The sequence below is a fragment of the Haliotis rubra genome, unplaced genomic scaffold, assembly GCF_003918875.1.
Source record: "Haliotis rubra isolate DU_JTF1 unplaced genomic scaffold, ASM391887v1 Scf1290, whole genome shotgun sequence".
In the NCBI taxonomy this organism is placed as follows: domain Eukaryota; kingdom Metazoa; phylum Mollusca; class Gastropoda; order Lepetellida; family Haliotidae; genus Haliotis; species Haliotis rubra.
In genome coordinates, this window is record NW_025765215.1 from 97,480 (window position 1) to 227,482 (window position 130,003).

At 41.4% G+C, this 130,003-nt stretch overlaps 3 protein-coding genes across 5 annotated transcripts; 2 read left to right on the forward strand and 1 right to left on the reverse strand.

Moving 5' to 3' along the window:
- Nucleotides 1-38,813: 38,813 nt before the first annotated feature.
- LOC124266982 lies at nt 38,814-121,324 on the reverse strand. The gene is made up of 3 exons (XM_046701825.1): nt 121,227-121,324; nt 45,225-46,142; nt 38,814-39,126 (listed from the first exon to the last, which is right to left on the reverse strand). Exons 2-3 carry the CDS (start codon nt 46,125-46,127, stop codon nt 38,977-38,979), a joined length of 1,053 nt encoding a protein of 350 aa, XP_046557781.1. The 5' UTR covers nt 46,128-46,142; nt 121,227-121,324; the 3' UTR covers nt 38,814-38,976.
- Nucleotides 60,988-62,305, forward strand: LOC124266987. The gene is made up of 3 exons (XM_046701829.1): nt 60,988-61,039; nt 61,476-61,811; nt 62,087-62,305. The coding sequence occupies exons 1-3, from the start codon at nt 60,989-60,991 to the stop codon at nt 62,303-62,305; spliced, it is 606 nt and encodes a 201-aa protein (XP_046557785.1). The 5' UTR covers nt 60,988.
- On the forward strand, nt 70,874-108,909 carry LOC124266981 (protein mono-ADP-ribosyltransferase PARP12-like). Of its 3 annotated transcripts, XR_006895918.1 has the most exons (8): nt 97,964-98,267; nt 98,346-98,801; nt 99,103-99,295; nt 102,302-102,510; nt 103,453-103,555; nt 104,448-104,569; nt 105,708-107,487; nt 107,542-108,909. XR_006895918.1 is itself a non-coding variant. In XM_046701823.1 (7 exons), exons 1-7 carry the CDS (start codon nt 98,035-98,037, stop codon nt 106,117-106,119), a joined length of 1,728 nt encoding a protein of 575 aa, XP_046557779.1. In that variant the 5' UTR covers nt 97,964-98,034; the 3' UTR covers nt 106,120-108,909. The 3 variants fall into 3 exon arrangements, 2 of the variants coding, with proteins under 2 accessions (XP_046557780.1, XP_046557779.1); XM_046701823.1 differs by having other exon boundaries at nt 97,964-98,268; nt 98,347-98,801; nt 105,708-108,909; XM_046701824.1 differs by lacking the exons at nt 97,964-98,267; nt 98,346-98,801 and adding an exon at nt 70,874-71,082 and having other exon boundaries at nt 105,708-108,909.
- Nucleotides 121,325-130,003: the final 8,679 nt, after the last annotated feature.

The window sequence follows — 130,003 nt, forward strand, 5'->3', positions numbered from 1 at the left end:
GAAAGTGGTTAAATGTAACATATGTTATATTTGGGATTACACTTTCTTAGTAAAGTATAGATTCTAGTACTTTTGTTAGGTTGAGTCCCACCCGGGATTCGAACCTACACTGTCAGAGTCAGGCACATGGATGGGACACAACCCAACAACAAGTAGTACTAGAATCTGTACTTTACTAAGAAAGAGTAATCCCAAATATATTATATGTTACAGTAGGTGGCCGTAAATGAGTCATCATTAGTGAAATTTCCATAGACTTACATGTTAATTAACTGTTGCAGGAGTAATTTTCATAAATTGAGTAGAAGTCATTTTATTTTGATATTTTGCAAACATCTTGGAAATCATCTTCAGCTACGTGTACATAATTTTCTTTCATCGTTCCGTTGATTAGTTATCGAATGACATCTGATTAAGCACCATGAGTACAACTTAAGTTTAATCTATCCCATAGACAGCCATGTTAAACCTGATTGGTGTGTCTAATATATGTTGTTTAAATGTAGTTTTCTTAATAATCATCGGAAAATTGAATGGTAATTATGTGTATGTAGCTGAGATGAAATCCCAGCTTGGAGATAAGTATTGAAAGCTATTCGATCGAAACTAAATTTATGAAAATTATTCGTGCAAGAGTTAATTAACATGCAAGTCTATGAGAATTTCACTAATGTTGACTCACTTATGGCCAACTACTGTACATGGTCAAGTTGCATTGAACAGCAAATTTAGTAACGGTTTATAAATCCCATAACACATTCGCTAAATTCGCAATGCATTTTGAAAAGTATCCCGGAGCGGACACCAGGAACGGACTTCACGCATAGTGTCCATGTTGGGAACTGACGTGATGAGGGAATGCTTTTACCACCAGGCTACCGTACCCCACCTCCCCAACTCACCTGGAATTCTTTGTGTTTTTTATTACATAGCGTATTTGCTTTAACGTTTTTATTCACAATGTTCAACATGATGCCTCGGGGTTTGATAAATAAACAAAAAAATATATATAAAAACCCATTGTAAACATCCGTTTATTAGTTTTAACGGACGTTATGGTATGATATGTATTAACCTGCATTAGTAAATGTAGTTTGGAAGTATAAAAAGGTTTTCATGTTTGTCACATCGATTAATTTAATCATCATAACCCCTGAGCCTTTCATTAACAAGTAATGGCAATCCACTTGGAGCCACATTACACGCTAACGTGATCCCGATACTACGAACATTCTCCTAAATTCAACTCTCCCTACCGATCGGCCTATAATAGGCCAAACGGGATATTATAGGCCGTTCTGCCTATTTTGCTATAGGCTGATTGGCCTATAATTATGATATTTATCAAATAAATTTGAAGTGGTGCATTTCCGCATGAGGATATTAACATCATTCAAGCTTTGATGTCCTAAGGTTCTCATTCAAACCCTTTTTGCGAATTTTAATCACATAATAAAGGAGTTTGGAAATTGCTAATTAAATATAAGTCTATAACATTTTTGACAATTTTCACTGACAATTAATGACATAGAATATTCAGTTTTAGATTTCAAAAGGAAAATCTATGAAAAATTGTGGTCTTAATGAAACATCTTTTCCTGAACATGATATAAATTTCCATTTTGTCCAAAATCTTATTTTTTTCAAGCTGAGGAGGTCGATTAACTATTCATCTCCAATTTCAAATATAACCATTTCGTGCGGAAATTGATAATTTGTGAAATAATTAGAAAAATGTTCAAATATAGCCCGATCGGCCTATAGCAAAATAGGCAGAACGGCCTATAATATCCCGTTAGGCCTATTATAGGCCGATCGGTAGGTTTCCCCAACCTGTTTGTTTTTGTTACTCAATATTTCATTTAGAAAAAAAAATATTAAATTATATCCGAAACTTTTCGCCCAGTTACTTCCCAATGTTGCCTGCAGCAGGGGAATCCGTTGTCCATCAATTTCGATTCGACGTCCCAAGTTGCAAAATGGCATATGTTTTTTTAGCAATAATGTTTTGGATTTAATTTGTACCAATGTTTTACCGTTTTCACGGTAACTGATATGGTACTGTTCACGCATCGTTATTTTTGCGCTTTGGCGGTTCCAGAATTTTGGTGAAGGGGTGAACATAAATATGTATTGCGAAGGTTATTGGGAAATGATCCAATGCTCGAAGGGGTGTGGCGGGGCGGGGGCGCACTCTCCTCTGGATCCGCCCCAGTTACGCAACTACCCCCCCCCCCCCCCAATGTGTAGAAAACATCGGGCACTTTCAGTAAACTGTAAGGGGTGAAAAGTCTTTTCACTGTTTACTAATGGTGGATGGAACTTAACTGTTCCTTTATTGAGTGACAAAATTAAGAATGTATTGTGGGAAATGCTTTAAGATGCATGTAAAATTGGATGAATCAATTACAGAAATATTTGAATTTTTATGCCCCCCGACATGTAGGGTTACCCTCGGTGTCTGTCTGTCCGTCCGTCCGAAACCGGGATTGTATTCTATCCACTTCTCCACCATACCCGCTCTGTGGAATTCAATGAACTTATACATGGGCTTTCTTCGGACTCTAATGGTGTGCATTTCATATTTTGTTTTTTTTATTTTATTGGGTGTTTTTTGTGAGTTTAGAGACATTTGAACTTAGGTACATTTTGCTGAATTTCTCTATGATAGTGTAATAGGGGATGAAGTCTATCCACTTCTCCTCAAAAACTACTTTATGGAAATCATTTAGATTACACATGTGCTTAATAGGGACTCTAAAGGCGTGCTTCTCATATTTTGATTTTGTATTTTATTTTTTCAATTTTAATGCCTTTTGAACTTAGATAAATTTTGTTGAATTTTTCTCTGAATATAGTGTTGTAGGGGGTGAAGTCTATCCACTTCTCCACAAAAGCTGCTCAACAGAATTGATTGAGCTTCTACAGTCCGTTTGGCTCAAAAGCGGACGATGAATTGCAATCTAACTCGAAAACTAATAAACATAAAATACTCAATGAAACGCTGATCATAATCAAAACATCAGACCAACTGTGATTTGTTTGCAGAATTTATGTTCTGTTTATTAGTTTTCGAGTTAGATTGCAATTTATCGTCCGCTTTTGAGCCAAATGGACTATAGGTGTTTCATTGGAACTCTAAAGGTGTGCATCTCATACCTTGTTTAATTTTGTCACTTCTACAGATGTTTGAACTTAGTTGAATTTGGTTCTATTCATCCTGTTCGTCCCATACAACAGGGGGTGTACTTTATCCACTTCTCAAAACTCATTTAGCTTACATATGTCTTTTATAGAGACTCTAAAGGTGTGAACCCATATTTTGTTTTCGTATTTTATAATTTTTTGTATGTTTAGTACGGAAGCGCTGAAGGGACCTGATGAAATATAATTTATCTTGAGCGCACAAGTTAGTATCTTGAGCGCACAAGTTAGTATCTTGAGCGCACAAGTTAGTATCTTGAGCGCACAAGTTAGTATCTTGAGCGCACAAGTTAGTATCTTGAGCGCACAAGTTAATATATTGAGCGCACAAGTTAGTATGTTGAGCGCTCACGTTAGTATGTTGAGCGCTCAACTTGGTATTTTGAGATACACTGCTCCATAAGCAGTTCATGTGGAAGCAAGGAGGAGCGGGGACGCGAGCTGATTCATGCTTATTTCAGTCTTGGGTTCCAACACAAACACATAACACATCTTCTTGTCAAAAATCATGGTATAGTTTAGTACGCCATTCGAAGCGTATTCTGTGGTGTATGTCCCTCTTTCGCACCAGATACTAGATTTGCTGATGTTACAGTGAGTGAGTGAGTACGGTAACACCGCTTTTAGCATTATTCCAGCAATATCACGGTGGGGAACACGAGAAATGGGCTGCACACATTGTACCCATGTGGGGAATCGAACCCAGGCGTGGCGAGCGGACGCTTTAACCACGAGGCTACCCCACCGCCCCGCTGATGTTACATACTTTATTGCGGACAACTTCGACGATCTGCACAAAGACATGGTTATCGTTGATGCATCAAAAATGTATCCAATGCGGTTTAATCGTGAAACAGGATACTGTACGGTCGTTGTTGGACCCGGATGGTGTTGAATTTCGCTCAGGACACTGTCTTCATCGACGTGTTTATTCTTCAACTTCCTGTGTTGTTAAAACACACATACGTATACATAAGAGATTGACACGGAAGAAGTGAAACGGGGAACACGGTATTATAGTAAGAAATAAAGTCGGTATATATGCTATTGCACATACTAATGGATCAAATAAATCAGGCGGGTTTTATATGATAACACGACATAGGAAAATTACTGATACATGCAAACCAAGTACAGACTATAGTTCCCTGAAAGTGGTCGACTTTACTTCCAATACATCAGACATTAGCTTTAGAATTAAGATAATTAAGTTCAAAATTCAGTACTCTTTGTACACGACATAATACAACTAGTAATGGGACCTGATATTAAAAACAGATATAATGCAACAGATTTAATAACGTTCATATTTGTACTATTTAACAAGTTTATCACACTATGAATAGCAATGACAGAATGGTTTGGCAAAAATCTAGTCCTTAGAGATGACTATTTACTACAAACAAGTAATACATGAAGCTCATCTTCCCTACCACAATAACAATGAGGACAAATTGTATCTAGGTTACTTACACCATTCTCACACCTTTTCCTGCTTTATAGCAAAATCGTGGAGTGATATTCTCATTTTACAGAAAGCTCTTCTCAGGTCTCTATCCCTTAGCGACGATATGTACATTTCCGGTTGTAGAAGGGATAACTTCACTTGTTTATAGTGCTCAAGAAAAGACGAATTATTGATTGAATAATGCCAGTCTTGTAAATACATATCAATTAAGCGCTGCTTGAAAATGTAAAGAAAATGTTTCGGATCACCAACATCTTGAGCCAGCCAAACATAGGAATATCCAGTCATAAATAACAAACTTCGTACAGTAGACGCCCAGGTGTGTCTTCCATCCTCGTCCAATTGTTTCAACATTAAATAACAATTGTGTGGATATCTCCGAGGGTCTTGACTTAGAAGACGAAGCCAATACTTAACTACTTTACACTGGCCACAAACATGCATGGTGTAACGCCCAGTTTCTCCAAGAATTGCTTTATTTGCGGCAAACTTCCTAACTCCTAAAAATCTCTTGAAGTAAGACGCATGAAATTTCTCGATAGTTTCCTGGTAAGCAGAACCCCATATTTCAGATGAGTACAGTAGTATTGGAGATATCTTGGTGTCAAACAATTTGCACGCTGTGGAGAATGGCAAGTCCTTATACTGTCTAAATAGCTGATATACAGGTAAAACAGCTTTTCCTGCCTGCGACACCAGTGTTTGGCAAGCTTTGGACCATTTTAATACGCAGGAGAATAGCTAAATAAGATAATAAGAATAGATAATTAAGTATAACACTCAATGTTTACATTTTTCATGGTCATGTAATACTATATATACATAATAAAGCCGTAGCACAAAACAAGTTATCCAAGCTTTAAGCTAGTGTTCATAATACTATGTACCAATATAAGAAGTAAGTAAAACCACTATTCATCCCTGCAATAAACTCCTACTCATGTTTATGTTTTAATTCTTATTATGACATTACACATACCTAGGCCTGCTTTATGTAATAAAGCAAAAAGTGGTAAAATCAGATACAAAGAATAGTATTGACAAGCATAAAGACGATGAACGTTTACATGATAAACATTATCAATGTTCATGAACATATGCATACTTTTACATAGCCTCATCATAAACACCTATAAACACCTATGTAGTTAACTTTGCATCGTTTTAAATCTTCCTAAAAGGATATAAGTTTGTACATTTTAGCCAGCAGTCAAGCAAATGTGCGTTACATTAATGCCATTAGATGCTAAACACGAAGTTGAGCGTTCATGATATTAACTTGTGCGCTCAAGATATTAACTTGTGCGCTCAAGATGTTAACTTGTGCGCTCAAGATAATTTTTTATTTCATGAGGTCCCTTCAGCGCTTCCGTAGTTTAGAGACATTTGAACTAAGATAAATTTTCCTGAATTTCTCTCTGATAGTGAAATAGGGGATGAAGTCTATCCACTTCTCCACAAAAACTGCTCAACACAATTGATTAAGCTTATACATGTGTTTCACTGGGACTTGAAAGGTGTGTATCTCATAGTTGCATAGATGTTTATTGAACTTGTTCGAGAATTTTGTTCAAAAATTGATCTTTATATGGTAATAGGTTGTGTTATCTAACCCCTCAACACTTTGTTTTTAGTGTGATAATTTATTTATGCCTCCACAGTGATATTGCTATTGCTAGTTTATTTACCCTTGTACCATGAACCTTCATGATAAAGGTTGAATTGTACTGTGGTAAGTTCATTGTGACATACATTTACAAATAAGTATTTACCTTGGACACTTTGGATATATTTATTTTATAATCAACCGTGGTATTTATTTAGTAGAAATTAATCACCAGAGCACACTCAGTGCAGGGAACTCTTCACCATCCCGGCATCTGTGTCCCTGAACACAATTTTTTCTTGTTATTACTGAATCAATTTGAACTATGACCATGTTGGAATCAAATAGAGTAAACCTGTAGAATTGGATTAAATATTACTCATCTGAATAGTTAAATCGAGATTAATAAGATTGATGGGATGAAACTTAAAGGATCAATAGTGCGATTAAGGGTAAAATACCATGACATCAAACTGAAACCCAAATGCAAGACACGTTTTCATATTTTGTAGAAGGAAGACATTTTTGGTTTAATTTTAAATGTCTTTTAAAAATTTGTAATAGGAGTTGTTTAAATCTGTGAAGTTATATTTCTGTCAGGTATGTGTCATATAAATGTTAACTTAATCAGATAAATCTTCAACCTCCCCACCAAAGTTGATGATCCAGTACTGCTTTTCAGAAAATGCTATTTTGATCATTTCTTCAAATATTTGTTTATCGTCTTAAATACTAGGTACAAAAAGAAACTGCGCATTGAATCATTCTACGGTTTTTATCAGTCTTTTTCAAATATTACACGATCAGGCATTTTTATTGATAGACAAGCACATTATGAGTTGGTCAGTAGGTCGTTCTAATGAACGTCAGCGTACCTATAGGCCCAAGAACACTCGAGGGGTCAAAGAGTAATTTCACATCCTTAATATCGGTTATGTCCTCCATTTGCCTGAGTCGATGCATTACAACGTCTCATCGACCCAATCAGGGGGGGAATATAGTCGACTGTCCGTCCCTCCGTAATCATTTGGTTTCCGGAGCATAACTCCAAGACCATTCGATATTTTTCAACAAATGTGTAGATATATCAAACAGAGCCTAAGGTGTTGCCTTTTGCTATTTAATGATTTTTGGCATTTATATTTTTCTAGGTTTCCATGTAAACGTTTTGGACTTAGTCTTAAAGGGAGGGGTGGGCTTAGTTTCCGGAGCACAATTCGAAAACCGTTCAATATCTTTCAACAGTACTTGGGAGATATATGAGACAGATCTTGAAGTGATGCCTTTTGCTATTTACAGATTTTTTGTCATTTATATTTTTCTAGGTTTCCATGGAAACGTTTTGGACTTAGTCTAAAAGGGAGGGGTGGGCTTCGTTTCCGGAGCAAAACTCAGAAACCGTTCAGTATTTTTCTGCAGAACTTGGTAGATATATCAAACAAAACCTAAAGTGGTGCCTTTTGCTATTTACAGATTTGTGATTTATTATTTTCTTGGTTTCCATGGAAACGATTCGGACTTAGTATCAAAAAAGGAGGTTTCATTTCCGGAGCACAACTCGAACACTTCTTAATATCTTTCAGCAAAACTTGGCAGATATCTTAGGCAGATCCCAAAGTGGTGGCTTTTGCTATCTGCAGGTTTTTGTCATTTGTTTTTCATGATTTCCATGGAAACGATTTGAACTTAGTCTAAAATGAAGCTGGACTTCAAGTAACTGTCAGATGATTTGTTCTTTCAAAGATGTTGGGGCCGGGTGGATATGTCATCTTCTGATGACTCTTGTTTAAAGGGAGGCAATACAACGCTTCATATTTTATTGTCAGCATTCACTGATTTCAACTGTTGAAAGTAGTGTATGGTTGCACGTGCAGATCACGTGGTAGTGACGTCCCACGCATGATGTGCATGATGTTATCGGGAAGTGCGTAACAATCAATTCAATGTGGGCATAACACGTTTATCATTATTTCATAACTTTACTTCTATTCCCAATGATCTATACGAGATTTTGAGATGCACAGTTTCTTTTTGGACTGAGTAATATTTAAGACGATAAACAAATATTTGAAATTATCAAAGAGCATTTTCTGAGATGTTATTTGTCATAAGGCTGAAATGACATACGTGATACAAACTTTAAGTCATGTTTATGATTACTTTCTACTTGCCTATTAAAATAGCACATTCTGGCAACTTAGTGTCACATTTACAAGAGTTTGATCTTGTTCCAAATGCAGGATAATTTGCTTTGACACTCCTTGTACTTAACATCAGTTTGGCCATCTAAGTAGTGGAACAGTGAAAGCAATGTTGCAGTTGACACACCCCACACTCAACTTTGGCATCAGATTAAGCACTGATCTTATACATATGGTGCATAGTTTAATATATTTTAGACTTACTTCAATCAAATTGAGATATTAGAAATTGTTCCTGCTTAGCACATCTTCATTCTGGTTGGGTGTTTGAGATCAGTTCACGTAATCTACCAGCAGACATTGTGCTTAGTTGTGTAGCAGGGCAGTGAATGTAATAAACTACAAACACACGCTACGGGTGTGAGCTATTGCCCGAAGGAGCATTTATTAGTCGATAAATCACCCTGAAACATTTATAGAAATAATGATACATTAATACTACACATAATAAAATCATCAATGTTGCAATAGGTCATACTAGTAGTTGTAAACAGACTAGATAACAAACAATACACAGTGAGGTTACAACCCATCTTGCCAAGTATATAGCACGATATATATTTATAAATATTCTAATTGCAATAAGATTATGAACTTTTATACAAATTGTACTCGTATAGTAAATGTCACAAGATAGACATTCAGAGATAATATATTAAGTTTCAATCAGTAATAGTTTATCATTGTTTGCCTATCTGATCCAGTTCATAAAATGTGCTTTGAAAATGTTCCATCAGTTAAAGTCTTTCATACAGATCCTGAAACAAATATGTCCAAGAAAGCCCATGCAAGTCTAGAATATGTGGCAAGTCCAGATTACCAGTGTTTAAGGCTGAAATGAAGAAAGTTTCTGGACTCCATTTCATTATATTTTATGATTGTTTTATGAACAGTACCAATAACCATAGCTTGTTGCTTTTTTCAGGTGCTGTGGTTACTGTTGTCACAGTTGGGCAGATGACACAAGCAAGCCACCCACCGAGGTCATGGAAAGCGTGTCAGTTTCATTGGGAGAGATGCTTTCTTGTGATTTGAAGATAGTGTCTGAACTTTCTCCAGGAACTCAAGATTCATTTGGATTGGACAAATTGTGGACAAATTTTGTGTGACTGTTTCATTGTGGACTGAGAATAGACTGGAAACTAAAGTCGGCAGAAAAGGTAGGCAGTCTTAAGCATTACACATCTACATTACACATCTACATAACAAGCAGCAGGTGGTAGTGTGATCAAACAGCTGCATTTATCGAAAGCTGTAAGTTGGGAATAGTTCATTTGGATCCTCCCAAACCAATGATGCTCTTCATCAAAATATGGTGGGATGGAAGCCAAAGGAATTATTTCAAAAAATTAGAAAACATGAATACTGAACAAAAAAAGAAACTTCACACTTAGAGAAATGAATTAGTTTCTAAGGGGCATACCTGGTACTAAAGAAGCTCCATTATATATGGCTTGTCCCTTGGAAATAAGGTGACCTTATTATGCTACTGTTGATGGGAGTGTGCACGAACCTTAATGCCTAACCCTGTTTCAATAATTCCTCATGGCGTCTATAAACCAGATTTATCCACCAGCAACACTTAGTTGTATATGGAAATGTTTTGGACAAATACATGTGAAGTTTCTTTTTTTGTTTAGTATATGACATAAAACACAGTTGTAATTTCATGGATTTCACAAACGTGTCTAGGATTTTCCTGATCAGCCTACTGGCGGTCATCATTGGACCATCCCATCAGCCCTGCATTGTGCCTGTCACCAACAAGAACATGTACATGAACACATACTTATTGCAAGCACCAAGATTATTCTACAAAATTCCTTAGAGTATAGCAAGCATTTAGGTTATTCAGTAAAACCCCTTAGAATATAGCAAGCACTTAGGTTATTCAGAAAAAGTCCTTAGAATATAGCAAGCACTTAGGTTATTCAGAAAACCCCCTTAGCATATAGCAAGCACTTAGGTTATTCAGAAAAACCCTTAGAATATAGCAAGCACTTAGGTTATTCAGAAAACCCCCTTAGCATATAGCAAGCACTTAGGTTGCAGATTACAGAACTTCAGATATGTCATGTCAACTTCTGTCTGATTAAACTATTCACCAATAATGTAGTAGTCTGTCAACCTGATATATATTCCCAAATGACAGTACAGTACAGTCTGTCAGCCTGATATATATTCCCAAATGACAGTACAGTACAGTCTGTCAACCTGATATATATTCCCCAATGACAGTACAATACAGTCTGTCAACCTGATATATATTCCCCAATGACAGTACAGTACAGTCTGTCAGCCTGATATATATTCCCCAATGACAGTACAGTACAGTCTGTCAACCTGATACATATTCCCCAATGACAGTACAGTACAGTCTGTCAACCTGATATATATTCCCCAATGACAGTACAGTACAGTCTGTCAACCTGATACATATTCCCCAATGACAGTACAGTACAGTCTGTCAGCCTGATATATATTCCCCAATGACAGTACAGTACAGTACAGTCTGTCAACCTGATACATATATTCCCCAATGACAGTACAGTACAGTCTGTCAACCTGATATATATTCCCCAATGACAGTACAGTACAGTCTGTCAACCTGATACATATTCCCCAATGACAGTACAGTACAGTCTGTCAACCTGATACATATTCCCCAATGACAGTACAGTACAGTCTGTCAACCTGATACATATTCCCCATTGACAGTACACTACAGTCTGTCAACCTGATGCACAAGTCCCTAATACTAGTGGCAGTACAGTACGTCAACCTGATACATATTCCCCAATGACAGTACAGTACAGTCTGTCAACCTGATACATATTCCCCATTGACAGTACACTACAGTCTGTCAACCTGATGCACAAGTCCCCAATACTAGTGACAGTACAGTACAGTCTGTCAACCTGATACATATTCCCCATTGACAGTACAGTACAGTCTGTCAGTATAATCATTTGCTACAGTAGAGCATCACCCTACAAATCACCTTAGAATATAGCAAGCACGTAAGCACCTTAGAATATAGCAAGCACTTAGGTTACACCTTAGAATATAGCAAGCACTTAGTACAGTAAATCAAACAGAAGAAGAAAGGTGAAGGTACGTGACCTTTTCACATTTTATAGTGGTCAGTATTGCTAGTCATGTTAGGGTTAGGTTAGGTAGGGTTAGGTTAGGTAGGGTTAGGTTGAGGTTGTTTTTTTTAATTCTCACAAACTAAATTGAACCTGAACAACCGACAACGATGATTCTTCACGCGAGTGTCCACGGGGAAACGTCATCGCGTGCTTATTTAGTCGCGTCTTCAAGTCTTTATTTATACCCGTCAAGTGAGAAGATATTTCATTTGGAGTTGGCCCCTGTCATCCGGGTAAGCCATGTTTGTTTTATCAAATATACTCATGGAACTCATTTAGGTACAAGTGTTCCTTTATTCTTTTCCAGGTTAAATAAATGTCAGGTGATAATTGACATACTACACAAAGTAATATCCATTATGCTTTTAAATTGCATTGAGTAGGTAATGTATATCAAACAAGTGACATGCCCTCTTGAATTTTTTTCAGGCATTACCTGTAAATACTAATAACTCTGTATGGATGCCAAGCAGTTCCTTGAAGCGAGAAAAATCATTGTGAGTTTATAATATATATCTTACATATTTAACTGGCCTTATACTACTTCACATAATTCATCGACTAAAAGTGTAATTTACTTTATATCCTTAACATACAAGGACAATTTTATGTGTGTTTAATTTATTGCAGACCTGTTGGGGTTGGATTGGGAGAAAGGCAGTGCTTTTGGTAAGGACACATCAGTTTTTGCAGTTTTTGCACAGTGGCAACCTTGGTTGTTAAAGCTTGGCTTGTCAGTACCAGGTAACCAAGGCCCGTTTCATGTTCCCCTTTAGCACATGGTTGAAGCTCATTCCAGTTGTGCTCTTCAGGGAAAATAGGTCAGATTGATCAGATAGGCCCAAAACATTGTTGCCTCAGTGCCTCCTGTTGCAATGAAGCTGAGTGCTTCTATTTCAGGCAATAGCACTGCCTTGATTATCGACCTGATTGAAAGGCTGAAAGCAGGTCGTAAATTGTCAGATATTGCATGCATTTCAGCTACTTTGCATGCACCTAGTGTAATCCATGTGAGCCACAGAACAGTAGCAGCAACTGGAAGTTGGTAATGTCAGTTTCTGGTATATCGAAGGTTCCTCGTTTTGGTGGACCGCCTCCGTGGTGTAGTGGTTAGAGCGTCCGCCCGGAGAGCGGAAGGTCGCGGGTTCGATCCCCGACCGCGTCATGCCAAAAGACGTTGAAATATGGTACTTGTTGGTCCCTGCCTGGTGCTCGGCATTAATGGGTACAACAAGGACTGGTCGGCTCGGAGTCAGTATAATGTGTCTGAGTGGGGTATTCATGCTTCACTGCGGCATGGTATCTCAGTGGGCTAGCACTATAAAACCAGCTTCAGTCTGGGCTAGTACAAGCAGCCGCACATACACATACACACGCATGCACGTCGTCATATGAGCGAACTATTCTCAAGCGCGACGTTAAACCCTATTTCACCTCACCTTGTTTTCACCTTGTTTTGGTTACTTACGTCAAGGGCAAATTTGTTGCACTGGCAGTCCATGGTGTCATTTGTTGCACTGGCAGTCCATGGTGTCATTTGTTGCACTGGCAGTCCATGGTGCCATTTGTGGCAGCGGCAGTCCATGGTGTCATTTGTTGCAGCGGCAGTCCATGGTGTCATTTGTTGCAGAAGTGGCAGTCCATGGTGTCATTTGTTGCAGTGGCAGCGGCAGTCCATGGGTGTCATTTGTGCAGCAGTGGCAGTCCATGGTGTCATTTGTTGCAGAAGCAGTCCATGGTGTCATTTGTTGCAGCGGCAGTCCATGGTGTCATTTGTTGCAGCAGTCCATGGTGTCATTTGTCATTTGTTGCATTTGTGGCAGTCCATGGTGTCATTTGTTGCAGCGGCAGTCCATGGTGTCATTTGTTGCAGCGGCAGTCCATGGTGTCATTTGTTGCAGCGGCAGTCCATGGTGTCATTTGTTGCAGCGGCAGTCCATGGTGTCATTTGTTGCAGCGGCAGTCCATGGTGTCATTTGTTGCAGTCCATGGTGTCATTTGTTGCAGGCAGTCCATGGTGTCATTTGTTGCAGCAGCGGCAGTCCATGGTGTCATTTGTTGCAGCGGCAGTCCATGGTGTCATTTGTTGCAGCAGCAGTCCATGGTGTCATTTGTTGCAGCGGCAGTCCATGGTGTCATTTGTTGCAGTGGCAGTCCATGGTGTCATTTGTGGCAGCGGCAGTCCATGGTGTCATTTGTGGCAGCGGCAGTCCATGGTGTCATTTGTTGCAGCGGCACTCCATGGTGTCATTTGTTGCAGCGGCAGTCCATGGTGTCATTTGTTGCAATTCAATATGTTAATATTATCTCTGTAATATCTGACCCGTGAAGATCCGGGGTCTTCAGCAACCCATGCTTGCCACAAAAGGCGACTATGCTGGTCGTAAGAGGCGACTATGCTGGTCGTAAGAGGCGACTAACGGGTGCTCGTCGTAAGAGGCGACTATGCTGGTCGTAACGGGAGAGGCGAGGCGACACTGTTATGCTGGTCGTAAGAGGCGACTATGCTGGTCGTAAGAGGCGACTATGCTGGTCGTAAGAGGCGACTAACGGGATCGGGTGGTCAGGCTCGCAGACTTGGTTGACATGTCATCAGTTCCCAATTGTGCGGATCGATGCTCATGCTGTTGACCACTGGATTGTGTGGTCCAGACTCTATTATTTACAGACCGCCGCCATATAGCTGGAATATTGCTGAGTGCGGCGTAAATCCCTCTCACTCACTCTAATATCTATTTTTAGTATCAAGGGCCTGTGGCTTCCAATGTTGGAATTGTCCCCAGTGCAATCCTTGGTCCCTCATTTTTAAAAGAACCGATCGTGTACTGTACTGTATGGTGGGTTATCTTTGCCAGGTGGCTGAAATATTGCCGATGCAAGTCAATATCAATTTACCTCGCATCCACTTTACTCAGGATTGGGTGGTACGTAGTTACCTTGTATGATTGGGTGGTGGGGTAGCCTAGTGGTTAAAGCATTCGCTCGTAACGCTGAAGGCCCGGGTTCGATTCCCCACTGGGTACTTGTGTGAAGCCCATTCCTGGTGTCCACAACCGTGATATTGCTGAAAGTGGCGTAAAACCATCCTCACTCACCTTGTGTAATTGTCATCTTAGATATTGTTTCTGTCCAGCGTCGTAACGCGGAAGGCCCGGGTTCGATTCCCCTAATGGGTACATATGTGAAGCCCTTTTTTGGTGTCTCCCGCCGTGATATTGATGAAATACTGCAAAACCGCGGCGTTAAACTAAACTCATTCACTCCTGTCCAGTCGTTGCTGAAATATTGTGGACTGTGGTTTTTGTTTGTTTTGAAACGTGTCTCTGAAGATGATTGCTTGCACTGGAGAAGACAGCCATCCAAGTCTTGCCGAGGCCCGCATTTACAGTATGATTCGCTGGATGTTCACAGAAGGGCACAGGTCAAGTCTGCTTTTGACTTGGAGAACTGGACACGATGAACCAAATGTTGCATGCTGATATCAAACCATGGATGTCGTCATGAATTGTGATATTCCACACTCAGGCTGTTTTGAAGAAGTGTGGTATGGAACTTCATCCTCAGAATATAGAGCACAACTGATCGTATGGACTCTTTGGTTTTTTTTGTGAATGTCATTGACTGCTCAGAAAGTCATGCAACATCTGTTTGCAACTTACTTTTTCCGACATCAGTAGTTTTCGGTGAATTGTTACTATACCGTTTCTTGTGAAACTGACCCGTGAAGATACAAGTTAGAATTAACTTTGAGCAACCAATGCTTGTCCGAAGAGGCGACTGGCGGGACTGAGTGGTCAGAAATGTCATCTTGGTTGATGCATGTCACTTGCCTCGATCCTGGCTCAGGTCAATCACTGCATTATCTGGTCCCGGCTCACTTGTAGACTGCTGGCATATTGGTGAAAAAATTGCTGACCTTGTTACTGATCACATAAACTGCTTTCAATCTTTAAAATGGACCAGATGAATTTTATGTACTTTTGGTAAAGAAATCAAAACTGTTGATATTTAATCTTCTTAGTGAATTTTCATTTTCTCCTTCGATGGTGTAATAGCTCGCAAATGTCTATCTAGAATGCCTGTGATTAGGTGAATAACTATTATTCTACCATATCCGCGTTATTAAGGTTTAAAAAAATACATACGGTGTTGGAAAATCAGAGGTAACGTCATTTTATACCTCTGAATGACTTTGATTAACCAATCACAATCCAGTAGTTGCTGAACTCATGCTGATGCGTGTCACATTTGAAGATCTGGGTTAGAATTGGTCTTCAGTAGCCCATGCTTGTAAGAGGCGACTAATGGGATTGGGTGATCAGGTTCGCTGATTTGGTTGACACATGTCGTGGAATCCCAATTCCGTAGATCGATGTTCATGATGTTGATCACTGGATTGTCCGGTTAGCTGGAATATTGCTGAGTGTGGTGTTAAACAAAAATCAACCAAACCATTTCCATGTGCCAAAGTGGGAAGCAGGGATATGTGAGCTTGTTGTTTTTTTCTACTGTATTTAAGTGCCTACATAAGGCTTCAAGGCTTCCAGACTCTGCCCTTAATTCTAAACACCATGTAGCTTTATATCAAATCACATTAATGTAACTTGACTCGCATAAGGGTGAATATATAGGATCCATTTCGGTAATGAATAGGAGCACCCACACTTGCACTTACAAACCCTAACTCAGCTAACACCAACTAACATTAATGCATGACAGCTTGCACTTTCTGAAAATATTCAATACCGAAATGATTTTAAAAATATATTCACCTTCAAAATTGTTCAGTGTAATTGCTTTTCCGTGGTGTTTCAACTTCCATCTGTATTACCAAAATAACAGTTTTCATATGAGCTGGGAGAGTTTGGAAGTATCACCTATCCAGTTAAAAAACAAATCAACAAATTGGGTCGGTGGGGTAGCCTAGTTTTAAAATCGGTCACTCGTCACGCTGAAGACCCGGGTTAGATTCCCCACATGGGTGAAATTTGTGAAGCCCATTTCCGGTGTACCCCGCTGTCATATTGCTAAAAGCGGCATAAAACTAAACTCGTTCACTCTTCATTATCAGGGGACTAAGTTGAAGCAGTAGATATGATCAATGTCATGTATATAAACCTACAAATTGTTATTAAAAATTGGTGTTTTGATTTTTGACAATAATGGAATTTGTAACTGGGTATATTATTTCAGAATTAGATTCGATTCCCCACATAGGTGAAATTTGTGGAGCCAATTTCTGGCGTGCCCCGTTGTCATATTGCTGAAATATTGCTAAAAGCGGCATAAATCTAAACTCGCTCGCTCTTTCACTATCTGGGGACAAGGTTGATCAATGTCATGTATACTGGGGTATATTATTTCAGAATTAGCTATTTTGGATACAGCAAACTTGTAAAATATACATAGGCTTGTATGTTTTGATTGGAATTAAAATTGGTTTGAAAGTGAGTGGCATCCATCGGTACGCAGCATTTCTAAAGGTAACCATACGACATTTTATATTTGGGATTACACTTTCTCAAAGTACAGTCAGCCATGATTACGTGCTTTGTATACCCCCGAGAAGTGTAATGGCCGCGGCTTCCATGGCCAAAACTATGATTACTCTTTGCCTTTAAAATGTAACGTTTACTGAGAAATTTATCCCAAATACAACATGTTACATCGGACCACTTTCTAAAAGCAATGTGACCCCTAATTAATGTTGTGCATATTCAATTGTACATTGTAATAATGAAGTATACCACTTCTTCGATAACATCTTTTTGTTTGTACTATTCCCACTTTGCTAAGGATTAAATATTTGATTCAACAGAAAACTATGATGTGGGGCCAAATTTGGTTTAAATAGCTAAGCCTATTGTAAGCATGGATCCTAGGTTTCAGTATGTCATTTCATCTTGTGGATCCAATACCTGCTATTGAGAAGTTTTGTGTACTTGCCAGTGATTCGTTCCATGATTTGCAAGATGGTTGATTGGTGCCATGAAAACCATGTTTATTGTTAGTCATGAATCAGGTGCATAAGGTTAAAGTGACTGTTTGCCTAAGAGGGATTACCTTATTTACCCAGTTTTAAATGAATATATTTTCAAATTATGAATCTGTTTACTTTTAAGTAAAGTTGTGAAGTTTTGTGGTCCTTAGAAAACTGTGTTTATTGACTTCTAGAATAAAAAACTCAATTGTACATTGTTTAATATTTATGCCACATAAAATTTAATTCAATACAATGTCCATTCAAAATCATATGTGAAAGGCATGTCATTCATTTTATAAGTCAACTTGTAAAAGGTGAAACTAAAATTTCCAAGCACACCTTTTTCAGTCCATTATGGCAATATAAATGTACAGTGAAATAACTGTTAAATTATACACATGTGATCGAAGATCATACTAATTGAAGCCGACTCAACATATCAAAAGGTTTTTCCACATCTTATTGGCAACATAGAATCTACCCCTATATTTACTTTAATATTTTGTACACGAGGATTGAAAGAAGGTTTTTGAATATGAGCCTAGAATTTGCTTGTTCACAAATTTGGTTATTCTCAGCCCACCAACTTAATGTTATTTAGTCGTTGTTGCCCATATCTTGTCAAATATTCTTCAGATAAGTGTTCTTGCTTAGATCTTTTTGGCTATTTATATTTACTATAAATTCATATTTTTCCCTTAAAATAATTCTGTTCTAGATTGAGAAATGTTGGAATAGGATAATAAGCACTACCCAGGGATAAGAACAAACCCAGAATAGTTTCTGTATGCAGTTTCTTTATATGTGAGTCTTATCAACACTGCAGTTCAATATGTTATATTATCTCTGTAATATTTATTGTTTGTTTTTGTATCCAGGGCCTGTGGCTTGCAATACTGGAATTATACCCAGTACATTTTTTGGTCCCTCATTTTTCGAACTGCCGAACCTGTACTTTTTAACTGTTTGCTGTGTTCTATACTATTCACACTTTGCTAAGGGTCAAATCACGGATTCAACAGAAAACCATTGTGGGCTCAAATTTGGTTTAAATATCGAAGCTTATTGTAAGTATGGATCCTTGGTTTCAGTATGTCATTTCATCTTGTGGATCCCATACCTGCTGTTGTCAGTAATTAATTCCGTGATTTGCAAGGTGGTTGGTTGGCGCCATGAAAACCATGTTTATTTTTTCTCATGGATCAGGTGCATAAGATTAGTTTTTATTACCTACGAGGGCGAACATATCGGGGTTCATATTTTTCATACGATGCCCTAGGGCAAAATATCACTTTGTCATGTTGACGTGACGTCATGAAAATGCTATGACGTCACGTTTATTCTGTGACGTTGCGTTTTATATGCGGCGACGGCGGGTAGACAGCATATGTTTGAAGTACATCTGGGTTATTTTCCTCAATTTCACGACTTCGGTAATAAACAGGATATTATATTCGTGCCCACACTCGTGACTAAATATGGGTATATCCCTCGCTCTCGCTCAGGAAATACCAACATTTAGGCACTCGTGTCGTAAACATAGTATGACATGGACACTCATATAATATCCTCTATAAAGTGACTGTTTGCCTAAGAGGGGTACCTTATCATTTACCCTGTTTTAAACGAATACATTTTCAAATTATAAACCCTGGCTCATGTCAATCACTGCATTAACTGTTCCCGACTCGCTTGTAGACTGCTGGCATATAGCTGAAAATTTGCTGACCCTGTTACTGATCACATCAACAGCTTTCAATCTTTAAAATGGACCAGATGATATTTATGTACTCTTTTGGCAAAGAAATCAAAACTGTTGGTATTTAATAGGTCTGGAACGGGTAACCCGCATATTCCGGTATGGGTGGGTAAGGAGTTGGACCCGGGTACCCGTCTCAATACCCGGAACCGTTATGATCACTTTCATGATTAAAACGTTGTAAGGTCTGTGAAGACATAATTTACAGTCATTTCTTTAGAATATAATGCATGGTTAACATGTTGAACTTTTAGCCTCCGAGCTGAAGAATATATTGCTATTTATTTCAAATTTGATGTCAGTAATTAACATAACGGGTATCCGGGTAGGGTAGGGAATAGGGAGCGGTGTACCCGGGTAAAAAATGTGGACCTGCCCGAGCCCTAGTATTTACTCTTTTTATTGAATTTTCACTTTCTCATTCGATGGTATGCTAATGTGTATCGGGCATTCCTGTAATATATGGAGTGAATAAGTATTATTATACCCCCGCTACGAAGTAAAGTTTCAGAATTACCTGTTTCGCCGTTTCCATGGAAACATGACTTGGTGCAAGATGTGTTTTTGATGGTTATCTTATCTGGAGCATATCCCTTAAGCTGTGATGCTGGGTTCAATTATAAATGTAATCAGTAAATGGAAAAACATATCTAAGATCTATATAAAGTTTGATGGAGTCAAGGAGAAAAAATTGTGAGCTGCTGATGCTTGTCACATTTGAAGATCTGGGTTAGAATTTGTCTTCAGTAGCCCATGCTTGTCGTAAGAGGGGACTGATTGGATTGGGTGGTCAGGTTCGCCGACTTGGTTGACACATGTTGTCGAATCCCAATTTCGTAGATCCATGCTCATGATGTTGATCACTGGATGTCTGGTGTAGACCCGATTTACAGCCAGCCGCCATATAGCTGGAATATTGCCGAGTTCGGTGTCAAACGAAAAATCAACCAAACCATTTCCATGTGCCAAAGTGGGAAGCAGGGGTATGTGAGCTTTCATTTTTCTACTGTATTTAAGTGCCTTCATAAGGCTTCAAGGCTTCCAGACTCTGCCCTTTATATTCGAAACTCGTGGAGATTTTTTATCAAATCACATTGAAACTTGACTCGCATCAGGGTGAATATATATATAATCAATATCGGTAGGGAATATGCACTTACAAAACCCTAACTCAGCTAACACCAACTAACATTAATGCATGACAGCTTGCACTTTCTGAAAATATGCAATACCGATATGATTTTAAAAATATATTCACCCTCAGATTTGTTCAGTGTAATTGCTTTTCCGTGGTGTTTCAACTTCCGTCTGCGTTACCAAAATAACAGTTTTCACATGAGCTGGGAGAGTTTGGAAGTACCACCTATCCAGCTAAAACAAATCAGCAAATTGGGTCGGTGGGGTAGCTTAGTTTTATAATCGATCGCTCGTCACGCTGAAGACCCGGGTTCGATTCCCCACATGGGTGAAATTTGTGGAGCCAATTTCTGGCGTGCCCCGTTGTCATATTGCTGAAATATTGCTAAAAGCGGCATAAATCTCAACTCGCTCGCTCTTTGACTATCTGGGGACAAGGTTGATCAATGTCATGTATATAAACCCTACAAAATGTTATCAAAAGTTGGTGCTTTTTTTTACAATAAATAATGGAATTTGTAACTGGGTATATTATTTCAGAATAGTTATGGATAAAGCAAAATTGTACAAATATACATAGGCTTGTATATATGTTTTGATTGAAACTAAAATTGGTTTGAAAGTGAGTGGCATCCATCTGTACACAACATTTCTAAATGTAACCATATGACATTTTATATTTGGGATTACACTTTCTCAAAGTACAGTCAGCCATGATTACGTGCCTTGTATACCCCCGAGAAGTGTAATGGCCGCGGCTTCCATGGCCAAAACTATGATTACTCTTTGCCTTTAAAATGTAACGTTTACTGAGAAATCTATCCCAAATACAACATGTTACATCGGACCACTTTCTAAAAGCAATGTGACCCTAATACATGTTATGCATATTCAATTGTACATTGTAATAATGAAGTATACGACTTCCTCGATAACATCTTTTTGTTTGTACTATTCCCACTTTGCTAAGGATTAAATATTTGATTCAACAGAAAACTATGATGTGGGGCCAAATTTGGTTTAATAGCTAAGCCTATTGTAACCATGGATCCTAGGTTTCAGTATGTCATTTCATCTTGGGGATCCCATACCTGTTGTTGAGAAGTATTGTGTACTTGCCAGTGATTCGTTCCATGATTTGCAAGATGGTTGATTGGTGCCATGAAAACCATGTTTATTGTTACTCATGAATCAGGTGCATAAGGTTAAAGTGACTGTTTGCCTAAGAGGGGTTACCTTATTTACCCAGTTTTAAATGAATATATTTTCAAATTATAAATCTGTTTAAATAAAGTTGTGAAATGTGAGTAGTATATTTCATAGAGGCTTTCAGTGTGGATTCTTACCTTTAGCTTGATAATGGTGTATCTACACCGAAACGTTGCTCTATGCAATAAAACAAGTTGTTATCCAATAAGTTTATTGACTCATCAACTTCTAGAATAGAAACAACAATTGTACATTGTATCGAATTAAATGTTATGTTGCATAAATATTAAACAGTGTCCATTCAAAATCATATGTGAAAGGCATATCATTCATTTTATAAGTCAACTTGTAAAAGGTGAAACTAAAATTTTCACCATTATGTCCATTCAGTCTATTATGGCAATATAAATGTACAGTGAAATAACTGTTAAATTATACACATGTGATCGAAGATCATACTGATTGAAGCTGACTCAACATATTAAAAGGTTTTTCCGCATCTTATTGGCAACATAGAATCTACCCCTATATTTACTTTAATATTTTGTACACGAGGATTGAAAGAAAGCTCTTGCATATCTGGGCCTAGAATTTGCTTGTTCACAAATTTGGTTATTCTCAGCCCACCAACTTAATGTTATTTAGTCGTTGTTGCCCATATCTTGTCAAATATTCTTCAGATAAGTGTTCTTGCTTAGATCTTTTTTGGCTATTTATATTTACTATAAATTCATATTTTTCCCTTAAAATAATTCTGTTCTAGATTGAGAAATGTTGGAATAGGATAATAAGCACTACCCAGAGATAAGAACAAACCCAGAATAGTTTCTGTATGCAGTTTGTTTATGTGAGTCTTATCAACACTGCAATTCAATATGTTATATTATCTCTGTAATATTTATTGTTTGTTTTTGTATCCAGGGCCTGTGGCTTGCAATACTGGAATTGTACCCAGTACATTTTTTGGTCCCTCATTTTTCGAACTGCTGAACCTGTACTTTTTAACTGTTTGCTGTGTTCTATACTATTCACACTTTGCTAAGGATCAAATCACGGATTCAACAGAAAACCATTGTGGGCTCAAATTTGGTTTAAATATCGAAGCTTATTGTAAGTATGGATCCTTGGTTTCAGTATGTCATTTCATCTTGTGGATCCCATACCTGCTGTTGTCAGTGATTAATTCCGTGATTTGCAAGATGATTGGTTGGCGCCATGAAAACCATGTTTATTTTTACTCTTGGATCAGGTGCATAAGATTAGTTTCTATTACCTACGAGGGCGAACATATCGGGGTTCATATTTTTCATACGATGCCCTAGGGCAAAATATCACTTTGTCATGTTGACGTGACGTCATGAAAAATGCTATGACGTCACGTTTATTATGTGACGTTGCGTTTTATATGCGGCGACGGCGGGTAGACAGCCTATGTTTGAAAGTACATCTGGGTTATTTTCCTCAATTTCACGACTTCGGTAATAAACAGAATATTATATTCGTGCCCACACTCGTGACTAAATATGGGTATATCCCTCGCTCTCGCTCAGGAAATACCAACATTTAGGCACTCGTGTCGTAAACATAGTATGACATGGACACTCATATAATATCCTCTATAAAGTGACTGTTTGCCTAAGAGGGGTACCTTATCATTTACCCTGTTTTAAAGGAATACATTTTCAAATTATAAATCCTGGCCCATGTCAATCACTGCATTAACTGTTCCCGACTCGCTTGTAGACTGCTGGCATATAGCTGAAAATTTGCTGACCCTGTTACTGATCACATCAACAGCTTTCAATCTTTAAAATGGACCAGATGATATTTATGTACTCTTTTGGCAAAGAAATCAAAACTGTTGGTATTTAATAGGCCTGGAACGGGTAACCCGCATATCCCGGTATGGGTGGGTAAGGAGTTGGACCCGGGTACCCGTCTCAATACCCGGAACCGTTATGATCACTTTCATGATTAAAACGTTGTATGGTCTGTGAAGACATAATTTACAGTCACTTCTTTTGAATATAATGCATGGTTAAAATGTTGAAATTTTAGCCTCCGAGATGAAGAATATATTGCTATTTATTTCAAATTTGATGTCAGTAATTAACATAACGGGTATCCGGGTAGGGTAGGGAATAGGGAGTGAGGTACCCGGGTAGAAAATTTGGACCTGCCCCAGCCCTAGTATTTACTCTTTTTATTGAATTTTCACTTTCTCATTCGATGGTATGCTAATGTGTATCGGGCATTCCTGTAATGTATGGAGTAAATAAGTATTATTATACCCCCGCTACGAAGTAAAGTTTCAGAATTACTTGTTTCGCCGTTTCCATGGAAACATGACTTGGTGCAAGATGTGTTTTTGATGGTTATCATATCTGGAGCATATCCCTGAAGCTGTGATGCTGGGTTCAATTATAAATGTAATCAGTAAATGGAAAAACTTACCTAAGATCTATATAAAGTTTGATGGAGTCAAGGAGAAAAAATTGTGAGCTGCTGATGCTTGTCACATTTGAAGATCTGGGTTAGAATAGGTCTTCAGTAGCCCATGCTTGTCGTAAGAGGGGACTGATGGGATTGGGTGGTCAGGTTCGCAGACTAGGTTGACACATGTTGTCGAATCCTAACTTCGTAGATCGATGCTCATGATGTTGATCACTGGATGTCTGGTGAAGACCCGATTTACAGCCAGCCGCCATATAGCTGGAACATTGCCGAGTGCGGTGTCAAACGAAAAATCAACCAAACCATTTCAATGTGCCAAAGTGGGAAGCAGGGGTATGTGAGCTTTTATTTTTCTACTGTATTTAAGTGCCTTCATAAGGCTTCAAGGCTTCCAGACTCTGCCCTTACTATTCGAAACTCGTGTAGATTTTTATCAAATCACATTGAAACTTGACTAGCATCAGGGTGAATATATATAATCAATTTCGGTAGGGAATAAGCACTTACAAAACCCTAACTCAGCTAACACCAACTAACATTAATGCATGACAGCTTGCACTTTCTGAAAATATTCAATACCGATATGATTTTAAAAATATATTCACCCTCAGATTTGTTCAGTGTAATTGCTTTTCCGTGGTGTTTCAACTTCCATCTGCGTTACCAAAATAACTTTTCACATGAGCTGGGAGAGTTTGGAAGTATAACCTATCCAGCTAAAACAAATCAGCAGATTGGGTCGGTGGGGTAGCCTAGTTTTATAATCGTTCGCTCGTCACGCTGAAGACCCGGGTTTGATTCCCCACATGGGTGAAATTTGTGGAGCCAATTTCTGGCGTGCCCCGTTGTCATATTGCTGAAATATTGCTAAAAGCGGCATAAATCTAAACACGCTCGCTCATTCACTATCTGGGGACAAGGTTGATCAATGTCATGTATACTGGGGTATATTATTTCAGAATTAGCTATTTTTGGAAACAGCAAAATTGTAAAATATACATAGGCTTGTATGTTTTGATTGGAATTAAAATTGGTTTGAAAGTGAGTGGCATCCATCGGTGAGCAGCATTTCTAAATGTAACCATACGACATTTTATATTTGGGATTACACTTTCTCAAAGTACAGTCAGACATGATTACGTGCCTTGTATACCCCCGAGAAGTGTAATGGCCGCGGCTTCCATGGCCAAAACTATGATTACTCTTTGCCTTTAAAATGTAACGTTTACTGAGAAATTTATCCCAAATACAACATGTTACATCGGACCACTTTCTAAAAGCAATGTGACCCTAATACATGTTATGCATATTCAATTGTACATTGTAATAATGAAGTATACGACTTCCTCGATAACATCTTTTTGTTTGTACTATTCCCACTTTGCTAAGGATTAAATATTTGATTCAACAGAAAACTATGATGTGGGGCCAAATTTGGTTTAAATAGCTAAGCCTATTGTAAGCATGGATCCTAGGTTTCAGTATGTCATTTCATCTTGTGGATCCCATACCTGCTATTGAGAAGTTTTGTGTACTTGCCAGTGATTCGTTCGATGATTTGCAAGATGGTTGATTGGTGCCATGAAAACCATGTTTATTGTTAGTCATGAATCAGGTGCATAAGGCAAGATCACAGTGACTGTTTGCCTAAGAGGGGTTACCTTATCATTTACCCAGTTTTAAATGAATATATTTTCAAATTATGAATCTGTTTACTTTTAAGTAAAGTTGTGAAGTTTTGTGGTCCTTAGCAAACTGTGTTTATTGACTTCTAGAATAAAAAACTCAATTGTACATTGTTTAATATTTATGCCATATAAAATTTAATTCAATACAATGTCCATTCAAAAGCATATGTGAAAGGCATGTCATTCATTTTATCAGTCAACTTGTAAAGGTGAAACTAAAATTGCCAAGCACACCTTTTTCAGTCCATTATGACAATATAAATGTACAGTGAAATAACTGTTAAATTATACACATGTGATCAAAGATCATACTGATTGAAGCCGACTCAACAGATCAAAAGGTTTTTCCGCATCTTATTGGCAACATAGAATCTACCCCTATATTTATTTCAATATTTTGTACACGAGGATTGAAAGAAAGCTCTTGCATATCTGGGCCTAGAATTTGCTTGTTCACAAATTTGGTTATTCTCAGCCCACCAACTTAATGTTATTTTGTCGTTGTTGCCCATATCTTGTCAAATATTCTTCAGATAAGTGTTCTTGCTTAGATCTTTTTGGCTAGTTATATTTACTATAAATTCATATTTTTCCCTTAAAATAATTCTGTGTTCTAAATTGAGAAATGTTGGAATAGGATAATAAGCACTACCGAGAGATAAGAACAAACCCAGAATAGTTTCTGTATGCAGTTTCTTTGTTGTGTGAGTATCAACACTGCAATTCAATATATTATCTCTGTAATGTCTATTGGTTGTTTCTTGTATCAAGGGCCTGTGGCTTGCAATACTGGAATTGTACCCGGTACTATCCTTGATCCCTCATTTTTTAAAATCCCGAACCTGTTGTGTTCTATACTATTTCCACTTTGCTAAGGATCAATTCACGGATTCAACAGAAAACCATTATGTGGGCTCAAATTTGGTTTAAATAAGTAAGTATGGATCCTTGGTTTCAGTATGTCATTTGCATCTTGTGGACCCCATACCTGCTATTGACATGTGTTGTTTATTTGTCAACGACTCGTTCCAAGATTTGCAAAATGGTTGTCTGGTGCCATGAATTTTTATGGTTACTCACGTTTCAAGGGCATTTTAGCTTAAAGTGACTATTTGCATAATGAGGGGTTACCATATTTTCTTTATCCAGAGTTAAATTTATACAATTTCAAATTATAAGTCTACGTTTAAGTAAAGTTATGAATTTTTGTCATCCTTACCAAAGTGTGAATAGTATATTTGGCAGGTGACTGAAATATTGCCGATGCTTTAAATCGGATTGAGTGATATATATTCCTCTTGCGTGATAGGCGGTTGGGTAGCCTCGTGGTTAAAGCGTTAGCTGGTCGTCACGCAGAAGGCCCGTGTTCGATTCCCCACACGAATACAATGTGTGGAGCCCATTTTTGTTCTCGTCGTGATATTGCTGGAATATTGCTAAAAGCGGCGTAATACTCGCTCACTGTGTATGCTTGTCACCATAGATCATTATCCTGTCCAGTTGTCGCTGAAATATTGTGGACTGGCATATTTCAATTTGTGTTGTTTTGAAACGTCTCTGAAGATGATTGCAAGCACAGGAGAAGATAGACCAGCTATCCAAGTCTTTCTGAAGCCCGCTTTTACAGTATAATTCGCTGGATGTTCACAGACAGGCACAGGTGAAAAGTCGGACTGGGTTTTTGACTTGGAGATGTGGATATAATGAACCAAATGTTGTATACTGATGGCCAAAAACATGGACGTCATCCTGAATTGTGATATTCCACATTGAAGCTGTTTTGGAGCAGTGTGGTATGATCTGTCATCTGCATAGACAATGACTACAGCACACCGTATGGACACTCGTTAGTAATGTTTTGAAAGTTGATTGTTCAGAAATGTTGTCGTGGAACATCAGTGTTTGAAACTTACTTTTGCCGACATCTGTTTCCGACTCACTTGTAGACTGCTGGCATATAGCTGAAATATTGCTGACCCTGTTACTAATCTAATCAACAGCTTTCAATCTTTAAAATGGACCAGATGAATTTTGTGTGCACTTTTGGTAAAGAAATCAAAACTGTTGATATTTGATAGGGCTGGAACGGGTAACCCGCATACCCCGGATGGGTGGGTGATGAGTTGGACCCGGTTACCCGCCTCAATACTGGGACCCGTTATGATCACTCTTTCATGATTAAAACGTACATTTAGACATAATTTACAGTCACTTCTTTTGAATATAATACATGGTTAAGATATTGAAAAAAGACGAAATTTTAGCCTCCGAGCTGAAGAATATATTGCTATTTATTTCAAATTCGATGTCGGTAATTAACATAACGGCTATCCGGGTAGGGTAGAGTAAAAGGGGGTGGGGTACCCGGGTAGAAAATCTGGACCCGTCCCAGCCCTAGTATTTACTCTTTTTATTGAATTTTCACTCTCATTCGATGGTATGCAAATGTGTATAAGTATACTAAGCAGCAAAAGAAACGTCAGTTTGGAAGTTTCCTTCGCAGGACGGATAACTGTAAACTCATTTAATGTGTTGATTGTATATATTTGACAACATCTCCAACTTTACCTGAGCAAAAACATTCCTTCCCAAACTCAGAATTGAACCCAGTAAATGGTCTCGAAAACGCAACCTGACCCTGGAGATGGTACGGTGTTCTCCATGTTTTTCATGCAACTCATGCTGCACGTGCTGTTCACAAGGACCAGCCCTATAAAATGCACCCCCAAACCTGGTTGAAACCACATTACAACGTCAGCAGGATGCCCATTCTCACGACAGCTCGTAGGAACCAGGCACAAGGAAGACTTGACGCTGGCCACACTGCAAAAAGCCGTTGCCAATCACTTCCAGGTCAACGTTCGGACCATCTACAGGCTGCAGCAACGTTTCCGGGCCACCAACACCACAAATGATCGCCCCCGTACTGGCAGGCCAAGGGTGACCACAAGACCTTACCGTGGACCTATCCTCACCTCTCGTCATCGGCGTGAACGTTTACAGTTTGCCCTAACCAAAACTGGCGATACAGGCAATGGAGAACTGTCGGTACTGCGTATCAACTGCATATGGCAGAACAAGAATATGGCGACGACGTTGCCAGCGTTACTCGGACCAATGTGTTATGGAAAGAGACTCATTGGGAGGTGCAAGCATCTTGGTATGGGGTGCAATAGGCCTGAACCAGAGAGTGGGTCCTGTGGTGTTCCAGAACCTTGGTCCAGGAAGAGGAGGCGGCATCACAGCGGTGCGCTACATCGACCAAGCTCTCGGACCCCACGTCATACCACATTTCGCACGTCACCGGAACAACAATTTCCAGCATAACGCCCGGGCCCATACTGTCAGAGCTACACGGGACATTTTACAGCAGAACGGTGTCAACATTATGCAGTGGCCAGCCCTTAGTTATGATTTAAACCCAGTTGAACATCTTTGGAATGAAATCCAGAGGAGACTGGTTAAATCAAGGCCGAAGACAGCCGACTTTTTTTGCGCCAGGCCTTTCACAGAGTGTGGTTCCAGGTGCCAATGGCCTTCATCAATCGATTGGTGCACTCCATCCATAGACGCTGTTCTGCAGTTATTGCCGCTCGGGTGTCCTCCCATTTGTGAGAACTCCCAGTTGTGAGACCATTAATTAATGGTTCAGTGCACATGTGGTGTTTCCACATCCCTACAAGTGGGTTCAGCCCAGTTGTTGAAGAGTACCCACAAGAGTCATTGATGAGTAGATTAATGAAATAGATTATCAAAGATTATATTTACACAGAAGAAATAAGTCATTAAATATTTTATTTATTCAGAAGAATATGTAATTATGATAACACATTTTTATTGACTATTATGAAGTTTGAAAGTCATTTTGGTTTAAAGATATTTTATTATTATTTATGAAAATGAATTGGGATTGGTGAGCAAGCATTACTGCTTATGTTAACACCGCTCCCATGCAACATAAAATACAAAATGAAATGGAGGTTGTGACGTCATCGATATTGACTATTGCATAAATATATTTTTAAGTATACATCAAATACAACGTTCGGTTCCAAATGAAATTTAGAGACTATCAATTCTGCCTAACATTCATCTAATTTCCCAACACAGTACGTTTATCTCCTAATTTATCTTATAAAGTTTCATTAAGACTTCCACAAGAAAATCAGTAATTAGCTAGGGTTAATCCATTCTATCAGACAGAGGAGTATGGTGTGTTTTCTTTAATTACCTACTCCGCTGTCTCATAACTGGGAATCTCACAATTGGGAGTAGACCGCCGCTCGTGGTGGTCACACTAGATACTGAAGTCAAAGAGTCTGAATGGACTGCAAACGTTAACGTAATGTCTTGGAATCGTGCCGAGTTATTTATTGATGTGTCAAAATATTGTACACAATGTTTTTGATCCGCTTATTATGCCCATTTCTGTAATGATTTGATAATAGTACCTATCTAATTTTGAATTCGTAGTGACGGGTTTTTTTGCTGCTGAGTATAAGTAAAGAAGTAAAGTTTATCAGAATTACAGGTTTGCTGTTTCCATGGAAACATGACTTGGTGCAAGATGTGTGTTTGATGGTTATCTTGTCTGGAGCATATCCCTGAAGCTGTGATGCTGGGTTCAATTATTAATGTAATCAGTATATAAAGATTGATGGGGTCAACCTATGAGCTGATTCTTGTCACAGCTGAAGATCTGCGTTAGAATTGGTCTTCAACCCATGCTTGTCGTAAGAGGCGACTAATGGGATCGGGTGGTCAGATTTGACACGTCATCGTATCCCAATTCCGTAGATCGATGTTCATGATGTTGATCACTGGATTGCCAGGTCCAGACTAGAATATTTACAGACAGCCGCCATATAGCTGGAATATTGCCGCGTGCGGTGTTAAACAAAAATCAACCAAACCATTTCCATGTGCCAAAGTGGGAAGCAGGGGTATGTGAGCTTGTTGGTTTTTTTCTACTGTATTTAAGTGCCTACATAAGGCTTCAAGGCTTCCAGACTCTGCCCTTAATTCTAAACACCATGTAGCTTTATATCAAATCACATTAATGCAACTTGACTCGCATTAGGGTGAATATATAGGATCCATTTCGGTAATGAATAGGAGCACCCACACTTGCACTAACAAAACCCTAACTCAGCTAACACCAACTAACATTAATGCATGACGGCTTGCACTTTCTGAACATATTCAATACCGAAATGATTTTAAAAATATATTCACCTTCAAAATTGTTCAGTGTAATTGCTTTTCCGTGGTGTTTAAAGGTATATCTGCATTACCAAAATTATTTTGAGACTTTTCACATGAGCAGGGAGAGTTTGGAAGATCACCAAATCTGGTGCGGTGGTAGCCTCGAGGTTATACCGTTCGCACGTCACGTGTTCGATTCCCCACGTGAATGAAATTTGTGAAGTCCATTCCTGGTGTACCCCGCTGTGATTGCTAAACGCGGCACAAAACTAAACTCGCTCACTCCTTCAGTTTCTGCGGACTCAGTGAAGTATATTGTAATTGCATAGAGTATTATCCTACCATTTTGCTGAATGTCACCAGCTTGTAACATGTTATATTTGGCATTATACTTCCTCAGTAAAGTACAGATTCACACAAAATATCGCAAGGCCATCCAATTACGCAGATCGATGCTCATGCTGTTGATCACTGGATTGTCTGGTCCAGACTCGATTATTTACAGACCGCCGCCATATTGGAATGGGATATTGGTAAGTGCGGCGTACCACTGAACTCGCTCACTCCAAGACTTTCGGTTGTCAGACCTCCATTTTTATGGAACCGCTATGGCTAGATGGAATAGGCCACTGATATTATGTGCTGGCTAAGGTTGCCTGACTGAGAGTAAGTTAGAATCCGACTGGGACTCTACCCAAAGGTATTAGATTCTTCTGACAAACTGTAATCCCAAATGTAACATGTTACACTTAGCCACTTTCTAAATGGTGTTGTGTATTCATCCCCATTGTTGGTAAACTTATGTTTGAAAATTCAATCCAATGTTGTGTATATTGAAATTGCCTGTTACAGACGCAGTACGTACAATATATTATGATTTTATGGGATATAATACTGTATACTTATTGACGACCACATTGCTTGCATGAATAAAACATGCATATTTTGTGAAGTGCTAGTGAACAATTATTTAATTTTGCATTACTTCGAATAAACCTTTTTGTTTAAAGAAATGTTGTATATTATCTGAAATGGAATATATTCCTGGGACCTATATTTGCCCCACAACAATACAGGCCAGTCACAGCATTACCACGGCTATGAAGGACTGGCACCGATGCTCGCTTTGATTATCTGGCACCGGCAATATTTCAGCCATATGGAGGGGTAGCCTAGTGGTCAAAGTGTTCACTCGTCACGCCGAAGACCCCGGGTTCGCTTCCCCACATGGGTACTATGTGTGAAGCCCATTTCTGGTGTCCACCCGCCGTAATATTGCTTGAATATTGCTAAAAGCGGCGTAAGACAAACTCGCTCACTTTGCCATATGGATGTTGTCAGTAAATGGTCCAAGAAATCCATGCACATTATCCAGGTCATGTGCAAGTTTTCCAAATAAAGATGCTTGTCAAAAACCGACTAACGGGATGGGCGGTCCAGCTTGCTGACTTGGTTCATGCATCTCATCTGTTCCAAAGACAAAACAGGAAAATGGCTTATTGTTTAGATGGATGCTCATGATGTCAATCACTGGATTGTATGGTCCAGACTCGATTTACAGATCGCTGTCACAAAGCTGAACTATGATGAGTAGGACGCTAAACAAAACCCGGGTTAGAATTGATCTTCAGTAACCCATGCTTGTCGTAAGAGGCGACTAACGGCATCGGGTGGTCAGGCTCGCTGACTTGGTTGACACATGTCATCGGTTCCCAATTGCGTAGATCGATGCTCATGCTGTTGATGACTGGATTGTCTGGTCCAGACTCGATTATTTAGACCGCCGACATGTAGCTGGAATATTGCCGAGTGCGGTGTGAAACAAAAACCAAGGTGAGGTGAAATTGGGTTTAACGCCGTGCTTGAGAATATTTCTCTCATATGACGTTACAAATCAACCAAACCATTCCCATGTGCCAAAGTGGGAAGTGTCTTCAAACTAAAACTCAACTCATTTTGCAGAAGTATCGCGCTGATTCCTCAGTTGTATATTTATGAGCTGCTTCTTTCAATATTTATTCGAGAATCTGAGAAAACCAAGTGGCCTTGAACTTCCACAAGATCAGCTGACGATGGTTGCTTTTATAGAATTATAGAAAACATTCGGTGAAGATGCATAAATTACAAAAAGTACACAATTTATTATCCATAATTTAGTTTGTATCTTCATCAAATGTACATATGGATACATATCTTGCACGAAAACACCGTGCCACCGTGGATATTTAATGTAAGAGATGGGCAGCTCAGTGGTTAAAGCGTTCGCTCGTCACGCCGAAGACCCCGGGTTCGATTCCCCACATGGGTACAAGGTGTGAAGCCCATTTCTGGTGTCCCCCACCATGGTATTGCTAAAAGCGGCGTAAAACCGAGGTCATGGGTCCTTTCCAGTTTTACATACCTGCATTGCGTTACCCTAGAGTCGCTGGAGAGGCAGTGAATGGGAGCTTATCGTATATTTAGGTTGCACTTCTATCACTATCTATATAACAGTGAGTGGTTTTTCCGTCTGTTTCAACAATATTCCAGCAATATCCATGCGGTGGACACCTAAAATGGACTTCACGTGTTGTACCGGTTGGGAATCGAACCCAGGTCTTTCGCTTGACGAGCGGACGCTTTAACCTCGAGGCTACCCCGACGCCCCTAACAGATTCAACATGAACCAAAGGTCGTACGAGCATCGGAGGAAAAAAACGTGGAAATGATATAATATTATTAACTTACATCATAGTAAAACGCAGCACGGTAACACAGGCAACAGCATCTTAACAGATGTCATGGAGCAACTTTAGTATGTTTACGAAAGTCTCTGCACCCGAGGAGGGTCTCATCACAACACATCGGGGTGTCATGTTCAAAGTGTGTAAAGATGAAATAGTCCTACCAGTATGGTAAGATGCGGTTATTCCTCAAAGCAATTTGATACGTTTAGACAATCCCAGAAAGTCGCTGAAGCAGTGCTGAACTCGGTAAACACTGCTGTGAATATTTTCACTTCGTAATTATCAGTTAAATGTCCCAAATTTCCGAAGTTGAAACCTTCCTGAGCCAACAAGAGCGTTCGTTTGCTTAAGGAAATTAACCCGGAAAGCCACGAATGTTTACGAAGACAACATTCATCGCCAATTTCCTAGTTACTTCACGATTAGGCTTACCGAGTGCATGGACAGATATTGGTATTCTAACTTCAACGCAATACATCTATTTACCAGTCAGTACAACGTATCACAAATATAATTGCCAACCGGTTACTCACAACTGAGCCTTTGGTTTCTGGTACTGTTTAAAAAAAGGTAAGCACGCTGAGTTGCTTTAAGGTCTACAGCTTTGCAAATGCAAACAATCAGGCCCAACCCCTTTTTTATACTCTATCGGGATGTCAACTGAAGCTCACTGTAAAATTCATCACGGACAAACGGGATTTATTCCCCGGGAAACCATCAAATTAACGTTTCGCCCTCTGTGTTGGTGGCAAATAATTTTAAAAAGCTGTGGATTTCTTTCGAGAAAGGAATGAACCAGACAACACAATTAAGCTGGAATACTTGAGATCACGGTAAACAAATACGACAGCATTAGCCTACGACATGTCTGTGTTTCAACGTTAAGTCGTTGTTTCTAAGCAAGGTTAAGGTCTTAACATGTTCATAAAGTTGTCAAAACAGACTTCTCAAATGGCAATCAGAAGGTATGATGAAAACAGAAGACAATTGTATGGATTTCCAAGCTTTTGTATATGGGATAAGATACATATGTTTCGATACAGATTCTCGTATGGTTGTCAGGTATACAGACACAGCTGCTTGACAACAGTACAACTGACTGTTTGGTTTTACGCCGCTTTTAGCAATATTCCAGCAACATCACGGCGGGGAACACCAGAAATGGGCTTCACACATTGTAACCATGTGGGGATTCGAACCCGGGTCTTCGGCGTGACGAGCCAACGCTTTAACCACTAGGCTACCCCACCGCCCCGGTCATTCTAATTGGGATTGTGTACTCTGCAGCGTCTTCCCTAGCCTCCGAGAAACATACTGCCTTTCACAAAACACCAGTAACTTACAGACTGCATCTGACAACTCTTGTCAAGCACTTTTATGTCAAATCCGGAAGTTTTTGTAGTTGCCAGTGAGGTGTTGCAGCATTCACGAACAAACATGATTGAAATACAGCTTACCTTCTCTTCTCGCCCTTGTGCAGGCATTAATCCATTTCAAAGGTTCAAGGGGCGTTTTGGGTAGCATAGGTGTTAAAGCGTTCACTCTTCACACTAAAGGCCCTGGTTCGATTCCTCCCCTGGGAACAGTACATGAGGCCCATTTTTTTGGTGTCCGTTATATTGCTGGAATATTGCTAAATCGGCGTAAAACCAAACTTGCTAAGTTTCTTTCCATATACAACCACACGGTTAATTGCTGCATCATCGAATTGTAAATGAGAGTAGCGCCCCTTGGAGCAGGCGAGCAGACGGTAAAAGCGCCCCCTGACGGACTACATCGTTTCATCGAATGGGTTGATGAATCACTAGTGTTATTTCGGCACATATTCCCTTCCACAGACGCGTCTGCATGAGGACTTTGACAACATCAGGATTTTATAATGTTAAGTCAGAGATAGATATGTCGGACGTCAACTGGAATCAAACGGAGAATGAGATACAGCACATTAACTTGCGAGACTTGGATAATCAAACTCTTTAAACGGAGCTACCAGTGAACGCAACCGACATACATAGTAACACAAGATCTAAGTGAATAAACATTGACAGTTGAGAATGATAGGCTGCTTACAATCATTATCATAAACTTGTGTTTGTTATGTAACGCCACACTCAGCCATATTTCAGCTATATGGCGGCGGTCTGTCAATAATCAGTCTGGACCAGACAATCCAGTGATCAACAGCATGAGCATCAATCTGGGATACGATGGCACGTGTCAACCCGATCCTGCTAGCTGCCTCTTACAACAATCACGAGTCGCTGACACTGGGCACAACTGAGGGAAGCGGCCATTATTCCAGCACTGTTGCGCAGTGGAAAATATAACGATTGTGCGGAGCTATGCAAATTAACTGAAAACCTAATCAACTAAAATTTTGAACTTACCTTTTGGCCTAAAACAAGTAACTGAACGTGACAACTACTATAAGTGAGAAAACTATGGATGATTTACAAAGAACAAAACGTAATTCTCTTAAGTGATTCTAAAAGAACTTTGAAATGAAATTACCCGCTAACTACCGCTAATTGCCTAACGTTTAAACATACTAATGCAAGTTCAACAAACTAACGCCACAATAGCCAATTGAACCTACACATCTAACAACAAAGTCATTCGTAGTCTAAATGCCTAAACACAAACTGGAACGAATAGCACCGAATGGCAGAAAGGAGCAAATGCCCGGTGTATCGCTGACCACCGTCTTATATATGCAAAACCTATTCGTTTTTCACGTGCACTCATCTCCAGGTGTGTTCAGGCGATACGTCTCCCACTGAGTGCGTTTGAGCGAGCAGTTTTATTGATAAAACCAAAATGCCTTCAGAACAAGCACTTCACGCTAATTGTGGAAATAATTTTGGATGACATCTTCTCAACATCCTCGAAAAATATTAGCATCAAGACGTAATTCTCTACGAGTGTTGAATCTTCTTTGTTTGGCATTTAGAGGGGCGGTGGGGTAGCCTAGTGGTTAAAGCTTTCGCTCGTCACGCCGAAGACCCGGGTTCGATTCCCCACATGGGCACAATGTATTAAGCCCATTTCTGGTGTCTCCCGCCGTGATATTGCTGGAGTATTGCTAAAAGCGGCGAAAACTAAAACTCAGTCAGTCAGTCAGTTGTTTGGCATTTAGAAGTTGGTGTGATTAATAACTTGGAGAGTTCTATGGATATACAACTTTTTTTTATTATTAACATAAGCATGGCAGGAGGGAATATTTCAGTCGACCATTTATGGTGACATGTTATAGTCTGTTTACAGTGAAGACAAACCCATGAAATTAAGATTGCATATCCTCATAATTTTACTTTGCCAATTGAACATTTAAGTCTCAGAATTTTATTCAACTTAGGATAAATGTTGTTTAACAAACGATCGTTGTTTCAAATCGCTATAATTGTTTCAAATCGCTATTATTGTTTTGCATTACAGGGGTACGCACGTTAAATGAAACACCGACAACAAGTAGGGTTGGTCTAAGTTAACGCTCATCACGTAACGCACGTGCATTTGTTTCACTGTTTCAACTATTGCGCTTACCCCCTTGTAAGGCACACCAATAATGGCAATTTGAATCTATGATCGTTTGTTAAACGACTTTTGTCCTAAGTTGAATAAATTCTGAGATTTAAATGTTCAATTGCGAATACTCATAAACTTAACTTTGCCAATCCTAATTTCACTTTATTTGATTTACTTCTTGGTTTAAAGTGAAATTCATCGGTACGTTTTCACTGCAAGACTATAGCGTAGTTGCTTTGCCTGTCAAGGGCAGATAATTTTACATGTACAGACAATCTGAATCCAGGAAAAGCATTCAGACGAGCAGAGACATTTGTCAAGTCTCGCCCCTTTCCGTAACATCCAAGACGATTTGGCAACGGACAACTAACACGGGCCAGCCAGTCGAGGCGGTATAAGACAATGTAAAAGAGTTATTACGGAATTTATATAATCTATTCGCAAGATCCTTGTTGGTCACAATTCCAGCTACTACAGATTATCGTATAATCTGGCTCAAATAGCTATAAAGTAGATGTGAACTATACTCACACGCAAAAAAACGCAAGTTTTTATCCAAATAGGAAACAAACTCGGAACCCTAAACTGATATGAGTATTTGGCATACAGTGAAGCCTGGTGATGTTATCAATATTTTCTTTGCGTTTTGGAAGGCTCTAGCAGAAACACATCAAAAGAAGGAATCACCAAAACGCTCCATACCAGTGAACATCATACACACACTTCTTGTGAAATCGAACATGCACGAATTGTCACCACCATTAATGTGCAGAAGACTGTAAACAAAGATTGGGCCTATCACTCCTTGTTTAACAACGCCACGCTTAACTCAAATTGAAAAAAACCCAGGGTCACACTAGGTACTGACTGACATTGGCTATTGACCAGAACCTGTGTAATCCCTTTACCTTTAGAAAATTTAATGATGTCATCAGTCTTTGCCGAAATGAATTGTCTCAACTCAATTGTTTGTCTATCTGACCCTGTTGGCATTTCTTGTATTTAATGGAGAAAATTATATACATATATACCTTATACTAGACTTGCGTTTCTTTTGCGTGTGAGTATATATAATGGGGCTATTTCATCAAGGAATTGTGTAGTTTAGTCAGATGTGGGTATTATTGATTGGTATCCCTGCATTCCAGAAATGTTGGATGTGTTGCAGCAAGTTGACTGTGTTTTGTACCAGGCCCCTTTGACACAAAGACAAAACCAAGTTGGGAACATGGCCACGACAGAGACACGAGTCGCCATTCACCTGATCGCGGATTGACGAGTTCTCACGAATGCAATTGCCACTGATGTTGCAAAATGGCAAAGTTCAACAGAAGATTAAAAAATACGCTAAATAAAAACTAAAAAGAACAATCAAAACTTTAGTTTTGTATTCACAATCTTTTCATATTCAAATACAACGAAATTATTCAAGTATCACTTGGTGATTCTTTTAGATACAAAATATTTTGTACAAATGTTTAACAAAAGGATCAAAACGTTTTGCCTGATATATACTAATAACATAGTAATGATAACATGTATTCCACACTTTCTTCAACCGGCTCATTTTCGGAATTCACGTGTATAACGTCCCCTTAGAAAAGGGCTAGCACAATGATCTTCTGCTTTACCATAATCAGCGCATTCTACTTGCGCATGTCAAATTGTCCACATGACCTCAGTTTCCAAAGACAGTACCAAGTTATAAGACGTGTCACCCTTGTTTGAAACATCGAACCCCTCTGCATGGTAAGTTGAACCTGGCACAGACCTGGCAGACGGAGTCGAGAATCCTTCCAAGTATGGAAACTGAAAAAAAACCCAAGTGTATCAGCTGAAAGCATGATTCATGTCTAGTCCAGCCACATGACGTCGGAGGCGACTAACGTCATCGCTGACTTGGCTGATGCATGTTATCATATCACAATTGCCTAGATCGATGCTCATAATGTCACTGTGGGCGGTGGGGTAGCCTACACGTGGTTAAAGCGTTGGCTTGTCACACCGAAGACCCGGCTTCGAATCCCCACATTGGTACAATGTGTGAAGCCCATTTCTGGTGTCCCCCGCCGTGATGTTGCTGGAATATTGCTAAAAGCGGCGTAAAACCAAACTCATTCAGTCAGTCAGTCATAATGTCACTCACTATATTGTCTGGCTCAGACTCGAGTATGTACAGACCGTCGATATATAGCTGGAATATTGCTGAGTGCGGCGTTGACAAAAATTACAGATGCAGATGAGCGAAATGCGTTGTTAGACAATACCAAGTTGTAGATGGTTCTCATGGCGTAAGATTCAAAAGGATGAACGAGTGGTCTAAAGTGCGACGTTAAACGAACAAATCAAAACTGACGTACGAAGGAAAGTCCACACCTGGTACTTTGGGTGTTTTTTTTCTAAATGATAACTCAGATATTTTGGAAGGTGTTACAAGTTATATACGCTGTGTACCTGTGGATAAAACACCACATATATCGCAGCCAATTGCGATGCTGACAGCGCAAGACCAGGTGTGTAGTTTCTTTTGTTCGTCAGTTTATTTAACTTTGAAATATCGAAGTAGTTTCTGATTACCCATTCTGTTGGGAAAAGCATTACCGTGAAGCTATTAAAATCAACATGACGTAAACAATGACACGCAGTGACAATACTACTATCTGGTAAAACAACATTCATTCAATTGCGTACCTCCGTAAAAGTCATGTTTTAAAAGCATACTGTGAAGCGTCTTTGCTGTATTTACAAGTTGCCAACTTCTGGAACTAAATTAACAGTCATCGTAATAATTTGTAATCAAACTCATTGGTGAAATCGAATTAAAAGTGCTGCTTGCTCGAAAGCGGCCTAAACGCAACGACTATGTCAGGTCCGATATATAGTGGTTACTGATAGTCCTAGCGCTAAAGTCGCTTTGAGTAAGTGGACCCTGGGGTAATAGAATGTCTCCAGTGAGCTACTAGACTATATCAAACTCTCGAACATACGGTACCTGTTTTCGAGTATTTATCATATAGAGGAGGCCCTCTCTCTTCTGGAGGGGCTCCATCCACGAGAAGACCACACACCACCAGAATGAGTACACATGTCCGTACGTCCATCTTCTAGTCTCAGTCGAAGCCTAAAGAAGTACCCGGTTGAGAAGACGTCTTTACGTACAGCTTTTTGTAACAGCCAGTCGCCTCTTGGATAAACACAATGTAACTTCTTGGTTCATATCTATTTATAGTGACAACTCATATCCTATGCCACGTGCACCTTCCTGCGAGAGCTTTTGTTTGATCTAGCAAAATAATATTTACCAACGTTTATGACGCATTTTTATATAGACTAATGAATGGGTTTGGGCACCTTTTCACAGTTGTTCATGATGTTAGGTATTAGTTAAACAAAATATTGACATTGAAAAGTTTACCAAGTGAAGTGCCATTCATGTGAGACGTTTCCTACGTCATCGTATTTCGAGGAGCCCATTGTGGTTTTTATTAACATTTTTCCAAGAATCCAGTCAGCCAAGAATTCGTTTTAGCGGGAATGAAAATAACTGGACAATGAAAGGAGAGCGTATCCCACGACTCAAAGTGATTCAATGTATTTACAAAGGACAGGTAAACCTCCTCTGTGCAAACTGAACTCTTGTTTGAAGAACATGACATTTTCCTGCTTGACAACCTTACCATATCCTGTATTGAAAAGTGGCACCCACGAATTAAAAAGTTGCTATCCAAAAGTTTGTTTATATTTTACTTCCCAATTTCTAAAATGCCACACAAAGACGTTGTTTGAAGACATTTATGTTACTTTGTTACTTTGTATCTGAAACGACGCTATGACTGAGAGAAGTTTGAGAAAACAATTCGCCCGTCTTTGTATAGTGGCCGTCATTAATTCGCTTTACTCTACTTCTCATGATCACAAGATCAATAAGCCTGCCACTTCCTGGTCCGTGTTTGATCAGATGGCTTGAAGTAACACCTTCATACACGAGGTAGGTGGTCGAGCTGGCAGATACAGAGCAGAATGCATTGCTCTTGTATATATTTTGTTGAGAGCTGAATCGTGTCATCCCAAAATTGGACCGAATGGGGACTTTTTTCTCACTCCCGAGTTATTTCTTAATATGATTACCAGTTAGATCGTCAAAAGAGTCCTACATAGTTGTCTACAGTTGACAAAGTTGTCTACAGATTTACATAGTCGATTACGAAACTTTCAACGGGTGATACTATTGTGACAAAATGCACCAACATGGCCGCCAACAAAGTTGGGAACAGAACTCTCGGATTCGAACCCACCGTACACCGACAGAAAAGCAACAATATAAAAGCACTAGAACCCATAATAACACAAAAATGACGGAAACTAATGTTAGCAATAGTCCAGCTATATGATGAAGACGGACTGCAAATTGATAAATCTTGACCAGTGATTAATCTAATGAGCGCCGTCATGGCTCATGACATGAAACCAACCAAGTCACCGAGTCTAACCAACCTATCACATTAATAGACATGCAGCGATTTCTAGATACATAAGCATTGTCAAACGGATGGTAGTTAAGATGGTAGACAACAGTGCCCAGCTTTATTTTTGCATGTTAAAAATAGTCAAAATTATTCAATTAAAAAACTAATCACATGACATGGCGGTCACCGTGACCGAGTGACCCTATCTGTCATCCGCAGACAAAGTGGAAGACGGACCGCTATTTTCCATCGTCAGTATAGTCCTTGGTGGTCGGGTGGCCGACGCCTGCCGTCAGATGTGTGCGCCTGTCGGTGAAGTTTTGTACCCACTGGTACTGCACGTGAGGCCAGGTCAGTGACCTACATTGGGAACCGGTGCCGTTGTACAAAACAACTTTAGCGCTAAGTCTACTTTAAGTTACGGTCACCTCAGCGCTAAGATAGCTTTGTACAATGGCACCCCGGAGGCGTGTTCATTGACTGAAGTGAACTTCACTTCATTTCATTCAAGGCTACAAGTATACAGAGGTCCATATTTAAGATGGTCTAAGATGCTTTACTAAAGGATCAAAGTCGCCGACAGTACTTTATCAGGCGATAAAGTACACTTTTGCATTTTAGGTCCCTTATATTAATCGTAATTAACCTTAGACAGTTTTCAATTTGGCATCTCAGAAAAGAAATACAGTTCGCTCTACCACAATGCATATATAGTGTAATCGTCCCCATTGACCTTAGTATGGCGATCTAACATCAGTTGCTGGCGATCCATGGCCCGTTTTAATATTGTACTGTTCTTTTTAATAATATCTGTGATCAATAATACCTTATCTGTGATCAATAATACCTTGTCTGTGATCAATAATACCTTGTCTGTGATCAATAATACCTTATCTGTGATACACTAGTATTGTTATTGTTCATCGTCATCAGCTTTTAATTTCTAAATTTATTGATCTTTAATGTGATACAGGGGCGTAGGAACGGTTTTCAGAGCGGTGTGTGTGTGTGTGTGTGTGTGTGCGCGTGCGCGTGCGTTCGTGTTCGTGCGTTCGTGTTCAACGAAAATGGTGTAAGCTAACAATGGGACCTGTTTAACATCATCAAAGTCATCATCAATAGTATCAGTTTCACGTCAACAAGCGACCGCGGTTAACGTCAACGATGATATATCATCATTTTACGTGTGCTTCGTATGGGCTTGTTTTTTTCCTTATGGATATCACATGTTATTTAGGGTATTTTAATGGAGAGTCTCGCTTTGTATACGGTTTGTTGTCTTAACACCTTACATCTAATGTAAATATAGTATCGCCTTCAGTGAAGAGAATACCCTTCTCGAATATCAGCCGAAAGATCTAGAGATAAAGAAATAAAAGAGGGCACACAAGCAAAATGATGGTGATACTGTATATGAATATATCGAGGATAAAATAGCGGACGGGTGTTCTCAAAAAGGATAAGTTTATTTAGCTTTAACCATGGTGTCTGTTTGGAATAAATAATTCTGTCATTATTCACATGCTTTTTTCTTATTGTCCACATACAAAACATATATATATATATATTTACCTAACGGTATTTTAAGTCCTTTCTGTTAAATTACAAATTAATTTTATCATCTCTTGGCTTACATGGAATAAAAGTTGATTATATGAATAGATCGATGATAATTATCGAAGTCTTGAGGTGTTTGCGAAAAGAGTAGCAATACCAAGACTGGATATAAAAATTTGGTCATCGACTCATTGGGTCATATTCTAACACGCTATTTTTGAGGGCGATAGAGAAATAGATAGCGGTTTGGGGTCTGGAGTGTGGATTGTGGGTTGTGGAGTGTAGTTGTTTTTAACATCGCGACTATTCAGAGAAAGAAATATAGTACACTTGGTTCGAACCCAGGACATTCAGAGCAACTAAGGACGCTAATAGCTAATTACTGAACCCGACCCATCAGCATGACAACGCAAAGTCTATCTGCTCAAACTCAGAGTGTTAGTGAGGGTACCGGTGTCATTAATCATTAAGATCTTAAGTGGGTGAGTTTACTCCAGTGTACTCTTTTTCGTTTGATTACGGTATGGTCTGGCGTCGACATTTAAATACAGCAATGACGCCTCCTAGAATATAACCAATCCGCGAGGACATGTCTAACTAGCCGGACACCTATAACAGTTGACAACCTAGTAAATGGGGAACACTGGTAGTTTGACAGACTATGGAACTGTTACAAAGAGAGTTCTAAAGATGTTTAATCGCCATCAAGAGAAACGATGTTAATTACGAGATGAATTGTCAACATCAAGCTATTTTAGTGAAATATGGAAGGTCTCGTAAGGTAACAGGATAGTCGATCCATTTCCCTCCATTTTGTGTCTGTCCCTTTAGTTCATCGCGCCATCTACCGGCAGGAAGATATATTCTTCTCATTGTCGCCCCTTGTTCCACAACAGGTGCCACCAATACATCATCACCAAGCAGAAACTGATCATCCACGGTCAGGGCTGCTTCATCTGTGGGCGCTATCCACCACAGGGGCCTGTTGATAGGGTAGCCTGTCGTTAAGGAGTCGTTAGCCAGACCTATGATCTTGTCAGCATACTTCGCATGGAGTTGAACCATCTCCTGAGCTACTTCTATGACAGTGATGTTGTTGTATGCCCAAGGTTCCAGTGAGAACTGCATAAGTGGCATGAGAGCGTTGGCTTGTACCCATCTGATAAACAGCTCAGGGTCTGGGTATGCAACATAGCTATTTCCTCCAATATAATCCGGCAGAATGAATGGATATCCCAGTAGTCCGAAAGTCAAAACATTAGTTATTATGGTCCTAAATCCTTCCTGGAAGGTCCAGATTGAATTCTTATCCAACGCCCTGACATATATGGGAAGGTGCTGCGTTCTCAAACCTGTGCGGACTTCTACCCGATTCTGAGTGGTGTCGCTATTATGAGCCGCAGTGGCATACAGTCGTGTGTAGTGATTACGATTGGAAAATGTTTGGTTTGCTTTACATTTTGGTGGCAAGTAGGTTACATCGCCTGCATCAAATTTGAAGGTGTCAATTCCATAGTTGGTCTTCAGGGCGCCGAGTTCGTCCAGATACCACTTCACTGCGACAGGGTTGCTGAAGTCAATATGACCCGCCATCGGCCCGTTCCACCAAGTCGTCAAAGCAGGTCTTGTCCCAGAAACATCTGGAATCAGCCATCCTTGACTCGCCAGGTATGGAAATGCTTTGGTATCGATATTAACGAAAGGATGGACCCAAAGAGCCACGGCAATATTTTGACTGTGTAGTGTATCCACCATGCTTTTGGGATCTGGGAACGTTTCAGGATTGAAGACCAAGTCCCCATATTTTGGGGTCCAATCGTCATCAATTCCTATCTGACTTATTGTAAAGTTGTACTTCTTGATATCATTGACAAAATCTATTACCTTTGCTTGCGTGATGTTGACTTTATATTTTGCCCATGTTGCCCAGATAGGTGTATGGAACAGCAGAGGATTTGGAGTTCCTTCTGGCTTCTGGATGTACCGGTCTGACAAGAGCTGGTGGATACTCCTGGCATCCTGAGCCATGCATACTGTGTAGTTCAGCTCAGGGAGATTGACGCCACCACTGGAATACCAATACTCATCATATTTAGCCTGGAGACACAACTTCTTATCCCCGGTTGCGTTGATGCTTACAAACAGTGGGATGTCTTCTTCAATATAGATCCCTTGTCCTTCGGAACTAAAGAACATTCGCTCCTGGACAGGACCGTAGTTGTCGGAGAAGTCGCTATCCGTCCCGACGAAGGGCATCATGTTCGTGCTCACCTTCTCCAGCGGCCAGAGTTGTTCTCGGAGTTCAGATGCCCCGTACCAGTGGCCCTTTCCAAGGTCCAAGCAATCGGTCAGGACCTCCGTGACACAGGTAGTAGCTTTCCAAGACACGTCGACACAGTCGGAGTCCCGAAACTGGTAGTTTCTGATTCTCAGATCTGCAGCTCTAGTAACCCTGATGCTGAGAGAGATTCCATCGACACGACTTTGTAGGTCTAGGGATTCTGGCAGATCAATTCCAAGTTGGGCTGAAAGGGGATTGCGTCCATGCATATTCTCCACTTTCATTTCCATGGGGCGAGAGGCAACATTTACGGTTACGGGTCCAACTTTATACAGTGAACGGGTTGGAACGCCACCATTTCTGAATTCGCGTGGTAATTTCATTGATGTATCTGTTTGCTGATTTGACTTTCTGCTTTCAACGGCGAGAAAAGGTGACAATGTGACAGCGAGAAGTAATGCACACGTGACACCCGGTGTCCAGTGGGGATGCATTCTTCGATGCATTCACTATGCAATTTCCTGAAATTGAAATTGAAAAATATCAGCGATTCGGACTTTTGACAACGAACATCTCTTAGTCACTAAAATGGTAGGGTGGAGGGGTAGCCTAGTGGTTCAAGCTTTCGCTCGTCACGCCGAAGACCCCGGTTCGCAAAAACCCGGGTTCGATTCCCCACATGGGTACAATGTGTGAAGCCCATTTCTGGTGTCCCCCGCCGTGTTATTGCTAGAATATTGCTTAAAGCGTAAAACTCACTCACTCACTCACTCACGAAATGCCAATCATTATGATTTTCATGATATCAACATGATGATTATCTTCTATTTTGGGGAGGCACAGTGGTTACAGTGCTAACTTGTACTGGCGTAGATCCGAGTTCGATTCCACGTAACTGGGTCCAGTGTATGAATCACCCATTAACACACCACCAATGATTTAACAGTATTTAACAACTATTGTTGTGTCCAAATAATCTAGTTTTCAGAAACATACAGATTTAATGGGAACCGACTCTGTATGTACACTCAAAATAGCTATAACCGTATACTTACATACATACATACATGCATACATACATACATACATACATACATACATACATACATACATACATACATACATACATACATACACTAAACGTATACATACATACATACATACATACAAACATACACACACACACTAAACGTATACATACATACATACATACATACACACACTAAACGTATACATACATACATACAAACATACATACACACACACACATACATACATACACACACTAAACGTATACATACATACACATACACATACATACATACATACATACACACACATACATACATATATACATACATACATATTACACACATACATACACTAAACGTATACATACATACATACATACATACACACACACACACATACATACATACACTAAACGTATACATACATACATACATACACACACATACATACACACCTACATATATGCATACATACATACATTAAACGTATACATACATACTTACACACACACACACACACACACACACACACACACACACACACACACACACACACACATACATACATACATACATACATACGGCTGGGCTCTATCAGGCATTTCGCAGAGTATGGACCCAAGTGCCTATGGCCTTCATCAACTGGCTAATTCATTCCATGTACAGACGATGCAACGCTTTCATCGATGGCCATGGAGGCCACACACAATGCTGACTTTGGGGTATCTGGAATATTGCTAAAAGCGGCGTAAAACTAAAACTTAGTCAGTCAGTTAATGGAACCATTTTTTGGCGATTTTGTTTGTATGAACTCTAAATGTGATCCCCGAAAATGTGTTAATCATAATGTCAGGTTTGAACTCAATCCTCCGTTTTGATTGTTAAACAGAGTGAATTAAAGTATGTGCTTTAAGAAACCGCTATCGATGCGACATTTCTTTTGTGGTTCACACACACACACACACACACACACACACACACACACACACACACACACACACACACACACACACACACACACACACACACACACACACACACACACACACACACACACATATAACCACCGTTTTATCGCAGTTTTTTTTAAAGATCTTTGACGCTCTCACGCACACGTGCACTCCCTTATGCACATGTGACCGTCCCAGATTAAACACACAGTATAGTGAAGGTCAACACTGTTTTCGATACGTCATATAGGACAACATTGATAACCCACTAGTAATACAGGTCATTTCTATCTCCTTCAATGCCGCTACAAACCCATAACCCAAAAGATTACATGGCAGATTAAAACAACTGACATTAAATATTCACGTTCTGAAAGAATGAGGGGCGGTGGGAAGCCTACACGTGGTTAAAGCGTTCGCTCGTCACATCGAAGACCCGGGTTCGATTCCCCACATGGGTACAATGTGTGAAGCCCATTTCTGGTATCCCCCTCCCTGATATTGCTAGAATATTGCTAAAAGCGGCGTCAAACCATACTCACTCACTCTAAAAGAATGATATAAAAAAAATTCTTTGAAAGCCCTTACCATGGGAAAATTTAGAAACACCTATATTGAAGCAAAGCAGTCTTACCGTGTAGGTTGTTGTTAAGTGAAAAGTGCATTTAAAATACTGCTGGAATGTTTCATGCTGCGTTAAACCGTATTTACACCGTGGTGGTTTCAGTACTATTGGTTTGAGTGTTTCTACTGGCCCATGCAATATTCTGACTACAGGGTCCAAAACTATCGTAGAGCAAAGATTATCGTAACTCCTATCTTTAACATAGACTTACGACAGTCGTAGCACTGCGATAGCTTTCTAAAACGGGCCCAGGGTTCCATTTCACAAAGCGATGGTAGCGCTACGGTGACCGTAACTCCCATAATGTAACATAGACTTACGACAGTCGTAGCGCTGCGATAGCTTTCTGAAACGAGGCCCAGGGTTCCATTTCACAAAGCGAGCAAAGCGTACTAAGGTGACCGTAACTCCCATACTTAACATTGTCTTACGGCAGTCGTAGCGCTACGATAACTTTCTGAAACGGGGTCCTGGACCGTCACACGTAAGTTATCGAATCTTAAACATTTTAGTGATTGATATTACGAGCACCAGGATATTCGGCCTGTTGAACGAAGGATTTAACAGTTAGACTGCAACACTGTCCTAACACAACCTGTCCCGTACCATCACATTGTGCCACTAACATACACGAAGATTTTATTGTTATTATAACAATATTGGCTTTCATAGTTAAAACGTTTCTTGATAACATTGTGCACACCGTTTAAAAATCGACGCTTTGAATATACAATGTTGGATACGATTCCTAATTTTGAATGTGTTTTCTCGTATATTTTACCTGGATATTTGGCTTGCATTTGCATGTGTTGCCACCAGCTGAGGTGGAGACACACACCTTCAACCGATCACCATATATCATGGCTTTGTAAAAGGGATTCCTTAACACATGGTCATGATAAAGTCTGAGCTGTCCAACATTTCGTGTTTTAAGACAGGTGTTTAACACAGCAGCGACGTTAAGCTTCCGCTTCTATATTATGAATAGCAATATTCCAGCAACATCACGGCGGGGGGCACCAGAAATGGACTCCACGCATTGTACCCATATGGGGAATCGAACCCGGCGTGACGAGCAAACGCTTTAACCACTCCGCCCCTACAGAAAATGAAGCGTGAAACGATATACCGTGACTATATATTTTCATCGTTTTTGAATTTCACTCATTTAGAATTATAATTTAATGTTTTTATAATATTCATTTGAAACTATAAGGTTAAATTAGTATTAGTAGTTGCAGAAACACTAGTTTTAACAGCATGAAATATCACTTGGTTTCAAATGGATAATATACTTTTAAATGTTTAACTTTTAGAATTGTCAAAGTGAAAATCTCCTAAATAGCAGAGGTATAGAGATAACGACCTTGATTTTGTTCTATTCGTAACACACTTCCGTTTATGTAAATCTGTCAATGTAGACAATGCACAAAACAAGCCTGAAGTCAGCAACAGCTACGGTACCTGATAAGATTGAGAGAGGAATTCTATTGGTTCCGCTGGTGTCAACGAACTGGCACTTTTCTTCCAGTTTCGAGGTGTTTAGGTTAGATGATAACAGAGTCATGTTTCTTATACAATGGCAGCTCGTCTATTTTGCGACATGGCGATAATATTAAGTCGGCTACAATGGTACGTCACTATAGTAGTCATGTTATTCATGGACAATGCACGTGATTTTTGTGTTTTCGTTTAAATAGTAGCGTTTGGAAATAGACGTGACCTCGCACTATGTACAGCGTCTCCACACCTATATCCATATGGCGACGGTAGCTCAGTGGTTAAATTGTTCGCTTCTGTTCGAATCCAAAATTGGGTGTGATTTGTGAGCCCACTTTAGATATCCCTGCCATGGCAGTGCTGGAATATTACTTCCAACAGCGTAAACTAAACTCACTCACTAACTCAATGTAAACAAACACATTTACCCTGGCCCATATATTCGTCCCTTGGATCTGAGAATGAATTCGATCATAATAGGTTGAATTAATGTAGCGTCACTGTGAACACTGCTTAGCGGTGGATACGACGCGAAAAATGTTTTTAGCAATAATAATGGTAGTAGTAGTGGGTGTAGTAATAGTAGTGGTAGTAGTTGTTGCAGTAGTAGTAGTAGTAGTACTTGTAGTAGTAGTACTTGTAGTAGTAGTAGTAGTAGTAGTAGTAGTAATTTGTTGTAGTAGTACTTGTAGTAGTAGTGGTGGTGGTAGTAGTAACGGTGACGTGGCAGTGGTGGTAGTAGTAGTAGTAGTAGTGGTAGTAGTAGTAGTAGCAGCAGCAGTAGTAGTAGTAGTAGTAGTAGTAGCAGTAGTAGTAGCAGTAGCAGTAGCAGTAGTAGTAGGTAATTAATGAAGTAATAGTAATAAAATGTCAATATGCAACCTGAAATTATTCAAAACTCGAAAAATAAAGTCAAATATACTTATCTCATCAAACAGAAATATGGCTGTCGGGTACAAGGTGTCCCGATCATGGCGTTTTCAGCATAAGCAGGGTATTAAGATGGCGACTTTAGTTAATACAACGGAAAGGTGACATTCGATATATCCTTGTAACGTACATGGACGGACATTTATTACAGAGTAAACTAAACTCACCTGTTATTTGTCTCGTGTCAAGCGGTGCATTGATTAACCGTAAAATGAAAATGACATTTCAATGCAGGCAACTCGTAACGCTTCATGTCATCGAGAACTCGCATCACCGTTCAGGTAGGATATTATATTCAGGTATAACAATAACGAAAGTAGGTTGTTGTGACTTGGCTGTTGTGAAGCACTCACTGCACAGAGGTTGTCTACAGCTGTTTTGAGAACTTTAACAATTAGACTAACACTTAGTCTCTGAATGTATATAATTTTGACTGAAACAAACAATTCGTTTTAAATTGAAAAGTCCCAGTGAGAAGGGAGATTCAGAGCCTGAAGAAATCTAGACTTGCTTCATTTAGGGCTTTCGCACTGCAGGAATAGCTGGGCAGGAGGGAAAATATGTGGTTCGGGGACTTGAGACAGACTATTTGGCGTGTGACGTGCACTCTAACATATATACAGCCGGTGAATGTATAATTGTTTAGTTACATAACAGACTGGGGGATGTTACCTCCTTCTCACGATACGTGAACGTGTAGTATAGTCCCAGTGCCGTGTTCTCTTTGATCCAGAGCAGCAGTAATGCTAGAGCGCATCCGTGGTGTAGTAGCGCAGTGTCTGTCTGGAGAGGGGAAGGTCCGTGTGTCGATTCCCGGCCCCGCCGTACCTTAAGGAAAAGACTACTGTGGACATAATTTCGTTGTAAGTCTATCACAGACTTTACTAGCACACCGTTCAGCAAGAGCCTTACTTGGCATTAGGCAAGAGCCTTCTACTTGGCATTAGGCAAGAGCCTTCTACTTGGCACGCGAGCGCTTACACACAACACACGTTGGCACTAGCAGACACAGACACACACGCTTTTTTTTACATTAACACGCCCTCGCGCTTGCACTAACACACCCACACCACGCACGAACGCTTATATCAACACACACACTCTCGCTTTATACACACACAAACACACAGGCACTAGCACAGACATTACATGAACACCACATATACAAACACGGTTGCACTAACACACACAGACTACACCACACACATACACATAAAATACGGTGGCACTAAGACACAGAGCCTACACCACCCACACATTACACTTATATTAACACACACACACTAGCACACACACTTGCATTAACACACACACACACACCACATAAAACACGGTGGCACTAACTCACCCACACTACACCACATGCACACAAACTCGCAGGCACTCGCCCACACACTTACATTTAGACCACACATACAAACACGGTGACACTAACTCACCCACACTACACCACACACACAGACACACACACAATTGCACTAGCACACACATACACACAGGCGATTGCGCGAGCACATACACACACACTTACATTGCATACACAAACACTTACATTACCTGCAATTGTCTTCAGCACGACTGACTGACTGACTGAGTTTAGTTTTACGCCGCTTTTAGCAATATTCCAGCAATATCACGGCGGGGGACACCAGAAATGGGCTTAACACATTGTGCCCATGTGGGGAATCGAACCCGGGTCTTCTGCGTGATGAGCTAACGCTTTAACCACTAGGCTACCCCACCGCCCCCTTCAGCACGACGGTCAACCCTAATGCAGTTATATTACCCCGTCCACTTATCCTGTACACAGTAAACCACGGTTATACCGAACACACTTGTAACGAACCGACTGATATAACGACCTGTCTTTCTGTTCCAGACACTTGCTGTATACTATAGTCGCAATGCGTATAACGAACTACGCTTATACCGAACACACTTGTAACGAACCCACTGATATAACGACCTGTCTTTCTGCTCCAGCCACTTGCTGTATACAATTGTCGCAACGCGTACAATGAACTACGCTTATACCGAACACACTTGTAACGAACCGACTGATATAACGACCTGTCTTTCTGTTCCAGCCACTTGCTGTATACAATTGTCGCAACGCGTATAATGAACTACGCTTATACCGAACATACTTGTAACGAACCGACTGATATAATGACCTGTCTTTCTGTTCCAGCCACTTGCTCTATAAGTAGTAGAGGAATGATTGTACGGGACCAAGTCCAACAAAAGCCTCTGCAAAGCCTTATTCCCCAAATAAGGCTTTGGTCGGAAGGCTTTGGTCGGACCCTTAGCTCTTGCTACCATTACCCCTACTATAAAAAAGTTTGGGACGCTAGCGGGATACGAACGCACCTCTTAGCCGCACCGCTTAACCGACTGAGCCACCGGGGACATTACTGAAAGTATGTTGGTATCCTGGGATTGTATTATCTGGGCTGCGTCTAACGTGCCGCTATGCCATGTTTACCTCGACGAAACAGTTTAATGTGAATCGCCTATGATCTCTTTGGTGTTTGTAATAAAGGCTTGCTGGGCTTTTTTCACCCCTTGTTCTATGTACTTTTTTTTCTCATCCTCGCTTATAGCAGACTTACGAGACTTGGATCGAATCTCTTGTTTCATTCTATGATATTTTGCGAGTTCAGAGAGGACTAAACGAAACTCCTCCTCTGAGATCTTACTGTCAGTGAGTGCGGTGGAAATAAGATCGCTTATGGTGTTAAGCTTTGCTTCAGCTAGAACCCCGATCTCATTATGCTTCAATGCTTTACGATGCAGTCTGCGGGATACAAGCTTAAGCACCACCCCCAACACCCCTGTCACCCCAGCTGTTATTTCGAGCCCCATCACTATAGGTGCGGCCACGATGGTAGCTAACAACCCAACACCTGCCACCCCTAGGCCCATGCTGGCTACCATAAGGGTAGTATCAGTCCCGTCCACGGTATTGAAAGCTCTATGGTACTTCTTATATAGTGCTTTCCGCTTGTCGCGGTCTTGTTCTAGTTGGCGTTTTACATCACATAACTGCCTCAAGCGGAACCCGTCTACGGTTTCCAGGGTCTTTGCTACTTCCTCTACGACTGGGTACAGCCCCATCCTGTATGCCTATAATATATATTACAAAAGATATTTTAATTGGGTTTCAGTTAATAGCCTATCTAGTGTTCTGGTACTAGTTCAGGGATATAGTTCAACCCCATAATATATTTTAATTGGATTTCATTTAACCTTCGATTAATGTACTTAAAGCTGATAATACTTAGATCAGCGTACGTGTAAAAAAGCGGGGTCTTAGCTCTACGCCCATTAAAGAGACGAACCCCCTCAAGACTTGGTACAGGGTCATTTCCTGATACCTTAATAATAAGGCAACGTTGGTTACTAGCCCTGTCTTTCCACCGTATCAACATATCATCTATAATGTTACGATGCCCAGGAAACGAGGTATCTCCGAGATAGACGTCTATGATGAATGTGAAGTTTTCCGCGACATTTCTAAAAACCTCTTGGTGATCGAGTAATTTTATCTCTGTCTTTACCCTCCCACTGGAAGCTAACATGTTGCCCGAGTGGTCTGGTATTGGTACGACTTGGACACTAGATTCCGGAACGAATGATCCTATAATCATGCCGTTGTTCCTAATCTCGGAGATAGTATTATTTTGTTTCAGGGAGATATAAGGTGCGGTGAGAGTTAAGTTTAGTAACCATTCAGGCTCTTTAAAATCTGATAACGACACCCTCCTATACACGTTGTCTTTCAAGTGTAGGATGTATAAGGTGCCTTCCTCACCAGGCTGGTCGAATCCCTCCGTGTCCCCTAGATCGTTAAGTGTAGTGTTGGGACGAAGCCAAGACATTGCTATAATACTATTACGATATAGTTTCCAACTGGTTTTCTGATAATAGTTCAGGGGTGCACTTCACCCCCATGAAGTGTATGTTGTCGGGTAGGAAGATCTTGGTTAGTAATATCGTGTCTTCCACGATCACGGTGACACCCTGCAGACTGGTTTTGGAGTCGATTTATGTGCAGCGTTATGCTAAGGTATCCTATATTCACGGGATTATGATTTATATCTAACACCGATATTATCAGCTCAGGGATGTTGCCCTGGGTTAACCTCTTATACTGCCGAGGTGAAAACGATTCAGTTCTACCGTCGTTGTATTTCTCCGTTTTCACCGGTACGGCTCTCAGTATAGTGGAAGGGTGACCCCCTTGAATGTTGTCAGTTGTGCTAACCTGGCTGAGATGAATGCACAGCTCTCGATACGGTACTAGGTCGGGTAACTTAGTGCCTGTGGTGGTAGTCGTTGGTTTTATCTCATCAGGCTGCATACCGAGTGTCCTCGCCAATGGTCGGCCAAGTCTCAAGGAGTTTCTTCCGTTGTTGATTAACACCACTGTGCCGTTTGAGTCGTTCATCTTGAGTTCGGCTCCTATGGGTTTGAAGACCTCATCGCTTAGAGAACACACGCTGTAGTAGCCGGCACTTATCTGGTTGCGAGCACCACCTACGAACAGTTTATTGTTGCTAGCGTTGATGTTAGTCCATCGCGGTAGGTAGGTTATATCGCACAGTGCTACTTCGAGTTGACCCGACGTATTATCGATCACGTGCGTCAGCTGAACGGCCTCACCGCTCATTATTCCTGGAAGTGTTATGTACATGTTAGAGTATATATGCTCATTATATAATAGTTTTAAAATGTACTCCCCTGGAGTGTTTTACCCTAAACTGGACGTAGATTTCCCCCCACATGAAGATCGTGGTCGCTGCCGGGTTGTATTTCGACGCCCAGTTCATAGATGTGTTTGATAAGTATAAGTTTTCGGTGACTAACTCTAAGGTAGTTCACGCTTGGTTCAACAAACCGATGCAGTTCTGGCAGAATCAACTCAACTTCGCCGTGTGGTGCGCTACAACGGGGTGTGGTGTGACATTGACCGACACTCGGCGTGGATCGCTGAGTCAGTCTGTGTTCACGTTTCACGTGTACTACCAGGTCAGGCGTATCCTCAAAGAGATCAGCGCCCCGCTCCCACAGGAAAAGGCGTGGAATGCAGTAAACAACCAATACGATAGACGGGCCTACGAACGTATTTGCAACGAATTCGAACTAAACACGAAGACGGATTGGCGTTTGCCGGGACCGAACCATGGGTTGGGTATCCCCATCGTTCACAATATGCCCCTCGTGGAAGCCAGCGAGAAGTTGAAAGAATGGGATTACGAGTCGTATCATCACATCACAACCAACGAGTGGGATGACCGTTACATGGCTTTCGACAACAGTAAGGATTACAGAGTCTGGAGGTTTGAGCAGGGGGCAGCGGATGACTGGAAAAAGTTCATGCTGGACACATCGAAAGGGTTTACTCGTGCCGGGGTAATCAGGTTAAACGACTCGATTCGAACGTACGTGTGGGCGCTGTTGGGTGCGCAGACGCAAACGCGTTCCAATATCCTCGACAAAACCACAGCTTGTAGAACTGTTACGGCAGAATAGAGCTATTGACCTACAGTTCATACCCACTGAGCGCGCTGTAGGTAATTATTTAAGAGGCTGGCGCATGCATGTTGATAGGAACATAGACATTACAGATATTAAGCCACTGATAGCTGATAAAATAAATCAGGAACTAACCAGTCTGGGAAGCATCAAGTTTCAGATCACAGTTAAAATGTCACTCGATAAGCAAGTTGGGGGAGGGGTCACTGAGTACGTTCAGCCTTACTTCAGAGGTAGGCAAGAGGTTGTCACGCATACAGAGACCATAGACGCATCGATCGATACCAGTTTTCAGCAGATACGGGAATACCTAGAACGCTACACACACTTGGGGTCCGGGTGGGCTGTAGATAAAATCGATAATGTCTATCTAGACATAGCTAACTACGTGCCGTTCAGAGGCGGGTCATACCTAGACTTGCCCCCCCCTACTATAGGAAAAAACAGGCCATGGTAAACGTCAAGAATAGAGGAGACGATTGCCTGAGGGTAGCTATCAGGTCAGCCTTGTTTCCAGCTGACACTCATTCAGACAGGCTTTCTAGCTATCCCCAAGATGATGGGCTCAACTGGGATGGTATAGATGAACCAACCCCCATATCCCAGATCACTAAAGTAGAAAAACAGAATAATCTAGCTATAAATGTCTTTGGGCACGAAGGTAACACAACAATAGTACACAGGGTCAGCCCATCGTTGGGGGAGAAGGGTCGCCAAGTTATCAATATATTCATGATCCAACGAGGTGAAAAGTATCACTACACGTGGATAAAACATCTCAGCCGGTTGTTGCACGACCAGTCGAAACACGTTGGGAAAAAACACTTTTGTGTGCGATGCCTACACGGTTTCAGCCGAGCTGATTTATTAGAATCCCACCGGGAGGATTGCCAAGGTGTGGGGCAGACGGCCATACGGGTCGACATGCCCAAGGAAGGTGACAATATCCTAAAATTCGACAACCACAAGAACCAAATGTCTGTGCCTTATATCATATACGCCGACTTTGAAGCCTTGGTCAAACCTATTAAGGTTGTTGGGGATACCCCAACCACACTCAAAACACAGGAGCATGAAGCCTGTGGGTTTGGATACGTGGTCGTCCGTTGTGACGGGGAAACGAAAGCTCCGGTAGTGTACAGGGGTCCCGACGCGGCTGAAAGGTTTCTAAAGTGTTTGCAGGAGGAAGAAAAAATTATTAGGAATGCACTGTATAGAGTCGCTCCCATGCGTATGACCCGAGCCGACCGACTAGCTCACGCCTGTAGCACTAATTGTCACGTGTGCGACTCACCACTGAATGGTGATTCCGTGAGAGATCACTGTCACGTAACCGGTAAGTATAGAGGCGCCGCTCACAGCGCGTGTAACCTCAAGCTTAGAATCAACCCTAAGATAATAAACATCCCCGTTGTCTTTCACAACTTGAGAGGGTACGACTCACACTTGATCATGCAGGCCATCGCGAAAATCGATGGTAATATAACGTGCATCCCCAACAACATGGAGAGATACATCTCCTTCAGCTTAAACGGCCTTAGGTTTATAGATTCAGTACAATTTCTATTGTCTTCATTAGACAGTCTGGTCAAGGCCAACGATACCTTCCCTATCACCGACCGATACACAGACGCCGAGACTAGACCCCTGCTTATGAGGAAGGGTGTGTACCCCTATGAGTACATGGATAGTTGGCCCAAGTTCGCCGAGACCAGACTACCTCCCATCAGAGAATTTTACAGCAATCTGACCGACTCGGAAATATCCCAAGACGATTACTCGCACGCGATTAACGTATGGAATAAACTGGGTTGTAAGAACCTGGGGGATTATCACGACCTGTACTTGAGGACAGATGTACTGCTGTTAGCCGACGTGTTTGAGACGTTTAGGCGGACATGTTTCAAGCAGTATAAACTCGACCCCGCATGGTATTACACCAGCCCAGGTCTGTCGTGGGATGCCTTGCTTAAAAAGACCGGAGTTAAGTTGGAATTGCTTACAGATTATGACATGCACCTATTCATTGAGAAAGGCTTGCGAGGCGGGATCTCCATGGCAACCAAACGATACGCGAAAGCAAATAATCAATACGTGAAGGGTTACGACCCTAGCAAGCCAACCAATCACATTCTCTACCTCGACGCCAACAACCTGTACGGCTGGGCTATGAGCCAGTATCTACCCACAGGGGGATTCGAATGGGTGCCACAGGAGGTCGATGTTATGAGCATCGCACCAGATTCAAACAAAGGTTATATCCTCGAGGTTGACTTAGAATACCCCAAGGTATTACACACATCACACAACAGCTACCCCCTGGCCCCCCGAACGTATGAGGGTTAACCCAGACTGGATGTCTGAGTACCAACATAACTTGTTAGGTGGGCGGGTGGCAGACGTTGAAAAACTCGTGCCTAACTTAATGAATAAGACCAAGTACATAGTTCACTATCGCAACCTACAGCTGTACCTGTCGTTGGGTATGAGGCTGACCAAAATACACAGGGTGCTCGTGTTCGACCAGAGCCCATGGATGGAGCCTTACATCAGAATGAACACAGACCTCCGAAAGCTTGCCACCAGTGACTTTGAGAAAAATCTCTACAAGCTCATGAACAACTCGGTGTTCGGTAAGACTATGGAGAACCTGAGGAAACGCGTGACCGTGAAGCTGGTTCGGTCGAATGAGGAAGACAAGCTCAGGAGACTGATAGCCAGTCCGGCATTCAACCGTAGCAAGATATTCACCGATGACCTAGTTGCCCTACACATGAAGAAAAGCCACATAAAATTCAACCGGCCTGTTTACGTGGGGATGAGCATCCTCGATTTATCCAAACACCTGATGTACGACTTTTACTACAACGAGCTTAAGAAACAGTACGACGACAGGTGTGAAGTGCTGTACACTGACACGGATTCCCTGCTGATGGAGATTCAAACCGAGGACGTGTACGAGGACATGAAAAAACACCTCGATTTGTACGACACCAGCGACTACCCCAAGGACCATGCCATACACTGTAAAAAATAGTGTTAGGCATTAACGCGTTAATATGTTAAATATTTAACACCTCCGTTTATACGGAAACCTCAGGTGTTGATTTGCCATCGCCTTGATGTTAATCATATAACACAGGCGTTAATGTGTGGTAGCCTATGTACATCTTCAAACAATGTCAATGCACAGCGATGAGTACGATAGATCTTGTTGTTAATGAAAATGTGTATCATATTAGATATGGTAATGTGTTCGAAATATTTAAAAATAACTAATCTTACCTCAGACATTTTGGTTAAATGTGCTGTACAGCTGGAAAGTTGGTCTAAAGTTATTGCCCCTCTAACTAATCTAATTGAAATAACATTGGGCTAAATGGAATAAGATGTCGTACTCCTTGTTTTACACATACACGTAATATTACTTGCATACAAGTACGACTTACGTAATATTATTAACATCAGTGTTCATTTATTTACACCAGTGTTAATATATCTCTCTTCTTTATTAACATTATAGTGTTAATCTGTCAACGCAAGCGTGCCTCGATACATTTTGGCGCCAATGAATGGTGATCGAGGCAATCGCTGCATCTCTACCGGCCTCATATTACATGATACCTAGACATTCTTTAGATATCTTCAAATGGATGTCAGCATGTTCAAAACGCAGTGATTTCAATGCGAATATCGTCTGTCAACTCGCGCGATCGTAGCCTAAAGACGTAAACGCTTTGATGAGGCAATAAGTTATTTTTAGAATGTGGCGTGCCAGTTCGCTAAAAAGTAGGGAAAAGTGGTAACCCACACACGGGATATATTAGTATCATTTTCATTATTTCCATGAAAAATAGGTATCACTTATTGAGACAGGTCATTATGTATGTAACATGACATTGTGACAAATGAACCAAAGGAGGTAACTCTACGGCAACAGTGCCGTCATCTTCCAAAAGTGCCGTCAAACGTCATCTACGGGGTTTACACATTCCACTGCACGATCCTCGCCATTTTTAGAAGACTGGGCAAGCTGACGTTGTCATTATTCTCCCCAGGTAAAGCGCTATGCGAAAATATAGTACACACATTGATGACATTGCGAAGATAATGTTCACATATTAATGTTTACATGTTGTATTGATGCTGGAAGTCTAAGATCATGTGTAAACAGTGAGTCATAACCTAGACTGGGCAACCACATAGTCAAATGGGTGGTGTACGTTTATCTAAAACATCTGAATCAGTGCAACTCCCAGTCAGGTAAACAAAACAATGTTATGAACTTATCCTACTTGGAACTTCAGGTGAGTATTTCAACTCAAATATTTATTGTATCATTGTAGATTTAAATCGAGTATATTGTTCACTGGGAAAATGTAATTCAATATTCTTGACAGGAACCGAGAAATTGACCTGTCTGACTTTCTGGAATTATGATCTACAAACAATAAGATGAGAGAAATAAATACATTCGAACATCATTACATTTCCATTATGGTTCTGACCTAACCTAAATGTGGTCTTCAGGTTCCCACTTACTTCCACATTAAGTGACATGATACTTTCATTTTGTTTCAGCAGATCTCTCAAGCCGCAGTCTACTGTCTGGGCTGCCAACACCAGACAGGATCCCCTTCCTGATCTTGCACCTACTACGATTGCAGCCCTTCAAGCAGGTGAAAGGAGCAGCCAGATTTTTAACTCTGTATTGAAGCAGTGTGAAACAGTTTACACAACTGTTTATCCATCAATGTCATCTTCACCATACTATCAATCAATCGTCCAGGAGGATGGTGGCAAAATATCCTTCATTGGCCTATGCACATGGCAAGACACTTTGGGTAAGTTTGAGTTGGTTTCAGTTTATATCTCTTATTCAGTGATGTAGTGTCAAAGTGCATACATACTGATAGTTCACATATCCCAAGTACTCGACTTTTACCAATTTCAACATATATGGCTCTTGTATTACAGAACTTGATATTCTGTGATTCTTTTTGTTTTATCACAGAGTAATTATTTTCCGATAATGTTTTTGGTTGAACTGCATATGATTTAGAATTAGGTACTCTTCTGTTAGATTTCAGTAAGAGCTTGTGATTTAAAAGCACTCTTGTCTGAATGTTCTTTTCCTAAATAAATGCATGAGACTCAATACCCCAATTTGTGAATTCGTATAAAGGTAAAGTCAATATTATCTGTTTGCTATAACCAAGAAACACACTCCTTCCTTCTAATCGGAGGTTAAAAACAAACTCTCCTATTGTGTCTTTTCAGAGCTTTTTTGTGTCCAAATTGAGTCAGCGATGCCGCACCAATAGATTTCAAAACAATGCAAAATCAACAAGACCTGCGCCTAAGGATTCTGAAGATGCACAACCTCAGAAGTTGTTCAAGATGGCTAATAAATCATCAGGTGTGACATCAGAGAAAGATTTTGCATCCCATCTTGATGAAATAAAGAAGGAATGGGAAGGAAAGCAATCAATTACTCATCTGCAAACTCTACTAAAACAGACAAGACAATTCCGCAAAGAGTGGCAAACCACCTTGAAGCCTGGGAAGATTGAGCCCATTTTAGAAAAGTTCCCTTGTTTTGAGGAAGGATGCTTTGTAAGTATAAATCATTTGAGCTTATTCAACAGCAAATTTTGTTTCAAATTTAGTTTCCCTAAAGTACTACCATGGACATCTTCATGTGTCCTTAAACCCTATTTATTATATACGGACATTACAGGTGTACAAAAGTACTTGTACAGTGTTAGCACATTAGTTGATTTATGGTCATTGTTGTTCTAGTGTTAATCTTATATTGAACAAGCAGGCAAGCCCTGTTGCATGTCTTTGTGCCTCTTAATCATTAAATACATTCTAACATACTGTTTCAGTTGGTGTATGAATTCTTTTGCCAACGCAGTGATGATCCAGAGGAAGCGAGGGAAGAAATTGCCAGAAATATGAAATGGATAATGCACACTGTCGTATCTAAAAAAACTGCACCTGAGGCATGTATTAATGGCTCCAGAAAACTCAAGATGTATATTTTTTCAATTTCTTGTTACAAGTTGCTTGTCATATGGCTTATATTATTTAATATCATAATTTAATATGTTTCTATTTAGATATGGTGAACTATCAAAATACTTAACTAATTTCACTAACCCTCTGTGATACCTTAATATGTTAATTAATATTGATTTGATATGGTTATTGTTTCAAACTGGGTTAACATGTAATTGGAAATTTTATTTCAATAATTATTGTTTCAAATTTTCAGGGTACTGATGCTGAAAAAGCATCCAACTGTTCGGGATTTGTAGAAGCTTGTTTCCAAGCAAAGGGCAAGGGTTTGAAGTCAAAGACCTGCATTACCATAGTCAATGTAAGATTTTTTGAAAATGATGTTCTACTGTAAGTATTGTTACACTTGAAAACTGGTTTACTTCATTCCTGAAGTAAGTGCTTATGATCAGCTTTATGACAAATGGAAATGCATTAGACTGCAAGGACAGGTGATACCTTTATGATAAAGATATATTTAAGATATTTTTTATTTGCAAATAGCAGTATAGTTAAGAATAGATGTTTCATTTACTTAATGCTGTTGTGAGATCAACTTGTAAACTGACAATATTCAGCCGTAACAAAATGTTATTTTATGTTAACAGGATGTGAAGAGTGTGGAAACAGTTCCTCAAAAACATCTGCACAGCCAAGTGGAAGAGGCTCCTCATCTTGTGGTCTTCCTTGACAGCTCAAAACACATCCTATGCCAGTACATTGTGGAAGAGGCTCCTCATCTTGTGGTCTTCCTTGACAGCTCAAAACACATCCTATGCCAGTACATTGTGGAAGAGGCTCCTCATCTTGTGGTCTTCCTTGACAGCTCAAAACACATCCTATGCCAGTACATTGTGGAAGAGGCTCCTCATCTTGTGGTCTTCCTTGACAGCTCAAAACACATCCTATGCCAGTACATTGTGGAAGAGGCTCCTCATCTTGTGGTCTTCCTTGACAGCTCAAAACACATCCTATGCCAGTACATTGTGGAAGAGGCTCCTCATCTTGTGGTCTTCCTTGACAGCTCAAAACACATCCTATGCCAGTACATTGTGGAAGAGGCTCCTCATCTTGTGGTCTTCCTTGACAGCTCAAAACACATCCTATGCCAGTACATTGTGGAAGAGGCTCCTCATCTTGTGGTCTTCCTTGACAGCTCAAAACACATCCTATGCCAGTACATTGTGGAAGAGGCTCCTCATCTTGTGGTCTTCCTTGACAGCTCAAAACACATCCTATGCCAGTACATTGTGGAAGAGGCTCCTCATCTTGTGGTCTTCCTTGACAGCTCAAAACACATCCTATGCCAATTCATTGTAGGAGACAATGTAAAGATTTTTCTTCAAACACAGTCATTGTTTGATGCAGTGATCAGTCTCCTTGGGAGTTACTATGTTTTTGATTTGGAGTACCCCCCTGCATATTGCCAGGTTCTTGGTCTGCTACAGCACTGGGTTGTATCTGACATATTTACTGGATCAAGGACATCCAATTGGATAAAGTTCAGTGATGAACTGACAAGATCCAAAGATAAACACTGAGATATTAGAATGTTTCCCAATCAAGCTTTGAACTTTCAAAAAATCTTTTGGGTAGTAATGCAGCAATGTATACCATTCTTTTATCCAATGGCATGATATTTCTCTAATAATATGTTAAAACAAAGGTAAAAAAGTCAGTTATACCAGGGAACATCCCAAGGAGACCTTTGTGAAAGGAAACAGACTGATTCTTCCTTTAGTTTTCATTACAATGATGTTGTCTATTTCAAATTTATGCAAACTGCTGATATTCTAAAGAGAAAGATTATTATACAAATTATGAAAGCCAAACTTTTTCAAAGACCATTCATAGTACCTATTGTTCATTCTGTTAAGGCAGACAGAAGTGTTCTTCCTGTTCAAAAGAATTGAATTTCATTTATTGTGCCAAATTGAACTAAACTTCGACCACATCGTCTGTTCTCAATAAACATTATCTTGAACATTAGCCATTGTGACATGATGATCAAATATATAATGATCTTATATATACCCCATAGGGAGTTGTTTTAAGTGTAATCCATTATATTACCCTGCAATCAAAAAGTAAACTTTCGTTCACTCAAGACAAGATTACAATTGTCTGATTTGAACTCTCGCACACTTCAGGAATTTCTGAATTTCGCTCACCTAAGATTAGGAGATGTCCTCCATAATCCCTCATTGTCTAAGGAATAGCACGCTTCATTGCTTTGCCTACCTTAGACAATACCTGATAATTCAGGGAAGTACTTTGCCTATGACAGAGTACAGATTATCCTATTGTTGTGCCAACACATATATTTGGTACTCATTTTTTTTATTTCTTCACCAAGGTGATTTTGATAACCATCATTAGTGGACCATTAGTTTAGTGATATTATTGTTTGAATGTAGAGGTATGTTGCTTCTATTGTTTACTTTTATACCTGTTTAATGCATAGGATAGTCAAAAAACCTCTAAAATTTATTTTTGACATTTTCTTTTCTTTTCATAAGTGGGGGGAAAATACTGTTATTTTGATACTATTCTAAAAATGCAGTTTTGAAGAATTACTAATGATCTGCCTGGGAACATGTGTCCTGATATGACCATGAAGTTTGAAGTTTTTTATGCTCTAATGCTCAAATGGAGAAAGAGAATAGTTAATTTCAAGCTTTATCAGCGTTTAAAACTCAATTTTATTTGGCACTGTCTACCTTGTAATGTATAACGATGGCTTTAAACAAAGCAGTAGTTTCACTAGTCCTTGGGCTACCTGTATTATTTGACAATTTGGACTGCGCTATAGGACTAGTGCCAATTTTGATCCTATATTCTCAAAAAATGAAAGCACCATAGTATATTTCTGAAGGTGATGCCTACACTGTGCAGCTACTTTAGGTTACAAATAGCAATATTGTTTATATGTGTTGTCAGTGTTGCCCTTATATTGTTCATTGTCTGATAGTTGCAATATGTATTGCAATGTATCAGTTCTTTTCATTAATTAATGTATATATGCATACCATTTTGATACGGTCCCAGCCGTGGAAGGAATGATTATCCTCAAAATACATGCCATTATCCATGTTCTGTTAAAATTCAGTCAAGCGTTCACCATTCTGTTCCTCAAGACTAAAGGATTAACAGTATTACCGGGTTATTTTTGCATGTGCCCTAAATAAATATGCAGTATTGTGAAGGATTCTGTGGACTCCTCGTATCTGCCTATGTGCATTGAATGTAACAGTTTGCTCAATTTTTATGAGGATTTGATTTTTATCCGATGAATAAATTCAATTGAAATTGTGATTGCTGCTTTAATTTATTTGGTTGATTACTATTAGTTGTATTATATCGAACCCTGAAACTGTACTAAGTCCTTTTGCTTTCATATTGATTACACCATAATGAATGTGAAGATAAATCTTTGTCACCATGTCTTTTTTCATTTGGGAAATTATCACATTCAGTGTAATATCAAGGAGATTAATCAAGTTTCAGGGTTTTCAACAATAGCGGAACTGCATGTCACAATATCTGAAGACAACAGGAATTATTCTAGAGTTAACCATTGATGAAAGTTAATACTTGGATATACATTTCAGCCCACTTGGATGTACATTTCAGCCCAACTTTCTCAAAGAAGTAATGTGTGGATCACATTTCTTTGTTACTTTACAATTGTGTTAAATTATTAACACTTACATCCTTATAAACATGTTAATGTGTGAAAAAGTGTTACCAGCAAGCGTTATCAAATAAACATGTTAATGTGTTAATCTTGTAAACACTTTAACATGTTATTAAATTAACACTAGTGTTAAACAGTATTAACACTTTAACATGTTAATTTACTGTTACCAAGATAGTGTTAATAATAGTGTTAATTCAGTAACACTTGTTTTACAGTGTGTAGACAGGGCCCTAGTGAGGTATCTATACCAGCCGGGGAACACGAGGGTGATAGCCGTAAGCGAGCCACCGATCCTATATGGTCAGTCAAAACTTACAACATAGATAGAGTGGACATTAAAGCAGACGAGCCTAACTTGTACTACTTGAGGGATGGGCCGGGCAGAGGGTTTGTAAGAGAAGAATTATTGATCGTACCGTACGGCACAGTGTTACCGCATAGTGTCACGTGATCAGGAAAGTGCTAGTTCAGGATAGACCCGTTAAACCGAGATGATTCAGCTATGTCCCCGGTAGCTCAATCGGTTGAGTGGTGCGGCCCATTATGTATAGTTTGCGCGGAGAGCTATACATGTGGGTTCGTATCCCGCCTTTGCCTCAGGAGATTCCTTGCAACTTTGTGTGATGTGAGGTGTTTCGGTAAGGAATCAAGATCATATCAGTTGGGTTGCTTAAAAGCACTTAGCTGAGAGGGCACTCTCATGGTGAGAGAAAGGCAGCCGGCACAATTCCCAAGGGAGGAAGCGCAACATCATCTTTCGATTTCACCCTTGGGGAATTGTGGCTGCCGGGACATTTTACTACTTTTAGAACCTTTCTATCTTTCTATGTCATAGCGGCACGTTATACGCAATCCCACACACTTCAACCGCGGGAGTTCGTATCCCGCTAGCGTCCCAAACTTTTTTATAGTAGGGGTAATGGTAGCAAGAGCTAAGGGTCCGACCAAAGCCTTATTTGGGGAATAAGGCTTTGCAGAGGCTTTTGTTGGACTTGGTCCTACGTACAATCATTCCCTACTACTGTGGTATAACGAACTTCTGTTTAACGAACACCTTGTAGCGAACAAACTGATATAACTGTCTTTAGTCAGCTATGCGTATAACGAACTACGGTTATAACGAACACTCTTGTAACGAACCGACCGATATAACCATCAATTTGGTTCGTTATAACCGTAATCTACTGTAGTTGAATTGAACAGATATTTTTTACATTCGCGCTTGTCAGTCTATTCCACAATCATTGTATTGATATACTAATTCCACATCACTGTGTCACTTGGCAGGTGCACGTTTCTTTGTTTTATTTGCTTGTTTATTTGTTATTTAACGCTGCACTCAGCAACACTCCAACTATATGTCGGTGTACTTTAAAATATCGAGTTGTATCAGACAATCCAGTGATCAACATCATGAGCATCGATCTAAGCAACTGAGATATGATTGCGTGTCAACCAAGTCAGCGAGCCTGACTGTATGATCCCGTTGGTCACCCCTTGGTTGCTGAAGACCAGTTTTAACCCGGAATTTCACGGGTCTCTTAGGTGCAAGTGAATTGTTTTTGTAAACACTGCATGTGAATTGACTCAAATTCATTGTTTATATGCTGTTAGTACAAAAAAGATTACTACATCAGTACCACAATAGTATAAAACATGACATCTCAGAGCGTGTGGGGTAGCCTAATGGTTAAAGCGTCAGTTCGTCACGCTTACGACCCGTGTTCGATTCCCCACATGTGTCCAATGTGTAAAGTCCATTTCTGGTGTCCCCCGCCTTGATATTGCTGGAACATTGCTAAAAGCGGCGTAAAACCAAACTCATTCAGTGCGTGTGTTACAAAGTATTACTAGTCAGTTTGCTACATAAATGTGTAAAGAAACTGAATGAAACCTTTTTTCTCTAAGCATGGTTTACTCATGGTAACATGATGCTTCATGCTTCAGAAAGTTTCAACGCAACACACCAACCTCTACTGAGCCACAAAGAGTCGACGATAAAATCTAAAACTACACAACACGTTTAACATGGGCTATCGGCTTTCATCACGCTTTGTGTGATTTAGGTATTTGGTTGCTTGCTTGCTTGCTTGTTCTTTAACGCCGTGTGATTTAGGTTAACTGTGTGATTTAGGTATTTGGGGATGAAGGCCTTCAAGACAGTGGGTATGTTCCCTATTGGCCTTCATCACATGTTTTGTGTGGTTTCGGTATTTGGGGATGAAGGCCTTCAAGACAGTGGGTGTGTTCCCTATCGGCCTTCATCCCACGTTTTGAATGATTGAGGTATGTGGGGATGAAGGCCTTCAAGACAGTGGGTGTGTTCCCTATCGGCCTTCATCACACGTTTTGAGTGATTGAGGCATTTCGGGATGAAGGCCTTCAAGACAGTGGGTGTGTTTTGAGTGATTGGGTCATTTCGGGATGAAGGCCACCAAGACAGTGGGTATGTTCCCTATCGGCCTTCATCACACGTTTTGAGTGATTGAGGCATTTCGGGATGAAGGCCTTCGAGACAGTGGGTGTGTTTTGAGTGATTGGGTCATTTCGGGATGAAGGCCATCAAGACAGTGGGTATGTTCCCTATCGGCCTTCATCACACGTTTTGAGTGATTGAGGCATTTCGGGATGAAGGCCTTCAAGACAGTGGGTGTGTTTTGAGTGATTGAGGCATTTCGGGATGAAGGCCTTCAAGACAGTGGGTATGTTTTGAGTGATTGATGCATTTCGGGATGAAGGCCTTCAAGACAGTGGGTATGTTTCCTATCGGCCTTCATCACATGTTTTATGTGATTTACGTATTTCGGGATGAAGGCCTTCAAGACAGTTGGTATGTTCCCTATCGGCCTTCATCACATGTTTTGTGTGGTTAAGTATTTCGGGATGAAGGCCTTCAAGACAGTGGGTATTTTTGAGTGATTGAGGCATTTCGGGATGAAGGCCATCAAGACAGTGGGTATGTTTCCTGTCGGTCTTCATCACATGTTTTATGTGGTTTAGGTATTTCGGGATGAAGGCCTTCAAGACAGTGGGTATGTTCCCTATCGGCTTTCATCACACGTTTTGAGTGATTGAGGTATGTGGTGATGAAGGCCTTCAAGACAGTAGGTATGTTTCCTATCGACCTTCATCACATGTTTTAAGTTATTGAGGCATTTCGGGATGAAGGCCTTCAAAACAGTGGGTGTATTCCCTATCGGCTTTCATCACACGTTTTGAGTGATTGAGGTATGTGGGGATTAAGGCCTTCAAAACAGTGGGTGTGTTCCCTATCGGCCTTCATCACACGTTTTGAATGATTGAGGTATGTGGGGATGAAGGCTTTCAAGACAGATGGTGTGTTCCCTATCGGCCTTCATCACACGTTTTGAATGATTGAGGTATGTCGGGATGAAGGCCTTCAAAACAATGGGTGTGTTCCCTATCGGCCTTCATCACACGTTTTGAATGATTGAGGTATGTGGGGATGAAGGCCTTCAAAACAATGGGTATGTTCCCTATCGGCCTTCATCACATGTTTTGGCAGGTTTAGGTATTTCGGGATGAAGGCCTTCAAAACAGTGGGTGTGTTCCCTATCAGCCTTCACCAGTCCGGAATATGGAGAAAACCGGTTTACAACGAATCCGGATTTGACAGATCCCACACAATGATGCTGGTACACAATGAAGGAAGGAAAGGTACAGTAAACACCCATGGTCCAAAGTACAGTGATCATGCCTTTCTTACTAGTGATCTATTATCATATATATATACATTTTTGTATCGTGGTCTAATGGTTAGATGTTTTATTTTTCTACGACTAGTTTCAAAGTACAGTGATCATGCCTTTCTTACTAGTAATCTATTATCATATATATACATTTTTGTATCGTGGTCTAATGGTTAGATGTTATATTTTTCTACGACTAGTTTCAAAGTACAGTGATCATGCATTTCTTACTAGTGATCTACTAGCATATATATACATTTTTGTATCGTGGTCTAATGGTTAGAAATTTTATTTTTCTACGACTAGTTTCAAAGTACAGTGATCATGCCTTTCTTTCTAGTAATCTATTATCATATATATACATTTTTGTATCGTGGTCTAATGGTTAGATGTTTTATTTTTCTACGACTAGTTTCAAAGTACAGTGATCATGCCTTTCTTACTAGTAATTTATTATCATATATATACATTTTTGTATCGTGGTCTAATGGTGAGATGTTTTATTTTTCTACGACTAATTTTAAAGTACAGTGATCATGCCTTTCTTACTAGTGATCTATTATCATATATATACATTTTTGTATCGTGGTCTAATGGTGAGATGTTTTATTTTTCTACGACTAGTTTCAAAACAATTACTGTAGATTCTGTCAAATCTTTGTAAACCGGTTTTCTCCATAATCCGGACATAATCTTCTCTGAGTCCCGGCAAAATTGTTCTTAATTTTATTATCAAAGCTTGATTTATAATCCGGACTCTCTCAATTACGGACTACGGACTAAAAGCCATTAGATCAAGGGATCATCCGTGAAATGTGGATTTCCTACTGCCCAGGAAACTGAAGACGTCGATGAAGAAAACAATGTACTGTTAGCAAAGTTGATCTCTGCAAACACACCCGATGTCAGCGAACTCATCATGGCAGTGTCTATGGTAACGGACTAAAGTTGACTAATCCGGATTGCTTTATAATCAGGACAAACGAGTCGGTCCCAGGCAAGTCCGTAATATACAAGTTCCACTGTAGTGATATATTGCTAGTTATTCTATTTAAGGCAGTGGGGGAGGCTAGATCTGCACACTTGCTAGTTTCACTTTCACTTCCCCTTTAATGTCTACAATTTCTGGAAATGTCTCTCTTCTCGGAAGCGCGGTACGAAGTGCTTCGTCACTCGATCATGTAACATACTCACTCAATGAATCGATAGTAATGCGGCCGCCCTATCGCTACCACCAAATCGATCGTTACCCTGTACATTTCATGGACAATGTATTTTTCTCGGAAACGTATCACAAACAAAAAGTAGGATACGTAACAGTTCCGAGAACGAGGCGTCTGAGCCACAAGGCGAGGGAAGCAATCACAAATCAAGTAAGCTGTTTGTGGCAGTTGTAACATCAACCATAACACAGGTAACATATTTCTCTTTGTGTGTGTGTTTGTTGCAGTACAGTGTTAGGGTACAGTATTACAGTCGAAAGAACGACAGGTCGATTGATCCAGGTTCATTTCAACAGTCTTGTTCATTTCAACAGTCAGATGTAAACATACAGCGACAGGGTGTGTTTGAACAGGTATATGAGAAGTCTCACACTCTAACGCTCAATATATCTTGAAGTACCTGAGAGTGTAGACTGACGCTTAATCTCTGAATATTATAATTTTGATAGTAAAAAAAGGACGCCCAGTTAGATGGGAGATTCCGGAACCTGAGGAAATCTCGACTTGATTCATTTAGGGCTTTAATATTGCAGGGAGGGCTAGGTAGTAGAGAAAACAACGTGGTTCACTGACTGTGAGAGTGAGGCCTGTGCTGTTTTATAAGAGCCTCGCGTAAATGGTTCGGTTTAGAATAGCTTTACCTTGATTTGTAGGTCAGCAGTTGTGTTATCAAGGGAGATAAGCGTGGAACATGTGGGTATTAAGCGTGACGGGGATATGTAGGCTCAAATGAATGATCGTGGCCTATTCACTTTCGTGGAGCCAGTTTATGAATGCCACAGTGTATGAGAGTCTTCACTTGAATGGAATCGCCAGTGGCAGCCTAAGATTGTTGTTGTGTGTGAGGCAATAATAACACATGGATTTATAAAGCACAACAATTCACAATTATTGTGTTCTGTGCAGGGAGTTTAATGCCCTCAATGCTGGAGAGCAGCATAATGACAACCCCAAACAAACCTTGCAATAACTATTGACCAAGTAGTATTTACGTTTCATTTGAATTATGCATGGAATGCATAAATTCTCAGCTTTCTCAACATATAAACTGTAAGTGATTTATGTACCTTAAAACGAAAAGCCCGCGAATTAAAAATGTAATCGCCAAAGGACAAGGTATGATAAATGCCCTTATTGGCCCACAAAATTTCATGATATTCAATGTTCTACAACAGGATAATTTTAGCATCAAGAAGGCTAAATAAATTGTTGAAATTACCTCCAATTGCTTCTTTTTATGTTTTAGTGCTGGGGTTTTTCTTCTTTGAAGAACTCAAAGTTAACATATTTTACAATATCTTCTAAAAACCTACATTTTCTTATTTCAAGAGTGAAAAAAAAGTGTGAGCAAAATCATGACCCATCCCAATTTTTTCACGACACATGAAGAGAGTAAATTAGAATGCACACCTAAAAAATTGTGGAGGGTCAAGCTTTTGCTCATATCAAAATGTTTTAAAAAGTACATTTTTCTGTTATATGAAATTGCCCCATACAACATCTCAAAAATAAACATTGGCGTAAAGTAATATATTTGAAAACAATCCGTCACATTCACACAACTATACCATGATTCATTATTTATTTTGAATTTTTAGAGCACTAAATCAACTCACAAACATGTTTATTAAAACATTTTCAATATCATAAGGACTCTCAAGGCTGATTACTTTGAGGTAAACAGGGTAGTTTTTTGGACACCCTGTTGATCTCTGCTGGAAAAGTAAGAAGACATCAGAAGATTTTTCAAAATATGATCAGGCAGCATTCTAAAGGTGAGAATCTGTTTAATTATTCTAGAATTTTATCATATTTGTTTTATCAAATGTTTATCAAACACCCCTGAGTCACCTGTCACTGTCAAATAACACAGTCATTCAACAGGATGTAACTGTGTATAAACATACACATTTTAACAAAATAATGTATCTTGATATTGTCTGGGATATATAAGATTACATTTAACCAAAATGACTATACTTAACGGTGTGAAAAGTTTACTGTTAGAATAAGAACATTGTATCAAGGTCTAGCAGATGATGGACGCAAGCAGATGCCAAGTGACACATTGTTGAAACGTGTAATGTATAAGCTTAAAGTGACAAGCAATAATAGTAGAATTTGTAGCCTAGTGGTTACAATGATGGCCTGTCATTTTTTTCTTTTATCAGACATGCAGGTTCAAATCCTGGTAATTTCTTTTTTTCTTTTTCTTTTTTTTTCAAAAGATTGGTCAGCCAATTCACAATGTTTAACTTAACTTGTACACATGAAATCCAAATTTTATGCAAGAATTCTTAAGTTTGGTAATCTATGTTATACTGTTCAAACAAACTTGAATTAACATCATGTAAATCTTTTTTAAGCCTAAAGACACTGACTGTTCCACTCTGTCTCGTTGCCTTTGTTCCCACACAATAAAGAACATGGAGAAGGTAAGCATTGTTTCAAAATGTTAGCATTGTCATTTCTTTAAGTAAATATTTACAAATTGCCCAGAGCTGTTAATTAGTGGTATGAAAATAAATAATGTTACCCATTATATTTTCTATTGATATAAAGTCATCTGTTTTTCAGTTGAGAAGCTCTGGGTATGGCAGACACCAAGACAAGATGCCTGTTTCCAGCAATATACTGTTGAAGAATGCTGCAGTTCTTGACAGTGATTCAGAAACTGAGATTGATGACCATGTGGATGAAGTGTGAAAGTGGATGTTTTATATCTTTGCAGTGAATGAGTTGTGAATAATTACTTTTTGAAGATTTTTGAATACTGACTTTTAACACTTACATGGTGTTAAAATCAAGCTGTGCCAAGAATCTAATTTCACCCGAAATGGGCCCCTTTGAGGTCAAGACCTGTGATGTTTAGTGCAGTAACAATATGTTGTGAATGAGATGTTTACTGTATATTTGCAAGAATGTTTGTGAATACTGACTTTTAACACTTACATGGTGTTAAAATCAAGCTTTGCCAAGAATGCAGTTTCACCCGAAATGGGCCCCTTTATAATTAAGGTCAAGACCTTTTGATGTTTAGTGCAGCATGATTGGTTATTGTAACAATATGTTGTGAATGAGATGTTTACTGTATATGTTTGTGAAAGAATGTAACACTTACATGGTGAATCAACTGACTAATTTCAACATGGGCCTTAGACCATGATTTTTAGTTGCAGCATGATTGGTTATTGTAACAATATGGTGTGAATGAGATGTTTACTCATATATTTACAAGAATGTTTTCATACCCGAAATGGTGTTAAAATCAAGCACAATTAAGAATGCAATTTCACCCGAAATGGGCCCCTTTGAGGTCAAGACCTGTGATGTTTAGTGCAGCATGATTGGTTATTGTAACATAATGTTGTGAATGAGATGTTTACTGTATATTTGCAAGAATGTTTGTGATTACTGACGTTTAACACTTACATGGTGTTAAAATCAGGCTGTGCCAAAATGCAATGTCACTCGAAATGGGCCCCTTTGAGGTCAAGACCTGTGATGTTTAGTGCAGTAACAATATGTTGTGAATGAGATGTTTACTGTATATTTGCAAGAATGTTTGTGAATACTGACTTTTAACACTTACATGGTGTTAAAATCAAGCTTTGCCAAGAATGCAATTTCACCCGAAATGGGCCCCTTTATAATTTAGGTCAAGACCTTTTGATGTTTAGTGCAGCATGATTGGTTATTGTAACAATATGTTGTGAATGAGATGTTTACTGTATATTTGCAAGAATGTTTGTGAATACTGACGTTTAACACTTACATCCCAGATAGCATTCGGACGTTGGCCCAACGTTGGCAATGTTGGCAAAACCATTGCCAACGTCTGAATGCTATCTGGGATGGTGTTGAAATCAAGCTATGCCAAGAATGCAATGTCACCCCAAATGGCCCCCTTTGCGGTCAAGACTTGTGATTTTTAGTGCAACATGATTGGTTATTGTAATAACATGTTCTGAATGAGACATTTTCTGTATATTTGCTAAAACTTGTTGTGAATACTGACTTTTAACTCTTACTTGTTAAAATCAAGCTGTGTCCAAAATGTAATTAGACCAAAATGGGCCCCTGTGATTTTTAGTGCGACATGATTGGTTATCATAAGTGCATGTTGTAAAATTGACCTATAGTTTATATTTGCAAAGAAAGTTGTGAACAATGAGGTTTTTGTAAACAATTGGCAAGTGGAATTACTGTCCACAATGTATTGCAACCCTAATTGGGCCTCGTGAAGTTAAAACCTTGTGATTGATATTGACATGTTTCTTGATCATGAATACCTGTTGTAAAACTGATGTTATTTGTATGTTAATAAACTGATAGTTGTAAATAAGTCATTATGGCACACTGATATTTCAGACTTCCTGTTTTTTTCTTGGGAACTGATAAAACCCATTTTGGGCCCCTTAGCATTGAATTACGGCCTCAGATCATTTAAAAATTAACTTTTTTATGCAAAGCTATCTTGTCTCTAAACAAATAACGTGTTCAGCCAATTCTGTTTGTGGGCCAAAAAACACCCTTATCATACCTTGTCCTCTCTCGGCACGTCGAGTGGTTACTCAAATGTTTTCTTCATAATGAAATAAGTTCTTTACAATTTGAACAATATTTTTTTTCTTTAGTGAAGAGAAAACACTGAGGTTCGCAATTTTCTAAAAATTAGCAACTTTCGATTTAATTAGTTATTAACAAAAACAATGCGTCGTGATACCGAAAAACTATTGTCATCCTTTTAATATATCTAATTATTATAATAAAATGATTCAATACCTAAATAATGCAGAGCATGAAAAATATTTACAATATTAATAATTGTATCCTCCCTTGATGAAACCGGAAGCCCGTACATCAACGCAAGCATAGAGGTAAAATATGCACGAGTTCGTAAACTGCCATTGATACATTTTCTAAAATGATTCAAATTTCCGTAAAATGCAAAATATATTTTTAATCACCTTAACGTGGTTACTGTTATTTGATATCAAATGTAGTTGTCATTTTTTCTTTTGTTGTGTATCTTTTTTCTTTTTTTTGCAATGTTGCCGCTGGTGCGAAAGATCTTTTTTCACAATTTCGGAGTCATTATTTTCGAATAATGTTCTGACACGGGGGTATGTGATACGTTATCTCAATTTCACGTAAAATACTTCCATTTCATTGGTCAATGACACCTTATCAAGTTTCCCTGTCACCCCTTCCCAGGAGGGTCACAACCGCTGCCACGATTGGTTACCAAACTCTCCGCCCAGAGCTGTAGTTCTAACAATCGTATGACGTCATAATATGACGCATGCAGTGCACGGAGTTCGAAAACCGTTCGATTAGCTGTTTTTGAGTTCACTATGTACACATTTCTTTACCGACTTTTCATTGCTTTATTTAAACCTCTATACATTGCTTTTATACATTGAATCGTTTGCACACTAAACTTAAAACATAACTAACCATTTTTATAGCAGTTGTAAAAGTGTCAGAAATGTTTCACTGATTTTAAAATTCAGTCAAAGAGTCAGACGCCATTTTGTTTAAATGATTATGTCATATAAGTCGGTAGCGGTCTCAAAATAAAATGATATTTTGTGCATTTAACATGGCAGTAAGATAAATACTTTGTAAACTTCTCCCTCGAGTAATACGGTCTGATGTCACGACTTTTTGTAGCAGTGTTATCCCTCGCCTACCATCTCGGTGACACTGCTACAAGAGTACAGTATCGGACCATATTCTCGAGAAGCATACAACATATAATCAGTATATCATAACAATAGCATAATATCATAAGTTGTATGTTTCTCTGGAGTTTAATACAGCCTGACTTCATCTGGGAAACAGAACGATGATCTGGGAACATGCAGGGAGCAATTACCTTGTTGACATCGTATCCCAGTTGTGTACATCGATGCTCATGATGTTGATCACTAGATTGTCTAGTACAGACTCCATCATTTACACACTGCCGCCATTTAGCTGGAATATTGCTAAGTGCGGGCGTTAAACAACAGCCAACCAACCGCTTAGCTATATAAGCTGGAAGTCGGCGTTAAACGGCAGCCAACCAATAACCTTAGCTATATAGCTGGAAGTGCGGCGTTAAAGTCACATGCAACCAAAAATCAAACATAATTAAAATACAATTATCACTTATTCATGACATATAATATACATTGCTGTTTATGAAAACACATATAAACAAAATTATAAGCGTACAATCGCAAATCAAAAGTGCAATATTGTGTACTTGGGTTTACTTCCCAAGAAACGAAGCAGCCGTGATACCGAACCCAGTCAGAGGGAGTGGGTGTGCACTCAAGTGTAACGGCTGGTTCATTTGCAGATGCCCTCACAGCTCATTGTGTTTGTATATATAGAGATGTTGGGTTTTGTAAATACATGCTCATTTTTTGTGTATAACATTTTGCAATCAACAGACATCATAACATGTCATGTGTTCAAGTATCACACCTGCCTGTCTGTGTAATTACATAATGTGACAGAGACCGAACTCCGGCCATAAATCAATGCGTTTTGTTTATGGTGTATAGCCTGATTGGTGTTAAGTTCAAATTGCATGTGGTCAGTGATCGCAGTTGTGTATTGAATATAGTAGTATATACAATGGGGGTTCTGGACCACTTTCAACCAAAGCCTCTGCAAAGCCTTATTTCACAAGTAAGGCTTTGGTCGGACCTTTAGCTCTTGCTACCATTTCCCCTACTATGAAAAAGTTTGGGACGATAGCGGGACCTCCTAGCCGCGCCGGGGGTATGGCTGGAGTGTGTTGGTATCCTGGGATTGCTCTATAATAGCTCCACGTGGCGCTATGTCACGTTGACATCGATGAAACAGTTTAATGTGAATCGCCTATAATCTCTTTGGTGTTTGTAATAAAGGCTTGCTGGGCTTTTTTCACCCCTTGTTCTATGTACTTTTTTTTATCATCCTCGCTGATAGTAGACTTACGAGACTTGGATCGAATCTCTTGTTTCATTTTATTATATTTTGTGAGTTCAGAGAGGATTGAACTAAATTCCTCCTCTGAGATCTTACTGTCAGTGAGTGCAGTGGAAATACGCTCACTTACTGTGTTCAGCTTTGCCACAGCCAGAACCCTGATCTCATCGTGTTTCAATGCCTTACGATGCAGTCTGCGTGATGCCAACTTAAGAGCCACCCCTAACACCCCTGCCACCCCAGCTGTTATTTCGATACCTAGTACTATAGGTGCAGCCACGATGGTAGCTCACAACCCAACACCTGCCGCTCCTAGCCCCATGCTGGTTGCCATAAGGGCAGTGTCAGCCCCGTCCACGATATTGAAAGCTCTGTGGTACTTTTTATACAGTGCTTTCCGCTGCGATGTCAGCGGTCTTGTTCTAGTTGACGTTTCACATCACATAACTGCCTCAAGCGGAAACCGTCTACGGTTTCCAGGGTCTTCGCTACTTCCTCTACGACTGGGTACAGCCCCATCCTGTGTATATAATATATTCTAAAAAGATCTTTAAATCGAAATGCGACATTTAATTCTTGCAAAGTATATTTCAGGCTTATAAGGTTTAGATTATCGTACAGGGTAATAGGTGAGAGGCTGATAGGTAACTCTCGTCTCTACGAACATTAATGGGGCAGCTTAATAAGGGGGTTATAGAACCCGTTGAGGGGTCCGGTCGTATGATGATACGGCAACGTTGGTGCCTGTCAGTGATGCCCCAGCGAATTGTCACCCCAGGTAAAAGTTGTCGTTCTGTATCCCTCCGAACCGATCCGAGGAAGACTTCTATGGCGAGTGTGGAGCCTGGGTCCACAGTCATATAGGCTAATGAGGTATCGGGGCCGTCAAACCTTAAATCACCCTCCCAGCCTGGAACACCTAACATGTTATTCGTGGAATCATCTGTTAACTGAATACTTATCTTATGTTTCGGGATGAAAACCCCAAACAAGAGGCCGTTGTTCCTAATTTCAGAGACCTCCCTATCTTTTTTTAACGATATATAAGGTGCGGTGAGGGTCATGTTGATCAACCATTTGGGCTCTATAAAGTCGTCTGGCGAAGCCACCCGTATGTACACACCATCTCTTAAAGTGTAGACCGTACGTTTTTCTTCCTCACCAGGCTGGTCGAACCCCTTGTGCCTCCTAGGCCCCCGAGGGTGATTTTGGGTAGATGATGGGTCATTACAGCCCGCCTATACACGTTGTCTTTCAAGTGCAGGATGTATAAGGTGTCTTCCTCACCAGGCTGATCGAATCCCTCCGTGTCCCCTAGGTCATTAAAAGCGTAGTGTTGGGACGATGACTGGTCATTGCTATAATACTATTCGCGATATAGTTTCCAACTGGTTTTCTGATAATAGTTCAGGGGTGAACTTCACCCCATGAAGTGTATGTTGTCAGGTAGGAAGATCTTGGTTAGTGATATCGTGTTTTCCACGATCCACGGTGACACCCTGCAGACTGGTGTTGGAGCCGACACCCATCCGCGACGTAAACTGTGCAAGCGTGATACTGGTGTCGTTTCACCCACCGAGTTTGACCCCCTTCCGCGATCTCGACATCATTCCCGATGGTTCCCCTAGGTAGACTTTGATGATCAGTGTTGAGTTAAGCGGTAGAGACTCTCTAGTATCCTGACCACGCCTTCCTAATTCAGACACCAACTGCAATACCCGTTTTGCATGTTCGGTTTACCCGATAGCATGTGGGCTGCCATATTGTTGAGTGGGCTGATGACTTCCTTCGTCTGAGTCGGGACGATAAGCCACGAGCAGGGTTCTGTTGTTAACGACTTTGTTTAGGTGGTTGTCTTTGTTATCCGTGAACACATAGGGGAGCCGAGCCTCAATATTGAGAAACCAGTCTTTATCGGGTAACAACACCCACTTGTCATCTTCGGTGAAGAGCGGTATATGGCTTGTTTTGAGGCGACGGTAGTGCTCTCAACATCGTCTAAGTCGAACAGTTTGCCCCGAAGCGATGGGTATATTATCAATTATCATTACGGTGGTGACTAGAGGGTGTACTTAGTGTTGACTACCGCTCTTGAGAGGTATCTACTATATCACCTAGGGCTCCACCGGAGGGACTTCAGCGTTTGTAAATGTTGTTTTCAGTTGCAAACGCGTGCAATTTACCATCTACTCCGGGGCGTCGAAACCAGCGTGTGTCCCGGTCGGAGATCCCCACATTGACGCATTTTTCACCCGGGCCCTTGTGCGCTGGTCATTTTATGTGAAGCGTTAAGCTGAGGTATCCTATATTCACGGGATTGTGATTTATATCTAACACAGATATTATCAGCTCAGGTATGTTGCCCTGAGTCAACCTCTTATACTGCGGCGGTGAAAGCGACTTCGGTTCTACCGTCGTTGTATTTCTCCGTTTTCACCGTACGGGTCTCAGTATAGTGGAAGGGTGACCCCCTTGAATGTTGTATGTTGTGCTCACCTGACCTAGATGAATGTACAGCTCTCGATGCGGTACTAGGTCGGGTAACCGATGCCTGTGACGGTTGTTGTTGGTTTTATCTCGTCAGGTGACATACCGAGTGTCGCCAATGGCGGCCGAGCCTCAAGGAGTTTCTTCCGTTGTTGATTAACACCACTGTGCCGTTTGAGTCGTTCATCTTGAGTTCGGCTCCCAGGGGTTTGAAGACCTCATCGCTTAGCCAGCACTGCGCTGTAGTAGCCGTCAGTTATCTGGCTGCGAGTTCCACTGACGAACAGCTTATTGTTGCTGGCGTTGATGTTAGTCCATTGCGGTAGGTAGGTGATATCGCAGAGTGCGACTTCGAGGTGACCCGACGTATTATCGATCGCGTGCGTCAGCTGAATGGCCTCACCGCTCGTTATTCCTGGAAGTGTTATGTACATGTTAGAGTATATATGCTCATTATATAATAGTTTTAAAATGTATTCCCAAGGAGGAGCATCCTCGCAAGGAGTGTCTTACTCCCCTGGACTGTTTTACCCTAAACTGGACGTAGATTTCTTCCCCATGAAGATCGTAGTAGCTGATGGGATGCATTTCGACTCCCAGCTCATAGATGTGTTCGACATTTATAAGCTTTCGGTGACTAACGTCAAGGCAGTCCACGCTTGGTTAAACAACCCTATGCAGTTCTGGCAGAATAAACTTAACTTCGCCGTGTGGTGCGTTACAACGGGGTGTGGTGTGGCATTGACCGACACTCGGCGTGGACCGCTGAGTAAGTCTGTGTTCATGTTTCATGTGTACTACCAGGTCAGACGTATCCTCAAAGAGATCAGCGCCCCGCTCCCACAGGAAAAGGCGTGGGATGCAGTAAACAACCAGTACGATAGACTGGCCTACGAACGTATTTGTGGTGAATTCGGAATCAACCCTAAAACGGATTGGCGTATACCAGGAGGAGTGAACCACGGGTTGGGTATTCCATACAGTGCTGGGCTCTCCGTAAAAGCATTACGAAAAGATATAGTGGTAAACTTTATGAAGCACAATATGTTTAGTACGGGTAATTTCTTCCATACATTCTCCACCCTCGTTCCTAAACCCATACATATTGGATCAAAACCGGTGAAAGAAGCCAGCGATGATCTACTGAAACGAGGTTTACTTCGACCAGAATTTACTCTATCGAGTAACGAATGGCGAGATGATCGTATGGACTTTAAAGGTAACGTTGGTTTCACCATCAAAAAGGTCGAGCAACCCCCATACGTTAAAGACATTTGGAAAATATTTATGCTGGACACGTCAAAAGGGTTCACTCGTGCCGGCACTGAACGCTTAAACGACTCGATTCGAACGTACGTGTGGGCGCTGTTGGGTGCGCAGATGCAAACGCGTTCCAACATCCTTGGTAAAGGGGACTGCTTACGACGCTCAGAAACAGTTTATTGTTAACGTTGAGGATGCTATTAATTCTCCAGTTGATCTCCCGAGTGCCATCAAGCTACCAAGACGTGTTGGAATAAGCCAGATCGAAAGTTGACTATGTCTTCGGCGTGGGGTTGTACATGGCTCCGGCGATATGCAGTTGAGAATAAAAAGTGGTTGGCTACAACAACAAAATAGTTATAGCCACGGCGGGTCAAAGTTGGCCTCAACCCCGATGTTAACGTCCCCACGTCCCACCACCCACGACGGTGAAAACGGGTATAGTGGCGCCACCCCGGGCCTAGGGCTCAACCAATACCCCCTGTGGGGGTGACCCCACACGTTCAGGCGGCCAATCAGCAGCACATCGACCGTAAAACAGCCCTGGTGGTTGGTGGGGTAGCTTTTGGGGCTCATTTGGTTAAAATTCCTTAGCACTTCGTACACCAGACCGCCACGCGGCTGATGGCTGCCCACAGGTTTTGACTAAGCCACGTGGCAGTTTTAGCAAGAGCGCCCAACAACCACGAGACGATGCTACCCAGGATGCCGGGGAGGGCTCCGGCAGCCTTACCAGCCAGTTTAGCCAGGGCCTCCCCTAGTTTTTTAATCCAGTCTCTGACACCCCCACCACTTGGTGGTGTGCCGCCACTTGGGGGTGTGGGCCCCCCACTCAGTGACACCACCAGGGTTGATATGATGAAACCCAATGCAGTCAGAATGCTGGCGATGGTGATGCCTTGCTCCCGGAACAGTATCCGAATCCTGTCAGCTAGCGTGGTGTCCTCATTTAGGACTCGATCGATGGTTTCCCGTACTCTACTGATCTGTGATCGGAGGGCTTCCCGGTTAGAGGAAGCGGATTCCAACCTAGTCCGTCTCTCGTCTTCCAAGTTTTTTATTCTCTCCTCGATACGACGTTTCATATCACCATCCGCTCCGGTGAGTTTTATTTTCTCATGGCGATGTGCTCATCGATTTTGTTAAGTTTCCCCATGTTGTTCACGAGTTCTCGAAGCGTACATGTTTCAAGGCTTCGTCTAGGCCCACGCAGTTCCCTCAGGGGAAATTCGAGACCCGGCAAGGGTTTGTCATGATGCGTGGTCAATATTTTTCGATACTGTCCGACGTTTCTTTAGCATCCCCAGTATTGGCCCTGGCTGCTTGCAGATCTTGGACGACCGCCGAGGGAAGCTTGAGGTCGTCGCGTAATGCGTAATCTATGTTCATCACGGATCAGCTGGCCCCACCAGAGGCGACTGGTGAGTGTTGACAAAAGCATCACGGCTTCCCGTCTTTTATGATATCGAGCCCGGGTGAGCCTTCAATCGCAGCGTGCCCTTCTTATCGACGGTAAACTTGGCATAGTCCCTTCCCAGCGGCTTGATGTTGTCTCTATTTTCAACTGCGTTGTAATAATCGTCGACAGCAGGCTGTACAAGTTCAGTACTTAAGGGTTAGTGAATGAGGTCTCCTGCTCGTCGAATGCCTGGGCACTATCATCCCACATATCATCCATAGGTATGTACTCTGCCATTATTTAGTATTAAAATATATTTCATTTATATAACAATGTACGGTAGAAAACTAGATCCTTTCAGAAGATCAAAGAGAGCCTCTAGGCCAGAGTCCGGCGCCAGTCGGTGACCATCACCAACAATCCCAGCAAGATAGACCAGAACCAAAGCGCTGCTGGTAAGATTTCCAAACCTTGGCGAGAATGACCTCATTGTACCAGGCGGTTCGACTGCGTTCAACCTCACGTTGACCTCCACCAACGACAAACGCGAGCTAGTGCGGAGCGTAGGTCGAGCCATCATCAAGAAAACCACCATCAAGATCAGCGGTAATGAGGTGCTGAGCATCGACGACAGCGGCGTGTTTCACTGCTATGGGGATCTCTGGAAGCGAGGAGAAGCGTGTCAATGGCGTGTACCAGGGTATCAACAAAATCAACCCGGTCGCGCATAGGGTATGCCTTCGCGCCAAGACCAGCTAGACAAGATCACGGACGGTGAAAGACGCCATGGCGTGCATCGGGAACCGGTTCTGCGTGCGCTCGACTTCGAGTTGCTCACGGGACACGCGCCGTTTTACCAGGCAGCTGGGTGATAGGCTTGAATCTGAGCTCACATTTAACCGACTACAGTAAAGTAGTGCGTGCGTCGAAGCGGTGATGAGGCCAGTTCGCCATAGACAACATCTCTCTGGAGTTCGACATGGTCACTAGCCGGAGCTGGCCAGGCAGGTTGAAGCCAGTACTCTGGGAAGATGGCCATCCTGTACGATCGCATACTGAGGCATAGATCAGTCGTGCGAGATAAGAGCGACACTGTGTGGAATATCAACCTGAGCGTGCGGCGCTGATCGATGAAAGGCATCCTGGTAGATCCCAGTGGAGGATTACGAGCCGTTCGGAGGGACGGCGAGAGTTTTTCAACCCGAGATTGAAAAGGTGGAAGTGACCATAGAGGCGTGCCCAACCAGCTGTTCAGTCATGGTATGAGGCCATACCAGCAGTGGGATGGGATAAAAAAGCTACCAGCCAAACAACACCACATAACCAAGGACCTGGACCTATCCTCCGTGAAGATCGGTGAATACCTGACCACCAAGTACGCCCTATGGTTGGACATGCGATCCACGGATGACGATAAACTACACGGTAGCGGGCCGCCGCGCCAGACAATGGCAGCGAGGATTACTATCCAGATTACCAAGAAGGCTCAACCGCTGGTAAGTTGAAATTATATCTGTACGTTATTATGGACGCGCAACTTAATATAGACAATGGGAGATTCGTGCAAGCCATCTACTAGACCACTGCCTACTGATTTGCCCCGCGACCCACACTGCGCCATAGTGTGCGGGCAGACTGGCTGTGGGAAGACCGTTTTCGTGTTGGATATGTTGGAGGGGCACTACAGGGATGTGTTTGATAACATCGTTATCGTGTGCCCTACTCTAAGCATGAATAAAGCATACCGCGGAAAGACCTTGGGTGATAGCCGGACCGGACGTACACACAAAGTCGACCCGGGAACACGCCTGCAGGACTGGTTGAAAGCTTACCATATGAAATTTAAAGGGGAGTCTACACTGTTCATACTGGACGACTGCAGCGCTAATTGTGAGATAACAAAAAAGAGAGACATGCTATCGTACCTGGCCTTCTCCGGCCGACACGCAAATCATAGCGTATGGGTACTGGCGCAGAAGTTCAACTCGGTGTTGAAAGACCTAAGGGAGCAGACGCGATGGGTGGCCTTATTTCACTGCAAGGACAGGGATTCGTTCGAGGAGTGTTTGAGAGAGAACGATGTGATGAGTAAATTAGAACGGGAGCGTGTGAAGAAACAGCTCGCTGAAACTAAACATCCTAAGCTCGTGCTCAAGACCGATCAACCAGTAGCCTATAGGGTGTTTTAGCTTAGCAATGCTTAGTAAATGCTTAGCAAAGCTTAGTAATGCTTAGCAAATGCTTAGCAATGCTTAGTATAATGCTTAGCATTTAGTTATAGCTATGATATTTGAAGTGTGCGTCGTGTGCAACTTAACCTTCATTTCGCTGTGTTTTGCCTGCATCGGGTATTATATTGTTAAAACTAAAACTTACTTGTTACATTATAAGATGGAGTGTGAGGAATTGCTTGAACAATTGTTGGTACCCCAGTCACCCCAGGTGGATGATGATAAGCGAGAGAAACTGGTGGCGTTGGCTGTTGGTGGCAAAGCCAAACATTACTTTGGAGACTACACTCATGATAAAATTCACAAAATGTCAGCCGAAGAAATCGATAAGCTGTACGCTAGATACGAGTCCCGGCTCGGAGCAGAAATGACAAAGACAATAGGATCGACTATGACCCAGATATACACTGGTATTGCGTCGTACTTCCTTCCCATCCCCCCAGAGCGTCGACTTTACCTGTGGGAAGACCTCGAGAAAGACCCTTTTATTGAACACGCCTTGAGCTCTATTAGCTGTGAGCTGTATCACAAATACGGTATGTTGTTAGCCCCGGTGACGGCGGCGATTATCACGGCAAAGCATTGTCAATTTGAGAGGAAAAATAATAATAATAGTATAGATGGATGCTGCACAGGAGACCCAACCCCAGACCCCTTCAGAAGAAACCCCACTGGTGGAAACCCCCACGTTGGGGAAACCCCAACAACTGGAGGAAACCCCCACGTTGGGGAAACCCCAACCCCCTACAGTAACCAGGCAGAAGAATCCTAAGAGAGTAGCTGCCGGTAAAAAACGGTGGTGTAACCAACATAAAATTATCAGGGGTGACTCACCCGGGCGACTCTTTTGTTAGTTGTATCGCATAGCTGCTGCGTGGCTATCTGGTGGTTATATATACGACATAGGAATCCTAAGGATTCCGGGGAGGGAAACCCTCACAATCCTAAGGATTCCGGGGATCCCCCACAATTAGAGGTCGACCCGCATATCATGTTATAATTCAATATTTTTATATCATATACATAATGTCTGAGGGGAAAACGTTCGTCAACGACGCATACCACGCCACAGTGGTCGCCAGTCTAGCCGTAGGATACGCTCGGTTGACCAAAATGGTGCTTAAACAACCAACTATCAAGCTAGATGGGTATGCTTATAATGAACCTTGGTATGGCGATGGCTACAAAAGACATCCTAGTAAAACAAGGGATACTACCTGAAAATATTATGAAGTAAAGATGGCCACGATTGCCATGATGGTTGGTGGGGCGTTAGTAAATGCCCTAGCATTTTCCGGGAGTAATTTCCTCTTCTCAAGTCACGAGTCGGACGGCGAACGGAAGAGAACCGCACCTCGCTGTAGAAGCGATTACAGGCCGCACAATCGATGCACGCTAAAAAACGCCTCCAGAGGATCGATTACATTAACGAACAACTCAGGCGTGAAAACCATGCTGTTCAAACATTCCACGATGTCGACGACTTAGCGAGACAATACTACCTATTAACAGGTAAAGAGTTGCAACCACTCAATAAACCCACACTCGCTCAGTACTACACACCATCCAAGGGACAAATGGACCGTGAACTGGTCTTCATAAGCTGGGTATAGCAGCGACTCGTTGGTTATTGAAACAATTAGACTAAATACCCATATAAGTATGCTAAACATGAGACCTGCTCCATACCGATCGCGAATACATACTTATGGGAAGACCGAGCCTGTGGTAGGAAATGCAGGACTCAGGGGGTACTGTTGTTTCCACATGGGAAGCCCTAACTACGTGTGTTCTGTAATGCGGTATAGGGGTTAAAGAGGGCACTACTGTCTATGTAAAGCTCCGCGGAGGCTAACGTAGTCAGACATCACCTCATCTACGAGAATAAAAAGGCCTACATAAAAGAGCGTGAGGGCGACTTCTCAAGATAGATCCCAATTAGAGATTATACACACCTACGTATAGCTATGTTTGTGGAAATTGAGCCCAGGGAAGGTTGCCTGAGCAGCTGGCAGATGGATGTGGGGAAAAGTATAGATATTAGTGTCCTCAAACCCATGATTATTAGGGAACTATATAAGGGGTGCTCGTTTACAATCATTGTAAAAGTAGGGTTTGATGTGCCATGGGCTGGGCACACTTGGAATTACTTTGATGGTGGTGAGTAGATGTGCATGGGGATATAGATATACTTGTTGTGACTCGTTGCAAGTAATACAAAACACCCTACTATGCTCTTTGCATATTCGGGTGGAGTTGAGGGAATAATCGATAAGGTGTATCTTGATTTTTACCTTCACGGTTGGGCCAATTAGATATTGGTTCTCTTAGGTGTGTATGCATAATTATGACCACTGTTGGTGAACTTAAAGCGAATTAAGCCAGGCAGAGAGGTGTGTCGGGTATTCTCGAATCACGGAAGCCAGCATTGTTGAGATTACTAGGTTTAGAAGCCCCTCCACGGTAAAACAATTAAAAGCTCAAGCAAAACAGCTTGGATTCACGGGTTATTCAAACCTGGGGAGAGCGGGTTAATGGCATTGTTATCACATGCCCCGTAGCAAAACCTCCCACTGTAAAGAACTGAAAGTTCAGGCGTGATTTGGGGTTAGGGGGATATTCGAATGAGAAAGCCACAGCTTGTAGAACTGTTCACTGACAGAATAGAGCTGTCGACCTACAGTTCAGTACCCACTGTAGCTGTAGGTAACTATTTGAAAGGCTGAGCATGCATGTTGATAGGAACATAGACATTACAGATATCAAGCCTCTGATAGCTGATAAAATAAACCAGGAACTAAACAGTCTAGGAAGTATCAAATTTCAAATCACAGTGAAAATGTCGCCGATAAGAACGTGGGGAACCCCCACTGGGAGTCACTGAGAATGCGTTCAGCCTTACTTCGAGGTAAACAAAAAGGTTGTCACGCATACAGAGACCATTGACGCATCAATCGATACCAGTTTTCAGCAGATACGGGAATACCTAGAACGCTACACACACTTGGGGTCTGGGTGGACTGTAGATAAAATCGATAATGTCTATCTAGACATAGCTAACTCACGTGCCGTTCAGAGGCGGGTCATACCTAGACTTGCCCCCCTACTATAGGAAAAAACATGCCATGGTCAATGTCAAGAATAGAGGAGACGATTGCCTGAGGGTAGCTATCAGGTCAGCCTTGTTTCCAGCTGACACTCATTCAGACAGGCTTTCTAGCTATCCCCAAGACGATGGACTCAACTGGGATGGTATAGATGAACCCACCCCCATATCCCAGATCACTAAAATAGAAAAACAGAATAATCTAGCTATAAATGTCTTTGGGCACGAAGGTAACACAACAATAGTGCACAGAGTCAGTCCGTTGGGGGGACCCCAACTGTTGGGGGGACCCCAAGGGGGGAAACCCATTATCAATATATTCATGATTCAGCGAGGTGACAAGTATCACTACACATGGATAAAACACTTTAGCAGGCTGTTGTATGACCAATCGGCACACAGAGAAAAGACCCACTTCTGCGAACGGTGCCTACATGGCTTCACACGAGCTGATTTATTAGAATCCCACGGGAGGATTGCCAAGGTGTGGGGCAGACGGCTATACGAGTCGACATGCCTAAAGAAGGTGACAATATCCTAAAATTCGGTAACCACAAGAACCAAATGTCTGTGCCTTATATCATATACGCCGACTTTGAAGCCTTGGTCAAACCAGTTGTTGGGGATAACCCCACAGGCGGGGTTGTTGGGGGTACCCCAACCACCCGAAAAACACAAGAGCATGAAGCCTGTTGGTTTGGATACATTGTCGTCCGTTGTGATGGGGAAACGAAAGCTCCGGTAGTGTATAGGGGCCCTGACGCGGCTGAAAGGTTTCTAAAGTGTTTGCAGGAGGAAGAAAAAATTATTAGGAATGCACTGTATAGAGTCGCTCCCATGCGTATGACCCGAGCCGACAAGCTAGCTCACGCCTGTAGCACTAACTGTCATGTGTGTGACTCACCACTGAATGGTGATTCGGTGAGAGATCACTGCCACGTAACCGGTAAGTATAGAGGCGCCGCTCATAGCGCGTGTAACCTCAAGCTTAGAATCACCCCTAAGACAATAAACATCCCCGTTGTCTTTCACAACTTGAGAGGGTATGACTCACACTTGATCATGCAGGCCATTGCGAAAATCGATGGTAATATAACGTGCATCCCCAACAACATGGAGAGATACATCTCCTTCAGCTTAAACGGTCTTAGGTTCATAGATTCAGTACAATTTCTATTGTCTTCACTCGACAGTCTGGTCAAGGTGACGATACCTTCCCTATCACCGACCGATACACAGGCGCGAGACTAGACCCCTGCTTATGAGGAAGGTGTGTACCCTATGAGTACATGGATAGTTGGGTCAAGTTAGCGAGACCAGACTACCCCCATCAGAGAATTTTACAGCAATCTGACCGACTCAGCAATATCCCAAGATGATTACTCACTGCGCTATTAATGTATGGAATAAACTGGGTTGTAAGAACCTGGGGGATTATCACGACCTGTACTTGAGGACAGATGTACTGCTGTTAACCCGACGTGTTTGAAACGTTTTAGGCCGGACGTGTTTAAAAGCAGTATAAACTCGACCCGCATGGTATTACACCAGTCCAGGTCTGTCGTCGGATGCCTTGCTTAAAAGACCGGAGTTAAGTTGGAATTACTCACAGATTATGACATGCACCTATTCATTGAGAAAGGCTTGCGAGGTGGGATCTCCATGGCAACCAAGCGATGCAGCGAGGCAAATAATCAATGCGTGAAGGGCTACGACCCTCGCAAGCCAACCAATCACATTCTCTACCTCGACGCCAACAACCTGTACGGCTGGGCTATGAGCCAGTATCTACCCACAGGGTGATTCGAATGGGCGTCACAGGAGGTCGATGTTATGAGCATCGCACCAGATTCGAACAAAGGTTATATCCTCGAGGTTGACTTAGAGTACCCCAAGGCATTACACACATCACACAACAGCTACCCCCTTGCCCCCGAACGTATGAGAGTTAACCCAGACTGGATGTCTGAGTACCAACATAACTTGTTAGGTGGGCGGGTGACAGACGTTGAAAAACTCGTGCCCAACTTAATGAATAAGACCAAGTACATGGATTCACTATATCGCAACCTACAGCTGTACCTGTAAGTTGGGTATGAGGTTGACTAAAATACATAGGGTGCTCGTGTTAGGCCAGAGCCCATGGATGGAGCCCTACATCAGAATGAACACAGACCTCCGAAAGCTTGCCACCAGTGATTTTGAGAAAAATCTCTACAAGCTCCATGAACAACTCGGTGTTTGGTAAGACTATGGAAAACCTGAGGAAAGCGGCATTGACCGTGAAGCTGGATTCGGTCCGAATGAGGAAGACAAGCTCAGGAAACTGATAGCCAGTCCGGCATTCAACCGTAGCAAGATATTCACCGATGACCTAGTTGCCCTACACATGAAGAAAAGCCACATAAAATTCAACGGCCTGTTTCACGTGGGGATGAGCATCCTCGATTTATCCAAACACCTGATGTGCGACTTTTACTACAACGAGCTTAAGAAACAGAATGCGGCGACAGGTGTGAAGTGCTGTACACTGACACGGATTCCCTGCTGATGGAGATTCGATCCGAGGGCGTTAATGCGAGGACATGAAAAACACCTCGATTTGTATGACACCAGCGACTACCCCAAGGACCATGCCATACACGATACGGTAAATAAAAAGGTCCTAGGTAAGATGAAGGATGAGGTGTGCTGGCACGCCCATAGCGAATAGTACATAGGTTTGAGGCCTAAGATGTACTCCATACTGAAAGCCGACAATGGTGAGATCCGGAAGGCTAAGGGTGTTAAAGTATGTGGTGAAACAACACATCAAACACGCCAGATTCAAGGAAGCACTGTTCAAGACCCGTACCTTTAGGCATAAAATGAACACACTTAGAAGTGATGGCCATAAGATATCACGGACTGACTATAAACAAGACATCCCTGTCGCCTATGGACACTAAACGTTGGATAGCTATTGATGGGATAAACAAATGCAGCGTATGGACATGAGAAAATTGAACATGTCCGCGAACCAGAGAAAGTTTGAGGCTATTTACTATAGCCCGGCGTGGGTACTGGAAAGGAGCTAGCGCTGTAGATAAGCTAGCTAAAATGCGCCTTGAGTACCCCGGAGAGGCCAAAGTGGCTTGAAAAACAAGCCCTGTGGCAGATCTATTTGCCACCACCACGCTCACGTGCCTAGAAGGAAGTTTGGAATTAACATACCTAATATAGCGTTCACCAGGCAGACCTACTGTTCCTACCCACGATAAGAGGTACAAGTATGCCTTAACCGTAGTGGGCGTAGCCAGTCGCTACAAAGGAAGCCGAGCCCTTGACCACGAAAAGATTCTGCCCAGGTAGCCAGAGGATTTGAACGATATACAAGCGCCCAGTCCGCTGGCGTATGGCCAACAGAGCTGCAAGTTGACCCCGGACGGGAGTTCATGGGTGGCGTGTCACAACTGCTAGCCAAACACGATACAAAGGTCAGGCGTGGCGGCGGCGGAGCCATCGCAGCCAAGCCATAGTTGAGAGATTTAATAGGACTTTGACTGAGCGCTTATTCGGACATCAGTATGCTAGGGAGATGGCAACCCCGGGAAAACGATCGACTGAATGGGTCGCGAGGTTACTCAAGGTGGTGTCGGCAATCAACCATGAAGTCACCCGTCTCACCGGCAAGAAACCGGCAGACGCTATCAAACTAAAATCAATAGTTGCAGAGTCGGCTGCTCCATTGCGTGGAAAAGAGAAACAGATACCAGATAGGGCCCTAGTTAGGTATCTATACCAGCCGGGGGAACACGAGGGTGATAGCCGTAAGCGAGCCACTGATCCTATATGGTCAGTCAAAACTTACAACATAGATAAAGTGGACATCAAAGCAGACGAGCCTAACTTGTACTACTTGAGGGATGGGCCAGGTAGGGGGTTTGTAAGAGCGGAATTATTGATCGTACCGTACGGCACAGTGTTACCTCCAGTCAACACGGCATAGCGGTGCCCCAGGATACCAACACACTCCAGCCATACCCCCAGCGCGGCTAGGAGGTCCCGCTATCGTCCCAAACTTTTTCATAGTAGGGGAAATGGTAGCAAGAGCTAAGGGTCCGACCAAAGCCTTACTTGTGAAATAAGGCTTTGCAGAGGCTTTGGTTGAAAGTGGTCCAGAACCCCCATTGTATATACTACTAATATTGTCATTAGCAGACAGGCAGGCAGACACACAGGTGTCAATAAAACAAGACATTGAGTTTTGTCTGTGACAACGACATATCTATATCACAGTTAGAAATTCTGTCAACGCTAAATAATGACATTGCTTTTAAGTATGAATTGAGAAAGTGACTCGGTAAGAAGAACGTGTGGTGAAATAGACAAATGAAATTATATAAACAGTTTATTTATTGTCATAACATATAAAAAGCTCGCGCCTGTGAGATATCAACAAAACATTAGAAAAATAGCTCACACCAAAGCCTTCACCGAGTATTCACTGGACAGCCCGCTTCAAGTTGCGCAAACCTATTTCACTGCACATGTGCTATGGCGCCAGCCCAGTTGTTGAAACCAGTTTTCAGCGGAAAAGTCGGGGAAAATTAGTGAAACGTTTGAACTCCGATTTTCTTGCGGTTTTTTTCATCGCGTTATTTTTCAACTTTATAAGTTGAATTTGCATTTTGATGATTTGTTTCGGTAAGTCCATGCGAAAGGTATCAGAATCTGCAAAGTTCTGTTTTACGTTGCATGTGACCTTTAAACAACAGTCAACCAACGGCTTAGCTATATGGCTGGAAGTGCGGCGTTAAACAACATCAATAGAACATAAAACATATAATACCCCATAAATGTCAAATGGGCATCAGGTTTTCACATCAGTAGTAGTATATACGATGGGCTTACGAGAACAGGTCCTCTGAGAGGACCTCTGCGGTCAAATCAGCTCCCACCACCATCGAAAAAGAGCCACGGACATCAAACAATGTTCCATCACTTCCTCCTATGGCATTATTTAGCGTAAATAATGCCCAAACGATAGACTAAAGATACGGCAAAAACAGCGTCGACCATCATTCGATGTCCCCCATATTTTTGCCTATTTTTTCAATGGAGGTACCACCGTGTGGTAAGGTATGATTAGTAATTCCTCTCTCACGAATCCTCGACCTGGTCCATCCTTCAGGTAATACAAATAGGACTGACCTTCTTTGATATCAGCCCAATCAATACTATACGTTTTGATGGACCACACCGAATCTGTAGCGCAACGTGCATCCCCTCCTTCAAGTTCACCGGTCTGTTACAAATACCTCACGGCGACCCAGTCAGACAGTTTCGTCACTTTTTTAACCGTTGGTGGTGCAGATGATTCGGCAGTCACCGATTTCATTTTTAATGGCGTCAACCGTTATTTTGTCAATCTGTCTAGTGATTTCTTGATTAATTGCAGCTATGAAGTAGTATACACAACAGGGGTACGAGATCACTTCCAACAAAAGACTCTGTAAAGCTTTATTTCATAAATAAAGCCTTTATCAGGCCCTTCCCAGCCAACTTCCTGGTCACTATGACCGCGAATCGGCACTTTCCTGGTCACACGGCCTATGACAAACCAACACTTCCTGCACTATTGTGATCACTCGATGGGGAGGTAAGTGTTGTTTGAGTACTATTTGGAATAGCGAGAAAAAGACGTATAGGTACACCTAAGTCTATAAGCTCCAAACTATCCAATTCGGCTCCCAGAGTCACAAAAAAAGTAGTGTTTCGCATTTGGGGGTTTGGACCTCTTTTTGGTTTTTCTTTGTGGTTTCTAGTAGTCTGTCCAACCCAAGACAGGGTTTTCGGGAGAAAATCACCAGTATGTCGATGCAAGTGCACTCGAATCAGAGATACACTAGGTACATAGGTATAGAACGCAACAAAATGTCTGGAACCAAGCTATAGCGCGAAGCCTATGCCGAGATCCGGTCGAGTCGTTTGTCCTTTCAAGAAGCGAAGAGGAAGTACCACATATCGCAAGCCAGATATACACGAATCCGAGGTGGTATAGACCCCGAGCCACAGACGACGACAACTCCCGACATGGCCGAAGTCTTCGAGGGTCTGCTGGAGAAGTGTCCCCACGTATTGCTTTCGGACCGAGAGAAACAAACATTTCGCTAGTTGCCGTTTATCTCTGGAAGGTCCCCACAAGACCTGGAAGCACAGCACACTGGTCCATGTTGAAGAGAAGAAGACGTCCAAACCAGTTTCCCACTTCGTGCACCCCTTACACACACCGGCCGACAAGAAGACAGAAACGCCCATACCAGTTTCCACAGCCAAACCCGGGGGTCCCCACTATATGGAGTAGAGAACTCGATGTGTGGAATGCAGCCTATTTGGAAAAAAGTATTGTAGTAGGGTATACGAACCATGCGTTTTTTGTTGGGTTTTTTTGGCCGGGTATGCACCCTACTTTCCTACCACGAAAAGCAGTCGGAATACGAAAAGTCTACGACTCCATTCATCTTTTGCAATCCCAAGCCCGCGACTATGCATCTGCAAAAATACTAGGCGAGCTGCCCAGAAAACTATTCTCGCCCAAGGTCTGGGGGCAGCAACTCGACTTCTCTATCGTCTTTCTTTTTCGATATGGATGAGCGGCAGATTTTACCAAGCCTGCACAGAAACGGTTCCCGCACCAACCGTAGGTGTTCTATTCCACCGGCGTCCCGAATCGTTTCTCGTATCTTGTAGCCGTAGGCTGGAATCATTTTTTCTCCAGTTGGCGAATCGAGAAGCAGCAACAGTCGTTTTTTCCCTTCGTATCTCGCTATGGCAAACTTTTTGCATGTGTACATTCCTTCCGAAATGTCTGTGGCTTTTCAATGTTCGCTGCACGGAGGGGCAGCCACTTCCCTATCCTTGGGCCCGCCGTAGCTGGGCAAAGGGGTATGCCAAATATTGCTGCGTCCCTGAGTACCTCTGCTTTCCCCAGTAGCTGTTGGAAGAGACAGGAATCTTTCTCCTTGCACGGACAATAGTCCACCAAATTGAGGGGGAGTGCGTGCCGTATGTTCCAGAAAGCGCAGGTGTTGTCGTACAGGTTCTCTATATTCGAGATACAGACATCGAACCCCGATTACTTCTGGAACCTCGAGTGGGAGTCGCTCCTGGGGTGTGTAGTCTATTGCTTTCTTTTCCCAGAGAACGCATTTCTTGCTGTCGACGCAGTGGTCGATGGCACCGCACTTGCACGTAGAGTTGTCTCGCTCGAAGACAGCGGGGAGTTCCGATAGAGCGACCAGGCAGTCGGTGCATCGGTGGTGCCTGTCCTTGGGTTCCGGATAGTAGTCGTCTGCGAGAACGATGCGGAGTTTGCCTGCCGAGGGGCGAAATTGGTTGGGTGGGTAGAGGTAGACGAAATCCACTATTTTGCCATCTTCGACGAATGGGCGAAAGTACAGCAAATACAGTACCTGAAACTGGTGAGGGATCTGGTAGCGCTCGTAGAAGGTGTGCCCCGATTGCTCCAGGATTTGCTTCTCTTGGTCCGAAAGCAATACGTGGGGACACTTCTCCAGCAGAACCCTCGAAGATTTCGGTCATGTCGGGAGTTGTCGTTGTCTGTGGCTCGGGGTCTATACCACCTCGGATTTGTGTATATCTGGCTTGCGATATGTGGTACTTCCTCTTCGCTTCTTGAAAGGACAAACGACCCGACCGGATCTCGGCATAGGCTTCACACTATAGCTTGGTTCCAGACATTTTGTTGTGTTCTATACCTATGTACCTAGTGTATCTCTAATTCGAGTGCACTTGCATCGACATACTGGTGATTTTCTCCCGAAAACCCTGTCTTGGGTTGGATAGACTACTAGAAACCTCAAAGAAAAAACAAAAAGAGGTCCAAACCCCCAAATGCGAAACACTACTTTTTTTGTGACTCTGGGAGCCGAATTGGATAGTTTGGAGCTTATAGACTTAGGTGTACCTATACGTCTTTTTCTCGCTATTCCATATACTACTCAAAACAACACTTACCTCCCTGTCGAGTGATCACAACAGTGCAGGAAGTGTTGGCTTGTCATAGACCAGGAAAGTGCCGATTCGCGGTCATTCAAAAGTGGTATGCACACTAGCGGAGAGAGGTAAGGGCCTGATAAAGGCTTTATTTATGAAATAAAGCTTTACAGAGTCTTTTGTTGGAAGTGATCTCGTACCCCTTTTGTGTATACTACTTATGACTTTAGGTAAATGCGTAACCCATTCCTTTGATTGTTTATCGGGTGTCACCATTTTCCGCTCGTACTGGTGTCAGAATAAGCATTCAGCTATTGTTCGGTTATAGGAGCCTTAAAATCTGCAGGGCAGGGGTGAGTTTCGGCAAACAAAATAGAGACAATTACAAAATAAATGCAAAAACAATACAAATGCAAACACAATGTACCGTCCCTCTCCTGGCGGGCCCAAGGATAGGGAAGTGGCAGCCCCTCCATCCAATGAACACAGAAAAGCGGCAGATATTCCGGAGGGATATTTTCTATTTTGGTTCTTGTGTGTCACCTTGTTCATATGTTCTCCACCATTGCCTGACACAGACGCATCAATTAGATGTTGCCTTGAATTTGAATGAGGTGAAATAATCATAACCGTGGTGTAAATATATGTTAACATCGGAATTTAACTCAGAAAAAAAGCCCAAACAAAATCCATTAGGCTCAAATGGGAAATAATAGTGAAAATGATTGAATATATAGTTGAATGTCAATTATGATACCAGATGGTTTGACAAATATACATTCATTACGCAGTATAGATGATCTGCATCGATAGTTGGATAACGTTTCTATCAGCTGATTTCTTTTCAGCTAAACAACTATCTTACAAGATGGACACTGAAGACGACTTGGAAATAAATGTGTTGAAGATTTTATCTGCCCCAAAACGATGTGAGTTATCATTGCTGACAATCTTTCAGTCCCTGAAGAAGATGAAGAGTAGAAGTTTGGATGATGCTACTCAACTAAAACGGAAGCTGGAAAATGTCCCAAGTGTAGTGGTAGTATCAAAGGGCGAAAGCCTATTATCCACTTCTGCTAGAATTGAAATTAGCATTGCAGTTTGTAGGAAACATGTTATGAATAGAGGGACGTGCTCCAGTGGTGAAAACTGTGGAGATTTACATATTTGCAAGTATTTTCTGCTCTCTGACGTCTGCAGAAGCAATAGCTGTATTTTTGGTCACAATCTGAATACTTCCCACAACCAGAGAGTTCTTCAGCCTTATGGACTGGACAAGCTGAGTCTAGAAAACGTGAGGAATATCTTCAGGTCTCCTTGGAACAGGTGTGTAGTCACAACGCCTGAGCTTTGTCACAAGTTTCAACAAAAAACCTGCAAGGACTCACCAACGAAGTGTTTCCGTATGCATTTATGTCCAGATTACATTTCTGGATCTTGCACACGTGGAGCGGATTGTGAAGGGCACAGTATCTTAGAGAAGAGTGTCACTGAAATACTCGAGAAGCACGGTCTTGATATCCAGAAACCTGAAGAGGAAATTCTTGGTGATTTACGAGAACTTGATTTGACTCCTTTACCCCTTTCTAGAAGCAAATCAGAAAGTCATCTTGCTTCATCCGGAAGAGGAGGAAGAAGTAACAGAGGTAACTCTGGAAGAGGAATCCAAAGAGGCCGTGGACAAGGGAAACAGATGAGGGGTAGAGGAGGAAGGGATGGAAGGGGAGGAAGGGGAGGTTTTAGAGGAAGAGGAGACAACAGAGAGGAACTGTCACAGATTCGTAACCGTCCTCAACCACTGATAGATCTCCCAATCCCTCCCCCATTGCAACATTCAAACCCATATCCAGATGTAAACAGTCAGACCGCCCAGCCAATGATGGGACAGGCTCCCTTAACCCGACCACCAGCAGGGCCATATCAACAGCCATTTCAGCCATTTTCATGGAACCAACAGGCTAATTCACAAGCAGCTGCACCATACCATCAGCAATATGGTGCCACGTATCTTCAACCTCCTGGACAATGGGCCCAACCACAACCAGGCCCCTTTTACCAACAGGATCATGCGTCTCAATACCCACAGCAACTTGGTAGGGAGGGACCTTTTCCTCAAACTAGACCAGGCCCCTCTTACCAACAGGATCATGAGTCTCAATACCCACAGCAACTTGGTAGGGAGGGGCCTTTACCCAAAACTAGACCAAAGAAACAGACAAATAAAGACCAGAAAGCACCCGTTGAAAAAAATACCGATGAAATTTGTATGCATAAATTTCGAAAGTGCCAACAGGGTGACAAATGCGGAAAACACCATCGACCAATGATCTACCAATGGCAGCATACAGAGACTGATGTACAAGGACAGCAGTCATGGAAAGACTTTGATAATGCCACCAACACTGAACTGGAGAAGACGTACTCTGACCCGGGAGAAGAATGTTGTCCTGTTGCCTACAGGTGAGATGTTACTAGTTTTATACGTGAGTGATTGACGCTTTGGAATTTATTCCTGCTATATCACCTATATCAAAGGGTTGATTAGTGTAGTTTAACAGCAATATAGCAGCTATATTGGGGCGGTCTGTAAATAAACGAGTCAGGACCAGATAGTCCAGTGATCAACATCATGAGCATCGTTCTATGCAGTTGGGATACGATATGTGTCAACCAAGTCAGCGCCGCCGCCATATAGATGGAATATTGTTTAGTGCGGCAACAAACAAACATTCATGAGGTCATTCATGAGGCTTCCTTTCAGGAAAGGAGATCTTGTCCGTGTCAGTTTTGAGGAAATGACAGGCTTGAGCAAGAAGACCAAGATCTCAGTGCGGCGACTGTCTACTCCGTCATCCAGTTCTCCCAGGATGCAACCTTCACTGTATAAGTGGGCAACTCAATGGCGATGGTACTGGGAAGACGATTCTGGAACTTGGATGGAATATGGCAAAACGGTAAGTCCACGAATTCCTTGTTAAATAATCGTTAATAGAGTACGATTCCGACAATAATATAAGCAATATGTGAAGCTACAAAAGAAATTGCTTTGCAAAATTTGAAAAGATTGAAAAGAAAAGGGCATATTTAACGTTACGAGTCAGGGCAGGGGTCAAGCAACAATAACACAACGGGTATACCCACTGTGAGTAACGGGAACAACAGTGCAATGCAGACACATGGAGTCTATCAAATAGGAATGAAAGAATGGTGGAAAGGCTGGCCACAATCTCTTCAACTCTTCAAATCACGAACGTTATCGGATTTAGTACATAGCGTAGACCTTCTTCATTTCATCCGACACAGCAATTGCGCAGATCGATGCTCATGCTGTTGATCACTGGATTGTCTGGTCCAGACTCGATTATTTAGCTGCAACATTGCTGAGTGCGGCGTAAAACTAAACTCACTCACTCACTCACTTATCCGACACAGGGTCTGTGGGATAGAGACCTGGTGAATTTGCAGGCAAAGGCCTAAAGTAACTTGAACACTGTGCTGCTGAAAAGACAACAGGACGGACATTATCTCATTGGATTGTTAATCCTGGGCCCTGACGCTGAAGGAATGTCCTCTAACTTTGATACGTGTGGTGCGCAGTCGATTCATGATCGTGTGTGCTAACACACGACCTCTGAAAAACTGTCTGCAAGAAAAGGTTGTCGTCATATAAGGCGGTGGGGTAGTCTAGTGGTTAAAGCGCTCGTCACGCCGAAAGCCCGGGTTCAATTTCCCACATGAGTACAATGTGTCAAGCCCATTCTGGTGTCCCCCACGGTGATGTTGCTGGAATATTGCTAAATGCGACGTAAAGCTAAACTCACTCACTCTCTTGCGGTGATATAATATATATAATATAATAGGATATATATATAGCGCACATATCCAGGCAACTACAGCATGCTCAAGGCGCTGGTATTTTCTCCCTCGATCATTGGATGTCAATCTCAACGGCACATCCTATTATCAATTTCAACTCCCTGGGGAGTATACAACTCTTGCAGCCACTAGGCGCACTGAGTTATTGTGGCTTTCTCATCCTAACGAGATACCCATTCACAGCTGGGTGGACTGTCCCAGTACTTTGTCCAAGTTTACTGCACGTTGCTGTACTCGCAACTGGGTGTTTGCACGTATTCATGTGGCCACCATCTGGTCATATACCAACGGATTCGTGGGTTCTTTTAAGTGCACAGGGTTGTGTACTGTACACTAGTGGTTGTGACAACACTGAAAGAGTCTGTACACAAAGTTGACTCCTAGGTTTTTACACCCGGTCACAAGAGGGCTCGATACCGACACGTAAACAGATTTCTACGTCATCATGGTGCGATGCCCAGGTCTGGGGCGATCTGCAATGGTGCTGGCTGTTGCACACGGTTCCTGTGTACTGTCTCAAGGCTCGGCTGTAACGGCTTGTTCATCATTAGGCCTACCCAGTGTGACCCGTGAAGATCCGTGTTAGAATTGGTCTTCAGCAAGCCATGATTGTTGTAAGAGTCAACTAACGGGATCGGGTGGTCAGACTCGTTGACTTGGTCAACACATGTCATCGCATCCTAATTGCGTAGATCGATGCTCATGATGTTGATCACTGGATTGTCTGGTCCAGACTCGATTTATTACAGACTCTTGCCATACAGCTGCAATATTGAAACCAAACCTGTTTCAGCAATGTCCGTGTGTTTGCAATTCAATGCACGTGCAATCGCTAAGATGATGGCGACGTGAGTATTTGGTATGTCGCTTTATGACAAGATTTCTCACGTGGGTCTCCAAGAACGTGTTCAAACAGGCATTCTGGCACGACATTGTTTGATACTCGATTCTGATTGGCTGAGAGCGCATCAAAACCGTACTTAAATGGAAGTTTCAGGATCGCTAATTAAAGTGACCGATTGACCGCGTATGAATACAATGAACGCGTTGAGCCTTTTTTTTTGTAAACAAACATGTCGTCACGCGGCGATATCTTCTTCAGCAATATCTTTGGTGTTTTTGAAGTAAAAAGCGAATGGTTTGAAACTTCGAAGCAGAAAAATTCGTCAGCAGCGCAAAAACGGCATTCCACCATACTTCAAACCGAGTCTAGATCTAGCGGGCATGACGTCGACAACACACATCGGCCCACACGTCCTAACCTGTCCGCTTGCGTCCGGCCGTAATGCCCAGTAATTTCCCTCATAAAAGCTGGCATGTCACTGTTTCGTCAGGTCTTTTCCAAATTCGGAATATTAGCGTGGTTGTCAACAATTACTTCCCTGAATAAAGTTAGCGGCGACTAAACTTAGCGAGTTCACGTCTTGAATTGGAGCGAGTCGATTGTCATACAGTAGAGGAAGTTAATAATTCGCTTGAGAAAACTCAAATATTTGGGCTTGCTCGCAGTGTAAACTGTATTTATTTTTATCTATTTATGCTACTTGTTACAAATAAAAGCATATTGTTTCCTGAAATAAAGCAGGAAAACGCTTATCAGTCGTGCTAGAATGAAGATAAAGCTACTTTGTTTTCAATTTTCTAGCGCTTTCGGTTTTTAAATTACATTTAGCGGTCTTAAATCCACGATAAAGGACCGCAAAATTGAAAACAGAGTAGCTTTATCTTCTAAACATGCCATTGCCGTATGTATAACACAACAAGAAACCAAAAGGAATTGCCAAATGAATTACCAAATAAATTGCCAAATAAATGTGTGTCAAGTTTCTAATTTGGTTGAGTATAATACCTGGAAGAAGTGACATTAGTATGTAGTGAGTGAGTGAGTTTAGTTTCACGCCGTTTTTTAGCAATATTCCAGCAATATCACGGCAGGGGACACAAGAAATGGGTTCACACATTGTACCCATGTAGGGGATCGAACCCGGGTCTTCGGCGTGACGAGCGAACGCTTTAACCACTAGGCTACCCAACCGCCGCGACACTACCATTAAGAATTATTTATCAAGAACTTACATTTGAAGGGCACCGGCGGATATACCACCGAGACCAACAGTGACAGTATAGAGAGTGCATACCAACAAGACACAAATGGATCCCTCGACTATGGAACGACTGGGTTCAGATATAAGCTGATGTTTGATCAAATGATGCAGACAAATATGTCCACTTCTAAAGGACGACGCGTCAGAAGACGGCCTCAGTTCGTCACCAAGGAAGAGCTTGGAAAGAGGTATGGTATCATATCATAACTTATCCATTTAAATATATCGTTAATGCAGGGTCTACCCAGTGATGTAGATTAACACCATGGGTGCGATGTTATATTACTTTGGACTTTTGAAGACATTAAAAATAGCATCGCCCTGAGATAACATTGTTACTGGCTTAAGGGAGGGAGGCTAACAGAAAGCATATGAGCCTGGTTCCTGCAGATGAGAGGGACTTTGGACATTTAAGGACATAAAAATAATTTAGTTTAGTTTTTAGCCGCTTTTAGCAATATTCCAGCAATATCACGGCGGGGAACACCAGAAATGGGCTTCACACATTGTACCCATGTGGGGAATCGAACCTCGGTCTTCGGCGTGACGAGCGAACACTTTAACCACTAGGCTACCCCACCGCTCCTGACGTTTCCCACTATGGTGAAACTATGATGCTAGACATCATGCCCTAGAAACAATCAGGTCAAACCGGGATTCGATTGGTTGGTTGGTTGGTTGGTTGGTTGGTTGGTTGGTTGGTTTGGTTGGTTTGGTTGGTTGGTTGGTTGGTTGGTTGGTTTGGTTGGTTGGTTGGTTGGTTGGTTTGGTTGGTATGGTTATTTAACGCCGCACTTTGTGCTATTCCAGCTATACGGTCTGTAAATAAAAAGGGGTGTGGACCAGACAATCCAGTGATCAATATCGTGAACATCCATCTTCGCAACTAGGATACGAAGGCCGGTATACGAACCCGCAGTGAAGGGAGGCAACTCAACATGTTTAGTCCACATAGTCAGGGCGCAAGTAGGCCTCTTACTGGCCCGCGTCACCCTAAAACTATAAAACCAAGCAAACCATCCACATAGCCCAGACGAGCTGCACATATCTGTTTTGTGAGAAAAGAAATCGGCGATGATAATAATAATCCACACATCCTCAATGTCTCATCATGTCTTTTCTCGTTTCAGGCCAAATTTTGACCCCCGCAGGAAGAAGCAGTTATGTCCACGAGGGTGGAGCATTGGTCAAACAAATGAGGAGAAGTTGTTCAAGCATTACAGCAAAATGATGGTAAAACATTATCTCTGACATAAGTATTCCTCTTCACAGGGACGGTTTGGTAGCCTAGATGTTAAAGTGTTCGCTCGTCACGCCGAAGATCCGGATTCGATTCCACTCATGGGTACAATGTGCGAAGCCCATTTCTGGAGTTCCCCGCCGTTATATTGCTGGAATATTGCTAAAAGCGGCGTTAAACCAAACTCACTCACTCACTCGTTTCTCTTCACGACGGAGGGTTTGTTTCGATTCTCCACACAGCGCGTGGTTGTGTGAACCCTGGTTTTGGTGTCCCATAGTGATAATGTTGGGAAATTGCAATAGTCGGCGTAAAACACAACTCACTCACTAATACAATTAGGAATCAGACATTGCATGTGAACATGTGACCCATTAGGGTAATGAGTGTACAATTATTGTAAATCTATATAAAAATATTCTGAATATGCATTCCAAAAGGATTTGCGTTTAATATTTTAAGGAAAAATTAAATTGTTTGGTTTGGTTTGGTTATTGCTTCACACCACTCTCAGCAATATCCCAGCTACATGGCGGCGGTCTGCTCATGCTCATGCTGTTGATCACTGGATTGTCTGGTCCAGACTCGATTATTTACAGACCGCGACCATATAGCTGGAATATTGCTGAGTGCGCCGTAAAACTAAACTCACTCACTCACCAACATCTATAAGCCTCTAAAAGAAGGTGCTGATAGTTCTGTTCTGCAATATGCCTGTCCTCGTATCCAAGGATGGGTAAAATGTGTGCAGCCCATTTCTAGTGTCCCCCGCCATGATATTGCTGGAATACAGCTAAAAGCAGCGTAAAACCCAACTCACTCACTCACTCGTAACCAAGGTACTGTAGAATCTAAGCACACATACACACTTGTTCTGCTCTTCAGATCAGCAACACTACTGATGAGTTCCAGAAGATAGCGAACCTGTTCCTTGAAACTCTGCCAAACAAGACGATAGTCTCACTGGAGCGCATAGAAAATGGAGAACTTTGGATGAATTTTGATGGGTAAGTTTTTATTGTATGAAAAGAAAAAATTAGCTGTAGGTGTCTTGGTTGCACCCAGCAATATTCATTTCGAGCAAATGGTGTCTTCATTTGTGAAGTCCTAAGATACTTATGGAACATGTAAATCGTATTCAAATGTCCTAGTAAGACAAATTGTGCTTACAGGTAAATTTTACAAGCACGGTTTCACTATCTTATGTCTCGGGCTGGGAGGAGCGGTGTGGTAGCCTGGTGGTTAAAGTCTTGGGTTCAATTCCGGGTTCAATTCCTCATATTGGTACAGTGTGTGAAGCCCATTGCTGATATCCACCGCCGTGATATTGCTGGAATATTGATAAAACCAAACTCACTTATTCCCTCTCGGGCTGGTTTCACAAAGCGTTCCTAAGGCTGCAACCGTCGTAAGTCGTATACTTACGATATGATCACGGCCGTCCTGTCGTTACGATCGCTTTGTGAAAGTCATTCCAGAAACTATATTGTGGGCGCTCAGAGGAGTGAGTGAGTATGGATTAACGCCGCTTTTAGCAATATTCCAGCAATATCACGACAGGGACACCAGAAAAGGGCTTCCCAAATTGTATCTATGTGGGGAATCAAACCCGGGTCTTCGGTGTGATGGGCGAACGCTTTAACCACTAGGCTTCCCCGCCGCCCCACTTTCAGAGTTGTTGATCACTGGATTGTCTGGTCCAGACTCGATTATTTACAGACCGCCGCCATATAGCTGGAATATTGCTGAGTGCGGCGTAAAACTACACTCACTCACTCACACTCACTTTCAGAGGACGTAACTAAATATCAAATGTCGCTGATAACATGATGCACAAAGGTATCTCATGCTTAGTGTTTACAGGGACTTCAAACCCCTTTTAAAATGACTTTTACTTCTTAATGAACATTTAGTTAATAGTGACAAGTGCCGTAAAGCTGGGCTGTTATTACGCACGTCAATATAGCTACTATTTTCAATGAACCATTCATATAATATCCATGCTTTTAATCCCTTTGGAATATGTTCCGAAACGTGTTATTAATTGACATTGAACTATGGGCTTTCCTTACGCATAAATCTGACATGCCGTGCTACAACCTCGGTTCGAAGTATGCCTTTAAAGTGTTAATATTGATTTTACAGACGGAGAGAAAAGATGGAGAGGCGAACTGGAAAGCCTGCAGCAGAACGACAACTGTTCCATGGAACAACGGAGGAAACGGTAGAAGCCATATCAAAGGAAGGGTTTGATTTTCGTTTTAGCGCCACGAGGGTAGGTGCTATACACGGCGCAGGCAGCTACTTTGCAAGAGAAGCAAAATATTCGGATTCCTATGCAGAGCAATCTGCGGGTGTAAAGAGAATGTTCGTGGCACAAGTACTGGTGGGGGAGTTTACACAGGGGAGCCGAGATCTCCGGCGACCGCCCCCCAAGAGTCCTGATAATCGACATGACTTGTTCGACTCCTGTGTGGATGATGTGAATGATCCAAAAATATTCGTCATCTTCACATTAGATCAGGTCTACCCACAGTACATCATCACATATAACTGATTGTGAAGCCCATTTCTGGTGTCCCCCGCCGTGATATAGCTGGAATATTACTAAACGCGGCGTAAAACTAAACTCACTCACACTTACTATTTTTTTATATATTCTATTGTACTTATTTTTATATATTCTATTGTACTTGCTTTTATATATTCTATTGAACTTATTTTTATATATTCTATTGTACGTATTTTAAGCACATATTGTCTAATGTGTGCGTGTGTGCTTACAAAGTCCTATATATATTTACATATGTCATGTTATACCTTCTTTTGTATATGTAGTTTTGTGCTTGGTTTCATACACTTACTTAGATTCTTATGTGTATTTCTGTTCCGAAATGTTTTAATGGCTTTCAGTATATTAATTCCTTATATATGAGATACACCTTGCAGGTATAACTAGAATTCCTATCCCATAATTAGCAGGTGAGACACACCTTTGCAGGTTTATAATGCCGAATATTTATCGCATGGAAGACAAATCTTGCATGTGCATACTGAAGATTACATTTCCCCACACCATCTTTTTTATGCTTTTCACCCCCAGGTATTTGGATTTACTTACGCATACTTATATATATTCACTGTCTAATGTGTACTTACATGTACATGTATATGTAAAGTCTTCTAGTTAGCCTACTTATGCTTGTCTTCTTTCGTATGTGTTGTTGTGTACTTTGTTACATGTACTTGCCTACTTTCTGATGTGTATGTGTTCATACGTATACATACTTTCGTATTTGATCACTTCACCGTCCTTTTTATATACTCTCCCAAAATAGAAACGCATTTGCCACAACAGCTATTGAAGGCAACGCCCAAATGGGAAGGGAGTTTTTATAAGCTATACATGTTGATAAGGCTTTCTATCTTTTATACTCAGAAATGTGGCTGCGACGTTACATGTATTATCTCACTTTAAAGTTAGCAGATTAATTTCGTGAAAATAAAATAATGCGTTTCTTTTTTGGGAGAGTATATGTTCCATTGGGCACTCTTTATAATGGCAACTGCTTGTTCTCAAAGTCATGTATATTAGACACACCTTGCAACTGAATGTAGCAGGATCCCTACCCCAGTCCCTACTTATGACAGATACCTTGCAGGTGTATAATGTAGAACATTATCCCAGGAAAGTACGTGATCTAGACTACCGTTGTCATTTCGTGGAAGCCGCGTAGGCTGAGTGCGTTAGATCACTGACGTTGTGTGCTGGGGACTAGATGTCTCACTTCGAGTATGGTTTCAAGGTCCGGATGGGACTCAACCCCAAAAAGAACATGAATCTCTACTTTACTGAGAAAGTGTAATCCCAAATATAACATATGTAGTATATCCCCAACACTTGCATATGAAACACACCTTGCAGGTGTATATACAGAATACGTACAGCTCTACCTTCATATGAAGACGCACCTTGCAGGTGTATATGCAGAATACGTATACGTCTACCTTCATATGAGACACACCTTGCAGGTGTATATGCATAATATATGTCCGTCTCCTTGCATATGAGACACACCTCGCAGGTGTATATGCAGAATACGTATTCCCCTCACTGCATATAAGATACACCTTGCAAGTGTATATGCAGAATACGCACCCCTCTCCCTTCATATGAGACACACCTTGTAGGTGTATATGCATAATATATGCCCCCCTCTTGCATATGAGACACGCCTTGCAGGTGTATATGCATGATACGTATCCCCCTTCCTGCACATGACAGTTGCAAGTGTATAATGTACAATACTCACCAACTGTATATGCAGAATACGTACCCCTCTTCCTTCATATGAGACACACCTTGCAGGTGTATATGCATAATACGTAACCCCCTCCCTGCATATAAGACACATATATGTTTAATACGTACCCTTCTAACTTCATATGAGGCGCACCTTGCGGGTGTATATGCATAATATATATCCTTTTCCTTGGATATCAGCAGAATGCATAAAGTAAACTTCATTACATAAATGTGTATCCCTCTCCCTTCATATGGGACACACCTTGCAGGTGTATATGCATAATACGTACCCCTCTCCCTTCATATGGGACACACCTTGCAGGTGTATATGCAGAATACGTACCCCTCTCCCTTCATATGGGACACACCTTGCAGGTGTATATGCAGAATACGTACCCCTCTCCCTTCATATGGGACACATCTTGCAGGTGTTAAACATAGTCTACTTCGTAGAAATCCTACCCTGCGTGGTAGTATAGCAAACTAGTTTACATTTAGTTCTAAAGTACACCGCCATTTGCCGCCACGTAGACTGAACTCTGTCCTTTAAGTTACGCTTGACATAACATCATTGTATATTCTCCGATACTGTAGCGCTTACTAGCTTCTCAATACATCTTCTTTGCTGTTGTCGTACCTTAAGACTAAATATACTGCTCAAAAGAACTGAGGGGCAACTCGATTGTTTCATAGTGCTATTGTTAATCTGTCATGACAGAATAGACTGGACCTTAATTAGACTGACAGAATGATAACAGTAAAATTAGTCGGGTCATCCTCGAGTTCGTTTGAGCACGATATATGTTCACCTTTGTTTTGAATAATCTACTGTCTGCAACATGTTATAAGTTTTATCAATATTTGAAATTGTCTACCCGGTTGGTTGGAGAGAGAAACGCTTTTCGGACTCTTGTGTAATGAATACCGATACCAACCAAATGAAGGATTCTGAAATGTCTGTATGGAAGCAAAAATAAGTTTGTATTGTTGTAGCATTAAAATTAGAATAAAGGTTGTCAGCAGCTTTCCCTTTCAAGTGTTCTTTGCAAGTTTTGTGGCTTTTTTATGTATTATGGGACTCTGGATACTATATGATAGGGAGCAGAAGAAAAGAGACACCTTTTCTTCCCTGGGATATTCGACCCTGGCTGGTTTAGTAACCTAAACATCTGGAATTTGGTAAGAGGGAAGACACAGGCAGAGTGAGTGAGTGAGTGAAAAAAGAGGGAAGACACACTGAGGCAGAGTGAGTGAGGTGAGTGAGTGAAAAAAGAGGAAGACACTGAGAGGCAGAGTGAGTGAGTGAGTTACACAATTATTCTCACACATTCCGGTACGACTTCTTTGAAACTGATCCTAACTGTCACAAGGCTAACTTCTTTGAGAGGCATTTTAGAAGTTGTATAGATGAAGGAAAAGTAATAGACTAGTGGTTTCTGACTCGTCAGAGAGATGAACCCCAACCGGAGGTATAACAAGCCACAACCTAAATTTATATCATGGTACATATCTACCCTTCATGAAAAGTAAGGTTGTGGTGGCACAAAATAGGTATGGCACATGGTATCCAACATGTTGCCATAGCAACACATGAAAATTTACACAAACACACATTTTCACGAAATGTGTGATAACTTCTGAAATATATCATATATTTCAACAAAACTGATTGCAAATTAAAGGACACAGTGTGGCCTTTGTTCACAACATAGATATGTATTTTGAAAAAAATTGTAATGGTTGTATTTGGTTCACCAAAAATGAAATCTTAGCCAAAATTGCAAATTCATGTGTTTTCAAAATTCAATGAAAGAATAAAATGACAAAAACAAGAGTAAGGTTGTGTCCATTAGATTGTTTAAGACTTCAGCTTTACAAAACCATCAATAAAACTGAGAATAGTTGTAATAAACTTGTTAATTTATCTGATTTTAATTGGGACATATTACAGGGGAAAAAAAACGAATATTTTATGGACACTTCAATTTGGGGTAAGTAGCCAATACATCTTTTGTTTGATTACCCCCATATACATATTAGGCAAGTTGTACTATGATCTGTCAAGGGAAAAAAGCAATTTGTATGTTTTGTATGACAACAGTATCGGGATTTGATAACAACCTAATAGTAAAAAGGGGTTGTCCCCCATCAAGCACCTGTTTTCATGATACATTGAGCACGACTTAAATGTACGCCTATGTTAATATCACATTATCACTCTCGTCAAGATATCTAATAGTTTCTACAAAATATGTAACTACAAGTTTATCTATTTGTTCACATATCCATAGAAAGAGTTATTCACATTTGAACCTACTTTGTGGGTAAGATCCAGACTATCACATATGCCAACAACCGTCATGTTTAAAACTTCTGTGTAGTATGATCAGTGTTAGTCACATTCTTCATCTCCATCACTGTCAGAGAATGTGGAAGAAGTAGTGTTCTGACAATCCTGTCCTCCACATTTACAAAATTCTGTGCATTTGAGGCCTGAATGGAGACACTGACACTTCTTCCCAACACTACAGTCGTTGTCTGTGCAATACAAGTGTGTGAGATTTCTCAGTTCAGTTGGAGCTATCTCCTTTGAGAACATCACAGGTTCCAAAGAACCATTCACATCTACTGCCCACCCATTGTCCTTGGGCTCACCAAGAACTGGCATGGGTACGTGACTTTGGCACCAAATGGCTATTTGGTACCTGGCTCTCCTCACATGCTCGGAGAAGGCATCTTCAGTGGGAGGTAGATCAGCAGCAGACTTGTCAGTCGTTGACGCCATCACATATCGCAGACGATCCAGAGTTGCACAGGGCTGGTCTTTTCTCGTGAATATTGACAGAATAAATCTCCTTGCTATTGTAACATCATCCTCAAAATTGCCTGACATACCAAATCTCCCCAAAGATGCATATTCTTCCTTGACATGTTGCAAGAGTTTGCTGTAAACAGTGGATTTTCCAACTTTGTAGAAGCTGCTAGTTGTGTCACAGCCAGTTAGTGTGTGAGCTGCAGACAAACTCTGACAGACATCATGTCCCACTGTTACAGCTATGGTACTGATGGGAACGTACCTCCGTCTGTTGGTGGACTGTGTGTTGTGTCCAGCTTCCATATATACAGATGATCTAAGCATGGCATTATTTGTATAGTACAGGAGAAGATCCATGACATCTGTGTCGTCACTTCGAATAACGATACGGTCATATCGCTCTGAAAAGTGAATTGCATGCAGCACCATCCTTGTATCGGCTTCCTCGTGGGAAGTGAATAGGTCCGTGAGATCGGACACACTGTTTTCATTGATACATTTTGAAATACAACCATCAACAAATCCACCAGCAATGATGAGTTCCTGTCCACTGAGAAGAAATTCTTTTCTTTGCAGAATATATTCTGAAACAAATACTGCTAAGCTTGCCTTGTTAGCAGAATTCTTTAGGAATTTTCTGTAGTTTGGAACTGTACGGCCACCTTTTACATCAAACGTGGCTCCTGACTCATCTCCACGTCTTTGTCGCTCCAACTGTTTGATTGAATTTGGGCTGTCATATCTATCAAACACAATGGCAATGGCGCCAACACCAAGACTGCTATCAAGATTTACCTTCAACCGTCGAAGAACGCAATGTCCTAAGTCATCAAAGGTTGTGAACTGTGTGTCTTTCAAGCTTTGCAAGAGTGCCATGCCATCAACTACATAAGCTGTGCTGGGACCTGTGTTCAAGCTGTGAACTTCATCACATGTAGCTTCAAGTTTCATTGCTAGATCAGATTTGGTGCATTTCCTCATCGTGCCATCATCATGGAAAAGGGAAGGTGGGACTGCTGCAAGTTCATGTTTAAGGACAGATTCCAAACTGACATCTCTCTGCTTCGATACAACCAGCAGTCGACGAAAAAGCACCTCAGAATCCACCATAAACCTGTCAGTCTTCTTTGTTGGCAAACCTTTGCGCATCTCTGAAAATGTCAGTACTTTCATGCGAGGTTCCGGATCCCAGAAACTCTTGTTCTTAGTTACTTTAACGAGGCGCTTTGCTAGGAAATCCTGGTGTTTCTTCTTGCCTTTATCCAAGAAGCCATTCAAACTTTTACTTACCTCAACTGAGGCAACCTGTCCAGTGGCAATGTTGATCAATTCTGAAGGCACAGTCAGTAGGTCAAATGGATTTTGATATTGAGAAGCAGCCTCCATGATGTTGGTAACATCCTGTTCATCCCTGACAAGCCTTGCATTTCCAAGTTCCTCATGTGGCTTATCAGTCCTGCTCCGATCACTACACAGAGGCTTAAACGCTTCAGCGTATTCTGCAGTGATATGCCTTGTCTTTAACCATCGGGTAAGAGCACCTTTGCGTAGTGTCAGACCAATAACTCCTCCTTTGCTTTTGCCATCCCTGTTGATGGTTTGTTCCAGGGCTTGATCTGTTGCCACACTACTGAAGCTGTGCCTTGAAGATCTTCGTATGACAAACCCAAATATATATATTACATAGATGAATGAACTTGTCTATGGAAAAACAGAATGCCTAGATGTTCACTCAGTGGGATTTCTCAGGAAACATGTTTCGTTCTTAAATTTTCTGATTGACCTTCAGGGACATTGCATGTTGTGACATATATTATGTTTTTGCAAGAGCTGTCAAAATTCTGTTTTACATAGAATTCTCTGTGTCTCGTGAAAGTTACAGAGTGTCCTTCAACAATATGTCGACACGTTCCACAGTTACCTCTGTTGCATCTAGACACAGTAGGATTTGATAAATTCTGTTTCTTTAAAATAAATTTGGCTTTTGTTAGTATCTTTTAAGATTCTGATTTTGCCTTTTGCTATTTATTACTTTTCTAGATTTCAGCATTGATTTCAGTTTTTCATCTTGTTCGAAGATGCACATATTTGTTTTTATGTTCTGGGTTCAAAGGATTATAAGTAGATACACAAGCAATTACTTTTTCCTCATTGGTTTGTTTCATCGTTCCTGTCAAAAGATCTTCTCTATTAAGCTGTAAAGCTTTATATATTCCGTCTTCAACAAGAGATTTTGGATATTCCCGTATTAGTAAAAACATCCTAAGTTCATACAGTCTTTGATTGCGGGTGTCCTGGTTTGAAACTATTGTACATATTCTTCGTGCCAGGATATATGGAAGACTTCTTTTGGTGTGGCTCGGATGACAAGATTTGAAGTTTAAATATTGTTTCGTATCTGTAGGTTTATAGGAGATATCTATGTCCAATTTCCGCCCCGATTTGATGACCATTGTGTCTAAGAAAGCTGTTTTAGTTTCATCTGCCTCCATAGTGAAAACAAGATTTTCGTCCATGCTATTTATTAGTTCGTAAAATGTATTTAGTTTCTCCTCAGAAAATGGCCAAATTATGAAGCAGTCGTCTAGAAATCTTTTCCAATTTTCCATGAAATAATGGGCAACATCCTCTCCAAGAATTTGACTGATTTTATGCTTGAACTTTTCCTCCAGATATCCTAAGACAAGTCATAAGTCGGCGCCATTTTGGTTCCCATGGCTGTTCCCTTTAATCTGTTTATAGTACTTATCGTCAAAAAGAAAATATTGTTTTTAAGATGAATTCAACTCTTTCAAAATGAATGATTTTGAAATTCGCTCAGGTATGTGTTCTTCACAACGGTTTAACCAATAATCCAACACTTTAATTCCTAGGCTATGTGGGATATTTGAATACAAATTTTTTACATCAAAAGTTACAAGTTTGCTTGTTTCATTAACGTTTTGTGGTAAAGAGGAAAGGAAATGCATGGTGTCACGAGTAAAACTTTTAACATTTGATGAGATTGGTTTCAATAAAATATCAATGAAATTACTGAGTCTATGTGTAGCACACCCTGGGCCTGCAATTATAGGTCGGAGTTTCAAATCTCCCGGGTGTTCCATCTCAACATAGCTGCTTTTAGGATTTTACATTGTCTTATGATCTCCTTACTTTTATGAATTTTGGGTAAGCCATAGAAATTGCTCGATTTGCAGTCAAAATGTGTTATATAATTTTATTCCTTTGATGTGAGCTCTTCTGAGTACTGACTGGTTAGGTTCTTTAATTTCCGAAGTACACTGTCTGACTCTTTTTCACTGCACGGGACATAAGTACATTTGTCGAGGAGTAAGTCCATTGCCATGTGTTTGTAGTTCGTTGAATCCATTATCACTGTTGCTCCGCCTTTGTCAACTTCTTTTATTATGATGTTTGGATCATTGGCCAAAGAGTTTAAAGAATCTCTCTGTTTGCTGGTTATATTAGAGTGTTTCTTGCTTGCGTTAGGAATTATTGGATAACTGTTTATTTGATCCACAAAATTATCCAAATGTTTGTTTGGTCCCTTTTTGGCGCACCAAAAACTTTTATTTCTAACTAGGGATTCCTCCCCATTTTCACACTCGAAAAAGTATTCCTCATTTCGGAGTTTTCTGCACAATTCAGTTAAGTCTTCTTTCACTTCATTGCAGTTACTTGATTTTGGGGTAGGTGTAAATTTGAGTCCCTTAGTTAATATTGTAATTTCATCTTCTGTTAAAGGGCGCCTGGACAAGTTAAATATCTTTATGTCTACTGTCTTTGGTTTTTCATCTTCCTTCTTTTCTTCACATTCCAAGTGTTGAATAAAAAAAGGATTTTCAGTGTTATAGTATCTGTGGCTTTGTGAGGGGAATACATCAGTTTTACCTTGATTTCAAGTGACACTGGATTCTGATTTGTGTATTCCTCCTAGTGTGTTTTCTGCTGGTATGGAACTCAAGACTGGAAGTGAACATTACTGTTATTCGTCATTATCCTTCCATTCTTGGTCTTGCTTCCGATAAATGTAACTGATCTGGATTTCGAATTGTGGTGGACTGACTCACGAAGTTTGGATTTTCCTTCATGTTTGTTTGATTTAGATTTCAGCCACGGATTATCAGCGTAGATTTTGGAAGAAAATTCTTGTTCGTACTTCTTCAGCCATGAGAGGTTTTTATCCCATCTGTTATAAGAATTGATTTCTTCTTTCTCACATTGTTGCTGCCATTGTTTGAATATTGTGTCGGCTGTTGTGCCCTGTGTAGTTTATATTATATACATATATATATATATATATATACATGTATATATATATATAATCACCGTTTTATCGCAGTTTTTTCCGAAGATCTTTGACACACTTAAGCACACGTGCACTCCCTTACGCACATGTGACCGTCCCAGATTAAACGCACAGTACAGTGAAGGTCAACACTGTTTTCGATCTGTCATACAGGACAACATTGATAACCCACTATAGTCTGTTTGCAGAGAAAACGTACCGATGAATGTCACTTTAAACCAAAAAGTAAATCGAATAAAGTGAAATTAAGACTGCGTATCTTCATAATTTTACCTTGCCAATTGAACACTTAAATCCGAGATTTTTATTCAACTTAGGGCTAAAGTTGTTTAACAAACGATCATAGTTTTACATCGCTATCATTAGTTTCTATTACAAGGGGGTATTCACATCAAATGAAACACCGAGAACAAGCAGGGATGGTCTAAGTTAACGCTCATCACGTACCGCACGTGCATTTGTTTCACTGTTCCAACTACTGCGCTTACCCCCTTGTAATACAAACCAATAATAGCGATCTGAAACTATGATTGTTTGTTAAACAACTTTTATCCTAAGTTGAATAAAATTCTGAGATTTAAATGTTCAATTGGCAAGGTAAAATATGAGGATTCGCAATCCTAATTTCACTTTATTTGATTTACTTTTTTGTTTAAAGTGAAATGCATCGGTACGTTTTCACTACAAACAGACTATAGTAAAACAGGTCATATCTATCTCATTCAATGCCGCTACAATCTCATAACCCAAAAGATTACATGGCAGATTAAAACAACTGACATTATTTATTCACGTTCTGAAAGAACGAGGGGCGGTGGGAAGCCTAGTGGTTGAAGCGTTCGCTTGTCACGCCTAAGACCCGGGTTCGATTCCCGACATGGGTACAATGTGTGAAGCCCATTTCTGGTGTCCCCAGCCGTGATATTGCTGGAATATTGTTAAAAGCGGCGTTAAACTCACTCACTCTGAAAGAATGATATTAAAAACATTCTTTGAAAGCCCTTACCATGGGCAAATTTAGAAACACGTATATTGAAGCAAAACAGTCTTACCGCATAGGTTGTTATTAATGAAAAGTGCATTTTAAAATACTGCTAGAATGTTTCATGCAGTGTTAAACCGTATTTACACCGTGGTGGTTTCAGTACTATTGGTGTGAGTGTCTCTACTGGCCACCCCATGCAATATTCTGACTACAGGGTCCAAAACTATCGTAACTCCTATCCTTAACATAGACTTACGACAGTCGTAGCGCTGCGATAGCTTTCTAAAACGGGGCCCAGGGTTCCATTTCACAAAGCGATCGTTGCGCTAAGGTGATCGTAACTCCCATACTGTAACATAGACTTACGACAGTCGTAGCGCTGCGATAGCTTTCTGAAAGGGGCCCAGGGTTCCATTTCACAAAGCGATGGTAGCGCTAAGGTGACCGTAACTCCCTTACTTAACATAGACTTACGACAGTCGTAGGGCTACGATAGCTTTCTGAAACGGGGTTCTGGACCGTCACGTGTAAGTATCGAATCTTAAACATTTTAGTGATTGATATTATGAGCACCAGGATATTCGGCCTGTTGAACGAAGGATTTAACAGTTAGACTGCAACGCTGTCCTAACATCACCACCTGTCCCGTACCATCATATTGTGCCACTAACATACACGAAGATTTTATAATTAAAGAAACAATATTTGCTTTCTTATTAAACGTTAAATCGTTTCTTGCTAACATTGTGCAGACAGTTTAAAATTCGACGCTTTGGAAAATACAATGTTGGATACGAGTCCTAATTTTGAATATATGTTCTCGTATATTTCACCTGGATATTTGACTTGCCTTTGCATGTGTTGCCACCAGCTGAGGTGGAGACACACCCCTTAAACCGATCACCATATATCATGGCTTTGTAAAAAGGGATTCCTTAACACATGGTCATGATAAAGTCTGAGCTGTCCAACATTTCGTGTTTTAAGACAGGTGTTTAACACAAGAGCGACGTTAAGCTTCCGCTTCTATATTATGAACTCAAAAAATGAGTGAGTAAGTGAGTATGGTTTTACGCCGTTTTTAGCAATATTCCAGCAACATCACGGCGGGGGGCACCAGAAATGGACTCCACGCATTGTACCTATATGGGGAATCGAACCCGGCGTGACGAGCGAACGCTTTAACCACTCCGCCCCCACAGAAAATGAAGCGTGAAACGATATACCGTGACTATATATTTACATCGTTTTTGAATTTCATTCATTTAGAATTATAATTTAAATAATTTTATAATATTCATTTCAAACTATAAGGTTAAATTAGTATTAGTTGTTGCAGAAACACTAGTTTTAACAGCATGAAAAATCACTTAATTTCAAATCTCCTAAACAGCAGAGGTATAACGATGACGACCTTGATTTTGTTCTATTCGTAACAAACTTCCGTTTATGTAAATCTGTCAACGCCACAAAACAAGCCTGAAGTCAACAACAGCTACGGTTCCTGATAAGATTTAGAGGTGAGGTGAGGTGAAATTGGGTTTAACGTCGTGCTTGAGAATATTTCAATCATATGACGACGTGCATGCGCGTGTATGTGTATGTGCGGCTGCTTGTACTAGCCCAGACTTAAGCTGGTTTTATAGTGCTAGCCCACTGAGATACCATGCCGCAGTGAAGCATGAATACCTCACTCAGACACATTATACTGACTCCGAGCCCACCAGTCCTTGTTGTACCCATTAATGCCGAGCGCCAGGCAGGGACCAACAAGTACCATATTTTAACGTCTTTTGGTATGACGCGGTCGGGGATCGAACCCGCGACCTTCCGCTCTCCGGGCGGACGCTGATAAGATTTAGAGAGGAATTCTCTTGGTTCCGCTGGTGTCAACGAACCGGCACTTTTCTTCCAGTTTCGAGGTGTTTAGGTTGGATGATAACAGAGTCATGTTTCTTATACAATGGCAGCTCGTCTATTTTGCGACATGGCGATAATATTAAATCGGCTACAATGGTATGTCACTATAGTAGTCATGTTATTCATGGACAATGCACGTGATTTTTGTATTTTCGTTTAAATAGTAGCGTTTGGAAATAGACGTGACCTCGCACTATGTACAGCGTCTCCACACCTATGTCCATATGGCGACGGTAGCTCAGTGGTTAAATTGTTCGCTTCTGTTCGAATCCAAAATTGGGTGTGATTTGTGAGCCCACTTCAGGTATCCCTGCCATGGCAGTGCTGGAATATTACTTCCAACAGCGTAAACTAAACTCACTCACTAACTCAATGTAAACAAACCCATTTACCCCTGGCCCATATATTCGTCCCTTGGATCTGAGAATGAACTCGATCATAATAGGTTGAATTAATGTAGCGTCACTGTGAACTCTGCTTAGCGGTGGATACGACGCGAAAAATGTTTCAGCAATAATAATACTAGTAGTAGTGGGTGTAGTAATAGTAGTAGTTGTTGTTGTAGCAGTAGTAGTAGTAGTAGTAGTAGTAATTGTAGTAGTAGTACTTGTAGTAGTAGTGGTGGTGGTAGTAGTAGTAGTAGTAACGGTGACGTGGCAGTGGTGGTAGTAGTAGTAGTGGTAGTAGTAGTAGTAGTAGCAGCAGTAGAAGTAGTAGTAGTACTAGTAGCAGTAGCAACAGCAGCAGTAGTAGTAGGTAATTAATGACTGACTGAGTTTGGTTTTACGCCGCTTTCAGCAATATTCCAGCAACATCACGGCGGGGGGACACCAGAAATGGGCTTCACACATTGTACCCATGCGGGGATTCGAACCCGGGTCTTCGGCGTGACGAGCCAGCGCTTTAACCACTAGGCTAGGTTCACACCCATAACCCCTACATGCCACTACCCCTACACTCCAGTACCCCTACAGCTAGTTAAAACAACACCTAGCATTTACCTGTCTGATATAATAGACTAATCCTAAAGAGGGATTAGTGCATGGAGCATAGATGAGATCAAGGGATGCATAAATGTGATTAGTCTTTTGTGGCAAGGAAATTAGTGGTCTCATGATGAAAACAAACCTCAACCCTGAGTAGAAGAAACATACAATTGGAAAAGTGTTGTGATTGCTAAATGTTGTTAAGAAAAGTTGTTATAGTGCACTTTAATGTTACATATATTACAATGTTGAGAAGTTGAGAGAAATAAAACGTGGAGATGATACAGGAAATTGAGATTGTTCCATACAGTATATAAGTGCTGACATGAAACAAACATGGCATCAACATGGCTGGTCTTCGCAATGTTGAGTTTGTTATGTCACGGAGAGGTAGCCGTCAAGTTCTGTTGGATGGATATCTTCACACTAAGAATGTTGAGCGACAGACCTGTGTACACTGGAAGTGTGTGCAGTCAACATGCAAAGGAAGAGTCACAACTGTTGGCGATGTGGTAAGAAATACGACTGAACACAATCACCCACCAGAGGATAGCCAGAAGGTCCGGTTTGTCAGCAACCTGAGGAAGAGAGCCAGGGAGGAGTCAATACCGATGCGCACCGTCTACAACAACGAGCTTACCAACCTGACTGATGACGAGACACGTACCATGCCCTCCTTTCCATCTGTTAGCAGTGCCCTGTACCGCCACCGCCAGAAGACGATTCCTGTCTTACCACAGACGAGATCAGAAGTCGACCTCCAAGATCCCTGGACGCAGACAGCAGATGGTAGACCATTCCTCCTGTTTGCGGACGGCCATGACGACAAGATCTTGGCCTTCGGAACACAAGAGAGTCTTGAAGCCTTGCAGTCAGCTGACAACCTCTACATGGATGGAACTTTCACAGCCTGTCCTGCACTGTGGAATCAAGCATACATCATCCATGCAAGACGTGGCAGCTCAACATATCCCCTCATCTTCGCCCTTCTTCCGGACCGCCAGACAACAACCTACTCCAGACTCTTCCGATTGCTCAAGGATGAAGTTCAGCAGAGACTCAACAGACCGCTTGATCCTGCCTGCATCCAGACCGATTTTGAGCTAGCAGCAATCCACGCCATAGAAACAGAATTTCCCACTGCTGACGTGAAGGGCTGTTTCTTCCATTTCTGTCAAGCCATCTGGAGGAAGGTTCAGGATCTTGGACTAGCTGTTGCCTACAAGGAAAACCCCGAAGTCACCAAGTGGATCAGGAGAGCAGCTGGACTACCTCTACTTCCTCAAGCCGCGGTCCAAGACACTTGGATTGAAGCCATGGATGACACTCCTGACGTCCCAAGAGCTGGCGACTTCAACGACTACATCGTGACAACATGGGTCGACGACACTGCCAGATTTTTTCTTCACCTGTGGAACCACAACTTGACAGCTGGGCCGAGGACAAACAACAACCTGGAAGGATTCCACAACCGTCTGAATCGAGAAATTCCACACAGGCACCCGAACATCTACAGATTTGTAGAAGTCATCAGGAGAGTCGAACACGCCGAGAGAGTGAGGATTGCTCAGATTGACTTTGGTGCTGCGCCAACAAACAGAAAACGAGTGTACAGAGAGATCGACAACCGTCTGTGCAGACTCAAGGAACAGCTTCAGCGTGGACAGAAATCCCCTCTTCAGTTTCTTGACGCCGTCGGCTACCTGCTCAAGCTTGGATAGACTGTAACACTGACACTTGAACACTTGTGATAATGTAATAATGTGGTCTTTCTCTCATCCTGATATGTTGATATGAAACACTTGTGATAATGTGATCTTTTGTTCATCCTTATATGATGATATGAAAACACTGAATGTAAATAGACTGAAAAACTTGACAATTGATCTCAATGATGTGGTACTTTGTGATAACACATGTATTAAAGTCACTTTTAAAATCTGTCTTGTGTCATGTTGTGCATCTTAAGTGGACCAGTCCACTGTATGGAATAGGTAACAGGCAGGAGATTAGTTATGCAACAGACCATAAACTATGTTGTTATAAGCTGTAGGGGTAGTGGCATGTAGGGGTAATGGCCGCCCCAGGTAATTAATGAAGTAATAGTAATAAAATGTCAATATGCAACCTGAAATTATTCAAAACTCGAAAAATAAAGTCAAATATACTTATCTCATCAAACAGAAATATGGCTGTCGGGTACAAGGTGTCCCGATCATGGCGTTTCAGCATAAGCAGGGTATTAAGATGGCGACTTTAGTGAATACAACGGAAAGGTGACATATGTATATATCCTTGTAACGTACATGGACGGACATTTATTACAGAGTAAACTAAACTCACCTGTTATTTGTCTCGTGTCAAAAGCGGTGCATTGATTAACCGTAAAATGAAAATGACATTTCAATGCAGGCAACTCGTAACGCTTCATGTCATCGAGAACTCGCATCACCGTTCAGGTAGGATATTACATTCAGGTATAACAATAACGAAAGTAGGTAGTTGTGACTTGGCTGTTGTGAAGCACTCACTGCACAGAGGTTGTCTACAGCTGTTTTGAGAACTTTAACAATTAGACTAACATTTAGTCTCTGAATGTATATAATTTTGACAGAAACAAACAATTCCTTTTAAATTGAGAAGGAGAACCAGTGAGAAGGGAGATTCAATACCTGAGGAAATCTAGACTTGCTTCATTTAGGGCTTTAGCACTGCAGGAATAGCTGGGCAGGAGGGAAAATATGTGGTTCGGGGACTTGAGACAGACTATTTGGCGTGTGACGTGCACTCTAACATATATACAGCCGGTGAATGTATAATTGTTTAGTTACATAACAGACTGGGGATGTTACTTCCTTCTCACGATACGTGAACTAGGTGTAATATAGTCCCAGTGCCGTGTTCTCTCTTGATCCAGAGCAGCAGTAATCCTAGAGCGCATCCGTGGTGTAGTAGATACAGTGTTTGTCTGGGAGAGGAAGGTCCGTGAGCTCCTTCTATTTTGGCATTAGGCAGAGTCGATTCTATTCGGCCCCGCCAAGAGCCTTCACTTGGCATTAGGCAAGAGCCTTTACTCTGGCTTCTAGGCAAGATCTTCATTTGGCATTTAAGGAAAAGACTACTGTGGACATAATTTCGTTGTAAGTCTACCACAGACGTTACTAGCACACCGTTCAGCAAGAGCCTTCTACTTGGCATTAGGCAAGAGCCTTCTACTTGGCATTAGGCAAGAGACTTCTACTTGACATTAGGCAAGAGCCTTCTACTTGGCATTAGGCAAGAGCCTTCTACTTGGCATTAGGCAAGAGCCTTCTACTTGACATTAGGCAAGAGCAAGAGCCTTCTACTTGGCATTAGGCAAGAGCTTGGCAAGAGCCTTCTACTCTGGCATTAGGCAAGAGCTTTCTACTTGACATTACTTGGGCAGAGAGCCTTCTACTCTTGGCATTACCTGGCATTAGGCAAGAGCCTTTACTTGGGCAAGAGCCTTCTACTTGGCATTAGGCAAGAGCCTTCTACTTGCATTAGGCAAGAGCCTTCATTAGGCAAGAGCCTTCTACTTACATTAGGCAAGAGACACAGGGCAAGGCCTTCTACTTGGCATTAGGACATTAGGCAAGAGCCTTCTACTTGGCATTAGGCAAGAGCCTTCTACTTGGCATTAGGCAAGAGCCTTCTACTTGGCATTAGGCAAGAGCCTTCTACTTGGCATTAGGCAAGAGCCTTCTACTTGGCATTAGGCAAGAGACTTCTACTTGACATTAGGCAAGAGCCTTCTACTTGGCATTAGGCAAGAGCTTTCTACTTGGCAAGAGCCTTCTACTTGACATTAGGCAAGAGCCTTCTACTTGGCATTAGGGGACTAAACAAGGACTGACGAGGGGTCAGGGTCAGTCTGTGTGGGTTATCCATGTTAAACTGGTGCGTGGTACCTCGGTCGGTTAAAACTATACTAACACACCAACACAGAAAACGTATAGGCTAACACCACACACGGGCGCGCGCGCTTACACACAACACACGTTGGCACTAGCAGACACAGACACACACATTAACACGCCCTCGCGCTTGCACTAACACACGCACGCACGCTTATATCAACACACACACTCTCGCACTAATATACACACAAAAAACACACAGCCACTAGCACACACATTACATGAACACCACATATACAAACACGGTTGCACTAACACACACAGACTACACCACACACACACACACACACACATAAAATACGGTGGCACTAACACACACAGAGCCTACACCACACACACACATTACACTTACATTAACACACACACACTTGCATTAACACACACACCACATAAAACACGGTGGCACTAACTCACCAACACTACACCACATGCACACAAAATCGAAGGCACTAGCCCACACACTTACATTTAGACCACACACACAAACACGGTGGCACTAACTCACCCACACTACACCACACACAGAGACACACACAATTGCATTAACACACATACACACACTTACATTGCATACACACACACTTACATTACCTGGAATTGTCTTCAGCACGACGGTCCACCCCAATGCAGTTACCCCGTCCACTTATCCTGTACACAGTAAACCACGGTTATACCGAACATACTTGTAACGAACCGACTGATATAACGACCTGTCTTTCTGTTCCAGCGACTTGCTGTATACTATAGTCGCTATGCGTATAACGAACTACGCTTATACCGAACACACCTGTAACGAACCGAGTGATATAACGACCTGTCTTTCTGTTCCAGCCACTTGCTCTATACCATAGTGGCAATTCGTATAACTAACTACGCTTATAGCGAACACACCTGTAACGAACCGACTGATATAACGACCTGTCTTTCTGTTCCAGCCACTTGCTGTATACTATAGTCGCTATGCGTATAACGAACTACGCTTATACCGAATTCACTTGTACGAACCGACTGATATAACGACCTGTTTTTCTGTTCCAGCCACTTGCTCTATACTATAGTCGCAACGCGTATAACGAACTACGCTTATACCGAATTCACTTGTAACGAACCGACTGATATAACGACCTGTCTTTCTGTTCCAGCCACTTGCTGTATACTATAGTCGCAAAGCGTATAACGAACTACGGTTATAACGAACACACTTGTAACGAACCGACTGATATAACCATCCTTTTGGTTCGTAACAACCGTACCCTACTGTAGTTGAAATGAACAGATATTTTTTACATTCGCGCTTGTCAGTCTATTCCCCAATCATTTTATTGATATACTAATTCCACATCACTGTGTCACTTGGCAGGTGCACGTTTGTTTGTTTTATTTGTTTGTTTGTTTGTTATTTAACGCTGCACTCAGCAATACTCCAACTATATGTTCTTTAAAATATCGAGTCTGTATCAGACAATCCAGTGATCAACATCATGAGCATCGATCTAAGCAACTGAAATATGATTACGTGTCAACCAAGTCAGCGAGCCTGACTGTATGATCCCGTTGGTCACCTCTTGGTTGCTGAAGACCAGTTTTAACCCGGAATTTCACGGGTCTCTTAGGTGCAAGTGAATTGTTTTTGTAAACACTGCATGTGAAGTGACTCAAATTCATTGTTTATATGCTGTTGGTACAAACAAGATTACTACATCAGTACCACAATAGTAAAAAACAAGACATCTCAGAGCGTATGGGGTAGCCTAATGGTTAAAGCGTCAGTTCGTCACGCTTACGACCCCTGTTCGATTCCCACATGGGTCCAAAGTGTGAAGTCCATTTCGGGTGTCCCCCGCCGTGATATTGCTGGAACATTGCTAAAAGCGGCGTAAAACCAAACTCATTCAGTGCGTGCGTTACTAACTATTAATAGTCAGTTTACTACATAAATGTGTAAAGAAACTGAACGAAACCTTTTTTTCTAAGCATGGTTTACTCATGGAAACATGATGCTTCACACTTCAAAAATTTTCAACGCAACATACCACCCTCTACTGAGCCACAAAGAGTCGCCATAAAATCTAAAATTACACAAAACGTTTAACATGGGTGTGTTCCGAATCGGCTTTCTTCACGGTTTGTGTGATTTAGGTATTTGGTTGCTTGCTTGCTTGCTTGTTCTTTACCGCCGTGTGATTTAGGTTAACTGTGTGGTTTAGGTATTTGGGGATGAAGGCCTTCAAGACAGTGGGTATGTTCCCTATCGGCCTTTAAACATGTTTTGTGTGGTTTAGGTATTTCGGAATGAAGGCGATCAAGACAGTGGGTGATTGAGGTATGTGTGTTCCCTATCGACCTTCATCACATGTTTTGTGTGGTTATGGTATTTTGGTATGAAGGCCTTTAAAACAGTGGGTATGTTCCCTATCAGCCTTCACCAGTCCGGAATATTGAGAAAACCGGTTTACAACGAATCCGGATTTGACAGATCCCACTGTATATATATGATACTGGTACACAATGAAGGAAGGAGAGGTACTATAAGTCCCCATGGTCCAAAGTACAGTGATCATACCTTTCTTAAGAGTGATCTATTATCATATATATACATTTTTGTATCGTGGTCTAATGGTTAGATTTTTATTTTTCTACTAGTTTCAAAACAATTACTGTAGATTCTGTCAAATCTTTGTAAACCGGTTTTCTCCATAATCCGGACATAATCCTCTCTGAGTCCCGGCAAAATTGTTCTTAATTTATTATCAAAGCTCGTTTTATAATCAGGACTCTCTCAATTACGGATTACGGACCCAAAGCCATTAGATCAAGGGATCATCCGTGAAATGTGGATTTCCTACTGCCCAGGAAACTGAAGACGGCGATGAAGAAAACGATGTACTGTTAGCAATGTTGACCTCTGCAAACACACCCGATGTCAGCGAACTCATCATGGCAGTGTCTATGGTAACGGACTAAAGTTGACTAATCCGGATTGCTTTATAAACAGGACAAACGAGTCGCTCCCAGGCAAGTCCGTAATATTGGCTGAAGTAACTAAATCTGCACGGTTGCTAGTTTCACTTCACTTCCCCTTTAATGTCTACAATTTCTGGAAATGTCTCTCTTCTCGGAAACGCGGTACAAAGTGCTTCGTCAGTCGATCATGTAACATACTAACTAAATGAATCGATAGTAATGCGGCCGCCCTATCACTACCACCAAATCGATCGTTAACCTATACATTTCATGGACAATGTCTTTTTCTCGGAAACGTATCACAAACAAAAAGTAGGATACGTAACAGTTCCGAGAACGAGGCGTCTGAGCCACAAGGCGAGGGAAGCAATCACAAATCAAGTAAGCTGTTTGTGGCAGTTGTAACATCAACCATAACACAGGTAACATATTTCTCTTTTTGTGTGTGTGTGTTGCAGTACAGTGTTAGGGTACAGTATTACAGTCGAAAGAACGACAGGTCGATTGATCCAGGTTCATTTCAACAGTCTTGTTCATTTCAACAGTCAGATGTAAACATACAGCGACAGGGTGTGTTTGAACAGGTATATGACAAGTCTCACACTCTAACGCTCAATATATCTTGAAGTACCTGAGAGTGTAGAGTGACGCTTAATCTCTGAATATTATAATTTTGATAGTAAAAAAAGGACGCCCAGTTAGATGGGAGATTCCGGAACCTGAGGAAATCTCGACTTGATTCATTTAGGGCTTTACTATTGCAGTGAGGGCTAGGTAGTAGGGAAAACAACGTGGTTCACTGACTGTGAGACTGTGAGAGTGAGGCCTGTGCTGTTTTATAAGAGCCTCACGTAAATGGTTCGGTTTAGAATAGCTTTACCTTGATTTGTAGGTCAGCAGTTGTGTTATCAAGGGAGATAAGCGTGGAACATGTGGGTATTAAGCGTGACGGGGATATGTAGGCTCAAATGAATGATCGTGGCCTATTCACTTTCGTGGAGCCAGTGTATGAATGCCACAGTGTATGAGAGTCCTCACTTGAATGGAATCGCCAGTGGCAGCCTAAGATTGTTGTTGTGTGTGAGGCAATAATAACACGTGGATTTATAAAGCACAACAATTCACAATTATTGTGTTCTGTGCAGGGAGTTTAATGCCCTCAATGCTGGAGAGCAGCATAATGACAACCCCAAACAAACCTTGCAATAACTATTGACCAAGTAGTATTTACGTTTCATTACAATTATGCATGGAATGCATAAATTCTCAGCTTTCTCAACATATAAACTGTAAGTGATTTATGTACCTTAAAACGAAAAGCCCGCGAATTAAAACTGTGATCGCCAAAGGACAAGGTATGATAACATTAGAAAATAGCTCACACCAAAGCCTTCACCGAGTATTCTCTGGACAGCCCGCTTCCAAGTTGCGCAAACCTATTTCACTGCACATATTGCTATGCGAGCGCAGCCCGGCTGTTGAAACCAGTTTTCCGCGGAAAAGTCGGGGAAAATTAGTGAAACGTTTGAACTCCGATTTTGCGGTTTTTCATCGCGTTATTTTTCAACTTTATAAGTTGAATTTGCATTTTGATGATTTGTTTCGGTAAAAGTCCATACCGAAAGGTATCAGAATCTGCAAAGTTCTGCCTTTTACGTTGCATGTGACCCTTAAACAACAGTCAACCAACCGCTTGGCTATATAGCTGGAAGTGCGGCGTTAAACAACATCAATAGAACATAAAACATATAATACCCCATAAATATCAAATGGGCATCAGGTTTTCACATCGGTAGTAGTATATACGATGTGGGCTTTGACGAGAACAGGTCCTCTGGGAGAGGACCTCTGCGGTCAACGCAGCTCCCACCACCATCGAAAAGAGCCACGGACATCAAACAATGTTCCATCACTTTCCTCCTATGGCATTACTTAGCGTAAATAATGCCCAAACGATAGATTAAGAGATGGGTGCCCGACAGCGTCGACCATCATCTCGATGTCCCCACATTTTGCCTATTTCTTCAATGGAAGTACCCACCGTGTGGTGAGGTATGATTAGTAATTCCTCCTCTCACGAATCCTCGACCTGGTCCATCCTTCAGAATTAATACAAATAGGACTGACCTTCTTTGATATCAGCCCAATCGATACTTTACGTTTTGATGGACTACACCGAATCATGTAGCGCAACGCGCATCCCCTCCTTCAAGTTCACTGGTCTGTTATGCATACCTTATGACTACCCGGTCAGACAGTTTCTTCTCTTTTAATAGTCGATTTTGCAGATGATTCGGCAGATCACCAATTTCATTTTAATGGCGTCAACCGTTATTTTGTCAATCTGAAATTTAGTGATTTCTTGATTGATTTGCAGCTATGAATGGCTTTAGGTAAACGCGTAACCCATTCCGTTGATTGTTTTTCGGGTCTCGCCATTTTCGTACCGCTGGTGTCGGAGATATGGCGCTCAGCTATTGTTCGGTTAAAAGGAGCCTTTAAAATCTGCAAGGCAGTAGGTGAGTTTCGGCAACCAAAATAGAGACAATTACAAAATAAATGCAAAACAATACCAATGCAAAACACAATGGAAACCAAAAGTAGTCCTCTCCTGGCGGGCCTAAGGATAGGGAAGTGGCAGCCCCTCCATCCAATGAACACAGAAAAAGGGCAGATATTCCGGAGGGATATTTTCTATTTTGGTTCTTGTGTGTCACCTTGTTCACAGATGTTCTCCACCATTGCTCGACACAGACGCATCAATTAGATGTTGCCTTGAATTTGAATGAGGTGAAATAATCATAACCGTGGTGTAAATATATATTGTTAACATCGGAATTCAACTTGGGAAATACTAGTGAAAATGATTGAAAAGATACCAGATGGTTTGACAAATATACATTCATTACGCAGTATAGATAACCTGCATCGATATTGCATAACGTTTCTATCAGCTGATTTCTTTTCAGCTAAACAACTATCTTACAAGATGGACACTGAAGACGACTTGGAAATAAATGTGTTGAAGATTTTATCTGCCCAAAGACGATGTGAATTATCATTGCTGACAATCTTTCAGTCCCTGAAGAAGATGAAGAGTAGAAGTTTGGATGATGCTACTCAACCAAAAAGGAAGCTGGAAAATGTTCAAAGTGTAGTGGTAGTATCAGAGGGCGAAAGCCTATCATCCACTTCTGCTAGAATTGAAATTAGCATTGCAGTTTGTAAGAAACATGTTATGAATAGAGGGACGTGCTCCAGTGGTGAAAACTGTGGAGATTTACATATTTGCAAGTATTTTCTTCTCTCTGACGTCTGCAGAAGCAATAGCTGTATTTTTGGTCACAACCTGAATACTCCGCACAACCAGGGAGTTCTTCAGCCTGATGGACTGGACAAGCTGAGTCTAGAAAACGTGAGGAATATCTTCACGTGTCCTTGGAACAGGTGTGTAGTCACAACGCCTGAGCTTTGTCACAAGTGTTACAGCTGGTTAAACGCCAAGTAATGTCAAAGGATCACATGACTCGCTGTAGGGTGAGGTGCGGTTTATTCAGATACTATATATCATGCACTTCAAGCCCTGAAACACACATAAAAATTCTTAGAAACATGTACTACATTGCATAATGTTTTGCATAGGTATCACAATTAGCTTACCACAATTAATTCTGTAGTCTAACATTTACACATGTGAATTATACCACATTATAAACTGTTAAAGGAAATATTAATAGCATGAAACTATATGCACAACGTTGGTTGTGACACCAAGGGAGATAATGTTACAGCTGGTTAAACGCCAAGTAATGTCAAAGGATCACATGACTGCTGTAGGGGTGTGAGGTGCGGTTTATTCAGATACTATATATCATACCATTTGTGGAATAGAGCCTTATTGATTAGACCGTGTTGTGCTGATACATATGTGACCTGTTTGATGCTGTTTAGTAGACCTTGTTGCCTTGTTGCCTGGGTGGTGTGCTGTGCTAAAGTGTTTCTACTGGGTGCTCATATTGGTGCTTGGGAATTATGGGAATTTGAAATTAGCCAATTAAAAGCTAGGAATTAGGGTCATGTGATAAACAATAATCCAGAATGAGACCATACTCTAGATCCAGCATATTTTGTGAATACTAAACATAATAAGAACGTTTCAGATGAATGATATTCATCTGAAATACTTGATAAATACAACCAAATATCAATATGATT

Excerpts from the sequence above, each read along its gene's own strand:
- LOC124266987 (XM_046701829.1), top strand. The coding sequence starts at position 60,989 with ATGGTGGCAAAATATCCTTCATTGGCCTATGCACATGGCAAGACACTT. Across the intron at positions 61,040-61,475 it reads CACATGGCAAGACACTTTGG|AGCTTTTTTGTGTCCAAATT; the intron begins GTAAGTTTGAGT and ends GTGTCTTTTCAG. Across the intron at positions 61,812-62,086 it reads GTTTTGAGGAAGGATGCTTT|TTGGTGTATGAATTCTTTTG; the intron begins GTAAGTATAAAT and ends ATACTGTTTCAG.
- LOC124266981 (XM_046701823.1), top strand. The coding sequence starts at position 98,035 with ATGAGGGGTAGAGGAGGAAGGGATGGAAGGGGAGGAAGGGGAGGTTTT. Across the intron at positions 98,802-99,102 it reads TGTTGTCCTGTTGCCTACAG|GAAAGGAGATCTTGTCCGTG; the intron begins GTGAGATGTTAC and ends GCTTCCTTTCAG. Across the intron at positions 102,511-103,452 it reads AAGGAAGAGCTTGGAAAGAG|GCCAAATTTTGACCCCCGCA; the intron begins GTATGGTATCAT and ends TTCTCGTTTCAG.
- LOC124266982 (XM_046701825.1), bottom strand. The coding sequence starts at position 46,127 with ATGCATCGAAGAATGCATCCCCACTGGACACCGGGTGTCACGTGTGCA. Across the intron at positions 39,127-45,224 it reads TCAACATCACGCAAGCAAAG|TTTCCATACTTGGAAGGATT; the intron begins GTAATAGATTTT and ends GTTTTTTTTCAG.